Source organism: Sorex fumeus, unplaced genomic scaffold, assembly GCF_029834395.1.
Source record: "Sorex fumeus unplaced genomic scaffold, SorFum_2.1 ptg000002l, whole genome shotgun sequence".
In the NCBI taxonomy this organism is placed as follows: Eukaryota; Metazoa; Chordata; class Mammalia; order Eulipotyphla; family Soricidae; genus Sorex; species Sorex fumeus.
Genome location: NW_026606059.1, coordinates 30,016,327 through 30,160,505, shown reverse-complemented (window position 1 = coordinate 30,160,505; position 144,179 = coordinate 30,016,327). Strand labels below are relative to the sequence as shown.

General features: G+C 38.0%; 2 pseudogenes; one reads left to right on the top strand and one right to left on the bottom strand.

The window, feature by feature from the left end:
* Positions 1–41,277: 41,277 nt before the first annotated feature.
* Positions 41,278–102,266, bottom strand: LOC130022045 (60S ribosomal protein L9-like; annotated as a pseudogene).
* LOC130023497 (uncharacterized) lies at positions 83,501–83,605 on the top strand (annotated as a pseudogene).
* Positions 102,267–144,179: the final 41,913 nt, after the last annotated feature.

Below are 144,179 nucleotides of genomic sequence, written 5' to 3'. Positions count from 1 at the left end.
GGTTTCTGTGCCCTGGAGTCGTGGCCGTGCCGGAGAGCCGCTCGTGGGGGGCAGCTGGCGACCTCGGTGGGGCGTGGGGGACGGCCCACAAAGCCCCCCTTCCCATGAGGTCCCTGCCGCTCCCGCCAGCCCCGGTCAAACCTGCTTTCCACAAGGCTCCCGTGCGGCCGCCATCTTTCTTTCCAGAGAGGAGCGGGCGGGTCGGTCAACGCCCTTTCCCCTCCGGCGTATGTGGCATTTTAATAGATGGTCATGTATTTACTCCAATAGTACTATACTACATGATGACTTTTGATGTTTAGAAATCATGTTAAATATGGATGTTTAGAAATCATGTTAAATATGAAAGAGTCAAAATTGAGCTCCTAATGTCATCTCCCATACTAGATCATCTTATAATAATTCTCATCTTACCGACAAATGACTCCATTTTCTAATTCTTCAAAAACATTACAGTCATCTTGACTCTGGTTTTCTCTCATATCACTGATAATTTACCATTGCATCTCATTGGTCTATCCTCAAATATCACATGCCCAGATTTTGACCTTTTCTTATGGCTTTGCTAACTTTCACCACCACTTGTCTCATAATAGATATTTCTGCTTCTGACTTCCTTTAGAAACTGAAATACGTAAATAGTTGGTTAAGATTTTGGAGCTGCATATCTGAGTTAATTGTTTTCAAAGATAGCACCAACCTTGAATGAAAAGTCTTTGGAATAAGAGAAAAATAGAGACTTCAGTGTCATTTTATTTTGATGGATTGATTGATTTTTTAATTGAATTGCCATGAAATACACAGTTGCAAAGCCGTTCATGGGTTGTAGTCATACAATGTTCCAAAACCCATCCCTCCACCAGTGTACATTTTCCATCACCAATGTCCCAGTTTCTTTCCTGCCACCACCCTTACCCCACGCTCAAGTCTGTCATTATAGCATGCTTGAGTATCATTTTATATGGATTTTCACAACTTTTTAAAGTAAAATGTTTGCTTCTCATTTGAAGTTTTTTCCCCAAGGTTGATGGTAGTCATTATAAGACTTCATTTGCATTCTGAAGATACAGCATTGGAAAAATATCAGAAAGTCCTGGCTTCATAGCTAAAGGCTAAACTCTTTAAAAGAAACTTAAAAGGTAAACAATTCAAATGGCTATGAAATGTCTATTTCTTCACATTTTCTAAAAGTAATAACAGATGATATATATTTCCCATTTATTGTATACCAGATCTTATTCTAAGTATCCTGAATGAGCCTATTTTGCTATATCATTGACATATGAAGAATAGAAAGGTTATATTCTGTCAATATTGAGCTTCGGCGTTCAGCACAATACACAAAGCTTAGATATACCAGACACTCCTTTGTCTGCATTGCTCAAAATTATTTTTGTTAACTGTAAATAAGAGGTGCAATGTTTTTGTTATTTGGATTTCTTATTTCCCTTACAAATTCCCGTTGTAGGACACCAAGCAAAAAATTGAGAGGAACAAAGACAATGCTTTCCTAGAATGCATGATCTAAAAACATATAGAGATTCGTGGGAGGTAAATCGTGACATCACATGCATGAAAATGTATAAAGCTGGAGTCACAGAAGATAATACAGTGGGTTGGACACTTGCCTTGCACACAGCCAACCGAAGTTAAATTCCTAGCATTCCATATAGTTCCCTGAACACTAGCAGGAGTAATTTCTGAATGTAGAGCCAGCACTAATCCCTGAGCATTGCTGGGTGTGGCACCCACAAAAAATGAACAAAGACAACAGACAAAAAGAGCAAGAATTGTGAAAGTAAGCAGGAAGATAAAGATTATGAGGCCACTTAGAACCCCCCAAATATTCCCTTTTGATGGGAAATCAATTCCCTACTACTTACATATGCTTCATGGCCTAAATATCTACAATCACAGGACTTGCAAAACTATACCTACCCAGAGTTTAGGGCTTTCAATAACGCACAGCGGTAGGGCGTTTGCCTTGCACGCAGCCAACATGGCCGACCCGAGTTCGATTCCTCTGCCCCTCTCGGAGAGCCCAGCAAGCTACCGAGAGTATCTTGCCCGCACGGCAGAGCCTGGCAAGCTCCCCGTGACGTATTTGATATGCCAAACACAGTAACAACAAAGTCTCCAATGGAGACGTTACTGGGCCTGCTCGAGTAAATCGACAAACAATAACAGTCACTGAATTGTGTCATTCTTGTGGAATGATGCATTTATATTGAGAAAGCTGTGAATATAAAGATATACACAGATCTAGTAATACAAGAATTAATCTAATATCCAAAGAAGTGTCATGGTTTTGGAGCTTATCATTGCTTCCCTAAGAATTTGTTGTTGTTTTTCTATTTATCTTAACCAGATTACTCTAAAGAGTTTTTACTACTGAATATTTTTATCTAGTATGCATTTTTTCTTTCCAGATTCGGGTCCTCCAAAGTAGTGCTTAGTGGCCACCAAGGCTACATCTGGCACCGTTTCCAGGGTTGTGGTTTCCAGGGTTATAGTCAAAGTTGTTCTTAGGTAGCATACAGAGAGGGGATTAAACCTGAGTAGAGTACATGCAAGTCACATTGCTAAACCTTGTACTATTTCCCAGCTCTCTAGCATTTATCTTCTAGAAATGGGCAGCATGCTGGCACATCATAGGGTTAAAATATATTTGTATTATTTTAAGAAAGATTCTCTTAGAAAAATTTTCTATACAATATTCTACTCACTTTTTGATTTCACAGAAAAAGACATAAATGATGTAAAAATATATATTGACTGCTGAAATACACATAATCATACACATATACACATAGCCAGAGTTTGAAAGACTATTGAGTTGACATCTATAACCTTAACCTGCAGAGATATTTTAAAGATTTGAATTTAGCAATTATGCTTTTCTGTGAGTCCTTCAAATTATGCTGGTTAAATAATGCAATTATTCTCTGAATCCCAAGAGTTATTACTGATGACTTAAACGCCATGACTTAGTGTTATTGGGTGTGAGGGGTGAGGTGTCTCTTATGTGGGTGTTTAGGAGGATTATGTATTTATTCTCTGTCTCTTTGGGATCCCATAGCCCCAAGAAAAAGGTTGGCAAAAACTAATGAGGAAATTCCTCCACCAAAGAGCATGCATCACATCTGTCACATCTTTATTGGCCACACAGGAAAAACTTTTCCAACCTGAAAAAATACATTAGATAAAAAGATTAATCAGTAATAATGAATCAGAAATTTTGGAACCTAACTGCAACCGTGCAATGGAAAGCAAATCTTCACTTAAGGACCCTGGATTTTTAAAGGAAATCATATCAGGGTTATTTACAGATCATGTCACATGGTGATAACAGAGGACAATGGCTATAGTCAAGTGGACATTTGGCCTCATACTCAGAAGATACTTTGTTTATTTTTAGTGAAAGAAAGTAGATGAAATAAAGCCAGCTCTCTTCATTGTAATTTCACTCAAAGGCAAACAAAAGAAAGTATTACCTATTCAATTTCAAAACATTAGATTTATTCCCATCTATGATATAAAGAGGCAAATTAATTTTTGTGATTTATAATAGCAAAATGACTGATTATTAGATGGAGCGTTGTTTACTTTTCAGTTGATTGAGCAACAGATATTCTTTTGGGAAGAAAGAAAAAGGTGATGATTATATTAAATAGACCTAATTATGTTTGATTTTTAAATCAAAATTTAAAATATGCTCAGCATTTTTGACCATAATGTAAAATCAATCATTGATTAATGAAACCACCTAAGAGAGTGGAGTTATCCTCAATATTTTTCCTTTAAGTAAAAAATATTGGCAATTTCTATGAGAATACTTTTTAAAAAAATTTTATTAGTGAGACACCATGAGGTACAGTTGTAGACTTACAAATTTTGTGCTTGGTTTTCAATTATATAATGATCAAATACCCATCCCTCCCCCTGTGTCCATTTCCCACCACCACAGATCCCAGTATCCCTCTACCCCCCAGGTCCCCCCATTCCGCCCTGCCTCTGTGGCAGGGCATTCCCCTTTGTTTTCTCTCTCCTTTTGGGTGTTGTAGTTTGCAAAAGAGGCTTTGAGTGGTAATCATGTTTGGTCTATAGTCTACTTTCAGCATGCTTCTCCTATCCTGGGAGGATCCTCCCAATACTTTTTTAAAAAAATCTAAGCTATGCTAAACTAATCATCATGTTTAGAAGACATTATTATATATTATCACATTATGGCAATGTCCCTATGGTTATTATAGTAGTCATTTGTTTACTGTTCAACACTTCTGATAGTTAGAAAGAGTTGTTTGCTGTCCATTCACTAGAGAACTCTTAAGGCAAAGTCCTTAAAAAGATTATTTGAAATATTTACCAAATGCTGCCAACAGCTAAATAAACTCCCTAACTCTTAAGTAAAATAAATATTCTGATCAATTCAGTGTTTAGGTCTGATAGGTGTTGCTGTGTTCAATTGTAGAAAGATATTGTTCTAAGACAAGAATTTATTTCTGTTTTGTTTTGGAGCCACACTCAGTAGTAATCAGGGCTTACTCCTGGCTCTGCTCAGGGATAACTTTTGGAAGGGTTTGGGGAACCATAAATGGTGCCAGGGATCCAACACTAGTTGACTTTGTGCAAAAAAACTACCTTATTTCCTGCAATACCTCTGGTCTGAGAATTCCCTTCAAGAATTAAAATTAAATTAGACTATGTCCATAGAGTCTCTAATACTCTAATACTCAATCTCCCTTCCCTTCAAAGTGGGATGTTCCCAGTGACTTACTTTAGCAATTAGAAAATTACAGAAATGACAGTGAAATTTCCAAGAATAGTACATAAAAAACATTGTGATTTCCATTACAATGGAAGTAAATTATATGTCATGATGTAGAGGTATTTATGCAATCCTATTGGGAGATCCTGTTTTGAGGAATAAAACCTACTGACAACCAATGAAGAACTGAGGTCTTCTGCCAGAACTTTGTGATGAAGTCATCTTGGAAGTAAATTCTCCAGCACTGGTCAAGTTTTCAGATAACTCTAGCTTTGTATAATGTCTTCACCTCAACCTCCAGAGTAATCTGAGTCAGAGCAATCCAGATAAGTTGCTCCTGAATTCTTGCACCACTAAAACTATGATATGATAAATGTTTCTTGTTGTCAGTTGTTAGTACTAGAGTGATGTGTTGCATAGTTAGAAAATAGCCTTTGCTCAATAACATACATTTAAAAGACATTAGGGTGGAAAATAAAATCCTGAATACTTGGCTGGCCTGGATTATTTAGAAAACCAGTGGCAGTTTTATTCATCCAGCATAAAAAAAATAAAGGAACTATTTTGTCTATTTGTGCCAGTAGGTACATGAGAAAGAAAAAGGTTTAGAAGAAAGTGGAAACCAGCAAAACACTTATAGGTCATTCCAATTTATGTATGGGGAGTGGCCAGTGAGAAGCCTCAGGAGTTTAGATATATACAAAAAATTTATTCCTTTTTAAAGTAATTGATTAATCTTTAATTTTAGTTCATTTGGGGTTATACTAAGTACTGCCAGGAAGTTTCATAGATACCGGCCCAGTGTTTCTCAGTCTGTGCTTCAGTGAAAGGATCTGAGATTGTGGTGTTGCTGCAGCCCTGCATTAATGGGGATTACCTGGTCCATCCTAAGGGTGCTTGGGAACTCAGGGGGCCCTGGACATTCACAGAACCATGTGGTTTAAAGAGAATCATGTGGTGCCAGGGATTGAACTGGAGTTAACCCCATGAAGGGATCACATCTTATTCCTGTTACTATCTCTGTCTCCTTAAAGAATTTTCTAAATACTAGAATGCCTGATGTAATTTTGAACATGTGAGTTGTGTGTGTATGTGATTGTGTTTAACAATCAAAAAAATTCAAATTCAGTAGAAAAAAATACTAAAGTGGAAATAAATTCCCCCTTATTTTTTGGGATCTATTTGAGCTTTGCCAGTATATTTTCTTTCAATATCAAGTCACACAGTTGCTTAGTGATATAGAGTCAACAAAAAACTAGTAACTGATAATCTTCCTATAAATATTAGTCCTATCTGAGAAATACCAACAAAATCAAGTACAAAAAGGTATCTCTAATATTTTAAAAGTTTATATGTTGTGGTAATTCATATACCATTCAATATGGAATGGTATTAACTCCGTGATGCCAGAACAACACATAAATTGGCAGGTCATTTGATAAGAACCAAGTCTGTCATCTTTCTATTTACCTATCTCTCCTTCGCTTTCATCCCTTAACTCTACTGCCTTCAAATAACTTTCCAGCAAAGTGCCTATCATCCATCTCATTGAAGAAGTTACTGTTCTCAAAATACCAAGGATTTTACAGTCAAACCTGAGGTCTAGTTTTAATTCAGATTGTCAGGGAAAAGTTACAACAACATCTTATAAAAATTTTTCAACCCCTTTCACCTTAGTTTTCTTTCTAGTAGCAGCGAATTAACAAGACTTATGTCCTATGAAAACATTAAGTGAAATAATATACATAAAAACTTAGCTCGGGATTTAATCAGAATGCTTGCTTGTCTCTTATACTAGTGTTAATAGTTGTTTTTATTATGATGATTATAAATTTAAGACTTCCTTTTAGCTATCTATTTTAATTAAAATGTAAACTGATAGAGGTGTAGGGTACTTCTTTTCTATAATAGATCATCAGAAGAAAAATGAACAAGAGAATCTCATGAATTTTCCTGGTATCTCAATTTACCAGGCAGTTAGTTAGTACTTTGGGATCTGGGATTTATCTCCCTTAGGTCCTGGAGAGATGCTTTTTACTTCCTTTGTGAAAGAGGTTATCCTTGAACTCAGTCACCATAAACAAATTCAACTTTTCATGGGAACTCTAGAAAAAGAACTCCCCTTTTCCTTAAGCTTGGTAAAGTGCCACAAGCACCTATGCAACCCAGAAACTCGCTTCCTGCCAGTCTCACAAAAGCAGCCATCAAACCACACCTGAAACTCACTTGTTCTGCTTATAGTGGGAGCTGGGCCCCACTACCATTCTTGGGGAGCAGTGGACTTAGAATAAATTGATGAACTCCCTTTTGCAGGAAAAGGAAAACCTATCTTCACCTTGGAACAGGTGTTCTAGGAGCAATAGGCATCTCATAATATTTTATGAAATACAGTGTCCTTTGAAGAATAGTTCAGGAGGAGATGAAAGAGTGAAGTAAAGAAGTAAAATAGTTTCATTCAAATAAATTTACTAAGAGAAATGTGAGGGGATAAAAAGAGAGAGAGATACCTACCTACTTAGGGGAGAACACAGACTTCTCAAAAGGGAGGAAAGCAGAGATTGCTTCAATGAGAAGGTTATGTACAATTTATCTAACTTGTCTTGGCCAGGAGTTCTAATTTAAGAATTAACCACAGTGAAATCTTTGGGCTCTTGATGGCTCTTTCATATTCTAATCAAGACCTTTAGAGTTACCCATGCTTCTTTATTTCTGTGGGATCCACCATTTTCTGTTTGGTGTCATGTTTTCCTTCTCCAGGAATTTGTATTTGCTCTGTAATTTGCATTGATATTTGCACTGTATCTGCATCTCAAAGAGATGTGTTTCTCATGCCTTAGGGCTACTTCAAGACTAGGCATTTCTTTTATTATTTTTTAAAGACTCATTGCTTGAACTCCTATCTTCCCACAACTTCACCACCAATAATATAGAAACCACAAAGAATTTCCATTGAACTATTTGGGATGCTGCTTATATTTCTTTCTGCTAAATGTAAGGTCTGCTCAGGACCAAACAGCAGCCAGTGGATGAAATAGTGACATTTCCAGAATCAAAGATCACGCTTTTCCCCCCTCCCCCCCCCCGCCCCCGTGGGAGAAAGCAGGATTTATGGCTGGAGCTATAGCACAATGGGTAGAAGGTTTGCCTTGCATGAAGCAGACCCAGGTTCAATTCCTCAGTCCCTCTCAGAGAGGCCGGCAAGCTACCGAAAGTATCCCTAGAGATATTACTGGTGCCCCCTTGAGCAAACCAATGAATAATGGGAGGACAGTGCTAGAGTGCCCACCTGGCAACAGAAAGCCACCAGGCTGCATTCCAGGCTTCCTCACATCCATTCCCTACAGATAACTGGCCAAACCACGCACACCAGTTCTACTGGTCTTTGTTCTCTTCTCCCCTTTTTCTGTCCAAGACATCTTAAAACCCCCTTTAATCTCTCCCAGGGCACAGCTCTACCCCAGTCTCCTCAGAGGTTCATAGAGGTCTGCCTGGGATTGTACCCTAATAAATTTCCTCTATTTCCTTCACTTTTACTTGTATCTGTCTCTGTATCTGTGTTTGCTTAGGTCAGCCATCTATCACTAAAAGCTGCCCTCATTTTTTTTTCTTCTGTAATTCCTAAGAAAGTTGTATAACTTATACATAAAATATTCTAAGAACTACCTAAACTATCACAAACAAATAAAATATCTGTTGGGGAGAATAAATTAAATAGATATATTTTTAAGGAAATAATTCCAATAATAAGGACAAGGAACTGGTTTACTCTTTCATATTTGGTTGACCTAACACATTCTATCTTCAGTATCTGCTTAGAACAATTTTCTCTTTTTTGGAGGAAAAGCACATATGTTTAATATGTTTCATAAAAGAAGTAAACCTAGTTCATTTACTCTAAGACAGAAATTTCATTAATTACTGAGTTATGAAACCTAAAAGGAACAGAAGAATTTTAGATTCTTTATGTATCTGTTATGTCTTGATTAATGTTTCATTTAGTGTTCACCATAATATTCTTTTAGTTATTCCACTATCATTTTGTAGGCACATTGTAAATATATCACTTTTAATGAGATGATTGGTGATGGCATAAAATCAAGCACTAACCATTTTAGGTTGGAACAGTCTGAAATCTTTTTTATTGCAACAATTCTTTTCTCCAGAATTATAAGACTGAATATTGTATCTAGTTGGATTATTTGCTTCAAAACCTATAAAAATGATACCTTTATACAAAAAAAATGAAAAATTTTTTTGCAACATGTTTATATAGAGGCCATTGATAACTATTAATATGGTGATCTTTCTCTTAGTTTCTCCTTTAAAGGTTAAAACCTTATTTTAATAAGAGTTTCTCTAGGAGTCATTTAATTTATTGCTTACTGTACAAAAAAAGCCAAAGAGTCTTTTATCTAGGTTATTAGATTTATTGTTCTAAGCAATATATAGAAATAAAAAGAGTGTGTCTTTGAAGATAGTGATATGGTATATTTGTTTATTCACTTTTTTAGGACTTCATAAACTTTGTACTTTTACTATGCTGTGATATTTAATAATAAAATGGTTTTACTTCTTTCCAGGATGTTTCAAGCATGTCAATAATATCCTTTCAATTGGATGAAGTTTCTCTTTTGTTAAGCAAGAAGTAATAACACTTCAAGTGTGTTGTTTTATTTAAAGTGCAGAGGGTTTCTTTGCCTTGGATAACATAGGCAGAATTATTTAAGGTCATTACATATTTATTCAGATGGTCTGAGGCAGGCAAGTGGGAAAGGGGGCCCCCATGGCAATGAAATTCCTGGAAGTAATAAAACCAACTAGCCCTAAAGCTGTCAGAACCCACCATGTGGACACAGGAACTAAGTCCTGATGAGACCTTTATTTGGTACCATTACCTGGCTACAGCACAGATCAGAGAAGGCTGGACCCTCCCTCAGAAAGAAGCTGTAGCAAGGAAAGAATTCCAAAGAAAACCATCAACTACTCCCGACTTGACCCCCTTGGCAACCGCCTGAGCAACAGACTCCTACATAGAAAATCCCACATGGGGTACCTTGGGTGAAGCCCTATGGAGGCCAACTTGAACAAAGGAAATGCACATACGTTGCCCCAGCTCATGTGCTGCTTGTATCCCTATGTTGTGGCCAAGGGCACATGGTGCTTGAGCATATGTGTTGCCGGCATCACGTCTCTTGAGACACGTATTTTCTTTTTTTCTTTCTCGCTCATCTCTCTTTTTATTATTTTTTATTTATATTTTATTAGTGAAACACCACGAGGTACAGTTATAGACTTACAAATTTTTGTGCCTGGGTTTCAGTTATACAATGATCAAGTACCCATCCCTCCACCAGCACCCATCCTCCACCACCACGGGTCCCAGCATCCCTCCCACCCCCCATCCCCCCAGCCCACCCTGCCTCTGCTTTCATATCTACTACTGGCATGTGTGTTGGGGATCTCTACTCCCTTGGAAAAATCACATTCTCTCTTGAGTAAGTTATTTTCTCTCCCTTTCTTTCCCTCCTTCCTCTTCCTCCAAAACCTCCAAATAAAACCTGTTTTTACTTCACTGCTTGTCTCTCTTCAAATTTTTTTCTGTGAGAAGGGAAGGATCCAAAAGGTCTGGGTGAGACCTAGGACTGGTTTTCCTTTCCTGCAGAGAGAAATTCCTCACTCCACTCTGGCTCCCCAATAAATTGGGTGGTGGGGATTAACTCCCAAGAAGGGCAGAACGAGGGGACGCCAGGTGTGGCTTGCTGACTACCTAATAGGGCCAGCAAGATTCGAGGTCTGTATCATGCAGGGGCTCATCACAGGCTATCAGTGTTAGCCTTCCCAGCTTGCCCTAGGTGGTAGAGGGGGAGCAGGAGAAAGTGGTAGTCTCTCTCCTCTCCACCTTCACAAAAGTCACCTAGGATCCAATATACATCAGTTCCTTCCATTACCCACCACTTTACTTTCTCCAAAATTTGATTCTTCCTCTATAAAATGTCCCCAATATGAGAAAAGGCACTGGTTAAAATTTTATCACAATGGCAGTCATTAAAATGAGGGTCTTGTCTCTTGTTAGGAAAACATAAGACTGTCAAGTAACAATAGAGTCACGGGACAACTTCAGTCTTTGGACATAGCAGTAAGAACTCCTGATTTCTCAAATGCAGTATTTTTATTCATTTATTTTGTCACCTGATTCTATTGTTTTTATTTTGAATAATAGCATGTTAATATTTTATACTTTTATAAATATATTTTATAAAAGTATATATATTTTAGTACATCTCTCCAACATTACCTCAAGTTCTGTCCCCACTCTACCTGAATAGACACAGTTCTATTAGCCTTGTATTAGGGTTAGATCCAGTGGGTATTATTGAATCTCTTAGTTTCTTTCTTCATACTCTGCACATGAGTGGGATCATATGGTATTTGCCTTTTTTCCACCGTTACTTCACTTAGTATGACCTTGTCTAATTCTATCCAAGTCATAGTAAGCGTGTAATATTTCATCTTTTCTCATAACTGAGTGCAATTCCATCATGCATAAATTCTTTATGCACAATTCTTTATCCACTCATATTTTCTTGGGAAATTGGATTGTTTTCAGATCTTAGCTTTGTAAATAATGCTGCAATGAATACTGGTACATGTGTGTCTCTTAGTATTCATGTTTTTGTGTTCTTGGGGTAGCTACTGTGGAGTGGAATTGCAGGGTCAAATGGAACCTCTGGTCTTAATTTTTGAGAAGTCTTCAAGCCATTTTATAAAGTGTCTGAATCAAACAATAATTCTACCAGCAGTGGACAGTGACTCCATTTATGTCATCTCTCCTTACCATTTCATGTTTCACACTTTTGGATATAGACTACTCACTCTGGTGTAAGATGTCTACTTCATTGTGAAATGTATTCTTAAATTGACCTAGTTCTAGAGAAAAATTTTAACATTTCTATAAATAATAAATGATGAAATCTCTGTAAGTTATGAAAAATCAGTAAGAATAATTTCTATTGCTTTCTGTACTCTCTTCAAAGAATAGACCTTGTTGGAAAAAAGACCTGGATACAAGTCTCATCTGTCTTATGTTCTGTGGCTCTAGATAAATCATAAGCATATATATATACATATATATCACTGTATCACTGTCATCCCATTGTTCATCGATTTACTCAAGTGGGTGCCAGTAATGTCTCCATTCGTCCCAGCCCTGAGATTTTAGCAGCCTCTCCTTACTCATCTTTCCCAATGCTGCCATATTGGAGGCTCTTTCAGGGTCAGGGGAATGAGACCTCTTATTGTTACTGTTTTTGGCATATTGAATATGCCACAGGTAGTTTGCCAGGCTCTGCTGTGCAGGACACACATATAATGTGTATATATATATAATATCTATATATATTATAAGTTATATATGTGTAAATATGCATATAACACATATATAATGTATGTGTATATATACAGTATATATGTGTACTGTGTATATATATGTATATATAGCTTTATATATATATATATATATATAGCTTTCACGAAGTTTAATTTTCTTGCCTGCATTTATAAACTTAGTATAAAGATAGTACCTATTTTGGAAAATTGTGATGAATATTAAATAAAAAGTATTGTGGCACATAAAATGTATTAAATATAGCATAACTGGCAAAATTACCTTTATTTTACTCTAAAATTTTATCTTTCATGATACTCACAGTTTCAGTGCTGCATATATGGTGGAGAAGAATATTTTTTTCCAAATGAAAACTTTTTTCTTTAAGATAATCGAGATTAAGTAGATAACGTTATAAAAATATGAGTCACCAAAACTGGAAGAATAAGTCTAAATAGATGTACAAGTAATGAGTTTGATTCAACATTTATAAATTCACAAGGCAAAATCCAAGACCAGACTGCTTCGCTGGTGAGTTCTATATTTAAAGAAGAAACATACATCAAATATTCTTAAGGATATTCAAAATTAGAAGAATATAAATAATCATTTAGTCATCCTATAAGGTCAGAACTGCCATTATACCAAAACCAGATAAAGAAAAGCAAACTGTATGTCAATAATCCTATGTATATAGATAAAAAATTCTAAAGAAAATCATTGTAAAGTGAATCTTACAGCATTATAAAAGGATTACATACAAAGACAAAATGAGATTTACCTCATGTATGCAAAAATATATTGCTGCACCATATTTGATAAGGTTCAAATATGGTTTTGGCTATGGGAACACCTACAAGGGCGATTAGAGGCCGTCCCCAAAGCCTCTATCCTTCTCGGAGAGCCTGGCAAGATACCGACAGTATTCCACCTGCATGGCAGAGCCTGGCAAGCTATCTGTTGTGGATTCAATATGCCAAAACCAGTAATTACAATGGGTCTCATTCCCCTGACCTTGAAGGAGTCACCAATAGGGCAGCCTTAAGAAGGATGAGGAAGGAGAGGTCGATAAAATCTCAAGGCCGAACTAGGCTGCCAAAACGAAGAAAGACAAAAATGATTGTCTATACTTTCAATGCACATATGCTGGCATCAGATGCATTCATCGAGGACCTGATGGTACAAGCACGAAAGATCAAGTGTGACATCATTGGTCTGACCGAGACAAGAAGGCATCAATCCATCATACCGTTTTTGACACTGGAGAAGAACTGTTCCTCGGAACATGCAATGAAAGAGGAGTTGGAGGCGTCAGTGTCCTTGTCAACATGAACTTGGCCATGAGCATTGATTCATTTGAATGCCTAAAACCCGAATCGGACGATTACACTTGAATAAATGTGGCTCACTGCCAGCAGTTTCTATCTTCATTGTCTACGCACCAACATCCAATTATGATGGAGAAGTTGAGAAGTTCTACATGGAGCTGGAGAATTTCTATAAAGAAGACCACACCTTCTACAACATCATTGTCCGTGATTTTAATGCCAAGATAGGACCGAGAAGATCAGCAAGAACTCCACATCAGGAGTCATGGCCTAGAATGAAACGAACAGGGTGAAAAACTGTCTGAGTTCATCATGTCGACCAAGGCCATACATGGTAACTCACAATTCCAGAAGGCCGAATTTAAACGCTGGACATGGGAGTCTCCTGGTGGATGGTTCCACAACAAAATTGACCACATCATATACAATTGACGGTTTTTCCTGACCTATGTCACTGTTGTCCCAAAATTCCAAATGGGATGGGACCACCATCTCCTTTATGCAAAATTCTACTTCACAGAGCAGGGAGAAAGGTCTGAAAAGTATAAGAAGAGAACTCCCAGAATGACCACCACCTGGGAGCTCTTTGGCACTATTGCTGCAACATGGGAAGATGACATCGCTGACAACATTAACAAGGAATATGATCGACTGGTTCAGCACTTCAATGACTGTGTGAGGAAGTCAAGAGAGAGATAGTCACACACACACAAAAAAAACGCCTGTTTTCTAAAATTCTTTAGCTTATTCGCCAACGTGGTTTGGCGCAAGCCTTAGAACCACCAGCAAATGTTCGAGCTCACAAAGCAGTGCAGAGATGTAATAAAGGAAGACCTCAAAGAGAGAAGAGCAGCAGTGATGGTAGATGAGGCAGAAGCTGAGAAAAGCATTTGTGCCCTCCAATATTCTGATAGATCTATCACATCTTCCATAAGGGAAATGGAGAAGATTATCCATGACTTCTACTCAGATCTCTGATAGCCATGTCCATCTGCCCACATACCAAATTCCGCAAGACGGATATTTCGTTCCCAATGTTCTCCCTTCCAAAATCCGACACACCATTTCATCAGTAAAGAAATGAACAGCACCTGGCCCAGACCAGGTCATACTTGAACACCTGAAGAACCTGCCGTCAGCACTCATCAATACACTGACTCAGCTCTTCACACGCAACCTGTCTGAATGCAAGGTTCTGTCCCAGTGGAAAACCAGCAGGACTGTACCATTGTACATGAAGGGAGACATCCACGACATTGGCAACTATCACCCAATCTGCCTACTGTCTGTCATCTACAAGCTGTTCACTTGAGTCATCCTGAATAGAAGTGGCAGAACACTAGATGAAAGACAACCGTGCAAGCAAGCCAGGTTCCACAAAGGATTCAGCACCATCGACAATATCCACACGATAACCAAGCTCATTGAGGTTTCTCTGGAATTCAAGATACCGCTCTGTCTAATATTCATTGATTTAAAGAAGGCCTTTGATTCTGTTGAGATGGAAGCGGTCATCGAAACCCTAGCCAATCAGGGCATTCAAACTCAATACATCAGGATCCTCTGTGAGCTGTATTACAGATTCACTCCCAGGATCTCATCATTCTACAAAGAAGTGATCTTTGATGTCAAGAGAGGTTTTCAGCAGAGTGATACCATTTCACCGAAACTCTTCAGTGCCACCCTCAAGAACGTCATGTGACAACTGGAATGGGAAGGAATGGGAGTGAAGATAGATGGTTGGCAACCACACCACAAGTCTCCATATTATTTTTCATTCTGTATTTACCTATTTCTATCTAGAAATGGTCGGCAACTACACCACCTCCGCTTTGCTGTTGACATTGTTCTAATAACACCAAACATTAGCCAAGCAGCACAAATGCTGGCCGACTTTGACCGTGAGTGTGGAAAGGTTGGACTACAGCTGAATCTTACGAAGACAATGATTATGAGAAACAGCCTCTTTCCTGACGCTCCATTCGCTCTCAACGGAACGACCATCTCCGAATGCAACAGTTATGTGTACCTAGGTCGAGAAGTCAACATGATGAATGACCTGGCACCTGAGTTGCGCAGGAGGAAGAGAGCAGCTTCAAATGCCTTTAAGAGCGTTGAAGAAATAGCTAAGAGGACAAAGAACCTCCATCTCTGGAACATCTCTTTGATTCCACTGTTCTTCCTGCATTAACATATGCCTCAGAAACCTGGGCCCTAAGAAAACAGAACTCTATTCAGGTCTCTCTGAAAGAGCTATGCTTGGAGTATCACCTTTCACTCAAATGAGAGAAAGAATCCGGAGTTCTGACCTCTGTTGACGGCCAAGAATCAGGGATGCTGTCTCGTTTGCCAAGGCATCAAAAATCATATAGGCTGGACACGTGATGAGATTTGGAGATGATCGCTGGATTAGAGCCGTTACCAACTGGATTCCACGGGACGTCAAAAGACTGCATTGCCGCCCACCTAACAGATGGTCAGACTTCTTCGTCAAGACCTGAATGATCAGTTTGAGACTCTTCGTGTTCCTAGAATGAACAGAGGCCACTGGACTACACTAGCACACTGCAGGGACGAATGGAGACATTATTAGCACCCGCTCGAGCAAATCAATGATAAACGAGAAGTCAAGTGAAGTGAACTGATGCAAAAATATCTCAAAATATAAAAATTACTCAGTATAAGATCCCAGAAGAATATCAATATAATAATGAAAAAACACATGATTTTCTCCACTGATGTAGAAGAGCTCTTGATAAAATGTAAGTGATAAAATTATCCATGAATGCAAAGTCAGATGTGGTCCAAAATCAAATAAATAAACAAACACAATTGATGATATCCTACACTCATACACTGCAAACTGCACAATTTAAAAAAAAATTCTAAATGTTATTTAAATCAATGAAGACCGACACCCCATGTGCATAAATTGAAAACTGTATATTGTAAACATGGCAATGCTTACTGATACAACCTACAGAGTCATATAATTTCTATCAACATTTCAATAACCTGCTTTGCATATAAAAACTATCTTTAAAGTGGATAGGGTACAGAGGATAGGTTGCTTGCCTTTCATGTAACCAATTCAGGCTGAATTCCCTGCATACCATACAGTCACCTGAGCACTGCCCTGAGTGACCTCTGAGTGCAGAGCCAGGAGTAAGCCCTGAACACCTCCAGGTATGGCCCCAAACCCCAAAAATGAAAGCACTGTAGCACTTCACTGTCCTCCTATTGTTCAGTAATGTCCCCATTGTGAGACTTGTTGTTACTGTTATTGGCATATCGAATGCTTCAGGGGTAGCTTGCCAGGCTTTGTCATGTGGGCGAAATACTCTCGGCAGCTCGCCAGGCTCTCCAAGAGTTGCAGAGGAATCCGGCTGGGTCAGCCGCATGCAAGGCAAACATCCTACCTACTGTGCTATCGCTCCAGGCCCCAAAATGAAAAAGTTAGAAAAAAAATAAAAACAAAATTACAAGTAACTCCCAAAGTGCAGGAACAGAGGGATAGGGTGCTTGGCTTGCATATGACTGACCTAGATTGGATCCCTGGCACGCCTTGTGGTCCCTTGAGTCTATAGGAGTAATCCCTAAATGTAGTGGCAAGACTAAGCCCTGAGCACATGCTCCCACCCCCAAACAAGCAAACAAAAATACTAAAAAAGCTAAAGCGTTCACACTCCCCCATTTAAAAATTCACAAGTAAATTATATTAAGCAAATAATTGTGCAGTGTCTTTCTGTTGTTCATCAATTGGCTCAAGCAGGCATCAGTAATAAGACTGGTTGCTACTGTTTTTGACATATCGAATACCTCACAGGTAGCTTGCCAGGCTTTGCTGTGGGAGGGGTAGGTGTGATACTCTCTGTGTTTGCCAGCTGTCCAAGAAGGGTGGAGGAATCAAACCCGGGTTGGCCCAGGTCTCGAACCCAGGTCAGCCTGGGTCAGCTGTGTGCAAGGCAAGCACCCTACCTGCTGTGCTATGGCTCCAGCTCAAATAATTGTGCTACTTGCATAATAACAAAAATATAGAACAATGGAGTCAAATTTATAGTTCATAAATAGACACATACTTCTATGGTTCATTGATTTTATAAAAGGATTTCAAGAACCACTGATAGAAAACTAAATCTCTACATGTAAAAGTCTGAGCATATGGCCTCTACTGCATACCATATGCAAGAATAAACAAAGCTGATGGACATAAATGTAATATCCAAAAATATAAAATTTGTAAGAAAACGGTAGGATAAATACTCATGACCTTGGATTTAGCAATTACAATAAAGTTGTGAATATAAAAATTTGATTTTGGGGGCCAGAGAACAGGAGGTAAGTTACTTTCCTTGTACGAGACATTTCCCAGTTCAATTTATGGCACAGTATTTGGTATGCTGAGCACCACCAAGAATGATCCCTTCTCTGGAGGAATTGGTTGGTATGGGAGATGTGTGCAGAAAGTGGATAAGGGACCAAACATGATGAGTTCTCAGTGTCTGTATTGCAAACCATAATGCCCCAAAGTACAGAGAGATTATGGGGAATATTGCCTTATTGCCTGTCATGGAGGCAGGGGGAAGTTGGGAAAGGGGGGGTATACCGGGGATATTGGTAGTGGGGAATGTGCACAGGTGAAGGGATTGGTGTTTGATCATTGTGTGATTGCAACCCAAACATGAAAGCTTGTAACTATCTCATGGTGATTCAATAAAATTTAAAAAAAAAAAAGATTGATCCCTTCTCATAGAACAAGGAGTAAGCTCTGAGCACAGCTACGTGTGGACCAAGAACATAAAAAATTAGATTTCATCAAAAATTAAAATTTTGGAGCAAAAGATATTACAGGAAAAGGGAAAGAAAAGCCTAGATCAGGAGAAAATATTTGTTAATCCAATATCTGATACCAATCTCAAATAAATATTTTAAACTTTTGTAGTGTAACAATTAAAAAATTTAACAATTTCCTTTTATAAAACATGAATGGGAATTGAATAGTCAGGTTTAAAGATGTTGTGCAAATAGACAAATGAAAAAAGATTATGCTCAACATTATTAATTACAGGGAAACATAAATCAAAATCACAAAGATATTTCATTTTATATTCATTTTTATAGATATGATGATGATAATAGCAACAAAGTAGTAGGAGGATGCAGTTAAACATAAGGGTAGTGGTTGTATAACATTGTCAATGTATTAAGACTCAAAGCTTTGCACTCTAAAATTATTCAGTTATTTTTATTTTGGTTGAGGAGCCATATCGGCAATGCTCAGGGCTTACTCCTGGCTGTGCATTCAGGGATCACTCCTGGTGGGGTTTCAGGGACCATATGTAGTGCCAGGGATTGAATCCAGATCATCTCTGTGCAAGACATGTGCCCTATCCTCTATGCTATCTTTCTGGTTACCAGAGAGATATTAAGTTACCCACAAATAAGCAAGTTTAAACAGAGTAGGGCCAAAATGATCAACTTAAAAAGAACCTGTGTTTAACTCATCCTATGATCTCTGCAAATGTACACCTAAACTGGGATCAATATACATAAAGAATTAAAAACATCTGCCACAAGGAAAAAAGGCCAGCACTTAAGTGACATGTTCATCCAAGAAAGGAGCTCCACTATGAGACAACAAGCCTTGAAGAAGGATTTCTAAGGCATGGAGATTTAACCCGGGGCTCCTGGCACTTGAAATCTGCCACTTCATGATGACCAGTAAGATAGACATAGTCTATAGACTATAAACTTGGAGTGGAGTTATTGGCAGGTGCCATCCTAGTGGCACATCATAACTTGGCTGATAGCAGCACTGGAAATTCCATTTGGGATCTCACTCTCCTTCATAAGAGACCCCGAGGACAAATTCCTGAGTAGCACTCCACCCAGGCTTTGGGAAATTGCCAGTAATTACCTAAACTAGAGGTAATTGTAGAGAGAAGTAAATCTCTTTAGACAATTACCAAGCTTCCTTCTTGTCTGCTCAGCTTCTGGAACTCCACATCTGACTGCTAGTAAGCAAGTTATTGCTCTGCAGTGAGGCTGTAGAGGTAGAACAGCTGGTACAGTGCTTGTCTTGCATGTGGCTGACCGGGATTCAGGTCCTGACACCACATGAGGTCCTGTGGCCACGCCAAGAATGATCTCTGGGGCTGAAGCGATAGCACAGCGGAGAAGGTGTTTGCCTTGGACACAGCTGACCCAGGTTCGATCCCCAGCATCCCATAGGGTCCCCTGAGCACTGCCAAGAGTGATTCCTGAGTGCAGAGTCAGGTATAAACCCTGTGCATCACTGGGTATGACCCAAAAAGAAAAAAAAAAAAGAATAATCCCTGAGTGTAGAGTCAGGAATAATCCCAGAGTACCTCTGGGTTTGACCCTAAAACAAAACAAAACAAAACAAAACGTACCCTATGGGCCTCCCAAAGTCAATGACTCAGCAAGGAGACACCATTCTTACTCTCTTCTCAGCTAGTGCACAGCCAGAAAGACATGTCCTTTCTCTGTCAGCCCCAAACTGTGCTCTGCCACCAGTTGGGATGAAGTTTTCTCAGAAATCTGCCCCAGCACAGACTCTTCAGGGCTGCCCAGGTATCTGTAACAGCAAAAACCGATTAACTTTTGAATATGTAGGACCTAAACAACCCCTGTCACTCTGCTCAACGGCCACTGGGCACTTAGATCAGAAACAAATATTGGCAGGAACTGTGAAGGAAAAGGAATCCTCATCAATACAGGTGTAAGTATAAAATTGGTCTACCCTCTAAGGAAAATAGTATAGAGGTTTCACAAAATACTAAAAATAGAGCTACCATAAGGTAGTGATTCAGTAATTCCATTTCTAGATACACAGTAAAAGAACAGAAAACAAGGAGTCCAAAAGATATGAGCACACTTATGTTCATTGCAAACTCCCCGTGGCGTACCAAATATGCCAAATACCAGTAACAATGATGGGTCTCATTCTCCTAAAGAGCCTTGAATATAATCTCAGGGCTAGGATGAAAGAGACGTTACTGGGGCCTGCTCGAGGCAATCGACGAATAACAGGATGATGAAATGAAATGAAATGAAATGAAATGTTCATTGCAGTGTTTTTTACAATAGCCAAAACTTGGGAGCAATTTGTTGCTCAGTGGAGGATACGAAGTAGCTAAAGAAAATGTGATATAATGCAATGTGATTCATCCATAAGAAAATATAAACTCTTGCCTTTTACTAAATGGATGGAACTGGCGAGATAATACTAAATGAATTCAGAAGGACAGAAGACAAATATTACATGTTCTCATTTGAATGAGTGATATAAAGATGCAAAGCAAGGGAACAGACAAAATCAAATGAGAGGGACTGGAGTGATAGCACAGCAGGTAGGGCATTTACCTTGTGCACAACTGACCCTGGTTTGATTCCCAGCATCCCATATGGTCCCCCGAGCACCGCCAGGAGTAATTCCTGAGTACATGAACCAGGAGTAACCCCTGTGCCTCACCAGGTGTGACTCAAGAAGAAAAAAAAAACCCAAATGAGAACAAAACAGATTCAAACTACAGAGCTATCTGAGGGAATAGGAGGAGAGGTTGATGAACTGTAACTGGAATGCATCATTTTTGCACTTTAGGAGTAGTTATGATGTGGTAATATAGACTCAAAAAGATGCAAAACTTTATTCCTAAAATATACAGAGCTGTGAGAAGGAGAAATCGTACAAAGATTAAGGAGCCTTTTGGGGCTCAGTTTGATCTCTGGTACTCACACAGTCTGCTGAGCACTGCTAGATATGGTAACAAAGCCAAATCAAGAACAAACATCTTAGATCTAAAATATACACAGTTGTGTCAAGTATTATCTAAAAGGAAAAAAATTTAAATAAAAGTAATTTAGTTTTTAAATTCACATTGTTTCTAATTTTATAGCAACTTCATTTTATGTATTAATATACAAATTTTCCCTTTTTTTTAAAAAAAAAAAGCGGGGGAAAAATCCTGTTCTCGAATACACCATTTGATGGTATTTTGTGTAATTAAAACACTTGTATGAATCAGCATTCTCCACACAGCCAGGCTCAAATGTATCCCTTAGGCTTCAGATTACTGCAGCCAGATGCAGGATCACTCCTTTACTTCTGGATCATGTATTTTAAACTAGAGTTTTTAGACTGAGGCTTTTGGACTCTGACTCATAAGTCAAAGCCCTAAACTTGCCTGAGAATGTCTGTTCTCTGAGGCAATTTGCCCAGAGTCCCCAGTTTTTTCCTGTTGTATGTGTCTTCCTAATCCCACCATTAAATTCCCTACCACAAGAGTTCAGTAACCTATTTCATTCTGACCTTTCAATCTAAGCCTCCAGTATTAAAACAGAATCCTAAATGAAATAAGTCATTCTGGGTCACCTTTACACATATCCTTCTTCACATATCCCCTACTGCCAGCCTTCCCTCCACAGTCTAGTCATATAAACTAAAATATCCTTTGATTCCCAAAGCCAAATTTACTCAACTAGATTATGAGGCTTTACAGCTCTGCTCCCAAGCACTAATTCTTTTTAAGACTAAATACATTCATTAGTATTATTGAAAGTCTTCTTGGCTTAAGTTAATTTCTAATCCCCTTCTATGAGTTTTAGGCCTTGGGCTTTCATTAATCTATGCTTAGAATGTTAAACCCCATCCTTGTTGTCCTACCTTTTATGGCAATTTTTAATAAGCTTAGAAATGCTAAAACACATTCAGTCATTCCAATCCATAGCATTATGTCTGTGTCCAAATATTTGGTTTCTAAGAAGGATAGGAAAAAGTGCTGCAATAAAGGCTGGCATGGGTCTTGAACTTCATGGAAGAAATCATGAAATGTAAAATTGGAACGATGCAGAAATTTTGGCTCTGAAATTTTGGGCAAAGTCAGCCGAAAGGTCAGAGCATCTTTTATTTACCAAGTAAAAATATCCTTGCAATAGCCTTTAATTAAGAGAGCTTCATGCTGGATTAGGAAGCCACATAAAGTCAGACAATAATCCTTTTACCTATGCATTTCCCCCCTTCTTTCAAAGACCTCGTACCCAGTTTATGCCTATTTAAGCATGCAACTTCTAGGACTCAAAACATTTCCAAAGAGCATTTCCTTTATAGTAGTAGCATTTAAGTAATTTCAAAGCAATTTCATGTGCACTGTTTCATTTGATAGACTAGGAAATATAACAGTTATCACCTTGCAGAGATGAGTAGTCCTAAAACCAGTGTTTAAATGTAAATAAATAGATTAGGGGCAGAGTAGTACAGTGAGTAGAGCACTTGCCTCACACACAGCCCGCATGGATCTGATCCCCAGCATCTCATATGGTCCCTCAGCACCACCAGGAGTAATTCCTGAGTACAAAGGAGTAACCTCTGAGCATCACCAGGTATGTCATCCTCCTCAAAAAAATTTTAAAACCCCAAAAATGAATAAATAGATTACATATCTGCACAGCGGTAGGGCGTTCGCCTTACAAGGGGCCAACATGGCCGACCCAAGTTCGATTCCTCCGCCCCTCTCGGAGAGCCCGGCAAGCTACCGAGAGTATTCGATATGCCAAACACAGTAACAACAAAGTCTCCAATGGAGATGTTACTGGGCCCCCTCGAGCAAATCGACGATCAACGGGAGGGCCTTTACCTTTACCTTTTATCTGGAATTTAACTCAGATATTCTTGACTCATATGCTTCCTAAAATTAGTATGTTGCCTCTCAATAGTGGTCATGAGCATTTCGGATATGTATCATTATCTTTATTACTCATTTCATACAGATTTTTTTGTATATAATTATTTAATGATTTTGCATCAAGCCTTCAAATATGACCTAATTAAAATCCATCTCAAATTCTTCTAAGAAATGATAAAGGAATATTTTCAAACACATATTTAATCAAATTCGGGTCGGCCATATTGGCCGCTCACAAGGCAAATGCCTTACCCGCTGTGCTATGGCCGACCCGAGTTCGATTCCTCCGCCCCTTTCCGAGAGCCCAGCAAGCTACCAAGAGAATCTTGCCCGCACGGCAGAGCCTGGCAAGCTACCCGTGACGTATTCGATATGCCAAACACAGTAACAACAAGTCTCATGATGGAGACGTTACTGGGCCCACTTGAGCAAATCGATGAACAATGGGAGGACTGTGACCATGACATATTTAATAAGACCAAATTACCCAGATATAAGAGTAGATAAGGCAATAGCAACTAAAGAATACTACAGAACAATATTGCTGATGAATATAAATACAAAAATTCTCAATAAAATCTTACTGAATTAGTTCAATGATATATCACAAGCATAATACATTGACTACATGGGAATTATACTGAGAATACAATGATGTTTCAATGTTTGCAAATTAGTTAGTGTAATATATTATGTCAACCAGGGGCTGGAGTGATAGTACAGTGGGTAGAGGTGTTTGCCTTGCACACAGCTGACCTGGGTTTGATTTTTAGCATCCCATATGGTCTCCCCAGCCCTGCCAGGAGTAATTCCTTAGAGCATGAGCCAGGAGTAATCCCTGTGCATCACTGGGTATGACCCAAGGTAAAGGTAAAGGTAAACGCCCTCCCGTTGATCATCGATTTGCTCGAGCGGGCCCAGTAACGTCTCCATTGGAGACTTTGTTGTTACTGTGTCTGGCATATCGAATACGTCACGGGGAGCTTGCCAGGCTCTGCCGTGCGGGCGAGATACTCTCGGTAGCTTGCCGGGCTCTCCGAGAGGGGCAGAGGAATCGAACTCGGGTCAGCCATGTTGGCCGCTTGCAAGGCAAACGCCTTACCGCTGTGCTATCGCTCCAGCCCAGGTATGACCCAAAAAGCAAAATATATATACATATATATACACATATATATACATATTATACTATGTCAACCAAAGAAAAGATAAAGATCATATCAGTAAATATAGATAACATTTTTGACAAGATAAAACATCTGTTTCAATAAGAAAGATATATCAACAAAGTGAGGAATAGAGAACTTAATTCAACATAGCAAAGGCCACATGCAACAAAACCACAGTTAATATACTCAATAATGAAAAACTGGAAAATGTTTTCCTCGAAGAACAGTATCAAAGCCCACTCTTACCACTGTTAGTCAGTATTTCTCTGTAAAGTGCTTTTTAGGTAATAGTATTTCTATACCCTATTTCTGCTTTCTAAAGTAAATAGTAGAAATTTAGTTGATCTGATTCAAGTTTGTTTTCTGCAAAAAACATTGCAAATTCTAGTGTGGAGAGACAGATAACCAAGGAGCATATTCTATACCAAAATATTTTTGAATAAATGTATAATTACATATTTTAAATGAAAACATTTCATGACAAAATTATTTGCCATTTTTTTGCATTTTAATTAATTGAAAATCATTGTCCCTGAAGATGTCTACTAAGAATGTTTCTACTCAATGACCAAAGAGATTAGGAAAACAGTCTCCGAAGTATAAGAAGGTTTTTGTTAAACTTCCCACTCCTCTAGGAAACTGAGTTAATGCAATATTTTCAAATTAAATATACCCCTATTAATATTCTACACCCTTAAGGTATAAACATGTTTAAGATTCTGGTGAAAAGGTAGAGAAGCTAAAAGACATGATCTGGCCAATAAATGTGTAAACTTATTTATTTCAAATTGTCAGGGCTAAAAAAAAAGTGTCAGGGATATGACCCAAGTGGTAGTTGACAAACCTACTATGCATAAAGCTGAGTTCAATATCTGCCACAACATAGTGCTGGGAACATGCCAAGTCTATCCCTAGCGTTAATGAATACCACATAAATCTGAGCACTGAAAACATCTGCTGGGCTGAGCACTGCTTTGGAGAAACCCCAGGCCCCAAATTACTTAGCATGGCCTCTGTTAATCTTACTCTCTCTCTTCCTCACTCTCTTTGTCTCTCTGTCTCTATCTCTGTCTCTCTGTCTTTCTCTGTCTCTGTCTCTCTGTCTCTGTCTCTGTCTGTCTGTCTCTCTCTCTCTCTCACTCTCTCTATAGGCAACTTCTTTTATTTAGTTATATTCTAAATTTGGAGCTACACCTGACTAAACTACGAAGTTTACTCCTGGCTTTGTGCTCAGGGATTCCTGCCTGCTCTGTGCTTAGGGGTCACTCTAGTGAGGCTGAGAGGGAACATATGGAGAACATGGGATCAAACCCAGGTCAGCATATGACAAGAAAGTGCCCTACCCACCCTACTATCTCTTGAGCCCAGAAAAAAAGTTCTTTTCTGATTTAGAAACCTGCAGCTTTATCTAAAGATCATAGCAGTTTAAATGTTTTTCGAAAGATAAAAGAAACATAAATTTAATTATAAAATGAAAAAAATCATAATTTTGTGAGAATTGATCCTCTTAGTTAACTTCTTTAACATCTATATTAATGGATTTTGAAATAAATCAGGGGGTGCTTTAAATAGACTATGTCCTATGTTTTCCTAGATTTTGGAATTTACTACCTTTTTTTTTTTGCAATCTGACAATTATGGGTTTAAAGCATGGTAGACATGGTAGACATGACTAAGTATACAGTTATCATCTACTGTACACAATTTTATGAGAATGGGAATAAAAGGAATGCCAACAAAAGAAATAAAGATTTTAATGAAGTAAGCCAGATATGGCTACATATGTGGTAAGTGGCTTCTGGGTGATGTCTGTTGTACACCAACTTTCTGACTGTGGTGGGAATTCCATGATGCTAGGTAGAGAAAATGGCTTCCTGTGGCTTTTTTTTTCCTTCCCAAATTTGCTGCTTTAGCTCTGTGGAATTGAAACTCAATTCTTCCCATAATTCCAAATCAAGTTCATACGGGATTCCCAAAATATTAAGACATATTTAAAGAGAAAAATGAGCATGTGGTTTAAACATCTGCTGGTGAAGCAGAATACATTACACAATCAGAAAATATGCTAAATTATCTGGCACCCCATGACACAAGTAGCTGACAATCTCATTTCTATCACTTCTGAAAATGTCTTAATAGTTAAAGGTGTTTTTAATTCAACACTAACAGAGATCCTTCAGTGTTAAAATTTGTCCATTCAGTACAGTGCTATGATTGGTACAGCCAATATAATTGTCAAGCATGAGGAAGACTAAATCCTGTTGAACATATATGTATGATAAACGCCTCTGATTTGTCTGGGCCCCTTTCAGTTTTTATGCCTCAAAGGAAAATAAATTAAATTAACTGGTTTATATTTTCTTTTTTTAAAACTTAAAGAGATTTTAAACTTTCTCAGACGTACTTGAGTTTTTTAACATATAATTAGGGAAAAGGTAAAGGCCCTCCCGTTGATCATCGATTTGCTCGAGCGGGCCCAGTAACGTCTCCATTGGAGACCTTGTTGTTACTGTGTCTGGCATATCGAATACTCTCGGTAGCTTGACACGCTCTCCGAGAGGGGCGGAGGAATCAAACTCGGGTCGGCCATGTTGGCTGCTTGTAAGGCGAACACCCTACCCGCTGTGCTATCGCTCCTGGCGATAACATATAATTCGATAACATATAATTATTTAACCTTAATTTAAAATGCAATATTTTCTCTGGGGCAGTGGCTCATGGATAGAACGGTGTTTACAAAGCTTTTGTGATGTCTGAATTTGATCCCTGGAACCCAAAAAGAATAGTAATTTAATCAAATTACCTTACTCTTTCTTTCTGTCATGGAGAATTGGAAAATTTTACAAATCTGTTCAATTTTAAAAAGTTTTAAGAATAAAAGTTAATAGTGGTTTTATATCAAGAGTGTTCATACTGACAGAGGTTATGCCATATGATAGCTCTCAGTACTATTTCATCCATGCCTCATTCCATCTTTCATGAATGAATTTGTTTGATATCATTTTTAAGCATGTAGAGCCTGGCAAGCTCCCCATGGCATATTCGATATGCCCAAAACAGTAACAACAAGTTTCACAAAGGAGACATTACTAGTGCCCACTCAAGCAAATTGATGAACAATGGGATGACAGTGCTACAGTGCAGTGCTACAATATGATAACTAGCAGGACATAGAGATGAACAGTATAATGGGTAGGGTACTTGCCTTGCAGTCCGCATAGCTGGGTTCAGTCTCAAGCACCACATATTGTCCCCCAAGCTCTGTCAAGAGTGATCCCTGAGCACAAAGTCAGGAGTAAGTCCTGAGCACTACTGGGTCTAGCCTCCCCACCAAAGAAAAACAAAGAGAAGACAGGAAGAGGGATCAAGATAGCAACACAGTAAGTCCATGAATTGCCCTTCTCCCATAGGCATACCAAATTAACATGTAATAATTCACTCTGAAAGAAAACTAGCTGAGTGACTACTGCTCGTCGGGTAAATGTTTATAAAAAGCCCTAAACTGTAAAGGATGCAAAGCTTGAGGTATGCTCTCATCAAGAATCCCACTTGAGAACAACTTGGAGGCAACCCCAACCCCCCTTCTTCCTGTGGTGTAAAGGGTTTGGGCACTTACTCAGCACCCAGTTTTTAAAACTGTCCTGAAAAACAGGTCCCCAAAAGACTAGCGTTGAATACCGTTAAGGCTTGGACCTGGAGAACAATGGCATACAAAGAAACAGCTCCCAGTAGTCGGCTTCCGATCTTTGCTCTGCAGCCCACCATGGACTTGGCTAAGACTCTCAAGGCTCTGGCATATCAAAGGGATTAAAGCATTTTTTAAATCCTTAATTTGGGAGAAATGTATTAGAAGAATCCTTGGACTCATATTTTTAGACAAGTCTAGACAAGTATCAAAAGAAAGCGTTCATTGTAGGGCTCTGAGTTTTTCTACCTTTATCAAAACAATATATTCTGGGAGAATCATTCTTTTCCTCATTTGCTCCATTTATAAATATGAATTATATTCCATTCATATGGGTGTTGGAATATTTAAGGGCTTAAAATGAAAGGCACATCATGCTGAACACCTTTCAGTCATTACCTGTGCTGTCTCTATCAACAATTTAAAGAATGTCTAGAATGTTTTTGTGTGTGGCCTAGACTCTCTGGCTCTGTTGTGATGTTTCTGAGAAAACATAGAGTCTCTGAACTACAGAAAAATGTAGCAGAAGCTAAAGGCTACAAGTGAAGGTTCGGGTATTATCCTTCCAAAGAATTCCTTCTCAAGTGGATTACCTATTGCACTATAATTTGTCATAAAGAGACCCCATACATTTGGCCTGTGAAAACGTTTGTTTCCATTCAAGCAACAGTCTTGTATTTAATACATCAAAGTTATAAATCCCCTCAGAGGTATGTAAGCTCACTTGTTTGGAAATTGATTCAGGAAAACCTAGTGTCATTTCATGAGAAATTAAAAAAACAATAAAATGATTAAAATGGTTAAAATGAAAGATTCTTTAAAAAGAACTCTTAGGCTAAATAAGAATGAAATGCACTCCTCTTCAAAGGAACTTATTTTAGAAGTTTTTAGAAGTACTATAGAGAATGATAATTAAGTGGCTCTTGAAAACGAAGTGATATTCAACAAAGGTTATACTAAACTTTGGAAAGCAGTGAGAGCACATCTTTCTGTATGGTGTAGAAGTTCACAAATATTATAATTACATGACTTGTCTCAGAATAGCTGGTTGTTGGTCAGCCACATTACAGTTGTATGGGGAAAAATGTGTTATCTTCTTAATCCAAGTTTCCAAATGTAGACTGAATCATACTGAAATGTTTCCCATCTCACCAAATACATGGAAGAATTTTCAAAAGACTCATAATAAAGAAATCAAAAAGAAGAAGGTTTTATGATAAGGGAGCTTCATAAAGAATTGTAAAATAAAGCATATAAAGTGTTTGGTGATTTTTGGATGAGAATTTCTCTTCTACCCATTCTGTCACATAAAAAATCACTAGACCACAGTATGATAGTACATCAAAAAGGAAAATTCACACTTTTTCCTCTGTTTGGGGGCCACAATAGACTGTGCTCAGGGCTCACTTTTAGTTCTGCATTCAGGAATCACTCCTGGTGGGCTCAGGAGACCATATGGGAACCGTATGTGGTGTCAGGAAACCAACCTAGGTTGGATAGTTGCAAAGCAAGTGCCCTACCCACTGATCTATTACTTTGGCCTTCAAATCATGCATTTTCTTCAAGAATATACTCATGTCCTCTCAGGATATAATTTCTATCATTTTGCAGTGAAATATGGGAAAATATGCTATTGTCAGATTTTTGGTTTTTAATATTGGTCAAAAGGAGTATGACAAGAACTGGGATTATCAACATAATAGTTTTCCATCTGTCTAAGCTTTATCTGACATCCAAGTAAAATTGATTTCTGTATCAAGAGAATGAAAAAATCACATAAGGAAATTCTAATTGAAATTTAGTTTGGGTACCCATACACCAAAATAGAATCCAGAGAAATCTTTTTTAAATACTTTTTCAAATTGAGTCACCAATGAAATATACAGCTATAAAATTTATTCATGATTGAGTTTCAGTTATACAAAGTTCCAATACCCGTTCCCTCATCAGTACACATTTTCTGCCACCAATGTCCCCAGTTTCCCTCTTGCTTGCCCCGTCTCGCCTCCCACAGCTTGCCTCTATGACAGACACTTTTCTTTTCTCTTTCTCTTTTCTCTCTCTCTTATTTTCCTTCCAGTCACTGTGGTTTGTAATACTGTTACTGAAAGGCTACCATGCATATCACTTTACCTTCTTTCAGCACTCAATTTTTGTCTAGAGTGATCATTTCCAACTATCATTGCTATAGTGGCTCCTTCTCTGTCCTAACTTACCCCCTCTTCTTTGTGCCAAGCTTCCTACCATGGGCCAGTCTCCTGGTCCTCGTTTCTACTGTCTTTGAATTTTTTTTTATTTCCCACAAATGAGTGAAATCATTGTATGAATCAGAGAGAGAGGGACAAACATAGCATTGAGAGAAATCTCTTCACCTGCTAAAAAAACTTATTTTCTTTGCATTTGTCTAGAATTTGAAAAACCTAACTAAGAGAAAGGCTATCAATTAGATTATTATACTGAGAGTTTAAGACTCTGGACACTCTGAAGACAGTACAGAGAATAGTATTTTCTTTAAGTCAATAAAGAAACAGGGAAGTGGATTTTTTTAAAAAACTGCCTTTCGGTCCTTTGTGTAATCGTAAAATAAAGAAGTGCGTGGGTTGGTGGTGATGGGGGTGGCAGTGTGGTCTCTCTCGCCCACATGTGCATTGGGTGGCCATGAGCTTCTTCCCCACCCCGGCCTGCAGCCACCGCCAACATACACATGAAGGAGGAAAACAGGCAGCCAGGTTGGTTGGTGATCATTTGCTGTTTAATCCATTCTTCCCACAAGCCTGTTCCAGTCTCACTAAGTGCCACATTCCGGTCTCACACTGCCTCTCATTCCCGTCTCCTCCTGTCCCCCAAGCTAGTCCCTCCTTGTTCCGTCATGGAGCCTTGGTCTAATGCTCTACCTACAAACACTGGGGGTAGCAACTACACCTAGGTCAGGTAGCACAATCAACATATGTAAGCCCTTCCTTCCCATCACTCTATCACTCTATCACTGTCACCCCGTTGTTCATCCATTTACTCAAGTGGGCACCAGTAACATCTCCATTTGTCCCAGCCCTGAGATTTTAGCAAACTTTTTTTACTCGTTTTTCCCAATGCTGCCATTTTGGAGGCTCTTTCAGGGTCAGGAGAGTGAGACCCATTGTTGTTACTGCTTTTGGCATATCAAATACGTCACGGGTGACTCTTTTTTTTAATTGATGACTTCTAGAAAATGGCGGTCGCCAGAGTTCCTAGGGGGTCAGCGGAAGGATGGCACCTATCCCTGTCTGGAACAGCCCAGTGAAAACGACCTGCTGCAGAGTCCAGAGCCATCTCTATCTCTGTAGCAAGTTGCTCGGGTGCGAGGTTCTTTTGTGTGTCTCTGGATCCTGTCCATGTGGGAGCTTAAGTGGATGGTGCCAGGTCTGGCATCATCTCAGAGTCCCATTGGGGCTAGGGGAAGGAGGAGTACCCACTACTCTCCTGTCCCATGAGGCCTGGCATTTGGCACCACCACCAGCCATACCTGGAGCTTATTGCTGTCTTCTAGAAAATGGCAGTCACCAGTGTTCCTACAGTGTCAGCAGTAAGAGAGAAAAATCCCCTGCTAGGACATCTGCTCAAGGGTAGAATACCATCTAGGGGTGTTTTTCTCCTTTTCTTAGTCCAACAACCATTTAAACATTCATTTTAATTCTACTTCTTAATAATATTAGTCATTTTGTATGAACACAGTAAGAGAAACATTAAGCGTGTAGAGTGGCTCCCATGGGGACACATTGCCATAGATCCCAGACTACAATGCTCAGGCCAGATTAGTCTTTCCTAACCCTAACAGGGTCCTAATCCAGTTGTTACCCTTTGGATCATGAGAGAATTTGTCCGTGACTGTGTTCTTAACTTATACTTAAGTATTATGGGATTTGGCCTGGCCCGTTTCAATCCTAAGGTAGCTCACAGTTTGCCCTGGGTCCATCTAGTCGCTTTTTGGACTTTGGGGTAGGAGGAACTAAGGGCAACTGAGGCTTAAGTCGGGTAAACAGATGCCCAGGAGTGAATATTACTTGAAGTCAATTAACTCCCAGATTACAAAAGTATAGCATTAACTGTCTTCCCGTGTCTATACAAAAAAGTACATTGCTCTAAAGTAAACTATGCAATAGAACATAAGGGAAGGTGAAAAAGCAGTATTTCACTTACAAACACTAATCCAGAGATTTCTGAGTAATTTGACTTTATAAGACACAGGTACTGCTTAGGGGAAATGACTGATTAACAGGTAGAGAAAGCAGAGCACATAAAAGTTAAAAAATGAATACCTAAGAATGGGACTATTTTGGGAGCATTGTGATTGGGTATTACTCAGTAACCCTAAGCTCCTTGTGGCAGAGGAGAAAGCACACACTAATGTTATCCTACAGTCATTGTCATGTTTTAGTTTCAGTAATGTGATGAATTTGGAAAGTCATTTCCACCACCAATTGCCACTTGTGTATAAGTGCTATTTTTTGGTATTTGTTTGCTTGGTTATTCGTTTCATGGAAGATAGAGGTGGGAGGGGAAGATTAAAAAAAATTCTCTAACATGCAAGTTACACAATTGTTTTTTAAAACGTAGGTATCTAATACGAAGTTTTGTATTTTTATTTGATAAAAAATATGTTGGACACTGAGATATGAAACATGTATTATTAATAAAAGCAAATTTTAAAAGAATGATCTAAAATCTGTAGGCATTTTAGAATAATCTGGTAATATAAATGTTTGAAAACTTCAGTTTCTTGTGGAATGGAATATATGTGTCCAAATTTTTTTCTGAAAGTCAAGAGAGTTTTTAAAGCCAAATATGGGAAGTCTGACTGCATGTTTTTAAATAGTATGGACTAGCTTCTTCTTTGAGGGTAACTGTGCCATTTCTATCTCTGGAATCTTACTGTCAAATGTCACTTGTCAGCAACAGAAATTTAATGGCGCAAAATTTTTCCCACTGCTTTTGTGGTTGGTATTAAGAATTTCAGATCTGATTCCAAAAGCACAAATGAGTCATGAAACAAATTTGTGAACCTAGATGACAGCATTTTAAAAGTTATCTGATTTTAACTAATAACCAACCACCACTTAACTGAAAAATAGAACCTTTCTTTTTTCTTGAAGGATACAAAGACACAAGAAACATCCTGGGGTCAAGGAAATGGAGCAAATATAGAGCAAGTACAAAGGTATTGAGTTCAATCTCCTGTCTGACCCTTGAAATGCTGCTTGGTATAGCTCCTATGTCCTCAATATTGCTGAGCCAAGCACCAAACTGCCAGGTCTGTATTACCCAGATGAGTAGCCCCAGCATCACTGAGAATGACCTGCCCCCCATAAAAATCAACAAAATAAAATATTACCAATTTCTAGAATGACTAGGGGTGTGAAAGTACTTAATGATACTCAATATCTATCTTGCTACTGCCTAATAGACATCCTGCCTTCAAGAGAGGAAATCCAAATTGAAAAAAAAAGATTTCATTCATTCTGAATTATCACTGTAAATGAACAACTAAAATAAAACTGATATTCAAATATAAAAAAAATCGTCCCAGTAATCAAATAGTTGCAATAACCGGCTCCACATTTTCTTAATTTTCACACTTTGTAATTATTTTCCCTCTGCCACAGTGTTTTATATTTTTTTACACTCATATTCAGTTTTCTCCTTTTTTAAATTTTTTTTTCACATGGGATGTCTGCTACAACTAACTTTAAAGACAATTGTGAGGCAAAGTTTTGTATAAGGAGACATATCTTGCTCTCGTATTATTATTCAAATTTCATTAAAATGAATGCACAGTTTTTCTTAAAAAGGAAACTTTTTAACTTCCATGTTAACTCCGATCATTTTTACTATAATTTGGCTTTTATTGCCTGTATCCCTAATATGATTCAAGCTACTAGAATGCGGTAAGGCATGTTATTCTTTTGCTATTCACAAAGTATTTAGTATAAGACTACTGCATACTGCACAGTACCTAAAATTGAAATTCCAGATGAAAGTCATTAAATGAAACAGTGAGTGCCACTTACATTTTAAGAATATATATAGCTTATAACAAAAATAGACCAAATGAATGTTTTTTTCATCAAAAATATCATTGACGCATACAATAGTAAAACTATTAGAAATATATAGGAGACTGACAGATATAAAAATGCGCAGAAGGTTTAAAATGCCATTCTGTCTTCATAAGAACAAAAGTGATGTTGATATTGGTGATACCATTAATCATATCTGACATTAATTCCCAAATGTCTTACAAAGCTCTTTGCATGAACTATATTACTTATCCTTAAACAATCAGGTGAAAATGTTATTATAAGTTTCATTCTTTTTTAAAGTGATTGATCTAAAGTTAACAGAGTTTAAGTAATTTGCCCATGTAGCTAATAAAAGGTGGAAAATCATTCCAAGTATCTTTCTCTACTACCAAGTATCTTTCTTTACTATTTTATTTGATCACTCTGAAGTCAACTATGGAGTGAGGATTTTAAAAATTGAATTAATATTTTTGGATCTGCTCATCTGGAAAATTACAATTTTAGGAATATATTTTGCCATGGTAACACCTACGAGGGCGATTAGAGGTCGCCCCAAAAGCCTCTATCCCTCTCGGAAAGACTGGCAAGCTACCGAGTGTGTTCCGCCTGCACGGAAGAGCCTGGCAAGCTATCCGTTGTGTATTTGACATGCCAAAACCAGTAACTACAACAGGTCTGCTTCACCTGACTCTGAAGGCTTCACTGACATGGCAGCACTGAGAAGGATGAGAAAGGAGAGGCTGATAAAATCTCAAGGCCGAACTAGGCTGCCAAAATGAAGGAAGACAAAAATGATTGTCTGTACTTTCAATGCAAGTACGCTAGCATCAGATGCATCCATGGAGGACCTGATGGTACAAGCGCGAATGATCAAGTACGATATCATTGGTCTGACTGAGACAAGATCAGATGGGCTGGCCATGTAATGAGATTTAAAGACAACCGCTGGACTAGAGCTGTTACCGACTAGATCCCACGGGATGTCAAAAGACTGCGTGGTCGCCCACCTACCAGATGGTCAGACTTATTCATCAAGATCATGAATGATCGGTTTGAGGCTCTTCATGTTCCCAGAGCGAACAGATGCCATTGGGCTACACTAGCACGCAACAGGGACAAATGGAGACGTTACTGGCGCCCGCTCGAGCAAATCGACGACTAATGGGAAGTTAAGTGATTAAGTGAAGTGATTTTGCCATGATTTAAAAAATCAGTAGCATAGAGCTCTTCAGGGAAGGAAGAGATGTACTGCATATGACATATGGAGGGTGGAGGGCGCTGGGTGGTAGTGAGATAAACTTACTTTGTATATAAACATCGTCAGCGCTAACATAGGTGTCACCATGTTACATAAACTACAATTTTAAAAAGTAATTTTTTAAAAACCAATTTAATGTTCTGTAAAATTTTTTAGCATATGGTCATATTTTCTTTATCCCACTCATGTATGTTGCTTGTGTTTGCTTATTTTTCTAACCATTTTGTCTTCTGAAAAAGGCCACTTTGGCTTTGTTCATTCTCTCTTTATGTCTATACTCTTTATTAATGTTTTTATAACATCAACAGATTAGATTAAAAACATAGACCTGTCATTAACAAGTCATAAAATACCATTTGGTTAAAAATTTTATCATATTATTTTCAGTTCTCATTTGAGCAGTTCTTAAAAGTTTTACTAATTTTAAGTACTTTAAAAATTGTGTAGTTAATTATTCCTGACTTAATTCTATAAGAATATATTCTAAAGCATATTCTGTTTTTTTTAGTTACTAGAAGATGTATATTAAAACATAATTAATATTGCATTAATTATTCCTTGTATTCCTTGAAATAACTATGTCAATTTTCTTATATTAGGAAACTTAGTTATTAGTCATAATATAAAAATTTTACACAATTAATTTAATAAATTAATATTTTTGTTCTAATCTGCTTAATCAAATTATTTCTCTTATACTGCTAATGATTTGCATTCTATGATTCCTTAACTAATACTGATATTTCTTTATTAGTATATATCCACTTGTATTGTACACTTTCCCAATTATTTTTTTAGCCACTGCATGTAACTCTGATGAATATCTGCCATTATTGAGAATATATATTTAGTCTTTTTATTTTTATTTTAATCAATTAGACAATTTGCATGAATTGCACACACCTATGTATATCAGACATCTGTTTAGTCCGTTTTATTTAATTTTGTTTCCATTTTTTTCCACTGAAGAAGTCAATAGATATTGAGTCAATTATAAAATAGCCAATGATCCAATAAATAAAATTTTCAGAAGCAAAAAATGTTTTACTTGGATGTGCCAATATGGGTAAATCTGAAGCCTTCCCATATATAATAGAATGAAAATAGACAATAAAATCATTACAATATCACTATCACCCCATTGTTCATATATTTGCTCGAACAGGTGCCAGTAATGTCTTCATTTATCCCTGTCACTTGCTAGTGTAGCCCAATCACATAGTGGTAGCTCTTTCAGGGTCAGGGGAATGAGGACCATCATTGTTACTATTTTTGGCATATCGAGTATGCCACGGGTAGCTTGCCAGGCTCTGCTGTGTGGGCGAGATACTCTCGGTAGCTTGCCAGCCTCCCCAAGAGGGATGGAGGTTTTTGGGGAAGCCTCTAATCACCTTTACAGGTGTTCCCAGTCAGGAATATATGCAGGCAGGATACCCTCAGTAGCCTGCCAGGTTCTCTGAGAGTGAGAACTAGAGAATAAGGGGTCGTGTGGCTGAAAGTGCGTTTCCGGGAGCTTGGTTTTATAGTCTCTGGATCCTGGCCGTTGATCAGGTTACACAGCAGTTGGTGGGTGTAACTGTCTAGCTACTGGAAGATGGGGGATATGGGTGGAGGAGGCCCAGTCCCGAACCGAGCAGGCTTGGAGAGCTCAGCCCTGGTCCCGCACACCTGGGTTCCTCTGCCGATTCCTTCATGCGTGAGGCTCGTCCAAGTGTGTGGAGAGTGGTCTCAGCATGGCTGTGGCTGGGTTCTGGAGGTCTTCAGCTGCTGGGCCTCTGCTCGGGGCAGAGAGGGAAATTCAACCCGTGAGCACAGCCAGGTGCAGGGGCAGGAGATTCTTCTTTATATTACTTTACAATAGAATGTAATAATAATTCAGTAAAGCAATGTAACCATTTCAAAACTTCATATTGTTACAGAATAATTAAAAGAGAGATAATGGAAAGATGGAGAGATAGTAGAGCAGGAGGAGTACTTGCCTTTCACAAAGTCAACCCTACTTTGATCCTGAGCAACACATACTATCCCCTGAGCCAAAAAAGAGAGTGATCCTGGAGCACAAAGTCAGGAGTAAGCCCTGAGCACCACTGCATGTGGGCACAAAACTAAGGGGAGAGAGAGAGAGAGAGAGAGAGAGAGAGAGAGAGAGAGAGAGAGAGAGAGAGAGAGAGAGAGAGTTAACAAAGACCACAAGCAGGTTCAAAACAGTGGCATTGGAAATACAAGAGGGAATAGAGCTAATCTTGAAATAAATGTATATTTGAAAATAACCCTTCTCTGTTAAATATATTCTTTATGGGATGAAGATGAAACAATATCATTAATTAAATCACTAAGGTGTTGGGGGTGAGATTCAGTACATAAGTTGGGGGCGAGGGGACTGCCTAGAAAAAGAGAAATGCTAGCCAAGTGAGCACTTAAAGAAAAAGCAAGGATCACACACAAATCTCACAACATATTTTCAATTTTGTGATGATAGAATGCATTTGATGAGATGGAATTGTATCATAAACTACAAGTTCTAGTTTTATTTAATGAAGTAGGTAACATTTTGGGAAAGGGCTTTCAAACAATGCTCAGGGCCTGCATCCCTCCTGGTGATTTTCAACCTCCAGGTGGAGATTCTAGTGAGATCTCTTGGATATGTTGCACTCAGGCCCTGCGGTTCTGGGGATTATCTTGGCCACCTCAGAGGTGCTCTCAGGCTTCCAAGACCACACTCAGTGTTGCTCCCAAGGGAACCATGTGGAGACAGGATTGAAACAAAGGTATTGAGAAAAGTCACCAGACTGGTCTTATAAAAATTTCTTGTGGTCTCAAATAGTAATGCCCAAATTATAAAGGTTTTACCTGATTAACATCTCTTTTTTGATATGGCAAGACTTAGAGTCAATTTTTCAGACATGACGATAGTATTTAAGCCTATTTTCAATTACTTGAAATTACTTCTATTTTCAAATGCTTGAACCCAAAATATGAATTATTGTTTATGAGATAATTGCTCTTAACTAATACTTTATTCAAATAATCTTGCCAATTTTCAACTATAAATCATGTTTCAACTTTAACCAATAGGAATCATAGTTTATCACCATTATTATGTAGGGCATAATGTCCAAAGATTCCATAAGAATGTAAAAATACATTTTCCTCTCCTAAAGTATTTTCAAGGAAACAGTATTGAAGGAGTCAGAATGTTTTACTTAAGATAGTGATAAATGTACACAACAAAACTACTAATACTTTGGTAGTGAATAGCTTTTTGCTGGTAAAGATGTGAGCAGACACATTAATGTAATGTGCTAAATAACAGAAATTTGACAGTCAAGAACAGAAGACAGTCACTAACAAATTCATTAGAAAGTCGTTTATAACTGTCTTATAGACAGAAATTGTTGATTTCAAATCCTCTCTCTTAATTCAAAATTTATTATATAAATCAGTGTGACAAGCTGAGTAATTGCCAAAAAAATATACCATGTGAAATTGAAATGTGCAAATCCTTATATAAAGTAAAATTTATCTAATATATGTATGTGTATAATGGAATGAATTAAAGTCTTACAAGTTCAAAGATAAAACTGCTCAACGTTGACACTAACACTTATAACAATATTAATTAACTTTTCCTAAAATTACCCTGATTTAAAAAATATTTCTTATTTTATATCCATATAATTGAATTATATCCTAAATATTGCTGAATTATATCCAGAATTGCATTATCTTGCAGATATTAATATCTGCATGAATGTTCTCTTTGTCATTCATTACTTGGAATTGTTTGTGATCATCATAGGAATACAAACACGTCTAAAGGGAGTCATATATAATGTAATTACAGCCAGTGACATTTTATTATTTATCCTTCATTAGAATACTTAAAGTTCACTGAAAATAGGTTTTGCAGCATCTGAAAGAAGGAAATGTCAGAAATTTGATACTAAAATAAGTCCTAGTTGGAGATATGTAGAAATCAGGAAAACATACAAAAAAAGTCAATGATGGAATGAGAGGAAGGCTGTCAACAAAAATATAAGGTAGCATTAATTCCAATCCAAATTTTGAAATTCATCTTTTTTGTTTTTTTCTCATGGCAAATTCTGTCTGCCAGTATTAACTATTATAAGTTTTAAATATATTTTGATAAACATTGTTCAAAATATAACAAATAATTACCTAAAATTTATTTATGTGCTATTTTAGCTTTGGAAAATATTTTCTAGAGAAACTATTTTTTTAAATAATTTTTTAGTCAATTCTTCCAATGCTGGAGTCAACTACTTATCCCAAAAATGCATTTAATTGGGCCAGAGCGATAGTACAGTGGGTAGAGTGTTTGCCTTGCACTTGGCCAACTGAGGTTTGATCCCCACCATCCTATATGGTTCCCCAAGCACCAGCAGGACTAATTACTGAGTGCAGAATCAGGAGTAGCCCCGTGGGTGTGACCTAAAAAAAAAACTGCATTTAATTTATTACATTTCTATCAGTACATATACCATATACTTAGCAAATATTTTTCTATTATCTTTCTTATTTCTTAATTGAGAATAAGGAATATCTATTTAATCATAGATAAGGTCCTGATCTAACCCCTAAATCTTGTTTAAGAATGAAAATACAATATCTACTAGTTATTTCTACATAAAATCCCAAGATTTAGTAGGAAGAGCCAATTACATCATATTGCACTGCTGTGGAAACTAGATGACTAACAACAAAAGCACTTCCCCATCTTGTCTGTCACTGGATGTTTTTCTTGTAGCCTGATTTTCCAAGATGCAGCCTCCAAGGACAAGAATGCCAATGGTAAAACAAAGATGCTGTTCCATTATTGGTTATAGCTGAAAGTGAGAAGACATTGACTTCAGCAATATTCTCTTGTATTTTTAAAAAATATTATTGGTTTATAACATTATATAGATTTCAAGTGTACATTCTACTTTGGTACATTTATATCTTAACTTTTTTGTTTGTTTGTTTGTTTGTTTTGGGGTCATACCTGGCTTTGTTTAGAACTGTACTACTGCCTCTGTGCTCAGAGATCATTCCTGGCAGACTGGAAGACCATGTGAGGTGCTGGAGATAGAACCTTTTCAGCAGTATGCAAGGCAAGTACCCTTCCCACTCCAAGTCCTGTATATCATAATTTTTGATCCTAAACAAAAATCTTGTTCTCATTCAGCACCATGTAATTGACTTCCAAATTTACCCATTGCCAACTTTCTTCCCATCCTGTGACCAACATTTTGTTTTGACAATAGAAAAGCATAATTTTCCTCTGTCATAAATTATTTTTTTTTTGCTTTTTGGGTCACACCTGGCGTTGCACAGGGATTACTCCTGGCTCTGCACTCTGGAATCACTCCTGGCGATGCTCAAGGGACCATATGGGATGCTGGGAATTGAACCCAGGTTGGCCATGTGCAAGGCAAACGCCCTACCCGCTGTGCTATCTCTCCAGCCTCTGTTATAAATTTTTAAGATTCATGTCTATTGCTTCATACTTCAGCCTTTCTCTATACTGTATCACCATCACTCTGGAAAATCTATCTCCCACATTATACCATAGTATCAATCCCTTTTACTCACTTTCCTATCTCCCTGTACTTCTTCCACTCTGGTAACCACTAATCTGTTGTCAGAAGGTAGTGAACTGAAGCTGCTGGGGTATTTTTTCATTTTCCTTGTTTCTTGATCTTCCACATATGAATGTGTATAAATATATTTTTTCCTTAGTAAGAAAGTATCTGCCTCTCCTGCTAGTCTTAGTATTGTCATTTTATCCTTTGTTGTACTTAAAGCTCTATTTATTTTTTTAAGTTCTATTTATAAAACTTTCAGGTATATATCCATGTAAGTTATTTCATACTGTATATTTGTTCTACTGGGGATAAAAGATATTGGTTTCATTTTTTTAAAAGATGGTTGTAATACAGTTTTATTGTGTCTCATTATCACAAATAGGTGTGAAGAATCATCCTGTATATTCTTCTTTCTGTAGGCAGAAAACTTGGATCTTATTCGTCAGCCTGCTGTACAGTTCCTTTTTCAGAAACATACATACCCTCCAAAAACTTTTGGATATCCTTGTTCTTTACTGTTGTGGCTTGCTGAATCAAAGCAGCTGAGTTTGATACAAGTTTAATGTCATCTCCTTTAAGAACCAACTCATCTTTCTGGGCCTGAGAGACAGAACAAGCAACACCTGACCTCATATGAACCGTGTGGATATATTTTTCACCGATGAAATTTTGGACTTCAACAAGGAACCTGTTCTCCTGAATAACCACGTTGATAGGGAAATGGGCATACACAGACCTCATCTTGTAGCGGAAGCGCAGCGTGACCCCCTTGATCATGTTCTGCACATGACTGCAGATGCTGCAGACCTTAGCCAGTTCCCCTACTGGCTATTAGCCAGTTCCTCCACTTAGCCTATTCCCCCACCATTTGTCGACCGGGAGCCTCTTCTTCTTGCCGAGGAGGCTGAGCTCCACGTTGATGTGGTTGAAGTCCCTCCGCAGGGTGCCTCGGGGGCCCTTTAGGATGACCGTGTGGCCCTTGGGAAAGATGTCCACATTCTCAAGGATGTCCACGGTCTGGTTGCTGAGGATGGTTTCTATTCTTGCAGTAGATGCGGCAAAGAGCAATTTTAGTTTCTTTCCACACCGTATTTCTGAATTGAAACCCTCATTTCAGCCATGTTTTAGCTATTAAAACAATTGTAGAGCCCAAATTGTAAGATCCTAGGAGACAGAAATAAAACAAATTTATCTCAAATTGAAAGAAGACATGAGATAAGAGTATTTGTGTGGCTACAAATACTATCTACAACTTCAAGTCACTATTAAAGCCATTTGAGTAAATGTTCCATTTTGTAAGGAAATAGCTGTGATGCATTGAGCTAACACGTTCAGGTTTGAGAAACTCTTCTAAAATATGGGGTAGCACTGCACTGTAGCATTGTCTGTCCTCCTCTTGTTCATCAATTTGCTCTAGCGGGCCCCAGTAATGTCTCAATTGTGAGACTTCGTGGTACTGTGTTTGGCATATCCAATACCTCATGGATAGCTTGCCAGGCTCTGCTGTGGGGGCGAGATACTCCTGGTAGCTTGCCAGGCTCTTCGAAAGGAGTGGAGGAATCAAACTTGGGTCAGCAGGGTCTGCCACATGCAAGGCAAACACCCTACCCGCTGTGCTATCGCTCCAAAAATATAGGGCAATATAAGAATAATATAAAATTATTTATCAATTGGATATTCCATATTTTCCAAATAAACTTTAAAATCATAAACAGAGTTTTATATGTTGAGTTCCTTTTTTATTCCTACTTAATGACAGAAAATAGAAATAAAAGGCGATTTAAAAAGTATTCAAATTTTATATAAGTAAAAATTAATAAGTGAATTTTTAGTATTCTCAGTGTTTGCAACAGGATTAATCAAATCAAGTAATTCATATAATTTTAGAATGAAAATACATTACATTAGGTATAACAATGTAATTTATGTACTTTGAAAATTAAACACACTTTCATTGTGCTCTATTTTTAATAGAATAATTTATAAATATAACTTACACCCACAAAGAACCACTATATAGATTAATAATTGCCTGACATGTTAGGGAGTAAATAGCTATTACTGGCATTTTCATTATAATAAATTTTCCTGTTTACATAAAATTATAGTCCTTAATATGTTATAATGTTTGAATTAATTATTATTGATTTATGTGTCAAAGTATCCTTGCAATCTTAGTTTATTTCTTCATTCTATATCATTTGTTGTTACTGTGTTTGCATATCAAATACGTCACAGGAGCTTGCCAGGCTCTGCTGTGCGGGCGAGATACTCTCGGTAACTTGCCGGGCTCTCCGAGAGGGCAGAGGAATCGAACTCGGGTCGGCCATGTTGGCTGCGTGCAAGGCAAACGCCCTACCGCTGTTGATCTGAAAGAGAAAAAAAGAATTAACTTCTAAATTTTACTCCTTAATAATGAATAGTATGCTATGCTTGTAAAGTAGACACGTCTTATTCAACCAGGTACCCATCTGGTGCCAGGGCCCCTTCCCAGCCTGCGCGGCTAACTAAATCCCCTGAGAATGGCTGGAGGGGTTCAGCTTTGTTTTTGCGAGGTGTGCCTCAATTTCCGTCCCCACCTCGCAAAAACAAAGCTGAACCCCTCCAGGCACTCTCTCCTCATTCAACTAGGTACCCGCTGGGTGCCAGGGTCCCTTGCCAGATCCACGGTAGCATTATTCTCCCACTACATATCCCATAGGAACCATAAGTTACTCTCTGAGATGGAACTTTCACCAGGTTAGCTTAACCATCAGAAACACGTTAGCCAATACTTCATTAAGCCCATCTCAATTCATTCTGCATCTCAAGCAGAATAGTAACAGTGAGCATGAAGGTCTAACCCACACAGGTCACAATGGTAAAGCAATGCAAAAGCCCACCAAGCTTTCTTATTGAAGTGGCTAGCCCAGAAGATACCCAACAGTAATAATGAAGTGCTAGACAACCGCTCTGACAAGGAACTTAGAGGGGGCTACTGAGGATGCTTTGGGAGCTAAAAGAAACTATGGAAAGCAATGCCAATAAAAGACATGAGGATTTTAAGGCAGAAATGAGGAAAATGAAAACAGAAATGTCAGACCTGAAAAACCTGGTAACTATTCGAAAAACTCAGTGGAAGGTCTCAGCAGCAGAGTAACAGCTGCTGAGGACAGAATCAGTGAGCTTGAAGATGAAGTCCAGAGACTCCAGAAGAGAACAGAAAATGGAAAAGAGACTCACAATTCAGGAACAGATGGCAAGAGAAGATGGTGATGAAGCCAAGAAGAGTAACATAAGAATTATTGGAATACCAGAGGGACAGGAAGAAAATCCTGATGAAGAAGAAACTGTCAAAGACATCATTGCTACATTTCCAGAGCTGAAGAAAACATGTGACCACAAACAGGAGGCCCGAAGGGTGCCAGCTAGAAGAAATCTGAATAAAAATACCCCAAGAGACATCCTGATCAAAATGACCAAAACCATAGATAGAGACAAAATTCTGAAAGCAGCAAGATCAAAGAAAGAAATTTCCTACAAAGGAGCATTCTTAAAATGTTTTGTCTGATGAAATCCTCATGACCCAAAAACAGTGGTGGGATATAGTGAAACAACTCAATGAAATAAATGCCTCACCATAAATACTTTACCCAGCAAGATTCTCATTCGTAACAGAAGGAACAACACACAGTTTCAGACAAACAACATCTCAGGAACTTCATAGACTCAAAACCATGGTTACAAGAACAACTAAATAGGCTACTTTAAGACAAGACAGGCCACTCAAATACACCAAATTTCAACAGAAAAATGGGACAAAACCCCAAAACAATAATCTCTCTCAACATCAATGGGTTAAACGCACCAATTTAAAGACATAGAGTGGCAGGATGGGTTAGAAAATTGAACCCAACATTCTGCTGCCTGCAAGAAACATATCTCAATAGTCAGAGCAAACACAGGCTCAAAGTCAAAGGCTGAAAAACAATTCGACAGGCAAACAACTCCCATAAAAAAAGTTGGGGTCCCCATCCTCATATCAGACCACATTGATTTCAGAGTGAAGAAGGCCACAAGGGATAGTGAAGGCCATTTCTTATTGATCAAAGGATCTGTACAACAGGAAGAACTTAGAATACTAAATGTATATGCACCAATGATGGACCAGCAAAGTACTTAAAACAACTACTCATAGACTTAGAGAAAGAAATCGATAGCAACACAATATTAGAGGGAGACTTCAACACTGCATTATCACCTCCTGAAAGACAACCAGACTCAAGCATAGCAAGGACATACTTCATCTGAGGGAAAAATGAAAGAAAGGGACTTAGTAGATATATACAATTCACTTCATCCTCAAAAAGCTTAATACACATTCTTCTCAAGCATGCATGGAACATTCTCCAAGATAGACCACATGCTGAGCCACAAGACATAACTTCATAAAATTAAGAAGATAGAGATTGTACCAACAATCTTCTCAGACCATAATTTGCTGAAATTAGAAGTAAATCATACACAAAAACAGAAAACTAAATCAAACACTTGGAAATTAAACAGTTCACTATTGGACAGCGAGTGGCTTAGAAAGAAAATCAAAGAGGAAATCAAAAGATTCCTGGAATCTTTTCAGGAATGAAAATGAGGATACGAGTTACCAAAACATATGGGACACAGCGAAAGCTGTGTTAAGAGGAAAGTTTATAGCTCTACAAGCATTCCTCAGGAAGGAGGAGCAAACCACATAAGTAAGCATACCTCACATCTTAAGAGCTTGGAGAAGGAAGGACCAACAAAAGGAGCCCAACCCGAATAGGAGGAAGGAAATAATAAAACTCAGAGCAGAGATTAATAAGATGGAAACCCAAAAAACAATCTGAAAGATCAGTGAAACCAAGAGCTGGTTCTTTGAGAAAATAAACAATATCGATAAGCCTCTAGCAAGACTCACAAAGAAAGGGAGAGAGAAAACCCTAATAAACCAAATCAGAAATGAAAAGGGGGTCATTACAACAGAAACTACAGAAATTCAAAGGATCCTCAGGGAGTACTTTGAGAAGCTTTATGCCACGGAACATGAAAACCTCGAGGAAATGGATAAATTCCTAGATTCCTATAGACTCCCAAGGCTGAACCAAGAAGACCTGGAATACCTGAACAGACCTATCACCATCAAGGAAATTGAAATGGTAACAAAAAGTCTCCCCAAGCACAAAAATCCTGGCCCAGATGGATTCACTAGTGAGTTCTTCCAAATCTTTAGGAGGACTTATTCCCAATCCTCTTTAAGCTTTTCCATGAAATTGAAATATCAAAAACACTTCCAAACAGTTTCTACGCAGCAAATATTTAGTATTAGCTAAATGTTAGTAAAATGGCTCAATTTAGAACTACTATTTTGAGTAGAAGTGAAGAAAATTATTACTTAGGCAGAACCCAGAAACAAGGAACTAAAAAAGACACTTCTAAATGAGATATGTGAGAGAAAGAGAAAGTTTGTTAAGAAAAAATCTATTCCCCTGTCAAGCATGTAATAATGTAATATTTTAATTTAAAGAATAAAGACTTTTACACAAGAGCAGAAGAACTAATTATTAATAGCATACCACTTCACTGAAAGTCACCCCAAGTTGGTCAACTTCTATTCTACTGATTTTCAGTTAATGGGCTTGTTTTTCTTCCAGCCTCCCAGACAGAATCTTGTTAGATCTTATGTTCTCTTTGTTTTATCTCATTCACTCATTTAGTAAGCACATACTCCATGCCCAGAATATGCCATACATTGTTCTTGGAACGAAGGATAGATAAAAATGTTGTTTGTAGTCCCAAGGAGTTTATATATTTACAGGAGAAACAGTGATTAAAAACAAAATCTATGCCAATATATCATAAATGAAGTCATAGAATAGTTTCAAGACTATAGTTTCAAGATTTTCTGTTAAACTCATGGATTTTCACTGACTTTATCTTCTTGAGGCTGTATGACTTAGAAACCATTTCTTTTTTTTTATTAGTACTAGCCAGAGACCACAAAGAAACTAGCCTTTGGGTTTTGTTGACTGATTGGAATTATTTCATTTTGCCACATGGCAGTTAAAGGAGAGTTGCTTCTAGAATAGGAAGTGTGACTGACTTCCTTGTTATTGTTATTGATGTGCTACGAAACTTTTTTTTGCTACTAAGGATTCATGTAACAAGGTCAAATCTATCAGATAATCTCATTTTAAGATCAAATGATTAGGAACCTCATTTATATTCACTAACTACATTCCAGAAGTTAGGCTGGTGTTTGAGTAGCAAGGAGAAAGTGACTGAACACCAGGAACCAAGAATAGGGATGATGGGAGAGGAGTCTCTGTCTACAAGAAGAGAAATAACTACCTGTCCTGTTTGAGTAGAATTTATCAAAAGTTTAGGATTTGGAAATCTTAGCGCTTCATTATTTTTTAACCTGTGTGAGAGTACAGTCTATAAGCAACCTGCTGTGCTTGTAAAGCAGGTAATGCTGTGTGAATTATGCAAAATATAGCACTGTTGCACTGTGGCACTGTCTTCCCTTTGTTCAGGATTTGCTAGAGCGGGCACCAGTAACATCTCCATCATAAGACTTGTTGTTACTGTGTTTGGCATATTGGATACATCACGGGTAGCTTGCCAGGCTCTGCTGTGCAGGTGAGGCTCTTCGAGAGGGCTGAAAGAATTGAACAGGGGTTGACCTGGGTTGGCCACATGCAAGGCAAATGCCCTACCCACTGTGTTATCGCTCCAGCAAAACAGATACATGTATAATTATTTATACAATAAAACCTAAGGTTCATAGAAGCGAATTGCTTGTAGCCTCAATATAAAACATGCTATCATCCACATTGATAGGACCCCTCTTTAGCTTCACAGTAATTTTTTCTCTTCAGCCAATTCTCTTTTCAACTCCCAATCCTGACATACAAAAATCTAGTTATTAATACTACCCTACTAATTTTCATGCTCTGTGTTCATTTTAACTACATGCACATACTTTTAAATATGTAACAAGCTCTTTGTATTTGTTTCATTAAACTTTTCATTACTAGTTTTTATGTAGTTTTAAATTTCATTCTTTTTATTTTGCCAGTCACTTTCACTTTGTAACTGCTTCAATGTGCTCTGTCTTAGAGGAATCAGAGTTTGTTCATTGACTCCTCTGGGCATGGAAATCAGGATTATCTCCAATTTCTTGTAATCACATTCTTTATTTATGTACTCTATGAGAGCTTCTCAGGGAAACATATCGAGGATTGGAATTGTATTATGGGGTGAGTAGATACTTAGTTATATTAAGTGATACCAGATTTGACTCCAGAAATCTTGCACTGGTTTAATCTTCCATCATAAGAGTTTGGAGGCTTCTGTTTTCATGTTAGTTGTAGTTCTCTATATTAAGATTTTAAAATCCTATATTTTGGGCATTATTGATGAGTTAAGAAAGTTGTTGGGGCCCCAGAGATAGTACAGGAGTTTACCTCAACATCTGTTTGAGTATTTTGCCTTTCTGTTTCACAAGACTTGTTTTATATTCTAGCTTTTAAATGAAGGTCAAATTTAGAGATTGCAATATCCTATTTTGCCACTTATCTCTTAACTTTGGCTTTGATTGTTTACATAAATATAATTTATATTGTACTATTATTATTTCTTTTTATATTATTTATGACCAAAAAATTATAACTTTATCCTTTTTGCTTTTAGCTTCAAAGGTATCACAGATTTCTTACATTTACCCCTGAACAATCTTTTTTTGTTTGTCCTGGTTTCTTTCTTTTATGCCATTATCTTATTTTCTATTGTAATTCTACTAGATTTTTATGATGTAAATAAATGTTAATTTTTCTTTGTTGATATAACAACATTGCTAAACTCTTATTTTCTCACTGTAACAATTTGTATGTTCTGATGATCAACTAAGGGTAATTTCAGAAAATAAACACTTAATGAGAAATAATTTATTAAATTTTTTATGAAGATCAGGATTAAAAAATACCTTTGAAAGGAAGAAAATAAGTTATTTGATTCCAAATATTTGCCAAAACTTGCTTCAGAGCTGTCATTTTTGACATTGTTTTAATTGCCATGCAAAATTACATTAATATATTTCTATAATTGTATAGAAATACAATTCAAGATTATATAAACCAATGTCATCTTACTTTGCATGTAATTACTTTTATAAAAACTAGGTAACATTGTAGTTTTGTTTTTTCACTTATGAATATTTTAACCACTGAGTTTTTGATTTATATAGGTTTTTACTATACTCTTAGTTTTTTACACATACATGCAATAACATTTATATATAATAGGGAAAATATTCTATAATTAAATAAATGTTCATAAAATCATGATGTTGGCATAACTAATAACCAAACATACACAGAAAGTGTAATTTTGAATGTTTAAGTTGTTTCCAATTTCCCAACACATAAAACTTTATTTACAATTTGTTCTTTTATTTCCTTTGGAAATGTTCCTAGAAATTGGGTCACTAACTAAATAATAATGAGAAGTTAAAATTTTTTCTATCCACAATGGTAAATTTCTGTTGGGGAAGACTGAATCATTTCATAAATGTAATAAAAATATCTGTGCTTGTATCGCATACAATTGCTTAGTATTTTCCAGCTTAGTGGGAGAAAATCTTACTATTTTCTTTATTGTTAGTTCTAAAATGAATGCAATGTGATGTCTTTTACTTTGAGAATTTTATTTTCCCCCGAATAGTATTTTTTTTCTCCTAAAAACTGAATTTTACAAAACGCATGGGGCTGGAGAGATAATACTCTGGCCAGGGGTACAACCAGGGCTGGATCTCTGGCACCCCAGGAAGTTCTCTTAGCCTGCCAGAAGTGATACCTGCGTTCTGAGCCAGGGATAAACCCTCAGCAGCGCTAGGTGTGTCCCAAAATTCCAAAAAAATAAAAATAAAAAAACAAAAAAAACCCAAAACACAAAAGGTTTACGAAGTACAATTTACAATTTTAGGAGTTTGTATTTTAAGAATGCTAGTCTTGAGTTATGGGCTGGAATGATGGGTAGAGCATTTGCCTTGCACACAGCAGACCTGGGTTCGATTCCTCTGTCCCTCTCGAGAGCTAGGCAAGCTACCGAGAGTATCTCGCTCCCATGGCAGAGCCTGGCAAGCTCCCCGTGGCGTATTCGATATGCCAAAAACAGTAACAACAAGTCTCACAATGGAGACGTTACTGATGCCTGCTAAAGCAAATCGATGAACAAAGGGAGGACAGTGCTACAGTGCTATAGGTCTTTTAAGCTTGATGTATATATACATAGATACACATGCAATTTACTTAGTTTAAAGTAATTCAGAATGCATGATTGGTTATTCTATTATCTACCTGTCTATCAATCATTTTTATCAGTCTGTTTCTTCATTTCCTACCTATACAGATCACACAGATCACAGATCATCCTGTTATTCGTCGATTGCCTCGAGCAGGCCCCAGTAACGTCTCCTTCATCCTAGCCCTGAGATTATATTCAAGGCTCTTTAGGAGAATGAGACCCATCATTGTTACTGGTATTTGGCATATTGGGTATGCCACGGGGAGTTTGCCAGACTCTGCCATGTGGGCAGGCTACATTCGGTAGCCTGCCAGTTTGTCAAAGTAGGAATGAGATGTCATAATAAGATGTCTGCACTGTTCTCCCTCCGGGAGCTGGTTTTTATAGTCTCTGAGTCTTGGCCACTGATGGGATTACACGGTGCCAGGGGGCCAGGTGGTGGGTGTGACCCCCGCCTACAGGAATTTGGAGGATCTGGGTGGAGGATGCTCGACTCCAATCCGAGTAGGCTTGGAGATCTCGGCCCCGGAACCCATGTGGCTTTGTCCCTCTGCCAGTACCTTCATGTGTGCGGAGAGTGGTCTCAGCATGGTGGTGGCTGGTCCTGGAGGTCTTCGGCTGTTGGGACCCTGGTCAGGGCAGGGAGGAAAGCTCAACTCGCTCCCCTCTAAGGGGCCCCGGAGAGGAATAGCCAGGTACGGGGTCAGGAGACTGCCTATACAAATGGTGCTTTTCTAGAGGATTATGGGTCTCTTAGTCCTTTCTTTTTGTATAAACATCCATATCTATGAATAACATAGCGACTGTGCTCAAGGAACCATATATAGGATTTGAATCTGGGTAGGACGGTTAAAAGCATTAGCCCTGCTTTGAAGAAATCTCCAGTTCTATCTTCATCTTAAATTCTCTTCTGTTTAAAAAAAATTGTGTAATTCTTGTATGCACTTTATTCCTTAGAGATTTCAGTTTGTGAGGGGTGGGACTCATAAGAAGTGCTCAGGGGTCTTGGGGGCCAGTCTGGTGATACTCTGCCAACTAGCAGGCTTCTTTAATGCTAGGGCCCAGTGATGCTAGGGGTCATCAGGGCTACACCCAGATGTGTAATTCTGGTTCCTTGCAGGCCATTGAGAACGCAAGTCCGTGCCACTGACCTCTGACCTAACTCCTTGGTTCTGAGGTGTTCCATGTTTTTAAAGGAAAAAACTAGAATACAGTTCCTATGATGTCTCTTGGAAATAAAAGGTTTTGTCCCTCTGAAAATATTATAATAATTTTTCATTTTCTATGTCCCTGTAGCTTTTTTCTTTACATCCTTTATATTATATAATTTTCCCCTAGGCCTTATTTTCCTTCATTTCTTGATACTGTAAAAAGAAGACCAAAACTCTGATGGCAATTTTTCTGTGCCTAATTGTGTCAACTGTAGGCTCCACTAGAGGATAATGCACTAGACAGTTTTTGTTACATTTGATGTTTCCTTGGGGAGCTTGTGATGTAATTTCTGTTTTCTTTCTGGGTTGTTCAAATGCCATAGGAAAAAATCTTCTACTCTCTTGCTTCAAAGATGTGAGTCTGACTGCCAAAACTGTGTGAACGGAGTCCAAAAAGAGATGAGAGAGGTTTCCTTGCATTCAATATGCATGAGCTGTCTATTTGCTTACTTTTTAGCACAATAATCTTGCCCTCAGTTGTACCCGGTATCTTCTACTCTAGAAAACTCTCTTTTGCTCTTTTAAGAGAATAACCCTCCAGCTTTCTATGGGTAGAAAAGGCGGTTTCCCATAGATATTTTCCTAGTGGATTGGGGATGGAGGTAATTACTTCTTAGAGAGTTTTAGAGCCTATCTCTCTTTCAGCTCCCATTTTCAGAGTTTAGGCATACAACCAATCCCTAGATCTTTGGGATTCTGCAGTACAAATCAAGCTGCTTTTCTACTTTCTTTCTATTAATTTAAAATTCTTATTTCTGAATCTGATTTCAACAATTTTGTTCAATAACTTCCAAATGACTTTGCCCTTATCTTCACTTTCTTTGTAAGATTGTGATTTCTTTTCCTTTAGCAATTTATGTCATTTTCATGGAATCTGGAAAATATACAGACAGCTGTTTCAATTCAATCTCTCATTATTAACAAGCTAATGTTGGCTTTTGATATAGAAGTATTCCATTCTTAAGAGTAACATTTATTCACCCTCCCCCTGAAAATTTCTTTGTTTTCATCTTTGAGAAACTTTGAATTTGGCCCCAAATCAATTTTATGCTCACTCATGTTTTTGTCTAATTTCTATGATTGCATTTATATTCCACTTTAAAATCATTTTGAATTATGTATATACTTGTATTCCTTAGGTATCCAGTTTTTCATTGCCATTTTGAATAATTTATTATTTTGTTATTGGTCCATATAATTATCATTGCTTGATAGTTACTATCATGACTATATAATAGTTGTAATTTATACAGAGATCTGGGGGTTTTCTTTTAAAATAAAAAATAAAATATGACCATGGAACTTTTTAAAAATTAATAATATAATTAGGTACCAAATACACTGAAATCCTGTTTTTAGAATACAAATAAAATGTTTTATTTTATAGTACAACTAAGCTGGAACTAGCTAAAATTTATAAAGCAATTAAAAATGTCAAAATTCAGCAAATGCATTCACAGATGTTTTATTGAGTGAATGTACAGTGGCAAAAAATAATTTAAACAAACCCTTACTGCTTAATTCTCTTTAAATTTATTTGACAATTGTAACTGTTACATTTTTATTTATTTAAATTGGTTCACTGGTTTTCATTCAATCTCAGTTATTGTTTAATTTACTCCTAAATTAACTTGGAGTCATTTTTTCTGTATGACAGGAGATACCTTCAATCTTAGTATTTATAGTAAGATTCATTGTGTAAATTTAAAGCAAGAATAGGTCATGTTATGGTAGAATTTTCATCCTTCCCTCTCAGAGTATCTACGTGGAAGTTCTCACTGGGTAAATGTATTTAAGGATAAGGCCTTTATTTTGTTTAAATTCCCTGGGCTTTTTAACTTCCCCCATTCTTAATGGTTGATCAAAATTGGTTTGCTGTATTATAAAATTTGGTTGTTTCATTATGACAATACCAAATTGCTTGTGTTATTTTTAGGTTGACTATTATTTTAATTTTTCTCTTCAATTTCTTTTGGCGGTGGGAGAGGCTCCCAAGAGGTGCTCAGAGGGGCTAGGACTACTAGAGACTCAGCCTCCACCCACCATATCACATACAACCACTCCCCCATCCTTCAGGCCACACCGAGGGGCTACATGGATGGGAAGTCATGCAATGATGGGAATCAACCCAAAGGACCTCTACTTTATCATCCCAGCACCTGTTGAAATGTTTTATAATAAAACAGTAGAAGCATTATAAAAATTCAGACTGTAGTAAAATATAGAAGTCCTTAAATCAATTGAATTCTACCTTTCAGAGAAAAAGGCTGATCTGATGTCATTGATTTTATTCCGAGTGGGAAAAAGTAGGTAATCTATAAATAAATACATAAATAAATAAATAAATAAATAAATAAATCGGCCTAGCCAGGTGGCAGTAAGCACAAAACTTGAACCTTGTCTTCTAGTGGACAACCATTCAGGCACTTAGTAAAGCCCCAGGCTGATATCGTACCAGTCATTCCAGGATTTTTGTGATCACTAGTACATGGGTTGTGGCTTTCAAGGAAACTAGGAAGGAGGCTTTAAGCTTCGTCACATATTTCCTGTCAGATCTCCCCAGTCTGATGGGATCAGATAATATTGCCACAATTGATGTCTGGGCTAAATGCTAAGTCTTCCTAATATTTTGCAAATATTTTTGCTTATTTGACTCTTTTTTCTCTCTAGATTTTTAAATGTAAATCTGTTTATGTTTGTTCATCTTTGTTTCCTCAGGAAGCACTCTTACTGATACATTGAATCAAATGGGGTCAGCTGCTCACAAGGCAAGGGTCATAACCACTGTATTATCTTTCTGACTTGTGTGTTGGCCTTCAGTGCTATTCTACTCATTCCTCCAACCACCCTTTTTTTTTTTTTTTTTTTGCTTTTTGGGTCACACCCAGCGATGCTCAGGGGTTACTCCTGGCTCATGCACTCAGGAATTGCTCCTGGCGGTGCTCAGGGGACCATATGGGGTGCTGGGAATCGAACCTGTGTCGGCCATGTTGGCTGCGTGCAAGGCAAACGCCCTATCCGCTGTGCTATTGCTCCAGCCCCCAACCACCCTTTTTTGAGGTTCCTTTTCTCAGATCTAAGCAAACCATTTATGCCCCTGTTGTCTCTCCCTGCTTCTTCAACCGTGAAATGAAAGTTAGCACAAGGGAATCTCTAATCTTGGTCTCTAAAAATCACCAATTTCTATTCATAATATTTCATGAATTAAGTGCTTTTTTTTTGCATTAAGTACATACGATGACCCCAGCACAATATATCATTGAATAAGTTCTAAAAAATAATTAAATTAGTCTGAAAAAGAAATAACTGTAGGTTTTATAATCTACACATTGTAGCAGGTTCTACCAAGGTTTTGTGTGTTTGCTTACTTTTGTTTGTATAACAGAAATGTTGCAAATTAAAATTCCTTCAAGGATCAAATAGATACAAACTATAATGTGTTATAATAATCAAATTAATATGCTATATTCACTCTGTGAATTATTTTATTCAAATATAGATGATTTATTATTGCAATCCTTGAATAAACACAGCCAAAAAAGCGATTCAAAACCATTTTTACATATTCAACCTATTTTTTTGTTAAAGTAATAAGGTTGCTTAAAATAATAATGTTGCAACATAATGAGCAATAGAGGCTGAATACACCTGCACTTGGGTCCTATAAAAAAAAGAAAATTTAACTATATTTAAGCCTGTGTTAAATCTTGACTATATATATTTTTTCAGAATTAATGGGAATAAAAGCTTCATATAGAGCCAAATCTCAGGGTTTGACTCTGCCAAGTAAAATAGAATTTAAAGGGTAAACACAGGTGGGAAACAAATGTCTTTCTAAAAATCATTCAAGAATAGCTACATAATGAAAGTATAGTAAAATCCAACTGTTCCAACACAGCAGACCCTTCCACTCAGGCATATAGAACCAAAGATTTGGCCTATTCTAATAAATGAGGTCTTATTCATGACATCCACAAGATGCTGCAACTAATCATGTCTACCTGCATTTTAATTATCTAGCACACGTTTATGTGATAAATATTTTGTTGTCAGTGCTAGTGATTTTAGATTTTTTTTTCAATTGAGCCTTAGGTTACATAGGAGTTTACCAGTCAAAACATCAAGAGAAGCTGGGCTCCTGATATATCAGCTGCCTTTGCCTTGTTGCCCAATTTGACCCACAATTCCTTTATTTCAGAATAGCTAAACCATCTCAACCCAACAGTTTTATTTTCATGATTTGCATATGCAACTTGCGGATTGCTTAAAATCTATATATATTTTAAAAAATAATTTCAGTACTTCACTGAATCTTTTCTTGTTCCTAGCCTTTAACTCTTAGAGTACTTGCATTTCTATTTATAAAATTAATCTGTAGTTATAATTTTTGTATGCTTTTGATCCAATTTTGATACTAATAAATAAAAATATAAGTGGAAAGTTCTGCCTACGAGGTAAAAATAAGGAATGACCAATATTAATGATATTCAATAATGACATAGATAACCAAATAAAACAGCATATTTTCTCAGATTAATTAAAAAATAATATAATTATCTATCAACATAATATATAAACTCTTTTATATAAACATTGAAATTTTTATTGAGAATGTCCATGACTTTTATTTCTTATGTAAACTTCAGCATTCTGAATAAATTTTAGATTCATAATATATTCAGTTAATCTGTGTCTTTGGTTGTTTTCAGATAAAAATGTTAGATCTAATAAAAATATAATTATATTCAACAGCAACAGAATTAGTAAAGCCATAACATTTCAACATTTTATGATTTTCCCTCTTACTCCTGAAGTACAACATAGAAGTTGAGTTTTCATTTGACTTGGCTCTAATATTAACCTTATCATTATATTGAATTCCATTGTGTGCTGCAAAGATGCAGGATTATATGGTCATAAATTAGAATTATTTGACATGTGTCAATAAAATAACATAGCCAAGTACTAAAGCACTCTGGCTTTGTGTCAAGTCTGAAGTCAGTATTTGTAAGAATGACATAGTTCTTTTCTTGCCTGCTTATTGCTGTGACCCCGAGGCTGTAGTTAACCAGATGTCTGGCTCTTTGAATTTAAAGGTCTCACAGTTTTAGCAGATAAAGCACCAATCCCTGCTCCCTTCCACCCCCAGGCTCCCTTTTTTTCTTTTTAAATTCAATTATACTGTTTCCATTAAAATGCACACTCCTTTCTATTAATCTTATTTTTCTTTTTTCTAATCCAATGAAAAATAAAAACATTTAAATTTTTTTTATTTAAATTACCTTTTCTTATTAGGTAAAAAGGGTTAATTTTCACTCATGCTGCATTATAAATCCCAGTCATTCTTTTTGAATTAATTTTCCCTTGCAGTATCTGCAATTTGGTGGCAAATTCTGTATTTTGGTCACTGAAACTCCAGTGTCCTATACACACAGGAAATGTGCAGTATTCCTCTTAAAAACATAAATAAATAGAAAATCTGTGAATAACTTCACATGAAACTAGATTTTCTTACAATTACCTCTATATTGTGATTTCAAAAATAAAACAGAAAAAATTGGTCTGCACTGATTTGTTGAAAGAATGTTGGCTGTTCTCCTATAGGGGAATTTACAGTTTGACCTACTGTCATAGCTAAAAAGAACAAATTCTCATAGATTTTTATCTGTATTTTTAGCTATGTATGTGTGGGTAGATGAGGATTCAAAATATGTCCTTTGGGAATATAGTAACTTCATCATTGTTCTCTTTATTAAATTTTAAAATTAAATTTTACTGTATCTATTATGACCAACCATCTGGATTTTATCTGAGCAATTCAAAATCTCAAGAGCTTAGTTGCACCTACAATTATCTTTATTTCAGGGTGAAACAAAAAACAAGTACCTCATAAAAATGGGGTAAGATTAAAAATATATCTAGGGTAGCATTGGTCCCACAGCAATATTATACAAATACACTCAAAAGATAATACAAAAAAAATGAGGACCTAGAAACCTGATTGATCACAGATCAGCCTCAACTGAAACACAGGATAAGCCTGAAGTATTATTCTGCACCAAAATTAAGAAACTTTTTTAGGAACTAGCTAAAGATCAGTAGGGAAGGTACTTGCCTTGCTCACGGCCAAACGTGGTCATCCCCAATAGTCTAAATGGTCTCTTGACCCTGACAGGAATGATGTCTGAGCCCAGAACCCAGAGCAAGTGCTAAGCACTGCAGGGAATAGCCCTAAGTCCTAATGCCCACCCTCCACAAAAAATAATCAAAGGATATTTTAAAGATTATTTAAAGGTGTATTAAAAGGATTCAGGAACCAAACTAAAGAGGCTCCCAGAGATCAAATATGGAACAATAATTAGCATTCATAATAAGTGCAGTACCTACCATATTTAAATCAGTGATTCATATTTCATCTCTCTCCTCTGTCTCTTATGAACCTGGACATTCATAATTGTCTTTTTTTTTTTTTTTGCTTTTTGGGTCATACCCGGTGATGCTCAGGGGTCACTCCTGGCTCTGCACTCAGGAATTACTCCTGGCGGTGCTCTGGGGGCCATATGGGATGCCGGGAATTGAACCTGGGAAAGCCGTATGCAAGGGAAACGCCCTACCTGCTGTGCTATCGCTCCAGTCCCCATAATTGTCTTTAATGATCAACTTCAGAGCTCATCATTGAAGTAGAGCATATCAATATTTTTTTTTCCCTCCCGTTGATCGTCGATTTGCTCGAGCGGGCCCAGTAACGTCTCCATTGGAGACTTTGTTGTTACTGTGTCTGGCATATCGAATACTCTCGGTAGCTTGCCGGGCTCTCCGAGAGGGGCGGAGGAATCGAACTCGGGTCGGCCATGTTAGCCGCTTGTAAGGCAAACGCCCTACCCGCTGTGCTATCGCTCCAGCCCACCAATATTTTATTTTAAGAACTTTAATAAAGAGAAATAAACATTTATCTTAGGTTTCTCTGTTTGTTAATTTTGATTTTTGAACCTCAGGTTGTGTTCAGAGCTTACTCCAGCTCTGCATTCAGGGATCACTCTTGGTGGGTCTCAGGGATCCCTACGGAGTACCAGAGGTCAAACCTGGGTCAACAGTATGAAAAGCAAGTGCCCTTCCTGATATACTGTCACTTTGGCCACTCAAAGTAATTCATTTTAAATGCAATCAATGTATTGAATTGCTTACTAGTCAGCAAAAATAATGTAGGCATTTAAAACTACACATTAAATGATATCTAGGGCTGGAGCAATATTGTAGTAATGTCAATTTTTCCTTTGGAGGATCCAAGTCTGCTTACCCTTGAGTTTAGACTTTACTCTCCATAACTGAGATCTTACAGTTATATTATTTTAAGCAAACCAGTTCATTGCACTTTATTATACCCGACCTAAACAAACCAATGCAACTTTAACTTTAAGAAGATAGATATTTCTGTGCCTGCGAGTATACTGTGAAGACGGGAAAAGCAATATAGAGAAAGGGTACTTCATTATCTTTTTATAAATATTTGTAAAAATATTGTGAAAATATTTGTCAATATTTTTGTAAAAATATTGTTTTCATTTAAGTTGGGTGAATTGTGCATTTATCAATTTTGCAGCTGCAACTTTGACCCCTTTTTGATAATAATATTTAAGAATACATAACTATAGCACTTACTATGAAGCAGAAAGAAAAAAAACAAACAAAAAAAATTCCCCCTGCAAACATATTTACAGAAAAAAACAAAAAAACAAAATCCTTCTGGTTGTTTAGCAAATCTGATTTACTTGGTGGGTTTTGAATTATGTGTGTCAGCAAAGCCAATGTTCTCATGTCTTCTAGTCCTATGTTCTTCTAGGTCCTTTCATATGACCAACTTTGGAAAAAATGTATAATAAAACTTAATTTGTGTAAATTCAATGAACAGGCGGAGACTTTATAAAGTGCATTCCTTATAACAATTGTAAATATTCAAAAAAGAAAAAGTGGAGAATAGAGATTCAAAAAAAAACCTGTAGGGCTTAAATGAATGTCAAACAAATGACCCTTTCTCTGGCTTCATTTACAGATAATGTTGATTTGTGTTTTGGTATAAAGAAATAATGTCTCACATCTGTAGTACATTCTTTGTGGTAACGAGAGAGTTAGGAAAGTAATCTAGCAAGGACCTAAGTAAAACCAGATCTGGTTCCTCTACAAAATGATAATAAGAAAGAGAATGAGACCATCAGTTCTGAAGAAATAAGGACTCAAGTTTTCCTAAAAGAGAATCCTAGGGAATTAAATTTAACCCTGAATAACTTTTTCTGCTATTCATGGTCACAAGTCTGTAGGCGATACTTAAATCTTGGCACCATTCAGTTTTTCATCAAAGGGAGATAACTCAATGTTATTCTCTTAGTGCCTTCTTTGAGTGAATGTACGGTATTTCCCTGTGCCTTCTACTTCTATCAGCTGTGATCAAGCAAGCCAGGAAATCTTCCACTTTTCTCAAAGCCACATTAGGGAAATAACCCTAGTGATGGAAAAAGATTGTTATACCTTCTAATTATCCTGAAACTTTTTAATGTCACAGATATAATATTTAATCCAAAAGTACACATACATATCCTAAGAACACAGAGAATCCAAAATCATTCATTCAAGTTTAGGTAGGGGATGAGAAGTACATTTATATACATACATATATAAGATGAAACGTTATTTTTGATTAAATAATGCTATTTTGTAAAAATAAATATATTTCAGATCAACTTGTAAATAAGTCAAGACAAAATTGGACCCTAATTAGGATTCAAATCTATGATTTTAGTTGCATGCCTATTTAAGTTAATGTAGAACAAGAGGGTAGAAAGTATGAGAAAAAAAAGAAAGGAATTGAGTGACAAAGGTAAAGTAAAATAAAGACATCAAGAAAAAAAGAAAAGGAGATCTAAGAAAAGAATCAGCTTAGTAATTTTTGAGGTGCCAGTAGATTTATTTGGGTTACAAAGAGTTATCTGATATTCAGGGATGTTAAATAGCTGTTTAGTCATTGCCCACAAACTTTTACTTCTTAAACTTGAACCTAAGGTTCTCTGTCCTGAGTACACACTGTAACCACATGAAAGTTTAAAAAATACCAATGTCTGGATTTTTGAAAAAGAAAAAAAAATTATCTCTGCACAGCCTGCTATTGTGGTTTTTAAAAGCTTCCCAGATGAATTTAATGGTGCCCAAAGTTGAGATTATTTCCAAGAAGCTCCCATGACTGTCAAATCCGGAGCACCCTCCTCCCAGAAAGGAATGAGCAGCACCCCACAACTTTGGGGCCCACCTTTATTTCCAACCCGTGTTTCTCAAGACAAGGTATGAATCAGTTTTCCTGTAGAACTTTTATGATCATGTCTGATTGCTATATTAGTAACATTTGAGATTTGGTCTGAGAATATTTGATTTTGAAAACTTTCATGGGTAATGGATGTAAAGCAAGTAGACAATGTCATGGGCCTTACCTAAAATTCAATTCATTTATACACTTCGAATCACAAAAATATCAAACGATTATTTAATGTTATCAGACATATTAGTTTGCTATGACTGCGATAACAGAAGACCACAATTTAGACACTAGAGATTTGTTTCACAGATGCAAGGGCTAAAAATTCAAGATCAAGTCTAATTAGTTCATTTTGAGGAGAGTGGTGAGGGAAAATCTGTCCCATGCTTCTCCAACTGTAGTGGTTTGTTGGCATTCTTAGGTATTCCTTGACTTGCATATCTAAGCCTTCATCTTTCTCTGAAGATTTTTCTAACTTTAGGCTGTGTCCAACTTCATTATTTTTATAAGGACAAATGTTATACTTTTTTTAAAAAAAGTTAATGTTTAATTAAATATATATAACAAGAATTATGTTCAATTCCTAACACTCCTACCCCCACCCTCCACCCCACTCAGATCATCTCAGTTTTGTTGTCAACGACTACTGATTTATTTATTTCATTTATTTTTAAAATATAATCTGAATCAAAAATACTGGTAGCTTGGCCAGTTGCTTCAATCAATTCAACATTTTGTCGTTGAATATGCATGACTCCTTGTGGTATCGTCCTCAATTCTCATTTAGTTTCTCAATTTTAGTTACTGTAATAAAAATGACAGGGACATTTCCTTCCCTCAACAATCCTAGCAAATAAACATCTGTTTTCTTACTTGCATGAACCTCATATCAATATATAAATAAATTTAGATTTTTCTTGTATGTTGGAGGGTGGCTAAGCTGGAGCGATAGCACAGCCATAGAGCGTTTGCCTTGCGCCCAGCCAGCTCAACGGCAGAGCCGGGTTCGATTCCTCCACCCCTCTCGGACAGCCCGGCAAGCTACTGAGAGTATCTCTCCTGCACGGCAAAGACTGGCAAGCTCCCTGTGATGTATTCTATATGCCAAACACAGTAACAACAAGTTTCAAAAATGGAGACGTTACTGGGCCCGCTTGAGCAAATCGATGAACGACGGGAGGACAGTGACAATGACAGTTGGAGGGTGGCTACACTTGACTGTACTCAGGGCTTACTCCTAGCTCTGTCATTAGGTATCTCTCCTATGGAGACTTGGAGGACCCTATGTGGTGCCAGATATTGAACTCAGATTGACCGTGTACAACCTTACCTGCTATAAATTCATACTTTTAAATCTATATTTTCACATTATTGTGAAACTTACACAAGGCAATTCAATATACATAATTCCATTATTCCATTATGTTCTGCATTTCCCAGCACGAACTGTCAAAATGCATCACTTGTCCACTTTTCCGCACACTATTTTATTATTCCAATTACACACTAGCAAAAGGTTTTTCACTTGATTATATTGTAGGAGCTGAGGAAATCTCAAAGTTGTAGGCAAATTTTTCCAATCAGTTATACCAGTCAGTTCACAATTTAGATTATCTTCCAAATTAACCAGCTAACGTTTTTTATACATGTTTTGCATTATTATAAAAATATATATTCAAACACATCATTTGTAAACTGGTTACATACGTTTATAATTCCAAGTAAATTAAAATTTAACTGCTAATTTATAAAAGAACAAATTCTAGGTAAAATTTCTGACATTATTATATGTCTATAATGTCTATTCCATCTGTATATAGCTGAAACACAAACAAAACAAACCCATAATTATCCCATTATTCCTGTATTTATTACAATAAATTTAGCATTTGTCTTATTTATATGGTCCATGCTCATTTCTCATTTAAATTATACACATTTCTTTGCATTGTGAGATGTTTCTATCTGATAGTGATTCTTCATCAAATCACATTCCTTAAAAACTATTCTTGATGTAGTTTCAATGCATGTATTATGAAAGTCTTTCTTAAATCTTTTTAGCAAATTAAATGTATACTCATTATTTTTCTTTTAACTGCTGCTTTGCTTTGTGAACCAATAATTAAAAAATAAAATTTAACCACCAAACATTACACCCTGTTCATGCTTGATCCCTCTTTTCCCTTAGAAGCCTAGTTCTATTGACAAAGTTCATTTGTTTGTAACACTGTCCTGTACTACCGTTGTTCATCGATTTGCATGAGTGGGCACCAGTAACGTCTCCATTATGAAACTTGTTGTTATTGTTTTTGGCATATCAAATACAACACGGATAGCTTGCCAGGCTCTGCTGTGTGGGCAGGATACTCCTGGTAGCTTGCTGGGCTCTCTGAGAGGGACGAAAGAATCGAACCCGGGTTATTTTTTATTTTTTATTTTATTTATTATTTTTTATAATTCCATTGTAATCACTGTCTCTGTCATCCTGTTGATCTTTTATTTACTCAAGCGGGCGCCAGTAACATCTGTATTCCTCTCAGCCCTGAGATTTTAGCAGCCTCTCCTTACTCGTCTTTTCCCAATGATTGGAGGCTCTTTTAGGGTCAGGGAAATAAGAACTATTGCCGTTATTGTATTTGGCATATCGAATATGCCACAGGGAATTTGCCAGGCTCTGCCAGTGGGGGCAGAATACTCTTGATAGCTTGCCAGGCTCTCCAAGAAGCATAAATGGGTATGAAATGTCTTATAATGTGTTGCTCGGCTGCTTTACAGCTGTGCGGTCCAGAAATCAGCCTGGAGCATGGCGGTGGTTGAGCCGTGGAGGTCAGCTGCTGGGGCTGGGTCCCTTGGGGTGGGGAGAGCTCTCACCCACCCCACAGCCTGGCTCAGAGTCCGGTGGGATCATTCTGGGGGGCCTTCTTTTATGCTCCCACCTAGGAGGTGCATCCATGAGTTCTGGAGGGTAGCCCATGAGGAGATTATCTGGTGCTGGCAGGGTGTGGTTTATGGATGTGATCCCTGAGTCACAGGAGACTGGAGGAAGCCGGCACAGGATCTCTGTTCTGGGTCCCGTTTAGTCCATAGTCCAAGGTGACAAAGTTCTGCATTATCTGGTTTCCGTGGGACTTCATGCATGCATGAGTCTCAGCCTGAGCATCTGAAAAGCAGCCTGTAGCGTGGCGGTGGTTGGGCAGTGGAGGTCGGCTGCTGGGGCTGGGGCCCTTGGGGTGGGGAGGGCTCTCACCTGCCCCACAGCCTGGCACGAAGTTTATTATAATGCACATATAAAAATATAATCTGTCAAATTTATTTCTCCTTCTGATTTTTCATAAACATAATCTCCAAGAATTCCTTTGCTTCTGCTGCAGATGGTAATATTTACTCTTTTTTTTAAGCTGAGTAGTTTGTTGTGTAGATACATACATAGGTACAGATATATAGCTAAAATATATACTACATCTTTATTGATTCATCTATCAATTGTCCTTTAATTTGTTTTCAAATATTGGTTATTAAAAACAATGCATCAATAAACAAATTGATGTATGTCTTTTCAAATAAAGTGTTTCATATTACTCCCATGGATATCCTGAATGGGAGTGCTTAGTCATATAGGTGTTCATGATTTAGTTTTTTGTGGTGCATGGGGGTGTCTTTTGAGAAAAGTTCATGATGTTTTAAATTGACATTTCCATCAATAATGTGCAGAGTCCCACATCCTTGTCAACATTTGTTACTAGTCATCTTGATAGCCATTCTCACAGGTGTGAGATTTTAACTCACTGTGATTTTGTTTTGTACTTCTTTAATAACAGGTGATGAGTTATTTTCCACTCTCCTGTTAAACGTGTGTTTGTCCTCTTCTGAGAAATATCTGCAAGGACAATTTCAGTCCATTGTTTGAGTTGTCTGTTTATTACTGTTATTGAATTGTGTGAATTCTTTCAGAATATTCATAATGAACAGTCTGATACATAATGTACAGTCAAATCAATAGGTACAAAATATCTTCTCATTTTATATGACTCTGTTCCAATATTTTTTATATCACATAATATTGAGAGATTTTCTTTTCTAAAGTTTCCTTTGGACAATGTAAAAGAAATCTTCCGTGGTAAATGATCTTGCTAGACTTTCATCACTATCCATTGATACAGCTTTATTCTTTATTTCATTATTCCCAGTGCTTTGTGGAAACTAAACATGGATGCCTGAGCTGCCCAGAGCAGCTATTCAGTGTTTTCTGTGTTGACAGAGTGGGGAGGTAACATGCTGGCATTTATGGGTCATGGACATTGGGTTGGCTCCTTCCTTAGGATGGGGTCCTCTGCAGACTATCCCCAGGCCTTGTGACAGACTACAGGTTCACTGGCGTCTCTGGCTCTAGGGGTGACTCTCTGAATTAGACTGGGTTCCCTCCCAGGATGCAGGGTAAAGAATTTGCTCCATGTGGATTCTACCTGAAGTCTTCAGGGTAGGGTGCAGGCCCACCCAGACCCTGGGGTTGGTCCTCCAGAGATCAGAGATAGAGGTAAGATAACCCTTATCATCCAATTCTGAGTCTTCTTGCAACTGGAGGAAGAGCCCAGACCCTGTGGCATCTCTGCTTGAGACCCTGTCTGGTTGGGCAGGGCACCCTCCTGGGGGTGGAAGTACAGGGCAGGAGCCTGGAGTGATCTGCCCACCATCATCAACATGAGGCATAGGTTCAATGACATCTTCACGTCTGGGGTGATTCTCTGATCAGGCTGGGGTCTCTCCCTTTATTTCTCCTGCTGAAGTATCAGGTTTAGTAGTACTATAGCACTGTCGTCCCATTGCTGATCGATTTGCTTGAGTGGACACCAGTAACGTCTCCATTGTGAGACTCGTTGTTACTGGTTTTGGCATATCAAATATGCCACGGGGAGCTTGCCAAGCTCTGCCGAGCAGGCAGGATACTCTCGGTAGCTTGCAGGGCTCTCCGAGAGGGACGGAGGAAATCAAACCCACGTCAGCCGCATGCAAGGCAAACACCCTACCTGCTGTGCTATCGCTCCAGCCCGTCAACTTTAGTACTGCACTAAATTGAGTATGCTCCATAACTTCCTCCCTAGGGCTATGTTCCAAATCCCTGTTCCCCAAGTTCAACTTCTCTCAAGAGGAAGCTCCCCCATCCTCCACAACTAACATTGTGGACTCCTTCTTCCAATACATTAGGGATGTAGGTCCTTAGTGTGAGGGTTTGTAAAGAGATATCACACTGCTCCCACTACTCTCTCTTCTGGGAGAGCCTAATGGCATTCCAACACTTTTTGGCTTTTCTCAGCCTCTTTGAAGTTCTCCATTACCATTCACTATGAAAGTGCTGGCCATTTCCACTGGAAATTTCTCTTATTTTCAGGATGTTTCATTTTATTTGTGGGAAAGGGGTGAAACAAGATTCTTCACTAATTCACCATCTTTACATAAGTCCCCCAAACCAGTTATGTAGAGTAGCATTCATTTGAAGGATTGATCTCATTTTAATCAATAATCTCTCTAAGTACCTGATATGCAAATAAGTCCACACCATAAACATGGTGGTTATTGTTAGATATTGACCCTAAGTGTTTTAGCATTCATCCGTGAATTATCCCCTTTCCTCCCCCCCTAGAGAAGCTTACAGTGCTCTTATGAGCACCACTAATCCCCTGAGTTTTTCTTCAACTTTTCCTTTGTGTTTTACCTCTCATTGTCACAATTCTCCAACTCAAGGTTGGTTACTTATAAGTCAAACTTTCTGGGAACTCTGTATTTTGTATTTGTAATGAATTATTTTCTTTTCTTTTCCCCATATAGTCTTTCATATTTTACTCTAGAGCAACATTCTTTACTTAAACACAAAAAGACCATTAATGCTATGCTCCTAATATTTGGGAATTGATTGACTCGGAAATATATTTACTCATGGGCATCCTTCATAATTGCTTGACTCAGGTGTCAATTGCCATAGTTCCTAACACTCCACAAAGGGAGATCCCACTGTGCAACTGGGATGGAACCCAGGGCAAGTGGAGAAGCTACCCCGACATTGAAATGGGACAGTCTAGAAAGCATAAAAGTATGGTCTTGTTGCAAGCCATCTTGACTTAAGAAATAGTTCCCCCCTAGGGGGACAGACAAACTGAACTGGCCTGAGGACTTAGTCTGAGATTTACAGTAAAAGTCTTGGTCATTCTCAGAGCCCGGAGAACTAATTTTTAGAATCTATATCTCTTATTCTGTTTATACAAATAACGGCCAGTATTAATAAGAAGTGAATGCAATTGTTTAATACATAATGGGAAAGAGAAAAGCAATATAGTTGTCACTGGGAGACAGCATCTCCTTGAGTTAATTCCCCAATGAGAATTGTCTCTGTCAAAATGCTTTACTTCTGTAAATGATTAATCACACTATGTGCAGCGCTATACCTTGAAGTCCCTCAGATGTTCTATAAGAGTGCTAACAACTCTTAATTAAATGCACTATTTTGAGCATCAGTCTACAGTTCCCCATCTTTTTGTTTTGGGGAGGCCTGGGAGGTGGTTTTTGACCACCAAGCACATGCATTGCACAACCACATTTAGAATTAATGATTACGGATTCGACAGAAGTTTTGGAAGAACACAGCTTAGCTTAGAACATCAGAGGTCCTGTTTTTCTTCAAACATAAAATGGCATTGCTATATCTGCATTATTAAATCTCCAGGGATTTAAATCCAATAGCATCCTCCTCCTCTTCCTCCTCTGCCTCCTCCTCATCATCATCATCATCTTTCTTTCTTTCTTCTTCTTCTTCTTCTTCTTCTTCTTCTTCTTCTTCTTCTTCTTCTTCTTCTTCTTCTTCTTCTTCCTCCTCCTCCTCCTCCTCCTCATCTTCCTTCTTCTTCTCCTTCTCCTTCTCTTTCTCCTTCTCCTTCTCCTTCTCCTTCTCCTTCTCCTTCTCCTTCTCCTTCTCCTTCTCCTTCTTCTTCTTCTTCTTCTTCTTCTTCTTCTTCTTCTTCTTCTTCTTCTTCTTCTTCTTCTTCCTCCTCCTCCTCCTCCTCCTTCTCCTCCTCCTTCTCCTCCTCCTCTTCTTCCTCTTTCTCCTCCTCCTCCTCTTCCTCCTCCTCCTCCTCCTCCTCCTCCTCCTCCTTCTTCTTCTCCCCCCCTCTTCCCACCCTGCTTCAGGATATTATGATTTGCAATACAAATACTGAAAGGTTGTGTACATTCCTTTACCTACTTTCAACACTCAGTTCTTGTCCAGAGTGATCATTTCTAACCATTATTGTCATAATACAAAAATCTTAATTATTAATCATAGAAATTTTAGAAAAAAGGTTCTGTAGTCCACCAACTGACTTATTTGATCAGATAAAACTGTATTTAATAACATACCTTCAAAAACTGTAATTTGAGATTCCATAAGACCCTGCAATACCACTTCTGGGAATATAATCCAAAGGTGCAAAAAAAGCACAGTAGAAATGACATCTGTACCTATATGTTTGTTGCATCACTGTTCACAATATCCAAAATCTGGAAACAATCTGAGTGTCTGAGAACAGACAACTGGTTAAAGAAACTTTGGTACATCTACACAATGGAATACTATGCAGCTGTTAAGAGAGATGATGTCATGCAATTTGCTTATAAGTGGATGGTCATGGAGACTATCATGCTAAGTGAAGTGAGTCAGAAAGAGAGGGACAAACATAGAATACTGCACTCATTTGTGGAGTGTAAAATAACAAAATATGAGACTGACACCTAAGGACAGTAGACACAAGGGCCAGGAGGATTACTCCATAGTTGAAAGCCTGCCTTATGAGCAGGAGGAGAAGGCTATTCCTGGAATAGAGAAGGGATCACGAAGAAAATGCTCGGTCCAGATGGTAGATGTACGCTGAAAGTAGATAAAGGACCAAACATGATAACGTCTCCATATCTGTATTGGAAACCATAATGCCCAAAAGTGGAGAGACAGTGTGGGGGGAATTGTCTGCCATGGAGGTAGGGAGAGGTGGAAAAGGGGTGGTATACTGGGGATATTGGTGGTGAGGAATGTGCACAGGTGGAAGGATGTGTGTTTGATCATTGTATGAGTGTAACTTAAACATGAGAGCTTGTAACTGTATCTCACGGTGATTCAATAAAATAAAAGCTAAAAGAAATAAAAAATAAAACTGCATTTAAAACATTTTGGGCTGGAGCGATAGCACAGTGGTAGGGCATTTGCCTTGCGCTCAGCCAGCCCGGCTGAGCCGGGTTTGATTCCTCCGTCCCTCTCAGAGAGCCCGACAAGCTACAGAGAGGATCTCGCCTGCAAGGCAAAGCCTGGCTAGCTACCCGTGATGTATTCAATATGCCAAACACAGTAACAACAAGTCTCAAAATGGAGACGTTACTGGGCCCATTCGAGCAAATTAATGAACAACTGGAGGACAGTGTTTGACAGTGACAGTTAAACATTTTATAATTGCTTCTCTATTTATACAGTGCCAATGAAGAAGTCACAGCTTAACAAATTTTGCAAACACAGTTTAAAGGTATTTTTAAATTAAGTTAACAATGGCATAACAGTTTATACTAAAATATTACACCTTATCTATAGCACAAAAATCCTATTACCCATGAGTTTTTTCCCCAATCTTGTGATAAATTTTGTAAAGAAATAATAATTCTGGGAGTGAGGATTGGGGGGATTTAGCACAGAGGGCAGGATGTTTATCTTGCATACAGCTGACCTGGGTTTAATGCTTCTGATACATACGGCCTCCAAGTCTTGCCAGAGTGAACCCTGAGCACAAAAATAGGAGTAAGGCCTAAGTACAGCCAACCATAAGAAGAAGGAAGGAAGGAAGGAAGGAAGGAAGGAAGGAAGGAAGGAAGGAAGGAAGGAAGGGAGGGAGGGAAGAAGGGAGGAAGAAAGGAAGGAAGGAAGGAAGGAAGGAAGGAAGGAAGGAAGGAAGGAAGAAAGGGAGGGAGGGAGGGAGGGAGGAGGGAGGGAGGGGGGAGGAAGGAAGGAGAGCAATATTTATCATTTATAATTATTCATCACTTTTTGGTTATTTCCTGCCATTGAAAATGCTCAGGGGTTACTCTAAGCTCTGCACTCAAGAATGACTTCCATTGGTGCTCAGGGGATCATATGAAATTCCAAGGATTGAACATGGTTCAGCCACGTGCAAGGCAAACATCCTACCTGATGTACTGTCACTCTTTCACTAATTCATCATTTTAATTAGTATTCAATTGATTTATTGATCGTGCCTTCTGAGAACTATTGGGTCCTTGTATTAATATTTATCTTAGATAGACTTGGTCTTATTGATACCAAAATACTTAGTAGATTGAATTAGTCCTCTCAAAATGAAATAAAAATCATTTTTATTTCCAAATAAATTTATAACTGAAATTTTTTTAGAAAAAATGAAATTCTATCAACTAGTCAACATAATCTCTGAATAAATTTATTCAAATCTGTTTCAACATACCTACAATTTTATGACATTTTACAGGAAGAATAGGAATAGGAATAGGAAAGAATAGGAAAATAAGGACAGAAAGTTGTCTACTGGGTAAGTTACTTGCTTTGCATGTGGTGACTAGAATTTGATCCCTTAGTATCCAATATCATTTTCCAAGTCCTGTCAGTAATAATCTCTGAGCACAGAACTAGGAGTAATTCCTGAGCACTGGTGGGTGTATCCCATTTATTTAAATGGAAAATAAAATCTCTTTAGGAGAACAGAGGATTATTTGGTTTTAGTGTATTCAAATGTAGACAAGGTGATTAAATTTGAGAATTCAACAAAATAAAACACTAAAAATACTTATATTTTAAACGCAGTTTTAAGAGAAAAGAAAGTTAAGGGAGATAAAAGAGATGGTATTTAAAATTCATTTCATGACAGTTCCATTCAGAACTCTCATCACTTCCACACATGGGAAAGAAAGAATTGACAAAAACACTGAGCAGTGGTTTTGGGGGTTTATTCTGGATTTTCACAATTTTTCCTCTGGGAATTCTTTTTAAGGTGGGGTTCTCTCTTAAGCATCATGTCTCCCTGAAATGATAGATATTTTCTGAATCAGGAAACAAGGTGTGTGTGTGTGTGTGTGTGTGTGTGTGTGTGTGTGTGTGTGTGTGCGTGCGCACGCATGTGTGTGATTTTTGGATTGTGTGAATATTGCCTTTCCTTGGGTATACAAAAGCTGCATAGTTTATATGCACATATTTTCCACCTAGTGAAAAATGAACCCAGAATTGAAGGGACATTTTGGCCTCAGTTGGGATGTGGAAAGCAAACAGAATAAGGTTAGTTGAAGGTTAAGCTGTGTTGTATTGATGTAGTAATGTTGTCTTTAGAACAAATTAGCTCCCTGGGACTTGGCGACACAGTGGAGTATTAAACCCTTCTTTACAAAAAGAACATGCACAGGTTGTTTCTAACTTGAAAAATGCCAGTGAAAAAAAACGACACAAAGACCAAGCTTGAAGAATGTTTACTTTGCAGAAAATCATTTAAAAATGGAATCCCAATTTTGTTGGCAGCCCAGTTTTTTAAATGGACTATTTATTCTACACTCCAGCAGCATATGGTTTATTGCAGTTTATATGGTGTATTGGAACTGCCTGAACTTGAGCACCTTAGGGAATGTTTGTTTTTTATTTTTTTAAAGATGGTTGGACTAAAATTCAGTATGAATCATCTAAGAGAGATTTAGAAACATGTGAAGATAAATGTTTCCCATGTGACACAGAAGAGCACATCTGGAAGGTATCCTATATAAATAAATACCTGAAAAGACCATAGTTTTAACAGATATCAATAAAGAGTAAGAATGTGAGCTTTCCATAATTTAAGAAGAAGATATAATTTTAAATTATAAATGAATACTACCTTCTCAGGAAAATTTCTGGAAACTCTGATATTATAGAAATAATCCTGTAAATATGTTCTATCACTCATTAATTTATTCACTCATTTGATCAACAAATTTTGCAGTGTGTTTACCTGTTAAAGCTGCTCCTCTCCAAGTTCTACAGATATAAAATTGAGTAAATCACATTTTTCTCTAAAACATTTCTGAGGTTGCCATCAATAAGTTTTTAAGCATGTAACTTTCATAAATACCAGCAGATAACCCTAAAAGAATCATATATTGATCCTACCACATATAAAGAATTATTTCTAACCTCTACTTTGTCTTGTGAGCAATTTCTATTTCTATCTCATATCATATTTTAAATTTTATGTTTTTCTCCTTCTGCACAGATCATTTCTAAATAATTTGGTAATTTTTTTCCTTCTCCCCAGGGCTTACTTCTGGCTTTGTGCTTGGGAATCATTTCTGATGGGGTTTGGGGAATATATGTGGTGCTGTGGATTGAATCCAAGTTTGGTGCATGCAAGGCAAATGTCCTTCCTACCTGCTGTACTATCTCTCCATCCCTAATTGGGTCTTTCTTAACACATACTAATTAAAGATAGAAATTGGTCAAGTAAAATACAGTTTTATTTCAGGTTTGAACAAAGAAATATCCCTGTAATATTTTCTTCTGAATTTTTTCTCCTATTCTTGTTTTTTTCTTGCCTTTAAAAGATTTTATTGGTGAGAGTGGAGAGATGGTATGATGGGGAAGACACTTGCCTTGCATGTGACTGATTCTGTTAGATACCCAGCACCTCATATGGTCCCCAGAAGCCCTACGGGAGTGATCCCTGAGCACAGAGCGTGGTGTTAGCCTTGAGCTCAGCTAGTGTGATCCAAAAACCTAAAGGAAAACAAAATAACAAAGACTTTATTTAGGAGATGGTGTGGGGTTCTGGGCTAGAACGATAGCACAGCGGGTAAGGTGTTTGTTTGCCTTGCACACGGCCAACATGGCCAATCCGGTTCATTCCTCGGTCCCTCTCTGAGAGTCCGGCAAGCTACTGAGAGTATCTCACCCGCAAGGCAAGCTCCCAGTTATGTATTCGATATGCCAAACACAGTAACAACAAGTCTCACAATTTGTTGTGAGACGTTACTGGTGCTCGCTTGAGCAAATCGATGAATAATGGGAGGACAGTGCAGTGACAGTGGGGTTCTGGCATAGTTAGACAATGCCCTGGTTCTACTGTGTTCTTTGTCATTGTACTTTGTTATAAATATTAGCTAAAATTTAGAATTTCTGTGTAATAAAAATGCATACATGTAATTTTATACTATAACATTCTTGGCTTCCCAATATACAAATTCCCTGATTTGATAAAGAATGCTTGCATGCTTGCAGAACTTTTATAAAATGAGCAAACAAGGAATTGACATATAAAGGAACTGGATTGTACTGTTCTTTACTTAAAGGGAAGGACATTAAACATATTTTCTATATTAGATAAGTAGCCTATAATTACATTGCATTTAGTGAATATTAGCACACAATTTCTTTCTAAATATCTCCCTCACCCATTTTTCCAGCGACTGCTAGCAGAGTGCCTAATATATAGGAATTCAATTATTTTGGTTTAATAACTAAATTTTCAGATGGATGAGTAAATTATTATAAAATATAATAATATTTATAAAAATGAAAAAAATTCTTTCAAAGTGAATGACAGAGGGCAAGTAAGTAGAAATTTATCTTGGAGATAGCCAACATGAGTTCAAATTCCTGCTCCCCTGGTGGTCCCCTGAGTACCATCAGGATGATCTCGTAGCACAGAGCCAGGAGCAAGCCCCAAGAACTGCCAGGTGTGATCAAATAACAACAAAAAAAAATGAAAAAATTAAGCAATTGGCAGAATAAACTGATTGTCTCGGGCCATAGAATTGTTTAAAATGTATAAAAGGAGATTCTTATAAGGGACACAACAGCTTCTTTGAATTGATTTCTCCTAATTCACAACATACATATTATCTCTTTCCTTTCTCTAGAACTTTTCAGAGTTATTTAAGAAATTTCCAGAGTTCTGGACAGCAGTCCCTCATCTATGATCTCTTTTCTGTTTTATTTATTGGGGTCGAAAAAGGGGGATTCTGCAGCAGTGCTCTGAGCCAGGGGCACATTTCAGTTGACACTTACTCTCCTCTATGTTGTGGTACTGTTTAGCAGAGTGTGCCAGAGGCCCTCTGGGTCGGCCTAGTGGTGCTGGGGGGCCGGTGGGATGGTGTCGTGTGGGAGCATTCTACATGCAAGGCATGCTGTTGCCCCCTGTTGAGCTATTTTTCCCCACTACTCCTTTTTCTTTAAGTAAGAGCAGGGACCAGAGAGATAGCTCGAAGGACTGGACCATACGTCTTGAGTGTACCAAGCCCTGGTTTTCATCCCAGACATATCTATTTTCCGTCTCCCAGCACCACCCGTTGTAGTCCTGGTGCTGCACTGCTTCACTGGCCAAACACTGCATTAGTCCACCCCAAAATCTCTATGGATTTAGATAACTTCATTTTATTTTATTTTTGTCTTCTTCTACATCTCACAGTCCAATGTAGATCAACCAGGAAGCACCCCTCCCCTTAATCACTGGGGCAACAAAGCTCCTCATATGAATTTTGTTCCTAGGAAACAGTTAAGGAAGAACATGTCAAAGGAGAGGAAAGTATGAGATCAAAATTCATGGTCAATATTAACACTATAACACTCTACCTCTATAATCTTATTTTTTCAAAAAGAAAAAAAAACACCTATAACTATGTTGTCTATTCCAGCATTTAACATTAAACATTTGCTCACTGAATTTATTTATGCAACTAAGTATCTCCTATTGTTTCAGAAAATGTTAGTCAAATAAATTAAATATTAAACTTACTAACATACTCACTGTTTTTTATACATCAAACTATGGTCAAATTTCTCTTCTGCCACCTAGGAAATACTAAACTGGTAATAACTCTAACATTTAATAGTAGCTATAAAATCCTGAAGATGCCTTTCTTTAAAAATGTGGAGTTTAGAGCATAAGATATTAGATATCAAGTAAAGGCAAAAGAATCAACTGAAGATAAAGTTATGAGATTAGAAATTCATAAATTAAGGATAAAATCAAGAAACTAGACTTTTTTTTTGTCTATAACTAGATTTTAAACGGAGGGGGGAGACCGAACCCCAGATACCATCAATGCTTATTCTATAAATAAATGTCTTCTGGGTTAACTCTACTTCAAATAAATGATATTTTGTAGATATTTAGAGTTCTTAGTTCTCCTGCCTGTGAAGCCTAAAAATTTCTGTTTTAAAATTTCCTTAAAATTTCTACTTAAAAATGGTTTCCTTATACCTTAATTATATTGTATTTTCCCGTAGATGCCTAGGGTCAGTTCTGGTTTTGAGAATGCATTCCCACACAGAATGTACTTCACAGAATTCAACTGACAACATTACTAATCATACAAAGAAGTAGACAAGAGATTTTAATTACCAAAGGTAGCCTAAACATTCTGAAGTAACTGAAGAAAAGAAAATAAACAGAATTGCAAGCTTAGCACAGACATTTTATCATTTAATTTTTAGTAACAGTTGGTTACACATTTCAAATTATATAAGCATATGTATAGATGGCCAATTTAATGGTATATTTTATTGATACATTGTTTTGAAAAACTCATAGCATATTCATAAAGGACCAAGTCAAACAGATGTCACAGATAAAAGATCTGATAGAAAATGGAGAGACAATAAGCAGGTGAAGCATTTACTTGCTTTACATGTAGCTGACCTGGGTTTAGTCACTATCACTGTATGTGGATCCCTGAGCACCGCCAAGAGTGATCCCTGAGAACAGAGAGAAGAGGAAATCCTAAGTACCCCTATGTGTACCCAACCCTAAACCAAGTCAAACAAACAAACAAAAAAAAGATCAGATAAATGTTAGTTGTCATTGTTGATGCTTGTAAATGCTTTGCATAAGGTAAAGGTAAAGGTAAAGGCCCTCCCGCTGCTCGTCGATTTGCTCGAGCAGGCCCAGTAACGTCTCCATTGGAGACTTTGTTGTTACTGTGTTTGGCATATCGAATACTGTGTTTGGCATACCGGTAGCTTGCCGGGCTCTCCGAGAGGGGCAGAGGAATCGAACTCGGGTCGGCCATGTTGGCCACTTGTAAGGTGAACGCCCTACCCGCTGTGTTATCGCTCCTGCCCTTTGGTTTGGTTAATTTAACTGTGGGCTATGGTAGATGCTACTTTTGCTGTTATTCTAGAGGAAGTGAGTGAAATATTTGATAATAATAAAAAAAGATTATCATGTATATCACATGGTAATCTTTCAGTACCTGAATTGCAAACTGGAAGGGGGAAGAGAGAGAGAGAGAGAGAGAGAGAGAGAGAGAGAGAGAGAGAGAGAGAGAGAAGCAGAGACAGAGAGACAGAGACAGAGAGAGGAGAAAAATGCCTGCCACCATAGTGGCAGACTGGGGTGCATAGGATGGGGGTGGCCAGAGGGAAGCTGGGGATATTGGGGTTAGGAAAGAGACTCTGTTGGAATATTGTATGATTGAATCCCAATCATGAACAACTTTGTAACTTTGTATCCCATGGTCATTCTTTTTTTTTTAATATAGGAGGTAAAAGGAAAAGATTAAAGTGTTAGGGGTGCATTACAATGTTAGACACTTGATAGTCATAACAATAATAATAAAGAGATCTGAACCAATAGTACAGAGTGTAAGGCATTTTCCTGCTGACCTGGGTTTAATTCCTAACACCTTAAATAGTCCTGAGGTATTCCTTCTTTTCTTGTTTTGTTTTGGATGAACTCTCCAGCAGTGCTCCTAGACCTGGTGACCACTAACTGTCCAGGATAGTTGGTCTAGATGTGTGGGCCTGAAAATTCTTGTTGCGCACAGGTGATGCAGTGCAGCTAAGATTAGACAGTGAGGGAGTCACCAGGCTGTAACTGGTGGTGCTAGCTATGGCAACACGATTTAATTTGGAACATCACACATGCCTTGTACCAAAGTTCTCTCCCCTTTTATCTTTCTCTTTGGTATCAAATGCCCATTTCTTAACTTATCTCCACTGAAATCATTAACCACTCTTTCCTTACATATAGATGTAACTTAGAAACAAAATTTATTCTTGGGGAAAAGGTATAGTTGAATTAATTCAAGTATATGGACTTATAAGCATCCAATAAGTAGAAGACTTAAAATACAAATAGGGATTGTCTGGATTCTAACAAATTATTTTTGAGAAATAGTATGTCCTAGGTCTCAGTGATCTTTCAGCTGAAAGTTAAACCTTCCTGGAATCTTATGTGAATGAAATCACTTTCTGTTACTTCCATTTCTATGAATGCCAATATTTATGCTTCCAGTATTAAAAAGTCACAACCATTTAGCCTCAATCTACTCAAATTCAGCTTTAGGTTTCCAGAGGAGCCCCTGAAATAGCACCTGGCCACCTACCTTAGTTCGTAGACCAATAAAATATGGAGCCTTAAAAATGCCATCACCTTCTTTGACTGCACTGAACTGTGAAACCTGGAAGAAAGTAGAAACCAGAACAGTTTGTGAGAAATGAAGTCATCTTGCTAAAGAAACAATTTGTAATGGGGCATTGTGCTGAGAGCTCTGCAAACCTATAGTCTAAAGTTGGTATAGGTGTTTGAGCTCAAAATAAACTGTGAGTGACAAAACCAGCATTATTCTCAATTGTTGAGGGAGCATGATGGATGTTGCTTCTCCAAGCTCTGGAAAATTAAAATAAGGGTCCCTGGAAAGATCTATTCTATAGCATGTTCTATTTTCTTAGGAAAAAATGATGTATAGAGAAAGAATGGTCTGTATGTGTTTTGAATACGAAGAGCTAAGTCTGTCTTTACATTCAAATTAAAAATTAATAGCCTGGCATCTTTTCAAATTTTTTCAGTTTGAACTCTGAACAATTTTGTGCTGATTTTTGGTAAAAATATTAAAATCAAGTTAAATAGCATTGCCACCAAAATATGGATGGGATTGCTTATCTAGAAATTTATACTTTGTTGATAGAAATAGCATAATGTGTTGAGCAGTTTCTGGAGACACGAAAGTATCTTTCTTATACATTCTTTATGTTCTTATATATAATCTCTATAGTTTATTGGATTTTCACATTTGTTTTTCCAATTGTCAAGCAGAAAGTTGCATATGTGAAAAAAATTACCATCATTTTCAAAGGTTGTCTACTCAAGATTTCCAGATGCTTCAAAATCAGACATGCTTCATGTTAATTTATAGATCAGAAAATATATTTCCCTCTTACTAATAGCAGCATTACTTTTCCTTCTAGGAGAGTATTTGCTCTGATAGTAAACAGTCAGGATCCATCAACCTGGATTGAAAGAAATAAGAACTGCCGCCAACTGTCAAGACAGTTTGTCCCTCTGGAGTCCCTTGGTCATACTGAAAATGAAGGATTTAAATTGTCAATTGCAATAGTATCACCTACAAACTTGCAATGAGTTCAGGCATGATATCTCTTCGAATTCACTCTGATTATTAGACCCATTATTGGATGAGGAAGGTTGATGTGTAGAAAACTTAACCCCATTTAATTTTTCTTGGCAATATATGAACCCTAATTTTGAACCAAGACAACTGGTCCTCAACTCACACCAAAACAATGCAACCAGTTTGACCTCCCCAAAGTGCTCTCCAGCATGGAAATATACATATACATATACATATACATATACATATATACAAACACACACACAAATATATATAATTTTACATTGTATAGTTTGCTGTTTAAATCATTGTGTTTGGATTAGAATTATTGGAATTTCTAGGCAGTAATTATGTAGTTTTTAATTTTTAAATATCCTTCATTTTTTTTCTATAGATAACAGTCTACTAAAACATGTAACTTTTAAGTAAGGGCACATTAAACACCAGGTTGTCAAGTTAAACAAAGCTTCTTTTTCTTTTATTTAGTTTAGAAATGAAAAAAAAATCTTATCCATTTCTTATATTTACAATTAAGCAAAGACAATGGACTTAACAATTGTAGGAAATAAAATAATCTCTAAAAATAAGTAGAGGTAAAAGATGATCTCTTTCCATATTCAAGAATCAGGCTTAATAGATAATAGATTATCTTTGTTTAATTCATCTAGTTAAGCATTGAATGACAAATTATTCAAAGATATTTTGATCATTCTCAAAATTGTATCTATAAGTGCAAATTCTATTAAATAGATATGTATACATGTATACACACTCATATATATGTCATTGCTTTTCATACTGAAAGGTCACATGAAATAGATGAATAGTAATTTATATGTCTCAGAGTCTTAAAGTGCCCAAATCACAGATTGAAATAAAAGCAATATTTCAGTAGAAATAAAAACATTGCAAAGAGTGCTAGTTTCACCCTAAAAAAATTTAAATTCTCAACTACAGTTTTGAAAAGAAAAACTATCAACCATTATTATTTGGTATTTAGAAAGTTTTGAATTTACAATATTAACAAAGACAAAATATTTTCTTGACCCTTACAAGCTCAAATGGAAAACCCCAGCCAAAATCATGGGTTGTTTAATGAATGCATGCAAATAGGTCATTGTTTGGTATGACATGACATTTGCTTATTTCCTATTTCGGCTTTTTAAATTACACCATTTAACAAACATTCTTATCAATCCTTTTTACCATTGTTTCTACCAGAAAGGTATCTTTGCTTTATAGAATATAGGGCAACCTGCCTTCAGAAGTTGTAAAGAAAAACTTACCTACTTCCCCTGTTTGACTTCAGCCTAGAAATTCCAGTAATTTTAATTTGGAAAAGATTATTTTCCTTTATTTAAAAATGATAGGCCTGTCTTTTACATTCTCAGGTAGCCAGTTTGCTTTCATAGAGGAAGCAAGATTGATGGGCATTAGAACAAATGGCAAAAGGAGGGCCTTTTTTGTTGACAAAGCAAGTCTGAAAGAAAAGGACCAAGTCTTTTGTGAAAGAGTAATATCTTCATCAGAAATCTCAGGGAAGAAAAGTCTGCCAGAAAATATCACATCATGAAACCAAAGCACATGAAACTAATTCTAGGCACTCAAAAAAGGAAAAAATATTCAACAAGAATATGGCATGCTTATTAACTGTTTATAGAAACTAAAACATAGAGCTACAGCTATATCTCTGTTACACATGCAAATAAATTTCACATGAATTTAAAAAGAAAATATAAAGGTTAAACCAAAATTCCATCAATAAAAATACAAGAAATGCTAGAAAAAAATCCTCATACAATATTTATTTAATTGCAGTTTGATTTGGAACATTCATAAATGATATAACAGTTATAAAAATTTCCCCACAGTTTTAAATTCATTTGGGAACAAAAACACTACAAATAGTGGTCAATGGTCTCCATAACCATGCCACCAGACCCCATGCCACGCTGTCTCATTCAGGGCGCCCTGGATGGGGTTGGGTGAGACCACTCCTCACCCCAAGAGACCCAGCTCCTACAGCCCAAAATGTCCAGAACTCAACTGCTGCCCTGCTCATGGCTGCAGTCCACAAGCTCAGGTTGGGCCTCACCCGCAAGTGAACTATTCATGGCTGTGCGACACTTCATACCACACACCCTACCCATACTCTAAAAGTACCACACCACATTTGATGGGGTACAATGTAGGAGACAACCAATCTTAGAGGGAAATATTGTTTTCAGATATAGGAAATATTTTTTTCAGATATAGGCACAAGGCTCAACCTTTAACAACATGTTAGTGATCTCTTATAGAAGGGCTTAATGGACCCTCAGTGAAATACCACAATCTTCACACTCTTTGCTCTAAGGAAACTTTTTGGTAGCATTATCAGAAGTTTTTCATAACAAACAATACAACATAAATTATTTCGGTTCCTATCTGGGGCTTGGGTTTTTCATAACAAACAATACAAAATATATTACTTCGGTTCTGCTTTGGGGCAGGGGTTTGGGTTTGGGACGGAAACATCTGAAATATGGTGGTGGGAAGGTGTAATGGTGGTGGGATTTGTGTTTGAATACTAACAGTTACCAAATATTGTGAGCTACTTTATAAAATTTTTTTAAAAAAACTTAAAAAAATAGTTGTCCAATAAAGATTTTTCAAAAATATCTGCTCACCAAAAAAAGGGCTAAGAAACTTAATATGTTTTCTCACAGTTTAAGTGCCATCTCAGATGAGAAATGTATTTAAAGTAGTAGTCAAATAATAATTTAAAAAATAGTTACACGGGATAAGGATTTACTTTTGCTTCTCAGAAGATGAGCTATATATTGTTTATTCTAATATCTAAATTGAACCAAAACTCCTATAATTTACTTGATAATACTAAAAAAAGTTTGAAATGCAAAAAAGAAAGCAGTCAATTTCCTTAGTCTCATAAAACATAATAAAGTCTTTCTTTTTTTCCTCATCTACTACAGACTAGGTTGCTACTGAAAAGTCAAATAAAGAAACATGTTTAAAAAAAATAGGGCTCTTTCTAGCAAAATCCAGGATGAGGCAACCTATTAAAATAAAAAAAAACTTTTAGACAATAACTATTCTATTCGAGCCATTAACAGGGAAAAGCAAAACAGAACAAAACAAAACAAAATTATCCCATTTATACTCCTGGTAATAAAGACCAAGTGGGAAACTATACTTCAGTCTCACGCAAGCTATAAAGGTGCCCCAGACTCTTGCAGGGTTTGTGTCCAAAGGTAACAAATGGGGAAGCATGAAAGTTCATCCCTTCTGGTTAGTATCAAGCCCCCTTTGTCTTGCAAAAGGAACCTTTAGAGGAAGCCGGAATTCCTTGCCCTCACTCTCTCCCTTGGGATGGTGCCAGAGGAAGTTTAGTGATGAGTGAAAACCTTACCACTGCCTACTAATAATGAGGCCCTCCCCACACGGTTTTGGTAGCAGCACAAACTTCTGACTAACAGTGATGAAAAGTTCCCCCAACTCTAGTCAGGTGTCAGTCGAAAAAGTGAGCAATGTGGACTTTTAACTCCACTTCTTGTACTGAGAAAGTTTTTCCCTTTGCAAAGATATGTCAAAGAAAGCCAGCTACAGAAAAAAAGAAGGCTTAACTGGAATCCAGGGACTGAAACCATAATGAAAATATGTCAGTTTCAATCAGAAATCACTCATCATACTGCAAACAAGAAAGATCTCAAAGAGAAAACATGCGTTTACTTTGTGCCAACATTGAAATGACAGAGATATGAGAATACCAATAAATATTTTTAAAACGGCTACAAGAAATATTTAAGACTTGCTTGAAATATATATAAAAGAAAGTCTCAACATGTAAATGGAAAATATGAGAATCAAGTAGAAATTTTAAATCTAAAAACTACAATACGCTGAACTCTTAGCCCCAAACTGAGACCAAGAGCCATGAGAGGGAAAAGAATGAATCTGAACTGACAAACAAAAGCACTTGCCTAAGTGAAACAACATGAAGGAGAGAGAAAAAGAAAATAAACAGAGTTATGGGAAGTGTGGAATATAATAAACTAACATCTGTACTCTCGGACACCTGAAAGAAGAGGAAGCAATGGGTCTAAAAAATGTGCTCCAGGAAATAATGTCTGAAAATTTTCCCAGACTTGAGATAGAAACTGACAGATTAAAGATAAATGAAAATTCAAATAGGATAAACACAATAAATTTCACATCATGATTGGACACTTGAAAACTAAAGACAAAGGAAAATGTCTTGAAAAGACTGGAAAAAAATTAACACTTGACCAATAGGAGAAAATTCAAGCATGGCTTTCTAAAGAGAAACCCTGGGTGTGAAGCAAAGCAGAATAATAGCTTTCAGGGCTAGAAAAAAAAAAAAAACCAAATTTCTTATATTCCAAATCAAAGGGAGAATCAAGACATTGCCACTAAAGAAATACGAACGTAATTTGTGATTGGCAGAATTATTTTTTAAAAAGTATAACTAAAAAAATCACTAAACAGAAAGTAAATAACAAAAGAAGAAATTTTGAAATATTAGAAAAAAGGTAAGAAATGTAAGGAAAGTAATCACTGTTAATGTCAATGGCCTCCCGTTGTTCATCGTTTCCTGGAGCAGGCCCAGTAACATTTTGAGATTTGTTACTGTGTTTGGCATATTGAATACGTCACGGGTAGCTTGCCAGGCTTTGCCATGTGGGCGAGATACTCTCGGTAGCTTGCCAGGCTCTCCGAGAGGGGCAGAGGAATCGAACTCGGGTCGGCCAAGTTGGTTGCGCACAAGGCAAATACCCTACCTGCTGTGCTATCGCTCCAGCCCAAGGAAAGTAATAAATAAGAAAATTAAGAAAAGATAACGAAAAAAATTTCCTTCACTTTGAGTTTTTTAATTAAAAAAATACAATGGGTCTCATATTTGGATATGGTTGCAAAAAAGTTTTGACACCTTGATGTTCTTCTAAATATATGTAGAAAACATTTAAGAATATTATAAATAGAAGTCAGTAAAGAAGAATAAGATGAGGTGAGAATCCAGTTTCCATTTTTGGTCTCATTCTAATTCTAATTCTCATTCTAATTTGTGATTGGCTTCTTCTATATCTTTCATGAAGATGATAAAGGTAAGGTAAAGGTAAAGGCCCTCCCGTTGATCGTCGATTTGCTCGAGCGGGCCCAGTAACGTCTCCATTGGAGACTTTGTTGTTACTGTGTTTGGCATATCGAATACTCTCGGTAGCTTGCCGGGCTCTCCGAGAGGGGCGGAGGAATCGAACTCGGGTTGGCCATGTTAGCCACTTGTAAGGCGAACGCCCTACCTCTGTGCTATCACTTCTTGGCCTTTTGGCTAAGATCAAGTGTAGTATGAAGATGATATTGTATAATTTTAACCCAATTATCTTTATTTTTAAAAAGTATGTCCTTTACTCATTTCATCTCTATATATTAGAACATAATTTTTATATTCTTTTCAGAAGAGTCCTTTAATGTTTTTAATACCTTTCACTGTTCTATATATACTTTCTTCTACAATGATCATTTTAGTTATATGTTTATAAGGAATATGAAAATACTTTACATTTAATAAATGTCACTTCTACATTTCTTTGTGCAATATAATAAAATTTAGAAGGAAAAGAAAGTTATAAATGTTCAGAATTTGGAAGATGTCTTTTCAGTTAATCATCTATACAAATAAGTTGTGAAATAAATTTGAGGTGGATATATAATCAGGTGTTAAGGACATTTGAGGGAAGAGAAGAAGACTTGCATGTAGCTGACCCTGGTTCAGTCACTGATAGCACATGACACCTTGCGCATTGCTGAGTGTAGCCTTGAAGGCTGAAAGCACTGAGAGGGTAGATGAGGGAATCTGACACAGCAGAGATTTGACACTGAACCCTCAACTCTCATATTGACCCATCAGCCCAGAGGGCAGAGATTAGGGCCCCCAGAACACCATTTGTGAAGACCATATTTCCCCAAATAAATAAAATTTCTGGTCAGAAATGATAAAAATCACAGTCCAGTAAAAATTAATAATAAATGCTGAAGGATTCTGAGTTTTTCTCTGAAAATCAGGAAATGAACCTAACATAAACTATGACGATATTTGCTTCTCTCTCTATTATCATATAATTTGAGAACTTAAGATGGTGACAAGTCTATTGCTTCTATCCAAACTCCTATATTAATACCTCTCTTACTTAAACCATTTGAGATTAATGCACATGTTAATATCTATATTTGGGTATATAGAATGGAGGTAAAATAGAACAAGTTGTTTGGTTTTTCTTCTGTTTTGTTGTTGTTGGTTTTTGAAGCAAGATAGATTTTATTGAAACTTATTTACAAAGATGTGAAGGAAGAGAAAGAAAGAAGCACATGTTTGAGAGAGAACACAGGCTTCTCCAGGGGAGAAATAGGCAAGCAAAGGAAACAGAGAAAAAAGAAAGAGAGATACATGTTCAAGGAAGAGTACGGGCTTGAAGAGAAAGCCAGAATGGAAAAAACTTGTATTCCAAGGAGTCCTAGAAAATCAAGTTTCTCAGAAGATGTGGTAAGACTAGGAAATGAATTGTCTACGGGTTAATATATGTAATATATATGTATATATTATAATAAAACATGTAGTTATAAAGAATGCCTATATTACCTCCCTGGATTCTCCAGGAAAGGAAATGTGAATTCTGGCAGTGCTATGAAAGATAATGAAAAATCTAAGCTGCTGAAAAGATAATGCAAGAATTAGGCTACTTGCCTTACACGTTGCCAACCTTGATTTGATCCTTAGAGCCACATATGGTTCCCCGAGTATAAAGGTAGTGATAACTAAGCACAGAGCAAGGAGGAAGACCTAAACACTGCTGGATGTAACACAAAAAAACAACCAAACAAGAGTAATAAAATATACTTGACAATCACGTAGCTGTACACTTACAAAGGTGGCACTTGGAGCAGTATAGTTATTTCAGTGTGTACCTGTGTTATTCAGAATTCAATTGTAGAAGCAGAAGAAGGAGGTCATGTAGAGAGAGTTAAATTAGATGATAGATGCTTTATCGAGAATTGACACAATACAATTATGATCCAAGTTCAAAAGTTTGCTTTATCAACTGTTTCTGGAGCTTGAAGTTCAGAGTACAAAGAAAGGAAGACACATACAAAGAGTTAACCTAATGTCCCCCCTTCTTCACCAAGAGACAGTGAAATCAGAGTCAGTTTTTGTTGTGTCTAATAGTATTTCTGTAGGATTTTGCAGAAGCCAAAACCCTTTGCCATGGCTTCACATACACTTGACTAGATGTTGCCTCACATTTCTAACTTACTTGAAGTAATTTAGCAGAAATTTGAAAACCATCATTCAGGTAAAAATCTTGATCTGTCACTTTCCTTATTAAAGTTTTTGATGTGGTCTATCTTCTGACTAGACTCAACTCCAATTTATAGTTTTTAGGAATAGATTAAAAGAAAACATATTTTCTTTATATAGCTATAGCGCAGGATGAAAATTTTTCAGCATAATAGCAGGGTAGAAAGTCACTGAAAAATTATTGTGAAAGGGTAACATTTTTGTTATTGATGCAGCCTAGTAAAAATAAATAGAAAATGGAATAGGAAAAAGAAACATGTTATTTATAATAAAAGATTATAATATCAAAATAACAGAAGAGTTTGGAGGTCAAACAAAATACGCAGAGTTGATTTAGAAAGAAATGTACCAGGCTGAACATGACCAGTAATAAGCAGAAAATGAAAGGAATCTGTAAAGTATAATAAAACATGTGAAGATGTTTTTTAAAAAACTGTAGCACTGTAGCACTGTCCTCCCGTTGTTCATTGATTTGCTCAAGCGGGCCCAGTAACATCTCAATCTTGAGACTTGTTTTTACTGTGTTTGGAATAATGAATATGTCATGGGGAGCTTACCAGTCTTTGCCATGCAGGCGAGATACTCTTGGTAACTTGCCGGGCTCTCCGAGAGGGACAGGACGAATTGAACCTGGGCTGACCAGGTCGGTCGTGTGCAAGGCAAACACCCTACCTGCTGTGCTACTGCCTCACAAGCAGAATTAATAGTGTACATAGAACACATTTTTTATGAAGAAAATTTTTCATTGATACTGTTGATATGCTCTTGCCAAATTCAGAAAAAGATCTACATATAAACTAATAGGAGAATGAAATTTATAAAATAATGATAGTGATAATGATAATAATAATTGTTTTTCCTGATTTTAAAATGAGACAAAATAACCAGACATGTCAAAACTATACTTTGGGCAACAAACCAGTCATTCTAGCAAAAACAATTACTAAAAAATAACAGTCAACACCCTGGAACTAAATGCCAGATGAAAAGAAACACTGATCATGAGATTTGAAGAGGAAAATCTTACAATAGGAAAATCCTGAATTTAAAAAATGTTGTTATTCGTGTGAAAAATTCTCTGCAACACAAGTGCCTAGAAATATAAAATACATTATCTTTCCTTTAAAAAATCTATTCAAAACTTCCACAAACACAAAGATTAATCCGATTGAAATTCAGAAATAGGGAAGGATAATAGCAAATGACTGCTGTAATTGAGAGCAAAGAAATATAAAAAATCACTGGAAAATTTGAAAAGAAATTGAATATAAATATAAAGCTCTTGAGAAATTTAATAGGGCAAAAAATGGTATCCTCTTAGCTATCTTCCTGTTCCTAAAGCTAACCACAGGACAAATAAGCATTTTTGAGAAAAAATAAAATGAAAGTATATAAATTAGTGCAATTTAAATAGATTGTTTTCAGTATATATAAAAAATACGTGCATTTTGAATTTGATGATTAGATGAATAGAGACCCAAATTAGTTTTTAGATATGTAATGGTAAAATCCTGTTAAAAAATAAAGTAACTTCTTTAAAAACTTTCACTGCAAGTAAAAGCAAACAAGTCATTGAGACATATATAACTAAGGAAACAAAAACTAAAATAGAAAGGATACAGCAAATTATAAGAATTTTTAAAAGTAAATGCATATATTGTCACATTAAATGTTTATATTTAAAATATGTCAATAAAAGACAATGAAAGCCAGATGAAATTTTAATGCCAATGCATGTCTCTCAATAAAAAAAAAGAAATCACACAAAAGTATGTATACTTTTTTTTTTTAATTTTTTTTTATTTATTTTTTTTTTTACAGTTGTAGATTTACAATTTTTTTTGTGCTTGGGTTTCAATTATACAATGATCAGATACCCATCCCTCCACCAGTGCCCGTTTTTCACCACCATGGATAATATCCCTCCCACCCCCATCCCCCCATCCCTCCCTGCCTCTGTGGCAGGGCAATCCCCTGTGTTCTCTCTCTCCTTTTGGGTGTTGTGGTCTGCAAAAGAGGCATTGAGTGGCAAACATGTTCAGTCCATAGTCTACTTTCGACATGCATCTCCCCTCCTGGGAGGATCCTCCAAACATCCTTTATTTGGTGCTCCCTTCTCTATCTGAACTGCCCTTTCCTCTAGGATACCCGGCTGGCCTCTAAGTTATGGAGTAATCCTCCTGGTGCTGATCTCAGCTATTCTTGGGTATTAATCTTATACTTTGTTAAAAAGTATGTATACTTTTATATATAGAAAAAACTAATACAGAAAACTAACATACTTTGTAAAAATTGATATTAACTGAACAAAAAGCTGAGAATAGTTCAGATGATAGCTTTATTTAAAAAAGTTAAGCAAAATAGAGAAATAAGAGAAAATTTAAGGTGGCTACAGAGATAGTAGCCTTTCAACTGGCCCACCAGGTTCAATCCCAGCATGCCATATGGTCCACTGAAACCTACTAGGAATAATCCCTGAGCACAGAGCCAGATGTTCACTGAGCAAAAGCAGCACACGTAGAACAAGACAAAGATAAGTAAATTAAAAAACAATGGATATATCAAACGGGCTGGAGCGATAGCACAGCGGTAGGGCGTTTGCCTTGCACGCAGCCAACATGGCCGACCCGAGTTTGATTCCTCCGCCCCTCTCAGAGAGCCTGGCAAGCTACTGAGAGTATCTCGCCCGTACGGCAGAGCCTGGAAAGCCGCCCATGATGTATTCGATATGCCAAACACAGTAACAACAAAGTCTCCAATGGAGACGTTACTGGCCCCACTTGAGCAAATTGATGAACAACGGGAGAACAGTGACAGTGACAGGATATATCAAAATATTCAATGTTTCTAAGTAACAATAATTGAAGTTAAAAGTATGCTACTGCTTTTAAAAATAGCAATCATTGTTAAATGTCTGGAAAATATAATTTAAGTGGAATAAAAATAATAAGAAAAATGGATGATTTGAAATATAAACATGCTAAAGTAATACATTTTAGTTAAGAGTTTAGGAAATCTCATCAGTATACTTCAAAACATCACAGTAAAATGTGCTATTGGCCGACCTGGGTGCAATTCCTCCACCCCTCTCGGAAAGCCCAGCAAGCTACCAAGATTATTCCACCTGCACAGCAAAGCCTGGCAAACTACCCGTGATGTATTCGATATGACAAAAACAGTAACAACAAGTCTCACAAGGGAGACATTACTGATGCCCTCTCGAGAAAATTGATGAAGAATGGGAGGACAGTGCTATAGAAATATAGAAATATTTAAAATTATTTTAGCAGAAAATTATAAGCTCTTCTCATATGTGGATTTAAAGAAGAACAAAATACTAGCCACTATATGAGAAGGACTAATAATTACTTTAAATATATTGATTGTTTTTGCAAATGCAAAGTTTTGAATATTAGTAGAATTCATTAATATACTATATTAGAGTTTATGGAAATTAAGTAGATTAGCCTGAGTGTAGATTCCATTTTTCAAACACATTATTAAATTAAATTTTTTATAAATAGTATATAGATCACTTTCTAAAGATTAACTTACTGGTTAAGAGAATATATATATATATACACACACATATATACATACTTATACCAAGTATTGTTACTGTTTTTGGCATACCAAATACGCGACAGGGAGCTTGTTGTAATGATCTGTAGCACCTGTTGGTTCACTCTTCACTGGTTGGCAACATTGCCACCCAACCACGATGAGGTGGTGAACCACATGGTTCTTACCATATTTGAAACCCATTGAATACAGTGTGCTAATTATTGAAAATGGATATAAAGTGTCTTATGATGTGTCACACAGCCGCAAGCAGCCTGGAGCAAGGTGGCCTTTGTGTAGTGGAGATCTGCTGATGAGATTATCTGGCGCCAGCAGGGAATGTCTTATGGGTGTGAGCCCTGGGATACCAGAGAATGGGGGAGGCAGGCCAAGGATCTTGGGTCTTCAGTCCTGGTGAGTCACAAAGTTCAGCATTACCTGGCAACTGAGGTATGCAGAAGGAAAAGAGCGGCATGGAATGTCTTCAAGTGTGTCAAAGAAATAGCTAAGAGGATGAAGAACCTTCAGCTCTGGGCACATCTCTTTGATTCCACTGTTCTTTCTGCATTAACATACGCCTCAGAGACCTGGGCCCTACAAAAACAGGTTGAGAACACTCTTCAGGTCACCCAAAGAGAAATCAAAAGAGCTATGCTTGGAGTATCACTCTTTACTCAAGTAAGAGAAGGAATCTGGAGTTCTAACCTCCATCAATGATCAAGAATCAGTGATGCTGTCTTGTTTGCCAAGGCGTAGGAAATCAGATGGGCTGGACACGTAACACAATTCGGAGACAACCGCTGGACTAGAGCTGTTACTGACTGGATTCCACGGGATGTCAAAAGAACATTTGGCTGCCCACCTATGAGATGGTCAGACTTCTTCGAATGTTCGGTTTGAGGCTCTTCATGTTCCTGGAATGAATAGATGCCATTGGGCTACACTAGCACACGACAGAGACAAATGGAGACATTACTGGTGACTACTTGAGCAAATCGATAAATAACAGGATGTCAAGTGATCAAGATATCAAGTATTATTAAATACTTTATTGATATTTACATACATACATGTTTGCCAAAATGTTAATGGGTCTATTGGTGAGGTCAGGTAGAATATTTTTTATTATATTTATTCTTTGAAAAATAGTTTTTTCAAGAAATAATTTTTAAGAAAGATGAACAAAATTGGATGCATTGTACTTCCTGATTTCAAACTGTGTTAAAAATAACTAGTGTGATGGAAACAGAATGTTTTGGGTCACACCTGGTCATGTTCAGGGCTTACTCCTACCTCTGTGCTCAGGTATTACTCCTGGCAGACTTGGGGGACATTTTGGAGTGATAAGAGGCAAACCTAGGTCAGCCTCATGCAAGGCAAATGCCTTAACTGCTATACTATCTCTCCAGACCCCTGTAATGAAAATGGTCAGGTACTGGCATAAGAGCAAATATATAAATTAATGAGTAAGTTATGAATAAATTAATGAGTTAACCTCAAAATAAATGAAAACACACATAATTAATAAATCCACAATAAAGAATTAAAAAGATACAATGAGAAAAAGACAGTTCCCTCATAAATGGCTTAGGAAAATAGGAAAGCCATATATGAAAAAATAAAACTGGATTCCTAACTTACATAATATGCAAAAAGTCAACTCAAAATGAAAAAGTTGAGCATGAGAGCTGATAAAATAAAACTTCTAGAAGGAAGCATCATGGGGTAAATTCCTTAACATAGCTCATGGCAATATTTTCTTTTGAACTGATATATAATGTAGTGACCTCAAAAGGTAAAACAAACAAGTAGGATGACTTTCAAATAAATAGTTTCTTCATAGTAAAGGAAAAAAAATAACAAAATGAGAAGTCACTCTATTCATTTAAATGGGAAAAATATTTTTAATTTACATTTCTGATGGGCTAGAGCAATAGCACAGTGATAGGGCATTTGCCTTGCACACGGCTGACTACATCAACCTGAGCGCAATTCCTCCACCCCTCTCGGAGAGCCCAGCAAGCTACCGAGAGTATCCCACCCGAAGGGCAGAGCTTGGCAAGCTATCCGTGACATATTTGATATGCCAAACACAGTAGCAACAAGTCTCACAATGGAGACGTTACTGGGCACATTCGAGCAAATCGATGAAGAACAGGAGGACAGTACTACAATGCAGTGCTACATATATGATCACTTGATCACTTGACATTCCATTACTCATCAATTTGCTTGAGTGGGCACCAGTAATGTCTCCATATGTCCCTGTCACGTGCTAGTGTAGTCCAGTGGAATCTGCTCATTCGAGGAACACAAAGACCCACAAACTGATCGTTCAGGGTCTTGATGAAGAAGACTAACCATCTCGTAGGTGGGTAGCCATGCAATCTTTTGACATCCCATGGAATCCAGTCAGTAACGGCTCTAGTCCAGCGGTCATCTCCAAATCTCATTACGTGTCCAGCCCATCTGATTTTCGACGCCTTGGCAAACGAGACAGCGTTCCTGATTCTTTTTTTTTTAATATTTTTTTATTAGTGAAACACCATGAGGTACAGTTGTAGATTTACAATTTTTTGTGCTTGGGTTTGATTATACAATGATCAGATACCCATCCCTCCACCAGTGCCCATTTTCCACCACCATGGATAATATCCCCCCCACCCCCATACCCCCATCCCCCCCTTCCTCTGTGGTAGGACAATCCCCTGTGTTCTCTCTCTCCCCTTTTGGGTGTTGTGATCTGCAAAAGAGGCATTGAGTGGCAAACATGTTCAGTCCATAGTCCACTTTCGACACGCATCTCCCCTCCTGGGAGGATCCTCCAAACACCCTTTATTTGGTGATCCCTTCTCTATCTGAGCTACCCTTTCCTCTAGAATGCCCGACTGGCCACTAAGCTATGGAATAATCCTCCTGGTGCAGATCTCAGCTATTCTTGGGTATTAATCTCATATTTTGTTACTTTATATCCCCCAGATGAATGCAATCTTTCTATGTCTATCCCTCTCTTTCTGACTCATTTCGCTTAGCATGATACTTTCCATGTTGTACCACTTGTATGTAAATTTCATGACTTCATCTTTTCTAAGAGCTACATAGTACTCCATTGTGTAGATGTACCAAAGTTTCTTTAACCAGTCATCTGTTCTTGGGCATTCAGGTTTCTTCCAGTTTCTGGCTATTGTAAAGAGTGCTGCAATGAACAAACAAGTGCAGATGTCACTTCGACTATACATTTTTGCCTCTCTGGGATAAATTCCCAGGAGTGGTATTGCTGGGTCAAATGGGAGCTCAATTTCTAATTTTTTGAGAATTGTCCATACTGTTTTCCAGAAGGGCTGAACCAGTCGATATTCCCACCAACAGTGAAGGAGTGTCCCTTTCTCGCCACATCCACGCCAGCATCGGTTGCTTTTGTTCTTTTGAATGTGGGCCAGTCTCTGAGGTGTGAGATGGTATCTCATTGTGGTTTTGATCTGCATCTCCCTGATGATTAATGATGTAGAGCATTTTCTCATGTGCTTTTTTGCCATTTGGATTTCTTCTTTGAGAAAGTTTCTGTTCATTTCATTGCCCCATTTTTGGATGGGGTTGGATGTTTTCTTCTTGTGGAGTTTAACCAGTATTTTGTATATCCTGGATAGCAACCCCTTGTCAGATGTGTATTCGGTGAATATCCTTTCCCATTCTGTAGCCTGTCTTTGTATTTTGGTCACTGTTTCTTTGGAGGTGCAGAAGCTTCTTAGTTTAAGATAGTCCCATTTATCTATCTCTGTTTTCACTTGCTCAGACAATGGCGTGGCATCTTTGAAGATATCATTAGCTTCAATGTCATGGAGGGTTTTGCCAACTTTGTCTTCAATGTACCTTATGGTTTCTGGTCTGATGTTGAGGTCTTTAATCCATTTTGATCTTACTTTTGTACACGGTGTTAGGCAGAGTTCTGAGCCCATTTTTTTGCATGTAGCCGTCCAGTGATGCCAACACAATTTGTTAAAGAGGCTTTCCTTACTCCACTTCACATTACATGCACCTTTATCAAAGATTAGATGATCATATGATTGAGGGGAGATGTCAGTGTATTGAACCCTGTTCCATTGGTCTGCAGTTCTGCCTTTGTTTCAGTACCATGCTGTTTTAATTATTACTGCTTTGTAGTACAGTTTGAAGTTAGGGAGGTTGATTCCTCCCATTTTCTTTTTCCCAAGAATTGCTTTAGCTATTCGTGGGGGCTTATTGTTCCAAATAAATTTCAGGAGTGTTTGCTCCATTTCTTTGAAGAATGTCATGGGTATCCTTATAGGGATTGCATTGAATTTATACAATGCTTTCGGTAGTATTGCCATTTTGACAATGTTAAGTCTCCCGACCCATGAGCAGGGGATATCTTTCCATTTCCTCATGTCCTCTTTTATTTCCTGAAGTAGCATTTTGTAGTTTTCTTTGTACAGGTCCTTTACTTCCTTAGAAAAGCTGATTCCTAGGTACTTGATTTTCTGGGGCACAATTGTGAACGGGATTGTTTTTTTCATGTCGCTTTCTTCTCTCTCACTGTTTGCGTATAGGAAATCCATGGACTTTTGGGTATTGATTTTATAACCTGCAACTTTACTATACGAGTCTATTGTTTCTAGGAGTTTTTTGGTGGAGGTTATTGGGTTCTCTAAGTAGAGTATCATATCATCTGCGAATAGTGAGAGCTTGATTTCTTCCTTTCCTATACCTGAATGCCCTTAATATCTTTTTCCTGCCTAATCGCTATTGGAAGTACTTCCAGTACTATATTGAACAGCAGTGGAGAGAGTGGGCATCCTTGTCTCATCCCTGATCTTAGAGGGAAGGCTCTCAGTTTTTCCCCATTGAGGATGATGCTTGCTGTAGGCTTGTGGTAGATGGCTTTAATTATGTTGAGGAAGGTCCCCTCTATACCCATTTTGGCTAGGGTTTTCATCATAAAGGGGTGCTGCATCTTGTCAAATGCTTTCTCTGCATCTATTGATATAATCATATGCTTTTTATCTTTTCTTTTGTTGATTTGATGGATTATGTTGATTGATTTCCGAATGTTGAACCATCCTTGCATCCCTGGGATGAATCCTACTTGGTCATGGTGTATGATCTTTTTGATGAGTAGTTGGATTCTATTTGCTAGTAGTTTGTTGAGGATCTTTGCATCTGTGTTCATCAGGGATATTGGTCTGTAATTCTCTTTCTTTGTGGTATCTCTGTCTGCTTTTGGTATCAGTGTGATATTTGCTTCGTAGAAACTGTTCCGCAGCTCCGGAAAGAGTCCCTTGCACTGATCAAGGAGTTGGGAACGTCGATGGAGCTAGCTGTGCATGCGCAGAGAGGGACCCAGGCCCTTGGGGGCGGGCTGTACCTGGTTGGAATAGGAACCGTTCAGCTTGGTTGCCCAGAGCTGGGCCTCCGTGCCCATCCCGCGCAGACCAGGGTTGAAACTGGCTTTCTAGGAGGTGGAGATAGCTGTGCATGCGCACAGAGGGTCCCAGGCCCTTGGGGGCGGGCTGTACCTGGTTGGAATAGGAGCCGTTCATCTTGGCTGCCCAGAGCTGGGCCTCCTTGCCTGTCCTGCGCAGACCAGGGTTGAAACAGGCTTTCTAGGAGGTGGAGCTAGCTGTGCATGCGCACAGAGGGTCCCAGGCCCCTGGGGGCGGGCTGTACCTGGTTGGAATAGGAGCCGTTCAGCTTGCTTGCCCAGAGCTGGGCCTCCGTGCCCGTCCCGCGCAGACCAGGGGTGAAACCGGCTTTCTAGGAGGTGGAGCTAGCTGTGCATGCACATAGAGGGTCCCAGGCCCTTGGGGGCGGGCTGTACCTGGTTGGAATAGGAGCTGTTCAGCTTGGTTGCCCAGAGCTGGGCCTCCGTGCCCGTCCCGCGCAGACCAGGGGTGAAACCGGCTTTCTAGGAGGTGGAGCTAGCTGTGCATGCGCACAGAGGGTCCCAGGCCCTTGGGGGCGGGCTGTACCTGGTTGGAATAGGAGCCGTTCAGCTTGGTTGCCCAGAGCTGGGCCTCTGTGCCCGTCCCGCGCAGACCAGGGCAGCGTTCCTGATTCTTGACCTTCAACAGAGGTCAGAACTCCTGATTCTTTCTCTCATTTGAGTGAACGGTGATATTCGAAGCAAATGATGTGTCAGATTTCGGAAGGGAGAATGTTGGGAAGAACATATCCATCCTGCGGAATTTGGTATGTGGGCAGGTGGACATGGCTATCGAAAAGATCCAAGTAGAAGTCATGGATAATCTTCTCCATTGCCCTTCTTGAGGATATGATAGATCCATCAGGACATTGGAGAGCAGTCATCTTAGTCTTCTAGTTGGCAAAGGACAGGTGGGCATTGTGAATGCTTTTCCCGATTTCTGCCGCATCTGCCAGCACTGCTGCTCTTCTCTCTTTGAGGTCTTCCTTTATCGCTTCACTGAACTGTTTTGGGAGCTCGGATGTTCGATGTCGGTTGCCTGAGGCTTGCGCCAAGCCATGTTGGCGAATAAAATATGTTTTATAAAAATAAATAAAACTATATTTTCTTTGAAAACATATCTGATAAAGGATTAAAAATCAGATTTTGTAGATTTTATACAACTTAATTTAAAATGAAAAAATCAAGGACACAGAAACAATGTAAACATTCAATTCCAAGAGAAACTGATTTGCCATTTTTTTAAAGACATACCAAAGTTAAATATACACATGAAAAAAGGAAATTGCCTGCTATAGATGCAGGCCAGGGGTTGGAGGTGAGCTGGGGGAGGAAGGGAAGAAAGGAAATTTGGGACTTTGGTGTTTGGCATGTGCACTGGGGAAGTGACGGGTGTTGGAACACTAACATGAACAACTTGTAACTGTGTACTTCACTGTGATTCAATTAAAAAAAAATCAAATATGGGGCTGGAGAGATAGCACAGGGGGTAGGGCATTTGCCTTGCACGTGGCTAACCCGGGTTCAGTTCCTAGCATCCCATATGGTCCCATGAGCACCGCCAGGAGTAATTCCTGAGTGCAGAACTAGGAGTCACCCCTGTGCATTGCCTGGTGCGACCCAAAAAAGAAAAACAAAACAAACAAACAAAAAACCTCAAATAAATAAATAAATATAATAAACATACATGAACATGTGGGCAGGAAATGCATATCAAAGTCACAGTAAGATAATACCACACATCTTTTATAATGGGTATTTTTTTTAAAAGATAGAATAAGTTCAAGAGGGAAAAGAAAATCCTTGAATATTTCTATGGAAACCCATATGGAGGTTTCTTTAAAATTAAAACTGCTTAATGATTCAGTAATTCCACTTCGAGGTATATATCCAAAGAAAACAAAAACACTATCATGAGCATATTTGTACTTCTGTGCTCTTTGCAGTCTTATTCACAACAGCCAATTTTAATGATCATAGACTGATGAATGGAAAAAGAAAATGTATACACACATGCTGCAATATTATTTATCTGATGAATTGTTCTTCCACGCGGTTCCGGAGCCGAGATCTCCAAGCCTACTCGGATTGGAGTCGAGCATCCTCCACCCAGATCCTCCAAATTCCAGTAGGCGGGGGTCACACCCACCACCTGGCCCCCTGGCGCCGTGTAATTCCCATCAACGGCCAAGACTCAGAGACTATAAAATCCAGCTCCCGGACGAGAACAGTGCAGTCTCCTGCCCCCGCGCCTGGCTGTTCCTCGCCGGGGCCCCTTGGAGGGGAGCAGGTTGAGCTTTCCTCCCCGCCCCGACCAGGGCTCTGGCAGCCGAAGACCTCCAGGACCAGCCACCACCATGCTGAGACCACTCTCTGCACACATGAAGGTACTGGCAGAGGGACAAAGTCACGCGGGTTCCGGGGCGGAGAGCTCCAAGCCTACTCGGATTGGAGTCGAGCATCCTCCACCCAGACCCTCCAAATTCCAGTAGGCGGGGGTCACACCCACCACCTGGCCCCCTGGCGCCATGTAATCCCATCAACGGCCAAGACTCAGAGATTATAAAATCCAGTTCCTGGAACCGCACGGCCGCATTTATGGCAGCGCGAAATCTTATCAGGACATCTTTTTATGACATCTTATTATCTCATTCCTACTTTGGACAAACTTGCAGGCTATCGAATGTAGCCTGCCCACAGGGCAGAGTCTGGCAAACTCCCCATGGAGTACCAAATATGCCAAATACCAGTAACAATGATGGGTCTCATTCTCCGAAAGAGCCTTGAATATAATCTCAGGTCTAGGATGAAAGAGGTGTTACTGGGGCCTGCTCGAGGCAATCGATGAATAACAGGATGATGAATGAATGAATGAATGAATGGTTCTTTGGGGCATTATGCTGAATCAAATGAGTTAGAGGAATAAAACAAATTATCTCACTTATATGTGAAAAAGGGCTGGAGCGATAGCACAGCGGGTAGGGCGTTCGCCTTACACGCGGCCAACATGGCCGACCTGAGTTCGATTCCTCCGCCCCTCTCGGAGAGCCCGGCAAGCTACCGAGAGTATTCGATATGCCAGACACAGTAACAACAAAGTCTCCAATGGAGACGTTACTGGGCCCGCTCGAGCAAATCGACGATCAACGGGAGGGCCTTTACCTTTTTACCTTACCTTATATGTGAAAAAATAATGATAACTTTCTAGAAACTTAGAAACAGAGAACATGAGTATGGTTACCAGAGCAGAATAGGAAATTGGGTTTAAACAGATGAAGGTAAAGTGGGTGATCAAGAGGTAAAAATTTCCCCTTATCTGATATTTGGGAACATAATATATATCTTGATGGCCATAGTTAACAAAATTGTATTTTTATGCCACAAAATTGTTAAAGAATGTATCTTAAGGATTCTTAGCACCAAAAAATGTAACTGAGATAATGAAAATTAATTGAACCAAACTGATAATCATTTCATAAATATGCATATATAAAATCATTATATGGTACAACTAAAAACTACAATTTTGTATATCAATAATATCCAGAAAACTGGAAAAGTGTCAAAGCAATGAAAAACAGAAAAAGTGTGTAGAAGAATTGAATGAATGAATGAAGGTTTAAATACCAGTGATAATAAATATCACTGGTTAAGAAAATCCAAGATTTAAAAGTATAGTCCTAAAATCATTTTTGTTAAAAAAGCATGCCAAATCATAATGGAGAAAATTAAAGTAAAAATAGAAGACAAAGAAAAATACTAAAAGCTGCCTTAAGAAATAACTCCATACCCACAAAGGAGGAACACTAATACAAACAGCTGAAATAGAAAAAAAACTAAGTAGATAAGAGAACAGAAGTTTTCAAAGTACTGAAACAAAATAACAGCACTGTATGTATCTTTCAAATAGGAGGATAAAATATAAATATTTAAAATAAACAGAAAATGCATTATCACAAACCCACTGTAAAGGATGAAGGATGCCTTAAGTGGAGAGGAAAATAAGTCCATCTGGATCCATTAGTAATTTTTGCATCATTGTTGTTGCAAACTACTATACTGCAATGTTATTAATTTCTTGCATCTCATTATTTTGCTTTATAAATTGCAATGCCACAGTAATCTATGGATAAAAACACATAAATAAAAAAACACGTGCTTACATCTTACTTACTTTTTGCTTACAGTGCTTGGCCCTTACGACAACCTCACAGTTTGATGCGCAGACCCAGCACTGCTCCAAGTACTAGGGCCACGCCTGGTGGTGCAGACCAGGTGATGTGGCACTAGGGATTAATCACTTAATCACTTAATCCCCGTTATTCATCGATTTACTCGAGCGGGTGCCAGTAACGTGTCCATTCATCCTGGTTGCATGCTAGCATAGCCCAATGGTATCTGTTCATTCTAGGAACATGCAGAGCCTCAAACCAATCATTCAGGGTCTTGACGAAGAAGTTTGACCATCTTGTAGGTGGGCGTCCACGTGATCTTTTGAAGTCCCGTGGAATCCAATCAGTAATGGCTCTAGTCTAGCGGTTGTCTGTAAACCTCATTACGTGTCCAGCCCATCTGAGTTTTGATGCCTTGGCAAATGAGACAGCGTCTCTGATTCTTGAGCGTTCACGAAGATCAGAACTCCGGATTCTATCTCTCATTTGAGTGAATAGTGATATTCCAAGCATAGCTCTTTCGATTTCTCTTTGAGAGACCCGAATAGCATTCTCATCCTGTTTTCATAGGGTCCAGGTCTCTGAGGCATATGTTAATGCAGGAAGAACAGTGGAATCAAAGAGATGTGCTCGTAGCTGGAGGTTCTTTGTCCTTTTAGTTATTTCTTCAACGCTCTTGAAGGCATTCCAAGCCCCTCTCTTCCTCCTGCGCAACTCAGGTGCCAGGTCATTCATCATGTTGATTTCTCGATCTAGGTATATATAACTGTTGCATTCGGAGATGGTGGTTCCGTTGAGAACGAATGGAGCGTCAAGAACAAGGCTGTTTCTCATAAACATTGTCTTCGTAAGATTCAGCCGTAGTCCGACCTTTCCACATTCACTAGGGATTGACGATGTTTATTACTGAGCTATCTCCCTGCTGCCTAAACAGGTTTTTAATCAAGGGTAATTTGGGTAGTCGAGATAGTACCTACCATGGAGGCAGGGGGCAGTTGGAGAAGGGGGGTATACTGGGGAGATTGGTGGTGGGGAACTGGTGGAGGGATGGGTATTTGATCATAGTGTGATTGTAACCCAAACATGAAAGCTTGTAACTTTCTCTCTCACAGTGATTCAATAAAATTAAAGAGAGAGAGAGAGAGAGAGAGAGAGAGAGAGAGAGAGAGCGATAGTACCAGGTTAAGGTGCTTGCCTTGTATGTAGCCCACCCCAGCATCTTTGAGGGTTTCTGAGCTCCACTGAGTTTGGCTGATAAACAACAATAACAACAAAAAAGAAAGCAAAAAGTAGGGGGCTGGAGTAATAGCACAGAAGCAGGAAGCAGGGCATTTGTCTTATATGTGGCTAACCTGGGTTAGATTCCTAGCATATGGTCCCCCGAGCATTGTCAGGAGTAGAGCCAGGAATAACTCCTGAGCATCGCCAGATGTGACCCAAAAAGCAAAAAAACAAAAAAAAAAAGCAAAAAGTAAATTTGACTTTTTAAAATTTTTTACTGAAAGTGAAAAATTTAAGTTGGGCCAGAGAGCTAGCTCAGGGGTTAAGTTGCTTCTCCTACATGTAACCATCCCTAGTTTGATTCCCCTACTACCAGGAATAAGCTCTGAACATGGCTGTGTGTGACTCCAAAGTCCAATAAATTTTAAAAAATACAGTTCTATCATGATTTCTACTTTAAAATTGTAGTATATTGGAGCTGGAGCGATAGAACAGCAGGTAGGGAGTTTGCCTTGCATGTGGCCAACCCTGGTTCGATTCCCAGCATCCTAGATGGTCCCCCAAGCACTGCCAGGAGAAATTCCTGAGTGCAAGAACCAGGAATAACCCCTGTGCACCTCCGGATGTGACCCAAAAATCAAATAATAATAAATAAAATTGTAGTATGTTAATTAGAAAAATGTAGAATAATTAAGAGGAAAAAAACTTATTTAGCACAGCGGGTAGGGCATTTGCCTTACACCCAGCCAACCCAGGTTTGATTCCTCTGTCCCTCTCAGAGAGCCCGGCAAGGTGCCGAGAGTATCCCGCCTGCATGGCAGAGCCTGGCAAGCTCACTGTGGAATATTCAATATGCCAAAAACAGTAACAACAAGTCTCAGAATGGAGATGTTACTGGTGCCTGCTCAAGCAAATCGATGAACAACCGGAGGACAGTGATACAGTGCTACATCTTCTTAATAAACTTCATCTTTCAATACTCTGAGATATCACATGGATCTATTAAATGCCTTTTTATTCAGAATTATATTTAACTAGTTATTGTCACTTTAAGTTACATAGTTTAGATCTGCCCATTCTGTTGTGACTTGTCAGTTGTATATTATGTAACAAACTATCTAGCTGAATGGTTTTTTTTAATTTTTAAATGGTGCCTTTTAATGTGAAGATTAATTAATTTAATTCAGTATTTACTCTTGATTCTTATCTGATATTTCTCTGCATTCTTTCTATTAAAATAAAAAAGCTTCATTTTCTCATCATAGTTTGGCAATTAGTTTTATTCTTTTTGTCATTTTATTGTCTGAAAACTACATATGTATTTCCCCTTATACATATACACGTTTATATTTTTCTAGATGCTATCCATAAATTTCTATGAATGCTTTTTAAATTAATTTTTATGTTTTTAGTATCAACGATTAAACTGCACTGTTCTCTTTTGAAACATGACATAGTTCATCTTATTGCTTATCCTTTCAATAATGCATTTTTTGGAATCATATTGAAACTTAATCCATATTGATTTTATTTTTTTCATTTGCATAATGTCTTTAACTTTGGGGACATAGTTTCCTACATTGTATTAAATTTCAGGGTTATATTGGCAGAATTGTTTAGATATCCATACAAATTTTTCTCTTCTTTACTCATCATTTTCCTTATGTTGTATGTTACCCTCTTTCATCCATTTTTCCTTTAACCAGATTACATTATTAAATAATTTGGTTCAGCAACTGTGATTATATATTTTCTAAATGCCAGTAAATCTAAGAGTATCATATACATATGTATTGTTTTCTATTTGTTCTTTGACATATAATGCATGTTCGTTCTCATTCTTTTATAGGAATTAGTTGTGTCTGGTTTTGCTTTTTATTCTCTTGGCTCAGAAATTTAAAAGGTATGCTTAGATATAAGTGCCTCACTTATGCTTTAGATATAAGTGAAACCATACATCTTTATCTTAATGTATCTTTAAAAGGTATTTGGCTTTTGATATTTTTCCATTAATTACTTGTTAGTGTGTCCTGAAATACGGTGGTTAAACAGCAGTTTACCCATATCAGTTTTAAGTGACATTGCCTTTCTTCACTATTCTCTCCTCTCATAGTTAGTGCTATCTTCTGGAAGACAATAGTTGCATGGATTTCTAGGTTTTTGTCTTAGTCAACATCAGTCACTATAACAAAATAACATAAATGGAGTGGTTTGTAAATACCAAATTGTTTTTGCATCATTTTTACAGGTGGATGTCTGAGATATGGGTATAGCTTGTTCAGAGAAGTGCCTTCTTCCAAGGTGCGGACCACTGACTGTGAGTCCATCGTGGCCCACAGTGTGAGTCTTCTGTCTTAGAGCACCCGGTAATCTATTCAGGATAAGTACACCGTCATGGCTTTACATATTTCTAACCACCTTTCTCAAATGCCTCATCTTCCAATAACATTGATTTGAGGGGCAGAGTTTTGCCTATGAACCTAGGAACATAAACATTGAAATTCATAATAGTCTTCCACCGTATGTCATTACTCTCTGTCCTTCTATCCAAATTTTCATTTGGGCCAGAATGTTTTTATTCTACAAACTACTTTATAGCTGCCAGTTACTTCTTCTGATTATAGCCTCTTCAAGTTTCATACATGTACAAATTTTTGGCTCTCTCTGAAAGTATAAATTAGATTTTTAATAGGGGTTATGTCCAGTACCACCTGCAAATTAGATTTTTTAACCTATTTTGTTTTTGCCTTTGTTTTATGTTATCTCTATTTTCTAAGCGGTTATGTTCTGATTTGGCCTGTTTTTCTTTTTTGCATTATTAGCTTTGAAGTGTTTTTTTCAGGCTTTTGTTTTCTAAATGCTTTTTAAAAAATCTTCTTCCAATAGTCCCTATTATAAATAGGGACTTATAATAAATAAATATATATACATATAATCTTGGGAGCTGGGATATATATTTTATATATAACTATACATATAAAATATATCTACTTATATATATACTTCTGGGGACTGGGATACACACACGCACACACACACACTATATATATATATGTATATGTATATGTATATATATATATATACTTTGGAAGTCTGGAATATGGCTTTAAAGGGTGAAGCACATACCCAGCATGTACTAGATTCCAAGTTGTTTGGAGTTTGTGTGATTTTTGGGTCATATCCTGCACTACTCAGTGTTTATTCCTGGCAGGACTCAGGGATACATATGGGATTCTGAATCGAACCTGGGTCAACAGAATGCAAGGTAAATACCTGACAAGCTGTGCTATCCTCTCTGGGCCCTAGACTCTGAGTTTCATACCAGCGTGCATGCTCTCATCTCCAACACAACTGGTGTGGCCTTAGTGGCCCAACCTTAGTGACCCACACACTGCAGAGCTGAGTTAGGAGTGGCCCATAGCCCTCAAGTCTCAACATCACTTGGTTTGAACCTTTGTAAAAATATATACATAAATTAATTATGTCTATTTATATAGTTCTCCTCAGTACCCATGCACAGCTTCTAGCAAATGGCTTCCAAACCTTGGAATTTCCTAAATGTTGACAACCATTAAGCTATTCTTTGGTTATGTTGATGATGTAGGTTTTTGAGCGGCCTCAAGATTAGGTGGAGCTTTAGCCTGAAAGAAAATCAAGATATTGAAGCATTGGAACTACAAATTCTACTTTCCCATCCTACCCCATGCCTGTGGAAGAGGGTTTGGAGATTTTAGCTTAATTGTCAATGTCAATGATTTACTCACTGTGTCTATGTAATAGAGCGTCACCAAAAAAGTAAAATAGGACCAGAGCAATAGTGATAGTTACATGTATAAGGAGCTTACCTTGCATTTGTCTGATCATCCACATCACACATGGTCCCCTGAGTCCAGAGCCAGGGTTAAGAAAGTCCTGAGCAAAACTGAGTGTCAAACTCAAGACAAAACAAATTAAATGAAGGGAGAGGCTTTGAAGAGCTCCCAGAGTGGATGAATGAGATTTAGAGAGAACAAAACCTTCCCAGAAAAGTCATGGATGCTCCTTGTCCTATTGCTAAACCTTACACTGTGCATCTTTTCCTTCTATTGTGTTACAATACATTGGTGATCTAGTACATAATTGGCTTTTTTCATTCTGTGGGTCATTTTTAAATAAGTCTAATCTGAGGTGGATATCCTGAATCCTCTGACAGCCTGTTAGTTTGAAGCATAAGTCACATGGGTTCTGTGTGGGCATCCAGAGTCGAGAGAGATCTTGAATGACCAAGTTCAACTTACCCTGCAGAATCTGATATAATCTCCTGTAGTGCCTCCATTGAAAGTAATTGAGTAGAAATCTCAGAAATATAATAATTATTTGTTGTTGTGGAAAACCCTACAGCTCATTTTGGTATTGGATCCAGAAAATTTATACTGCTCTATAATTAATTACTCTTATAGAGATCTCTTTGGAATTATTGGTTCCAAGGTTAGCATTATTCTGTAGCTTTTACAGAAAATGCTAATCTTATCCTCAAATAGTCCACTTCATTTCTTGATTCTCTTACTTTTCCCTACCTTATCCCATAGATTTTATTTCCAAGAAATACTCAGTATTTCTAACCTTGATCACTTGATCACTTGACATCTCGTTACTCATCGATTTGCTCAAGTGGGCACCAGTAACGTCTCCATTCGTCCCTGTGGTGTGCTAGTGTAGCCCAATGGTGTCTGCTTGTTTGAGGACACAAAGAGCCTCAAACATTCAGGGTCTTGATGAAGAAGTCTGACCATCTTTTAGGTGGGTAGCCATGTGATCTTTTGACGTCCCGTGGAATCCAGTCAGTAATGGCTCTAGTCCAGCGGTCATCTCCAAATCACATCACATGTCCAGTTCATCTGATTTTCAATGCCTTGGCAAACAAGACAGCATCCCTGATTCTTGATCGTTGACGAAGTTCAGAACTTCCGATTCTTTCTCTCATTTGAGTGAAGTGTGATACTCCAAGCATAGCTCTTTTAATTCCTCTTTGGGAGACCCGAATAGCATTCTCATTCTTTTTTCGTAGAGCCCAGGTCTCTGAGGCTTATATTAAGGCAAGAAGAACAGTGGAGTTGAAAAGATGTGCCCAGAATCAAGGTTCTTCATCCTCTTAGCTATTTCTTCGACACTCTTGAAGGCGTTCCAAGCCGCTCTCTTCCTCCTGCGCAACTCAAGTGCCAGGTCATTAGTCATGTTGACTTTTGGACCTAGGTACACATAACTGTTGCATTCGAAGATGTTCATTTTGTTGAGAGTAAATGGAATGTCAGGACTCAGAGTGTTTCTCATAAACATTTTCTCTGTGAGATTCAGCTGTAGTCCAACCTTTCCACACTCACTGTTGAAGTTGGCCAGCATTTGTGCTGCTTAGCTGATGTTTGGTATTATTAGAACAATGTCATCAGCAAAGCGAAAGTGGTGTAGTTGATGACTGTCTATCTTCACTCCCATTCCTTCCCATTCTAGTCACTGCATGACATTCTCCGGGATGGCACTGAAGAGTTTCAGTGAAATGGTATTGCCCTGCCGAACCCCTCTCTTGACACGAATGATCAGTTCCTTGTAGAATGATGAGATCCTGGTAGTGAATCCATAATACAGCTCATGGAGGATCTTGATGTATTTAATTTGAATGCCCTGTTTGGCAAGGGCTTCAATGACCACTTCAGTCTCAACAGATTCAAAGGCCTTCTTTAAATCAATGAACGTTAGACAGAGCAGCATCTTGAACTCCCAAGAAACCCCAATAAACTTGGTCACTGTGTGGATATGGATGGTCATGTTGAATCCTTTTGGAACCCAGCTTGCTTGCATGGTTGTCCTTCACCAGTGTTCTGCCAAACCTATTCAGGATGACTCGAGTGAACAGCTTGTAGATGACAGACAACAGGCAGATCAGGCAATAGATGCCAATGTTGTTGATGTCTCCCTTCTTGTACAGTAGTACAGTCCTGCTGGTTTTCCATTGGGATGAAACCTTGCATTCAGACAGGCATTGTGTGAAGAGCTGAGCCAGTGTATTAATGAGTACTGATAGCAGATTCTTCAGGTTTTCAGGTATGATCTTGTCTGGTCTAGGTGCTATTCGCTTCTTTACCAATGAAATAGCATTTCGGATTTTGAAAGGGAGAATGCTGGAAATGATATATCCATCCTGCGAAATTTGATATGTGGGCAGGTGGATGTGGCTATCAAAGAGATACAGGTAGAAGTCATGGATAATCTTCTCCATTGCCCTTCTGGAAGATGTGATAGATCCACCAGGACATCAGAGGGTAATCATCTTGGTCTTGTAGTTGGCAAAGGACAGGTAGGCATTGTGAATGCTTTTCCCAGCTTTTGCCGCATCTGCCAGCACTGCTGCTCTTCTCTCTTTGAGGTCTTCCTTTATCGCTTTTCTGCACTGCTCTGCGAGCTCTGACTTTCGCTTGTGGTTGCCTGAGGCTTGCATCAAGCCACGTTTCTGAATGAGCTCTAGAGTTTTTGAAGACAGGCGTCTTTTTGTGGCTATCTCTCTCGGCATTCCTCGCACAATCATGGAGGTGCTGAACCAGTCAATCATATTCCTTGTCAATATTGTCAATGTCAGACTCTTCCCATGTTGCTGCAATGTGCCAAAGAGCTCCCAGTTGGTGGTTGTTCTGGGAGTTCTCTTCTTAAACTTTGCAGCTTTTTCTCCCCACTCTGTGAAGTAGAATTTTTTACGAAGGAGATGGTGGGCTGATCCTGTTTGGAATTTTGGGACAACAGCGACATCGGTCAGACAAAACCGTCGATTGAATATGATGTGGCAAGTTCGTTATGGAACCATACACCAGGATACTCCCATGTCCAACGTTTAGACTTGGCCTTCTGGAATTGTGAGTTACCATGGAAAGAGAGGTTAAAAAAATCTGAAGGCCGAACTAGGCTGCTAAAATGAAGAAGGACAAAAATGACTATCTGTACTTTAATGCATGTACGCTGGCATCGGATGCATCCATCGAGGACCTAATGAATCAAGTATGACGTTGTTGATCTGACCTAGATGAGAAGGTATCAATCACATCACGCAGTTTTTGACACTGGAGAACTGTTCCTCGGAACATGCAAAAAAAGAGGCATTAGTGGTGTCGGTGTCCTTGTCAACACAAACGTGGCCATGAGCATTGATTCATTTGAATGAGTAACAACGCGAATCAGATGATTACACTTGAATAGATGTGACTCACTGCTGGCAGTTTCTATTTTCATTGTCTAGCACCAATATTCAATTATGATGAAGGAGAAATTGAGAAATTCAACATGGAGCTGGAGAAGTTCTATAAAGAAGACCATACCTAGGTAGAGCCTGCCCCCAAGGGCCTGGGACCCTCTCTGGGCATGCGCAGCTAGATCCAGCTCCTAGAAAGCCGGTTTTCAACCCCTGATCTGCGCAGGACGGGCACGGAGGCCCAGCTTTGGGCAACAAAGCTGAACGGCTCCAATTCCACACAGGTACAGCCCGCCCCTAAGGGTCTGGGACCCTCTCTGGGCATGCGCAGCTAGATCCAGCTCCTAGAAAGCCAGTTTTCAACCCCTGATCTGCCCGGGACGGGCACGTTCCCAACTCCTCGCCCAGTGCCAGGGACTCTTTCCGGAGCCACGGCCGTGTTAGTGGATGCGAAATATTTACCCACTACATATGCCATAGGAACCATAAGCTACCTTCTTAGATGGAAACTTCTCTAGTTTTGCTCAGCCACTAGAAACACAGTAGCCAATAACTCATAAGCTTATCTTAACTCACACTGCATATCAAGCAGAATAGTAACAGTGAACGTGAAGGACTAAACCACACCTCTCACAATGGTAAAGCAACGCAAAAGCCCACCAAACTTTCATATTGAAGAGTCTAGCCCAGATGACACCAACAGTACTGTAGTGTTAGACAACCTCTCTGACAAGGAATTCAGAAGGGAGCTACTTAGGATGCTTAGGGAATTAAAAGAAACAATGGAAAGCAATGCCAATAGAAGACAAGAGGATCTGAAGGCAGAAATGAGGAAAATGCAATCAGAAATGTCAGACCTGAAAAATCTCGTAGGCGAATTGAAAAGCTCAGTGGAAGGCCTCAGCAGCAGAGTAAGAGCTGCTGAGAACAGAATCAGTGAGCTCGAAGATGAAGTTCAGAGACTCTCCAGAAAAGAGCAGAAAATGGAAAAGAGACTCATAATTCGGGAACAGATGGCAAGAGAAGATCATGATGAAGCCAAGAGGGGTAACATAAGAATTATTGGAGTCCCAGAGGTACAGGAAGAAAACCTTGATGAAGAAGAAACTGTCAAAGACATCATTGCTACAACGTTTCCAGAGCTGAAGAAAACTTGTGACCACATTCAGGAGGCCCGAAGGGTACCAGCTAGAAGAAATCTGAATAAACATACCCCAAGACACATTCTGATAAAAATGACCAAAACCTTAGACAGAGACAAAATTCTGAAAGCAGCAAGATCGAAGAAAGAAATCTCTTACAAAGGAGCATCCTTAAAATTCACAGCTGATTTTTCTGATGAAACCCTCATGGCCCAAAAACAGTGGTGGGACATAGTGAAAAAACTCAATGAAATAAATGCCTCCCCAAAAATTCTTTTCCCAGCAAGACTTTCATTCATAATAGAAGGAACAACACACAGTTTCACAGACAAACAACAGCTCAGGAACTTCATAGACTCAAAACCATGGTTACAAGAACAACTAAATGGGCTACTTTAAGGCAAGAAAGGCCCTTCAAATACACCAAACTTTAACAGAACAATGGGACAAAATCCCGTAACAATAATCTCTCTCAATGTCAATGGGCTAAACGCACCAATTAAAAGACATAGAGTGGCAGGATGGATTAGAAAATTGAACCCAACATTCTGCTGCCTGCAAGAAACGCATCTCAATAGTCAAAGCAAACACAGACTCAGAGTCAAAGGCTGGAAAACAATCCTACAGGAAAACAGCTCCCATAAAAAAGCTGGGGTAGCTATCCTTATATCAGACCACATCGATTTCAGAGTGAGGAAGGTCATAAGAGACAATGAAGGCCATTTCCTATTGATCAAAGGATCTGTATGACAGGAAGAACTTACAATAATAAATGTATATGCACCTAATGAGAGACCAGCAAAGTACTTAAAACAACTACTCATAGATTTGGAAAAAGACATCAATAGCAACACAATACTAGTGGGAGACTTCAACACTGCTTTGTCACCTCTTGATAGATCAACCAGACTCAAGCTTAGCAAGGACATACTTCATTTGAGGGAAACAATGGAAGAAAGGGACTTAGTAGATATATACAGGACACTTCATCCACAAAAACCTGAATACACATTCTTCTCAAGCATACATGGAACATTCTCCAAGATAGACCACATGCTGAGCCACAAAACATGCCTCCATAAAATTAAGAAGATAGAGATTGTATCAACAATCTTCTCAGACCATAATGCGCTGAAATTAGAAGTAAATCACACACAAAAACAGAAAACTAAATCAAACACCTGGAAATTAAACAGTGCACTATTGAACAACGAGTGGACTAGACAGGAAATCAAAGAGGAAATCAAAAGATTCCTAGAAACGAATGAAAATGAGAACACGAGTTACCAAAACTTATGGGACACAGCAAAGGCTGTGTTAAGAGGAAAGTTTATAGCTCTACAAGCATTCCTCAGGAAGGAGGAGCGAGCCCACATAAATAAACTAACCTCACAGCTTAAGAGCTTGGAGAAGGACCATAAAAAGGAGCACAACCCGAACAGGAGAAAGGAAATAATAAAACTCAGAGCAGAGATTAACGAGATGGAAACCCAAAAAACAATCCGAAAGATCAATGAAACCAAGAGCTGGTTCTTTGAGAAAATTAACAAAATCGATAAGCCTCTAGCAAAACTCACAAAGAAAGGGAGAGAGAAAACCCTAATAAACCGAATCAGAAATGAAAAGGGGGTCATTACAACAGAAACTACAGAAATCAAGAGGATTCTCAGGGAGTACTTTGAGAAGCTTTATGCCACGGAACATCAAAACCTCGAGGAAATGGATAAATTCCTAGACTCCTACAGACTCCCAAGGCTGAACCAAGAAGACCTGGAATACCTGAACAGACCTATCACCATCAAGGAAATTGAAATGGTAATAAAAAGTCTCCCCAAGCACAAAAGTCCTGGCCCGGATGGATTCACTAGTGAATTCTTCCAAATCTTTAAAGAGGACTTACTCCCAATGCTCTTTAAGCTTTTCCACGAAATTGAAATATCAAAAACACTTCCGAACATTTTCTACGAAGCAAATATCACACTGATACCAAAAGCAGACAGAGATACCACAAAGAAAGAGAATTACAGGCCAATATCCCTGATGAACACAGATGCAAAGATCCTCAACAAACTTCTAGCAAATAGAATCCAACCACTCATCAAAAAGATCATACACCATGACCAAGTAGGATTCATCCCAGGGATGCAAGGATGGTTTAACATTCGAAAATCAATCAACATAATCCATCATATCAACAAAAGAAAAGATAAAAAGCATATGATTATATCAATAGATGCAGAGAAAGCATTTGACAAGATGCAGCACCCCTTTATGATGAAAACCCTAGCCAAAATGGGTATAGAGGGGACCTTCCTCAACATAATTAAAGCCATCTACCACAAGCCTACAGCAAGTATCATCCTCAATGGGGAAAAACTGAGAGCCTTCCCTCTAAGATCAGGGACGAGACAGGGATGCCCACTCTCTCCACTGCTGTTCAATATAGTACTGGAAGTACTTCCAATAGCGATTAGGCAAGAAAAAGATATTAAGGGCATTCAGGTAAGAAAGGAAGAAATCAAGCTCTCACTATTCGCAGATGATATGATACTCTACTTAGAGAACCCAATAACCTCCACCAAAAAACTCCTAGAAACAATAGACTCGTATAGTAAAGTTGCAGGTTATAAAATCAATACCCAAAAGTCCATGGCTTTCCTATACGCAAACAGTGAGAGACAAGAAAGCAACATGAAAAAAACAATCCTGTTCACAATTGTGCCCCAGAAAATCAAGTAACTAGGAATCGCCTTAACTAAGGAAGTAAAGGACCTGTACAAAGAAAACTACAAAACGCTATTTCAGGAAATAAAAGAGGACATGAGGAAATGGAAAGATATCCCCTGCTCATGGGTTGGGAGACTTAACATTGTCAAAATGGCAATACTACCGAAAGCATTGTATAAATTCAATGCAATCCCTATAAGGATACCCATGACATTCTTCAAAGAAATGGAGCGAACACTCCTGAAATTTATTTGGAACAATAAGCCCCCACGAATAGCTAAAGCAATTCTTGGGAAAAAGAAAATGGGAGGAATCAACCTCCCGAACTTCAAACTGTACTACAAAGCAGTAATAATTAAAACAGCATGGTACTGGCAAAAAGGCAGAACTTCAGACCAATGGAACAGGGTTGAATACACTGACATCTCCCCTCAATCATATGATCATCTAATCTTTGATAAAGGTGCAAGTAATGTGAAGTGGAGTAAGGAAAGCCTCTTTAATAAATTGTGTTGGCATCACTGGACGGCTACATGCAAAAAAATGGGCTCAGAACTCTGCCTAACACCATGTACAAAAGTAAGATCAAAATGGATTAAAGACCTCAACGTCAGACCAGAAACCATAAGGTACATTGAAGACAAAGTTGGCAAAACCCTCCATGACATTGAAGCTAATGATATCTTCAAAGATGCCACGCCACTGGCCGAGAAAGTGAAAACAGGGATAGATAAATGGGACTATCTTAAACTAAGAAGCTTCTGCACCTCCAAAGAAACAGTGACCAAAATACAAAGACAGTCTACAGAATGGGAAAGGATATTCGCCGAATACACATCTGACAAGGGGTTGATATCCAGGATATACAAAATACTGGTTAAACTCCACAAGAAGAAAACATCCAACCCCATCCAAAAATGGGGCAATGAAATGAACAGAAACTTTCTCAAAGAAGAAGTCCGAATGGCAAAAAAGCACATGAGAAAATGCTCTAGATCACTAATCATCAGGGAGATGCAGATCAAAACCACAATGAGATACCATCTCACACCTCAGAGACTGGCCCACATTCAAAAGAACAAAAGCAACTGATGCTGGCACGGATGTGGCTGAAAGGGACACTCCTTCACTGTTGGTGGGAATGTAGACTGGTTCAGCCCTTCTGGAAAACAGTATGGACAATTCTCAAAAAATTAGAAATTGAGCTCCCATTTGACCCAGCAATACCACTCCTGGGAATATATCCCAGAGAGGCAAAAATGTATAGTCGAAGTGACATCTGCACTTGTTTGTACATTGCAGCACTCTTTACAATAGCCAGAAACTGGAAGAAACCTGAATGCCCAAGAACAGATGACTGGTTAAAGAAACTTTGGTACATCTACACAATGGAGTACTATGTAGCTCTTAGAAAAGATGAAGTCATGAAATTTACATACAAGTGGTACAATATGGAAAGTATCATGCTAAGCGAAATGAGTCAGAAATTGAGGGATAGACATAGAAAGATTGCATTCATTTGGGGGATATAAAATAACAAAATATGAGATTAATACCCAAGAATAGCTGAGATTAACACCAGGAGAATTACTCCATACCTTAGAGGCCAGCCGGGTATTCTAGGGGAAAGGAAAATTCAGATAGAAAAGGGAACACCAAATGGAGGGTGTTTGGAGGATCCTCCCAGGAGGGAAGACACAGGTTGAAAGTAGACTGGACTGAACATGTTCGCCACTCAATGCCTCTTTTGCTCATCACAACACCCAAAAGGAGAGAGAGAACAAAAGGGAATGCCCTGCCACAGTGGCAGGGGGGATGGGGGGATGGGGGGAAGGGATATTATCCTGATGGTGGAAAATGGGCACTGGTGGAGGGATGGGTATTTGATCGTGGTATGACCGAGATTCAAGCACAAAGATTTGTATATCTACAACTGTACCTCATGGTGTTTCACTAATAATAATAAAAAAAAGATGAAGTCATGAAATTTACATGGGGGTGGGAGGGATACTGGGATCCATGGTGGTGGAAAATGTGCACTGGTGGAAGGATGGGTATTTGATCATTGTATAATCGAAACCCAAGCACAAAAATTTGTAAGTCTACAACTGTACCTCATGGTGTTTCACTAATAAAAATTAAAAAGAAAAAGAAATTTACATACAAGTGGTACAATATGGAAAGTATCATGCTAAGCGAAATGAGTCAGAAAGAGAGGGATAGACATAGAAAGATTGCATTCATCTGGGGGATATAAAGTAACAAAGTATGAGATTAATACCCAAGAATAACTGAGATCAGCACCAGGAGGATTACTCCATAACTTAGAGGCCAGCCGGGTATCCTAGAGGAAAGGGCAGTTCAGATAGAGAAGGGAGCACCAAATAAAGGGTGTTTGGAGGATCCTCCCAGGAGGGGAGATGCATGTCGAAAGTGGACTATGGACTGAACATGTTTGCCACTCAATGCCTCTTTTGCAGACCACAACACCCAAAAGGAGAGAGAGAACACAGGGGATTGCCCTGCCACAGAGAAAGGGGGGGATGGGGGATGGGGGTAGGGGGATATTATCCATGGTGGTGGAAAATGGGCACTGGTGGAGGGATGGGTATCTGATCATTGCATAATCGAAACCCAAGCACAAAAAATTGTAAATCTACAACTGTAAAAAAAGAGAAAGAAACAAAAAATAAATAAATAAAAAGGAATATCCATAAAAAAAAGAAGACCATACCTTCTACAAGATCATTGTCGGTGATTTAAATGACAAAATAGGACCAAGAAGATCAGCTGAAGAACTCTACATAGGGACCTATGGCCTAGAATGGAACAAAGAAGGTGAGAGACTCTCTGAGTTCATCATTTCTAACCTACTAATGTTAATCTCATTTTATCCATTATTCTACTGTTGTGGATATATTTCTTGAAATATATATATACATATATATATATATATGTATGTATATGCTCTTGACTCGATCTTTTTTTTTCTTAAAGGGGTCAGGCTTTGGGCCATACCCAGATGCTCAATGTTTATTTCTGTTTCTGTGCTCTAGGATCTATGTTGGTGGTACTGGGAATAGGGGTATGGAGATTTATGCAGTGCTAGGAACTGAATTAGGGTTGGCTGCGTGAAATATGGACACTATTACCCTTGTAATATCTCTTTGGCTCTTGTCTCAACTTATTAGTTGGATTTTGATAATAAGATAAAGCATGTATTTGACTGGTCAAGTGAAGCCTTAAAATTTGAATTTTTTCCCGAAAGGCCTTATCAAATATCAACTTGAGAATAAAATGCATAAAAACCTAGTTGCTACATTTCAGGGGGGGGTGAAGGGTTGGGGTGGAGATAAGTGTTTATTCTACTGGTTAGCTTGGAGATTTTAAGAGACAAAGTCAGTTATGTAAGAAATAACTACTTAAGCTTTTATTCTGGTGAAGAAGACTTTTATGAGAAAACAGTAGAATAAAAACTTGTTTTTTTATAAACTTTTGAAAGATTAGAATAATTTTTGTTTTCTTTTAAAGTGCAATCTTTTTATAGAGTAAATTGAGGTAACTTTTTGAAAAAATATAATTCTTTACAACACTATTTTTAACTAGAATTGGAGTAGAAAAATATTCTACTAGAAAGAAATCAAAATATGCTAGGGATAATTTTTTTCATTGGTTTTAGTTCATTTTTGTCTCTCTTCCAATATTTTTGGTGCAATAAGTTCAGTTAAGGAAAGGTTAACCCTTCAAGAGATAACTAATATATTTAACCGTTTTACACACTACAAATAGTATCTTGAGCATCAAAAACTAAAGATTGTGGTGTTATTTGCATGACACTGTGCTATGCGGATTACCTCGAAATCTATCAATGTATAAACAAAGAATTAGAAGCCCAGACAGTGTTTTCATCACCAAAGTTTTACACAGTTGATCCATGAATGACAGGAAGTCTATATTTTTCCCAATTCAAGAATGACAGCAAGGCACCATGATTTAAAATGCTGTTAACAGTCTTGGGTATTCAGTGTTGCTACTCCAATTTCACTGACCCAAGAGGCTGACCTGGGTTCCCTCCAATGATCTAAGGTCTTCACCTTCTCCCCTCCTCTCTTCCTTAGCAAACTAAGTTTCTTTCTTTATTTTATTTGTCAGAACTTGGGTCACGTTTTAACAATAGTGTTGACTTTTATGGTTTTGATGTATTTAGTTACATTATCACTACACTAAAATGTCCAAGTCTATTGACCAATGTCACTATTATTATTATTTCCATTTGGCCTCATTATTCCCCATTCTCTACCCACATCCTCCTCCACCCCCAGACCTCTCCTTCCCTAGCATCATTTCTATGATCCAGTGTTAAGGGTTCTCCATCATTTGATACCTCCTTTGTCTTGTTCTCTATACCATAGAAAAGTGGGAACTCGTACTTGTCCTTTTTCTACTGACAGTAGGGATATAGCTCAGTGGTAGAATGTATGTTTAGCAAGCATGAAGTTCCAAATTCAATCACCAGGATCTCATGATTTTTTTAAGGAAATGTAAAGCAACATCTGTTGTTTATACGTGTGCTGTTTAACATAATAATGTTCTTACTCATGGGTTATTTTCAAAACTCAGTGTGGTAGTTTTGATGACCCTGTTGTGATATCTTACTGTATGCTATCTCAAACAGAGCATTAGCTATTTGCTCTATAGTTTCCCTCAGCACTTTCTAAGACATTCATCATTCTTATGTTTTCCTTATTATTTTTAAGTAAGGAAATTTTTCCCAGTAGAAATAATTACTCTAGTTGAGGAAAGTACCAATACCTAGTGCAAGTCTGCTTAATGAATAACTAGATTCTTGCTGTTTTTCTGGTCTTCATGAATACAAGACAATTAAAAATTTATATTTATATTTTTATTAGAAGCCATTAATATCACTCAGTGGTAAAGCTTATGCATTACAATCATGAGACCCTGATTTTTTTTATAATTTATGCCTTTTATTTTATTTTTTTCCATGATACAGATTTTTATTTTATTTTTTTTTAGACTTATAAATTTTTGTGCTTGGGTTTCAGTTATACAATGATCAAGTACCCATCCCTCCACCAGTGCCCATCCTCCCCCACCACGGGTCCTAGCATCCCTCCCACCCCCCATCCTCCCCTCCACCCCCCCGTCCCACCCTGCCGCTGTGGCAGGGCATTCCTCCCTGTTCTCTCTCTCTTCTTTTGGGTACTGTGTTTTGCCAGAGAGGCATTGAGTGGCAGTCATGTTTGGTCTATAGACCACTTTTAGCATGTCTCTCCCACCCTGGGAGGGTCTTTCCTATATGCAAATAATGAAAGAGAAGAAAGTGACATGAAAAAAACAATTCCATTCACAATTGTGCCCCAGAAAATCAAGTACCTAGGAATCGCCTTAACTAAGGAAGTAAAGGATCTGTACAAAGAAAACTACAAAACGCTACTTCGGGAAATAAAAGAGGACACGAGGAAATGGAAAAATATCCCCTGTTCATGGATGGGGAGAATCAACATTGTCAAAATGGCAATACTTCCCAAGGCACTGTACAAATTCAATGCAATCCCTATAAGGATACCCACGACATTCTTCAAAGAAATGGAGCAAACACTCCTGAAATTTATATGGAACAATAAGCCCCCACGAATAGCTAAAGCAATTCTTGGGAAAAAGAAAATGGGAGGAATCAACCTACCTAACTTCAAGCTCTACTACAAAGCAGTAATAATCAAAACAGCATGGTACTGGAACAAAAGCAGAGCTGCAGACCAATGGAATAGAGTTGAATATACTGACATCTCCTCCCAAACATATAATCATCTAATGTTCGATAAGGGGGCAAGAAAAGTGAAATGGAGCAGGGAAAGCCTCTTTAATAAATTGTGCTGGCAAAACTGGACGGCTACATGCAAAAAAGTGGGCTCAGATCTCTGCCTAACGCCATGCACAAAAGTAAGATCGAAATGGATTTATGACCTCAACATCAGACCGGAATCCATAATGTTTATTGAAGACAAAGTTGGCAAAACTCTCCACGATATTGAAGTTAGTGGTGTCTTCAAAGACGTCACGCCACTGGCCGAGCAAGTGAAAACAGAGATAGACAAATGGGACTATCTTAAACTAAGAAGCTTCTGCACCTCAAAAGAAACAGTGACCAAAATACAAAGACAGCCTACAGAATGGGAAAGAATATTCACCAAATACACATCCGACAAGGGGTTGATTTCAAGGATATACAAGGTACTGGTTAAAGTACACAAGAAGAAATCACCCAACCCCATCAAAAAATGGGGCGAGGAAATGAATAGAAACTTTCGCAAAGAAGAAATCCGAATGGCAAAAAGGCACATGAGAAAATGCTCTACATCACTAATCATCAGAGAGATGCAGATCAAAACAACAATGAGATATCATTTCACACCACAGAGACTGGCCCACATCCACAAGAACAAAAGCAACAGGTGCTGGCGCGGATGTGGCGAGAAAGGGACCCTCCTTCACTGCTGGTGGGAATGCAGGCTGGTCCAACCCTTTCGGAAAACAGTATGGACGATTCTCAAAAAATTAGAATTCAATCTCCCATTTGACCCAGCTATAGCACTCCTGGGAATATATCCCAGAGAGGCAAAAATGTATAGTCGAAGTGACATCTGCAATTGTTTGTTCATTGCAGCACTCTTTACAATAGCCAAAATCTGGAAAAAACCTGAGTGCCCGAGAACAGATGACTGGTTAAAGAAGCTTTGGTACATTTACACAATGGAGTACTATGTAGCTGTTAGAAAAGATGAAGTTATGAAATTTACATACAAGTGGTACTACATGGAAAGTATCATGTTAAGCGAAATGAGTCAGAAAGAGCAGGATAGACACAGAAAGACTGCATTCATCTGGGGAACATAAAGCAACAAAACGGGAGACTAACACCCAGGAAGGGCTCAGATTAGTACCAGGAATTTAGCTCCATGACTTGAAGGCCAGCCACATGTGCTAGGTGAGAAGGAAGCTCAGATAGAGAAGAGAGCACCAAATAAAGGGTGTTGTGGAGACCCTGATTTTGACCCCTGGTACTGACTGTATATACATTTATATGAAAAGTCTATGTAGAAATATATAATAAGTAAGAAATTAGCAAAACTCTTAAATCACAGAAAACCTGTATTCATGACTTCGTTGTTTCACCACATTCTATGATTTCACTCTTTGAAAATACACAACAAACGGAGACAAATAGTTCTGTAGCTGTATTAGTTGTTCTTAGTATTTTTTAAATTTTATAAAATAACAATATATTTACCATATTAGCCACTGGCCTTTTCATGTTGGTGAAATGCAAACTGTGCCTACAAAAACAAATTTGAATTAAGTGAAAAATTGCCAGATATAGTCCTTATAGTTTTATCATTTAGTGTCAGTTTTGTAATTATTTAAAACAGGTATGGGAGACTGTTCAGACCTTCATATTTTTATTTAAGAGTTGTAGAAAATCTGCATCATAGCAACCAAAATTTGCTCTCAAGACTTCAATTCCACATTTAATTTCTTTGTTTCTTGCAGTACCTATAGGAGGCTTGTGTATGCTATGTTCTTATTTAATCTGGAATAGAAAACTCTTCTCTGTGTGTGTTTTTCAATAACACTAGGTAAAAAAATTTCTCCAGAATAGTAACATCTAAAATCAAGGATCACCAGCAAACTAGCACTTATATGCTGACACGAATGCAATTTCATCTTCCTGTGAGTAAGTCCAGAGACCCATTTTGGTTGGCTGCGTCTCCTGTTAAATGAATGAAAACTAGGGTTCCTCAAGATGCAGATGTGCTGTTTGTTTTCAGTGGTCCTCCCCTAGAATTATGATTTACTTTTAGGCAGTGGGGGTTGGGGTCACATGCAGCAGTGCTCAGGACTCCTGACTGGACTCAGTGATCACTCCTAGCCGTATCAGAGGACCATGGTTAGTATGATCTTGAGGGACCAGGATTAAACCCTGGTCAGCTGCAAGAAAGGTAAACACTCTATCTGCTGTACTATCTCTCCAGTCCTAAAATTACAATTTGAAAAAATTCTGGAGTGTTAGATATGGAATCAAGATGACTCTCTAGGAAACTTAATCTAGTACTTCCCAATCATTAAGAGAAAAAAAAACTCTGCTATAGACTTAGTTAAAATCCTATTTTTAATTACTTTTTTGTTTTTTTGGGTCACATCAGTGATGTTCAGGGGATACTTATGGATCTTGCATTCAGGAATTACCCTGGTGGTGCCTGGGGGACCATATGGGATGCCAGGGATTAAATCCGGGTCAGACACATGGAAGGCAAATGCCCTACCCAGTGTGCTATTGCTCCAGCACCGACTTAGGTAAAAATACTGATTCTTGTCTGAATTCAGTAGAAAATGTTACTGAATCCAGCCTTTCTTCTCAGGAGACCAAGGTCACTATCAAATCATAAATAGCAACAACAGGAAAAAAACTGTACAAGAGAAATTTTGAGAGTGAAGCAGTGTACCTGGGTCCTCAACAGCCTAGAAACACACTTCAATTACTAGCAACTGAGGTACTGGGAAACAGGGGGGGTCACACTGAGTACTCAACCTCTCCAGATAACCAGTTCACCTCCACTGAACTAGGAAAACCCACGTTCCAGAACTGGAAACTTGAATCACAGCTGGCATTGGACTTTGTCTCTTTGGCAGCTGATAGTCTGGCTGAGGGTTGGCATTCCTGAAGGAATACCTGTACAGCCCTAGACAGGTCAATATCAGATCGAGTTCCTGACCAATACTCAGTTATCCAAGCCAATAGACTTAACCCCTCCCAACCTACTGCCAGCTTCTATCAAACAGGCCATGCCTTCCAAAGTATTTCCAGCTAGCGAAGGAACCAAGTGACCTGTGCATTCAGTTCAGAAGACAAGAACATTGACAGGTCATCACACATATGGTTATTCATCCACATTGAGCTGTGTGACTCTAGGGCAGATGGGGATTGCCAGAATCTAATTACAAAGAAACCCCAACTGTCACAAGGCTCTCCAATCATAGGTGCTTTATCACCAAGGGGCATTTGTGATCTGAAGCCTAGTCCCACCAAGGCTAAACAAATGTAACTCACAGCTATAAACACACCATCCAGGCCTTTCAGAATGGGTAAGAGAAATACAATATATCAAAGAGCGCAAGATATCTGTACAAAACTGTCACATAGTAAGCTTGTCTCATAATAACAGTGCACTACACATCTTCAGACTGCATAAGTGTAGCACTCAGACTTACTGGGACTGACATGAGCTAGATCATCTGACAGTAGCAAAGGCTCAGTAAATTGTATCACAAGCCTACCCAAACAACGGTATCACACCACAGATACCATCACACCAAACCACACACCACTATCCAGGTTCTCACTCTACACAGACTACTGTCCAGGGTTTTACTTACTTTATAATTATATCTTTTCTGAAAATACAAGGAGAATGAAGATACAAGACATAAGAACATTGCCTTTTTCTGGACACAGCAAAAATGGTATGAAGAGGGAAGTTCATAGCAAACACAGGCATAACGTGAGAAGCAAGAGAAAGCTCAAGAATAAAAAATTGAGAAAAATATAACTTAAACCGATATCTTAAGAAACTAGAAAAGTAATTGAAATCCAAAATAAAGAAAAGGAAGGACATAAATTAGAGAAAAATAAATTAATAAGTGATATAGAATTAATAAAATAATCCAAAAGACCCATAAAACCTAAAAGTAGTTTTCAAAAATAATAAAATGAATGGACAAACCTTAGCTAAAAGAAAGAAAAAGGAAAACTGAAATAAATTGATTCAGAAATGAAAGGGGAAAAATTATAAAGATATCACAGAAATTTGAAAGATCATGAGTTAGTGTGAACTACTTTATGCCATTAAACTGAAACATGTACAAGATATGTGAAGAACTCTCCATGATACAAACTTCTGAGGCATTTTCAATGATTCAGCTCCATTGACAATGAAAAAAGCAAAAAACAAACAAATTAAATTTTATCAAATTAAAAATTTCTGCGGTGAGGCAGGAAATGGGAAGATATGGGGGTGGGGGGAGGGGTACTGGAAACATTGATGGTGACGAATAGGCACTGGTGGAGAGATGGGTACTTGAACATTGTTTGACTGAAACCCAATCATGAAAGTTTGTAAGTCTGTAACTGTATCTCATGGTGATTCATTAAAATAAAAAAATAAAAATAAAAAGTTTCTTTGGCGGGGAAAGGGGATCCATAATTAGTATAATGAATATGGTATTTGCCTTGTACATGACCAAGTCAGGTTCAATCCCCAGTATCACAAGTGGTCCTCCGAGAACTACCAGGAGTAATTCCAGAATGCAAGCCAAAACAAACAAAAGTTTTTTCACCACAAATGAAGACTAAAATAGGCATCCCACAGAATAGAAGGAAATATTTTTAAAAATATTTGCATCCAATATTTTTATCTATTATCTTATTATCTAGTTCTTACTCTGGAGAAACTAGCAGGCTACCAAAAGTATCCTGCTCACACGGCAGAGTTTGGCAAACTCCCCGTGGCGTATTCAATTTGTCAAAAAACAGTAAAAAAGATGGGTCTCATTTTCCTGACCTTGAAATAGCCTCGAATGTGGCACTTTCTAAATTCTCAGGGCTAAGACAAAGGAGACATTACTGGTGCCTGCTTGAGGAAATCGATGAACAACGGGATGACAGTGATACATGCAATGTGTATAATGCAATTTGTTTAATGTAATTTGCATGCAATTCATCTGACAAAGAGCAAATATCAAAGATATACAAAAACACTTATTAAACTCAATAACATAGAAACAAATAACCCCACCAAAATATGTGAAGAACTAGGATGACACCTTTTAAAAGACATACAGATGCCATCATTGATTATAGAGGAAATTCGAGTCAAAATGACAATGTAATATCAACCCATGCCACTGAGAATTTCTTATAGCAAAATGTCTGGAAAAAATTAGTGCTTGCTGAGATGAGTGATAAAGGAACCTTCGTTCATTGTTCGTATTATCAAGAGGTTCAGTCTCTGAGAAATAATATAGATGTAAAAAAATTAAAAATATCAAATATGCCAATAATTCCTCTTTTTTGCTTCTATTTATTCTGAGTACACAAAGACTTAATTTGAGAAGATACAGGCACAGCTATGTTCATTGCAGTGCTTCTTAGAATAGCAGAGATCTGAGAACAACCCAAATGCCCAATGACAGATGAACGGATAAAGAAATTATGGTATATATACACAGCAACATACCACTCAGCCATAAGAACAGATGAAATCTTGCCTTTACCACAATTTGGATTGGATTATAGGTTGTCATGTTAAATAAGCTAAGTCAGAGTGAGAAGGAAAAAAAGAAAGATGGCAACGGGATGGATGGTGTTCAACTAAAGAAAAACAATCTTGGATTCTGACAACAAAATGGAGGTTAAGAAAAAGGTGGCAGAAGTAAAAAGATTGAGGGATCATCTGGCAGACTGGAAGGAACCAGAAAACAGTGGTTCAGGGCTTTTGGCATTTTGGTGGTGGTGGTGCTATAATAGCTTAGTACTATTGTACAGATTATAATCATAAACATTAACACTATTGTAAAACATGTCACCTCAATGATAATAGTTCTTTCAAAATATGGAATTATGTTATTGTTACCATGCTCAGTTGCATCTATACTAGCAACTCCAGGATATAAAACAAAATCAGTAAAAAGTAAAATAAAATGAAATACAAGCGTGGTCAATTATATTTTATTCAGTACAATAGAAAAGCTTGGCTCTGATTAGGAAGAACTGTGTAATAATTAGTGCAGTACATTAATGAGATGAACTATTTTCATGATTCATAAATTCTGTCTCTGGGGACCAAAACTAAAGGACCAAAATGATTAAGAAATGAAGCAATATGGCCAGGCTGCAAACATAAGCTAGAACATTAGCTGGTGCAACAAAAATGGTGTAGATCAATTAAATTAATTAAAATAGCATGCTTATCAAGAATATGTTTAACACACACGGAACTACCAAAGGCTCTTCTGACTTGTTTTTGTCATTTTAGGTAACCTCAAAAGAATTAATATGTTCTCAGTGAGAGGATTTATGAGTTTAGTGACCTAAGTTCTCAACATTGAACCTCACCATTGGAGGAGTAACTTAAGAGAAGTTACTTCACTGGAAAAATAACTTAAGAATAATTGGAAGAATTAAGAAAACATCTAGTTAGAGCAGCACCAAGAACCAAGCAGATAGGAAGAGGAATTGTCTTTGAAAAAATATAATAATGTGCAGGGAGAAAACATTTTATGAATAATATTTACTCATCTTCACCTCATTCTAATCTTGTAAACAGTAGCATTGATGCTTTATTAAAAATCCAAAGCCAGGGACTTCTTCAAAGCATTGAATTTTAAGCTAACATCCCTCTATATTTTTACCCTTTGACCTCACCTCCCCAGGCTTCGTAATGAAAAAACAGAGCTACCTCTGTTCTGGAAAGTTAAATGATCTCCAAGGAGGTTTTTTAAGTTGCTGCACTAGTTCGTCTTGTCACTTTTGTTGCATAAGTTGTGTATGTAACAATCTGAGTGCAAAAGCAATCATGTTCTACATGATGGTTGAACAAAAGTGTGACTTTACCGTATTCAAAAAAGGAATCTTTGACTCTAACGTTTTAAATTCCCCTAACTAAATATGATTAAAACACAATAGCAATCATTTGCTATGATTCCATGTTATTTTAAAGATTAATGAAGTATAAAATGGCACATCGATATTGTAAACACAAAAAGAATGCAGTACATCCGATTATGGTTTGCCATGCTCTTTTTTAGCTTAAAAAATAGCTTGTTTTTCTTAAAGTAACTGGCCTTTGAAATCATATTTTGCTGGCCACAAATTGGTGTTCGTTTACATATAAGCCAGATGTCCAACACTGACTTCAGAGGTTAATTATTGAAGGGTGATTCAATAGATGTCTGCGCATAAGAACGCTATAATAAAAAGCAAGTCGGAGAGATCAGATTCTCGTTAGAAAAACCTCCGTCTTTTTATAATTTCTGTGAAACATTGTTTTGAGTAACCTTATAAATCCTGATGGGGGGAAAACCAAACCAGACTTTGGCTGACATTTACCACAAACTCGGTTCCTTCATCACAATTAGAGTGTGTATAATGAGTGGGTGTTTAAGGTAGACAATGGAGGGAGTTCTTCAAGTCTGTTTTACATCAGCTAATGCTGGCAGGTAATGCCCTTAATGCTGCCACTGTTTTGTTAAGGAATAAGAATGGAGTGTAAATCTCCTTAAAATTAAAAATAAGGCACCAACCCTCTCACCCCCAACATGAGTTCATTCCAGTAAAATGACTTCTTTTAGAATAGTTAAGAAAGGTCTCAGACCCACCCCTTTCTCCACCCAATTACTGGAAGTCTTTTATTTATTTATTTTTCCTCTTTGGGCTTCATGGTGACAGCTCTAAAGTGGAATGTGAATGCCTTTTCTATAACCTAAGTAATGAATCATACCAGATTTGTGAATAATGCCAAGACTCAATGTGAGACAGAGGCAAACAATTCAGGGAAACAAGTGTGAAGAGAACTTTGACAATCAGACAAAGTTATTTACTGTCAACATTTGAATCAAGGATAGCCCCAAATCCAGGGTAAAAACATGCTGCCCTCAAAGATTATAGTTACACACTGAATCAGAAAATTTCTTGTATCTCTAAATCGACGTTACTGTCACACTTCAACTATTTAATTCTTGCTAGTTCCAATTATAACTTCACACCGATAATAGATGAAATAATGACCTATAGCCTTTGGTCAAAAATTAAAATTCTCTATATTTACAGCTGCATTTTGAAAGCTACAAGTGAAAAATTCCAAGGACGCAATTTAAAATGCAATAGCCTTTCTAAAACAGATGCAGTAAGTTTCATTCAACTCAACCAATTTTAAAGGGCAAAAAGAATTTACGAATGATTCCTGAACTAATTCAGGGATTAGTTCAAAGTTTTACGAACTTTTTGCAAGAACATTTATATTTCAAATGGTTTATTACCTTTAAAGATGTATGTGATAAGGCAAAATCTAATGCTCAATTTCAGAGTAGTCTGAAAAATGAAACTCTAGTTTTAGACACTTTAGTATGTGACAATACAATTTTCTACATAAAGGATATGATTTGGTCCACACCTGGTCATGTTCAGGAGCAACTCCTGACTCTGTGCTCAGAAGTGACCCCTAGTCATGTTCAGAAGGTTATATGAGTTGCTGGGAATTGAACTGGGGTCAGTCGCACAAACCTTACCTTCTGTACCTCTCTAGCAAAAAGTTATCATTTTGAAGTGAATGTGTGGAATTGGTGGTTAATTTATTTCTCCTACTTTTTAAAAAAATGGAATGACTAAAAAATTCTTATGTTCTCTATACCATAAAGTACACACAAAAGCGACCAAGATAAAAAAGGAAAGAACATTAACCATTTCCTCTAACTTGCCCGTAAGTATCCCTGTCCTTGAGGGTGTTTTATTATCAGAGAAAGAGTATTTGTCAGTTACTTTGTCTCATAGGTCCTGAGGCAATTCATTTTTCAGGATAGGAAGCTCTCTAGAACAACCATTTCTGTAATATCTGAGTTATTGGGTCCTTAGTGTATTGAAAAAGTACAAGCAGTTTAAATATGTTGTTTATTATAGAATCCTATGAGGTACGTCGAGTTATCCTTAGTTGACAATAAGGAAACAGGCCTGAGCAAGCATGAAGGGCGACACAACAAGCTGATGAAATAAGAGCATCGGGATGCAAACCCAAGTCCATCCGACTTGAAAGTTCACAGTTTCATATATTGTGGAATACATAATCTGCATTAAGTTACAGTATTTGTTTGCTGACTATGAATATTAAGTCGTGCATGTAAAGAGAATTGTAGTCTAGACAGATCACATTGAGAAGGTAAACTTAATCTATTTTGACTTAAGTTAAAGTATTATGCAGTAATACGTAGAAGAAAGGGGAAAAGAAGAAAGAAAGGGTCTTACATCTAAGGTAGAAAATGGTTCATTCTGAGGAAGAAGTAGTCATAAATCATTTATCCACCATTTTTTCAAACCACATTAAATGCTGAAAGACACTGCTGAGTATGGACGATTCTCAAAAAATTAGAAATTGAGCTCCCATTTGACCCAGCAATACCACTCCTGGGAATATATCCCAGAGAGGCAAAAATGTATAGTCGAAGTGACATCTGCACTTGTTTGTTCATTGCAGCCCTCTTTACAATAGCCAGAAACTGGAAGAAACCTGAATGCCCAAGAACAGATGACTGGTTAAAGAAACTTTGGTACATCTACACAATGGAGTACTATGTAGCTCTTAGAAAAGATGAAGTCATGAAATTTACATACAAGTGGTACAATATGGAAAGTATCATGCTAAGCGAAATGAGTCAGAAAGAGAGGGATAGACATAGAAAGATTGCATTCATCTGGGGGATATAAAGTAACAAAGTATGAGATTAATACCCAAGAATAGCTGAGATCAGCACCAGGAGGATTACTCCATAACTTAGAGGCCAGCCGGGTATCCTAGAGGAAAGGGCTATTCAGATAGAGAAGGGAGCACCAAATAAAGGATGTTTGGAGGATCCTCCCAGGAGGGGAGATGCATGTCGAAAGTAGACTATGGACTGAACATGTTTGCCACTCAATGCCTCTTTTGCAGACCACAACACCCAAAAGGAGAGAGAGAACACAGGGGATTGCCCTGCCACAGAGACGGGGGGATGGGGGGATGGGGGTGGGAGGGATATTACCCATGGTGGTGGAAAATGGGCACTGGTGGAGGGATGGGTATCTGATCATTGTATAATTGAAACCAAAGCACAAAAAATTGTAAATCTACAACTTTAAAAAAAATAAAATAAAATAAAGGGGAAAAAAAAATAAATAAACTCTGTGGTGATACTATCAAAAAAAAAAAAAAAGAAAGACACTGCTGAGGGTGCAGGGTGAGTCTAACAAGGTCAATGTCTGAGAGTCTGAGATACGAAGGTCATAATAGATGGAATAATTTGGTAATGATTTTAGAGGAGAATAAGCAAACTGATAGCAAGATAAATGATGTAGGTTGTCTCCACTAAGATAAGGTAAAGGTAAAGGTAAAGGTAAAGGCCCTCCCGTTGATCGTCGATTTGCTCGAGCGGGCCCAGTAACGTCTCCATTGGAGACTTTGTTGTTACTGTGTCTGGCATATCGAATACTCTCGGTAGCTTGCCAGGCTCTCCGAGAGGGGCGGAGGAATCGAACTCGGGTCGGCCATGTTGGCCGCTTGTAAGGCGAACATCCACTAAGATAATCTATTTTTTTAAATGGAAGAAACTAAAAGCAAAGCTCATCTATAAGACCAAGGGAATTCAAACACGAATGGGATGGAGGACCTGGAGTGAATTGTTGGAGAGTAACTTACTGGAAAATTAAGAGAGAAACAAAATGAAAATCATTTGGCAAATGGCCAAGCAGTAGGTTAGAGAAACTATAGATAAATGTATAAAGATCATCCTTTAGTTATTCCTATCAAATCTAAAGAGCAGCTCTAGAGATTAACAGAATGATGAATACTATTTTAATTATTTCCTATAAGAAATAAAATGAATAGAAAATAGACTGGATTGAATTTTCCAACAGTCCTCGCATGAGCACATTTCAGGGTACTCTGGATTATGATAAAATTAATTCATCTTGTCTCTATCTCCAAGAGGTTCCCACTCCAGTAAAAAGGATATGACCAAATACTCAAATCACTCTTCAAGGCATAATGGAGAAAGTGCCATAGACACGCAGAAAGTGTAATAGATGCTCAGAATTACTTGCAAAGATGACAGGAAGATAACATTAAAGGGCTGATATTTGAGCTGTTCTTGAAAGAGAGGGTAAGATTAAAGAGATGTTCAATGATAAGAGCACTTCCAGATAGAAGGAATCAATAATTGCAGGGGAAAAAAACAGAAAGAAAGGTATTTTAAGTGAAAAAAAAAATTCTGAGGACATAAATACATATTGAGAGAAAGGAGCCAAAGTTGAAGGAGCATGGAAGGAATTGATCTGGAAATAACTTAATGGATTCAGATTTCCTTTTGTAAATAATTACCTTAAATCCTTCCTTAGAACCTGATGTGGAAAAGGCAAATTTCTCAGAGAACAGTACAATGCATTGCATGTTTGCAACTAATTAAGCTAAATAAGACTTCTTTTTTAACTAAACACACAATTTTCAGTATTTTGATTTGCGAATGTGGTGAATTTAAATGGGTCCCTGTTTACAATCAAGAAATTCTATCAACTAGATTAAAGTTTTAATAAGAATAAACGTTAAAATAGTCTTATGAAACCTGAAGTGTGTTAATTAATATATAAAATTCAGCATCATGAAAAAATTCAGTACCGTGTAATATATAGATTTAAGTAATAACAAAAAAGGGGGTGAAGGGGATTCTCTACACTCTCCTAAGTTAAATAAGACGAGAATTCTTTTTCAAGTCTAGTTCCAGGAAACTCAGATACATTATTGAATAGCAGGAAAGTAAACACACTGAAGTTGTAGTCTAAATTGGATTTTCACTGTATACATGAAGAAAAGCAAGCAGGTCTGTTTAGAAGTATGTGAATATATGGAGGTGTTTATTCATGTGTGTGTGTATGGATATAGTAGTATGTCTCCATATGTTAGGATTCCTTTTATTATGTAACAATCATGTTCATGAGGATAAACAGTATGAGAATAATGGAATCCAGATGTTTACATAAAGTTCAGCCCCAAAAAGATCTCCTTAATCGATTATTTTAACTGCATATATATGAAAATATCAATTGTCCACTTCAAAATAAAACTCAAAGTTAATTGTTTTAAAAAATAATATACTGAAAGGTAAATTACAAATGTTATATTCATCCAATTCAAGAAACTAAACATAAGTTTTCTTTAATTCATTAATTAAATCATGATTGATAATCTCTCTCACGGTCACTGTCCTCCCGTTGTTCATCAGTTTGCTCAAGGGGCCCAGTAACGTCTCTATCGTGAGACTTGTTGTTACTGTGTTTGGCATATTGAATACGTCATGGGTAGCTTGCCAGGCTTTGCCATGCAGGCAAGATACTCTAGGTAGCTTGCTGGGCTCTCCAAGAAGGGCGGAGGAATGAAACTCGGGTCGGCCTGGTCAGCCACGTGCAAGGCAAAAGCCCTACCACTGTGCTATTGCTCCAATATGAAGACAACAACAAAGGTATAATTATGTCCAAACTCATCAAAATTTAATGTGAAGTTTTAATTTATAAGTTATACTTCCAGAAAGTTTTAAATCAAATCATCTGGATTTCTTTTTTCTTGCGAGGGCAGGTTCAGCTGACTGATTTTGGCTCTGCACTCAAGGATCACTCATGGAGATTTGGGAAGCCATATGGTACAGATCAAACCTGGATCATACACATGCAAGGCAAGCGCTTGACTTCCCGTGTTGTCACTCTGGCCCCCATCTTGTGGATTTCTGTATCTTAGTAAAATTGTGAAATATGCAAAACAAATTGTTTGATATTTTGCCAAAAAACCCTTACTGAGTCAATTTTCATATTGGTCAGACATTGAGATTGTAGATTTTGGCAATTTTTAGTCTTTAAACTTCTAACTAAAAAAAAATTTAAATATCTGAACTGTGAATTCCTACATACCACACAAGCAATATTGCTGGGAAAGGGTATGATTTGCTAAAGGGTGACACTGAAGTTTACATAATCAAATCTTTTGTCACTTTTATTCTCAAAATATGCTGAAGCAATTAATACAATTTTTACTATAGGCTGAAAGAAATACCCTTCTTAGACATGTGACAATAAGACAATAAGCTGTTGATTCACCAAAGAGAAGGACAACATGGAGGGCGGGACCCACAGATTCCGAAGGAAAAAAAAAAAACAGATTCCAAAAAGAGCCAAGATCATCGGGAAGCCCCAGATGGGGTAGGTACCACATCCCGCCTCCCCCAGATGGAACCCCGGTGACCAGAAGCCTCAACAACCACAGCTCGAGTATGCGGGAACTAGGACTTTTCCTCAAAACCACGCGGCCGCTTATTAGGCCGCGCGACATCTCTCTACATACAAAGTGATCCATATATACAAAGTAAACTACCCAACGCTTCTCTCTGAAAATCATAGTTAAGTTTGGAGCACGGCCACAGCCCCAGAAACACAAGGACTTAATGCAGAACCCAGCAGCTTGGAGCAGAAAAGTGAACGGACTATGCGTTAATCCAGGTCATCATGACTGTCCAGAGGGGAAAGGGTGTTGCCCCATTCGCCCTCTCCTCTCTGGAAAGAAAGATGGCGGCCACATGGGAGCCTTGTGGACAGCAGGCATGAGCCGGGGGAGTGGTGGTGACTAAAACCTCATGGGAAGGGGGGCGTTCCGGTCCGTCCTTCACACCCTACCGAGGTCACCAGTTGCCCCCCACGAGCAGCTCTCCAGCACGGCCACAGCCCCAGAAGCACAAGGACTTAATGCAGAACCCAGCAGCTTGGAGCAGAAAAGTGAAAGGACTATGCGTTAAACCGGGCCATCAAGTCTGCCAAAGAGGAAAGGGGGTTGCCCCATTCGCCTTCTCTTCTCTGGAAAGAATGATGGCGGCCGTATGGGAGCCTTGTGGACAGCAGGTATGAGCCGGGGGTGTGGGGGCGACTAAAACCTCATGGGAAGGGGGGCGTTCCGGTCCGTCCTTCACGCCCTACCGAGGTCACCAGTTGCCCCCCGCAAGCGGCTCTCCAGCACGGCCACGGCCCCAGAAGCACAAGGACTTATTGCAGAACCCGGCAGCTTGGAGCAGAAAAGTGAATGGACTATGCGTTAATCCAGGCCATCATGTCTGCCTGGAGGGGAAAGGGTGTTGGTCCCTTCCACCCTCCTCCCTCTGGAAAGAAAGATGGCGGCCACATGGGAGCCTTGTGGACAGCAGGTATGAGCCGGGGCTGTGGGGGCAACTAAAACCTCATGGGAAGGGGGGCGTTCCGGTCCGTCCTTCACGCCCTTCCGAGGTCACCAGTTGCCCCCCACGAGCGGTTCCCCAGCACGGCCACGGCCCCAGAAGCACAAGGACTTAATGCAGAACCCAGCAGCTTGGAGCAGAAAAGTGAACGGACTATGCGTTAATCCAGGCCATCAAGTCTGCCGGAGGAGAAAGGGTGTTGCCCCATTCGCCCTCTCTTCTCTGGAAAGAAAGATGGCGGCTACATGGGAGCCTTGTGGACAGCAGGTATGAGCCAGGGGAGTGGGGGCGACTAAAACCTCATGGGAAGGGGGGCGTTTCTGTCCGCCCTTCACGCCCTACCGAGGTCACCAGTTGCCCCCCCCATGAGCGGTTCTCCAGCACGGCCACAGCCCCAAAAGCACAAGGACTTAATGCAGAACCCAACAGCTTGGAGCAGAAGAGTGAAAGGACTATGCGTTAATCCAGGCCATCATGTCTGCCCGGAGGGGAAAGGGTGTTGGTCCCTTCCGCCCTCCTCCCTCTGGAAAGAAAGATGGCGGCCACATGGGAGCCTTGTGGACAGCAGGTATGAGCCGGGGGTGTGGGGGCGACTAAAACCTCATGGGAAGGGGGGCGTTCCGGTCCGTCCTTCACGCCCTACCGAGGCCACCAGTTGCCCCCCGCGAGCGGCTCTCCAGCACGGCCACGGCCCCAGAAGCACAAGGACTTAATGCAGAACCCAGCAGCTTGGAGCAGAAAAGTGAATGGACTATGCGTTAATCCAGGCCATCAGGTCTGTCCAGAGGGGAAAGGGTGTTGCCCCAGTCGCCTTCTCCTCTCTGGAAAGAAAGATGGCGGCCGCATGGTAGCCTTGTGGACAGCAGGTATGAGCCGGGGGAGTGGGGGCGACTAAAACCTCATGGGAAGGGGGGGCGTTTCGGTCCGCCCTTCACGCCCTACCGAGGCCACCAGTTGCCCCCCACTAGTGGCTCTCCAGCACGGCCACGTCTCCAGTGCACAGAAACCAATTTCTTAACTATCTGACTTTCAGTAGAAATACTTCCAGGGTCAATAAGTAAAATAGCAGAAATTCAAAACCAACATTTAATTCTTGAACCCAGCTGTAGAAAGCAAATCACTTCATAATGCTTTTTCAGCATGTCTGATTGGGGGGGGAGGGGGGTAAACTCTAAATAATAGTGGTGAATCTTTTATTGAAACAATGAATCTAATCAAAGCAGATAGAGTGTTAACTAGAATTCATCTGCCCCACAGGGACTGGGAGGGGTGGGGGGGTGGGCTTTTATTGGGGTTCTTCATGGTAAAAAATAAGTTTTGGTAAAGGGAAATGTGTTTGAAATTTGCATGACTGAGACCTAAACCTGAAAGCTTTGTAACCTTTCCCACGGTGATTCAATAAAGAAAAAAAAAAAATAAAAATAAAAGACAATAAGCTGTTGTTAGATATAGGAAAGAGGTTTTAATGTGGGCATGTTTTTAAAAAGTTTTATTTAAAAATATAAAAAATAAAAATATCCTTTAATTTGAAAACACATTCAGGAATGGAATACTGGTAAAGTTGCAGTAAGACAGAATTTATATGCTGTTTCTCAAAACCTTTGGTATGGTTTGGTTTGGGGGTTATAATTGGCAGTGAGGGCTAAGTCCTGGATCTGTGATTAGGGATCACTACTACCAGGGTTCAAAGAACCATATGTGAGCCAAGGATCCAAATTAGGTTGGCAACATACAAGGTAAGCTCCCTACATGCTACACCACCTCTCTGACCCCTCTCCAAAAAAATTTACTGACCTTTGAAGAGGTCATAAGAAGCCTAAACAATGGAGAATTGAATGCTATTGTGTTCCTGAGTATTACCTACAGGTTTTTAAACCTCCCACAACTTGGATTTACTTGTTTGGGGACAAGGGGGTAGCTATGGAATTTAATAGATAAATAAATAAATTTTATCACTTAATCACTTGACATCCCGTTACTCATCGATTTGCTCGAGGGGGCGCCAGTAATGTCTCCATTAGTTTCTGTCGCGTACTATATAGATTTTATATAATGTATATATATATATATATGAATCAAATTACAGTAAAAGAAAATCAGGGATTGATCTCATTATTAAAAGTTGAAGGTTTCACTTATAAGCTTAAACTTTCTAACAATTAAGGTTTTTTTTCCTTCTGAGGAGAAAAATAGTGTATGATGCCAATCAATGTATTTCTGGGAATTAAAAATGAAGAACATTATAAATAGAAAGTTTATATGATGTGATGATTTTGCAGACCCAGAAGACCAGTAAGAGGTGATCCAGCAAGACAATTTATAATACAAGATGAACATTTTTGGATATCTGAAAACTAATAAGACACCAGTGCTGCTGTTGCTGCTTCAGAGGAGTCAACCCTTAAATATTCCATGTCCAAGTGCTTTTAAGAAGCGGTTTAGTGGTGCAAATGCTGCCTGAGCCCATGTGCTGCTTGCACCCACATGGTCGATCATATGCGGTGCCTGAGCACATGTGTTGCCAGCATCTTTCCTCTTGAGATGTGTACTTTCATGTTTTTGTGTCTAATGCTGGAATGTGCCTGGGGGCTCTCTCTCTGACCTTGGAGAAGCCCACGTTCTCTCAGGAGTGCATCTCTCTCTCTCTCTCTCTCTCTCTCTCTTTCTCATACCCTCGTTCTCTCTGGAGTGCATCTCTCTCTCTCTCTCTCTCTATTTCTCTCTCTCTTTCTCCTCATACCTTCAAAACCCTCCAAATAAAATCTACTTACTTCAAAAAAATACTACATTCGAAAGATATAAGCAATCACTATAATCCGGTTTTGTAAGAGTAGAGCTACAAGTCAGCATGCTTTAAAATTTTTCTGCTGTGTTCAAATTTACCACAACAGAAAAGAGAAGAGATGTCCTAAGGTAGCAGGCAGGTCAGGCAAGTATTTATTGGCAGAGAAATAGAAGTAACAGAAATGTCCTACTAAAGCATGGGTATGAAAAGAAAATTCAGGTATGTCAGATTCTCCTCACACATAATTTAAAAATACCTACTACTAATCAATAATAATTGCCACCATTAGTTAGTCTTTATTGTTGCTTGGCTTAAATCATACGCCTATGTAATAGAAAAATAGTATGAAAATTATGCAGTTTCAAGTAAACAAGAGTTTTAATAATATGGATGTTTGTTTATTATATATATTATTTTAGTCCTTTGGAGTGTATGGTTATATCCCAGCTTGACAAATGCTTACCTTTCAGCCAGTCTGAATTCTGGTTCAACCACTTACTAGTGCAACTTTAGAAAACTCACTTAACATTACTTAGTCAAATATTTCTCATATTAAAAATATTTAAAACACTAATAATCATTTAGGAATTGTCATGATTATTAGATATATGTATTATCTAATAAAATAAATTTATTTAGAAATAAATATTAGCTCTTCTTTCCACACACATATAAAATATATACATATATATAAAACATGATAGACCTTCTATGCAACTTTTGTTTTCCATTATGAAATTGATCTTTTCTTGTTTTTATGGGTCCTGTGTCCTCCTGTGTCCTTGTCGTACAAATAATTTTCCTTCAAAACCTTCTTATACTTCTTGTGCAGAATTTAACTTTAAGTGAAATAAGTTCTTACTCATTTTCTTGATTCGGTTTGTGAAAATGCCTAATCAATGTATTTATTTTGAATACTTCTGAGTGATTGGCATGAACCTACATTCTTTTAAACATATGTACCATTTACTTCTTGTTCCTCAACTTTGGAAAGAGCAGGTTTTCTCTGTGTTGTTGACAAGAGCTGACTAAAAGCAATTCCATCTCTCATGGGCAGGAAAGCACTGAAGACCGGGAATTACTGAACAGCTTCTTGTCAGGAAAAAGAGTGATTAGAGGAAAGAATTGTTTTTTGAAGCAAAATCTTTTGTTCCTTAAAGTAATGTGCTAGCAAGAAATCTTTCTAAGTGGAGAAACAGGAAAACACAGAAAGAGATTGTCAGTCTGTTTCCTAAAGGGATAATTTTCCAGTGGCATGGTGCCAGGAAACTGGTCTTTCCCATAGTCCTTTCCCACTCCCCATCACAGCTACAGACTGTACACAGGGTCAGCGCAAACTGTGTCATCAGTCAAAGAAGCCAAACTGGAGAGAAATGTGAGTTGGTTTGTGGTCAGGGTGACCATGAAGCCAGACAGATTGGAGGTGCCAGGAAGTTCAATGTGGTGTAATCAGAAGGAGACAAGGATATGACCAATGCAATCGTTTATTTGCTTTATAGTTCTCAGGCCAACATGGGATCTTTAGATAATGAAGTGGCCTGAAATCTCTCTTTAAAAAGGACAAAATTTTATTTAAAAATTATATACCTTTAAGATCAGCTAGGCAACACTGTATCATAACAAAATCTCATTTAAACAACTGAAACAATTATAATGCAAAAAATAGTTATAAATCAAAAGGGCTATATAAACGGCTCACCTAATTCATGAATGAACAATCAGTGAAAACTTCCATGACATAGGCAACAATGGTTCTTAAAATGGTAAGTCATTGCTTAGTAAGAGAAGGTAAGTACTTAAGGAAGTACTGGCACACCCAGAGATGTGACTCAATGGTAGATCTAATGGTATTTTGCATGTGTGAGGCATTGAATTTGATTCTCAACACAGAAAATATGTTGGCATATGAAATGAATGGGATTACTGAAGGTAACCTCTTCGAGAAAGGAGGAGAGGAGTTATTTGTTTTGTTGAATAGGAACTAAAGGGACATTTGATTTTGTGTTTAAGGGACTAAACTCTCAAACCTTAGAATTAGAGTTTTGGGAAGTGAAAAATAAGAGAAAGAATCTTAGTCTGGAAGAAAGCAATTGTTTCTTCATTGAACCCGCAGTCAGTTTCTTGCTGGTTGCTGGTTGCTGGGAAGAGCAAATATGGGTGATGAAGCAGTGTATGAGTGTTGTCTAAAAGAGTTAAGCATGAAAAGTTGGGATTTAAAAAACTCAACTATGAGATATTTTTGTTTATCTTTATTCTCAAGAGTGAGATTATACATGATTTTTTATTTTATAACTTGATTTTTTTAGAGAGACAGAGAATGAGATCTTGCCATGGAAGTATTAAACTCTATAACAGTCTGAAATGAATATGGAAAGCAACTGATGGACCCGATTTCTATGTTGGAAAATCTAGCCACAGTGACATCAATAGAACTTGGAATATATTTTCATGAAGTACATTTTAATGGCTTAGAAGCATTTATCCTCACAGATAATCTCTAGTCCACTGGTATAGTTATAAGGATTTCTGTTGTTTTACAGTAGAGAAAATGATCTCTGTGAGGGCACTGTCTGCCTACCTAACAAACAATCCCTCCCACTCCATAACTCCACTCACGTTAGATTATCTATCTATCCCTTTCCAATTCCAATGCCAAAAATCTATGGTTTACTCAACAAATCCCTTATATCTATTCTTTGAATACTTTGGGAGTCTTAGTTGTTGAAACAAGCAGATGGGCAAAATAGCACATATCCCAAATCACTTGTCACCTGAAATCTCTAAACATTAAATATACATATGTTAATTTAATTCTCTAAATCTGTTTCTCCAATTAGAATCCAAATCTTAAAATTAGAAAAACTAGCTACATTATCATCTAAATTCTAAAACTTTTGTTTTGTACTTTTAAAATTCCTTTTTATAAATTTCATTAAAAACCTCTATACAGAGAGAGAGAGAAAGAGAGAGAGAGAGAGAGAGAGAGAGAGAGAGAGAGAGAGAGAGAGAGGAAAAGTATATGCCATAGAGGCAGACTCCGGGGCAAGTGAGGACGGTAGTGGTATGGAAACTGGAAATATTGGTGTTGGGAAATGTACACTGGTGAATGAATGGATGGGTGTTGGAACATTTTATGAATGAAATTCAGTCATGAACAGCTTTGTAACTTTATCTTACAGTGATTCAATAAAAAAATCTCTATACACTGCTCTTTTCATTTAGTTTGTTAGCTCTTAACCTCTATACTATCTATCTGAACAGAAATTTTTTTTCTTATTAAATTATGTTGTGCTATGGGAATTTTATTTGCCAATAATTTGTGGAAAATATAATGTAGTTGATATTAGCAATCTCATTGTCATTCTAGTTAAAAAACATGATCAGGTATGAAACATCTTTGGGTATTTTAGTGTCTAAGCAACTCATATGAACTTATTTGATAATCTTTTTATATTGACATTTCTTCCTACAGTCTTTTTGAGGAATATATAAATTTAAAAGACAGCAAGAGAGTCATAGAGTTTCCTGCCCCCGTGCCTGGCTGTCCTCACCGGGGCCCCTTGGAGGGGGGAGGGTTGAATTTCTCTCCCCCCTCCACCCCAAGCAGAGCCCCAGCAGCTGAGGACCTCCGGAACCAGCCACGGCCATGCTGGGACCACTCTCCACATGTCCAGACAGGCCTCATGCATGAAAAAACTGGCAGAGGACCCCAGGCATGCGGTTCCCGGGGCTGAGGTCTCCAAGCCTACTCGGATCGGGACTGGGCCTTCTCCAACCAGACCCCCCATCTTCCAGTAGGTAGGCGTCATACCCACCAGCTGCTGCCAGCACCAGGTTGGTCTCATCAATGGCCAAGATGCAGAGACTATAAAATTCAGCTCCCGGAAGCACGCGGCCGCATTCGCGGCCACACGACATCTTATTATCTCATTCCTACTTTGGACAAACTGGCAGGCTACCAAATGTAGCCTGCCCACATGGCAGAGTCTGGCAAACTCCCCGTGGTGTACCCAATATGCCAAATACCAGTAACAATGATGGGTCTCATTCTCCTAATCCTAAAAGAGCATTGAAATGGCTCTTTTAAAATCTCAGGGCTAGGAAGAAAGAGACGTTACTGGTACCTGCTCAAGGAAATTGACGAACAACAGGATGCTTGTGAAAATCACAAATCAAATCACAAATCATCCTGTTATTCGTCGATTGCCTCAAGCAGGCCCCAGTAACGTTTCTTTCATCCTAGCCCTGAGATTATATTCAAGGCTCTTTTGGAGAATGAGACCCATCATTGTTACTGGTATTTGGCATATTGGGTGCACCACGGGGAGTTTGCCAGACTCTGCCATGTGGGCAGGCTACATTCGGTAGCCTGCCAGTTTGTCCAAAGTAGGAATGAGATAATAAGATGTCATAATAAGATGTCGCACGACCGTGAATGCTTGTGAAAAGACAGCAAAAATATACCAATGTATACTGTAATGCTCTAATTAGGAGATACAAATGATGATAATTTTGAGAGTGATGTCAAGATTTGTAGACAAATTAGAACAAACACTATCATTTTACATAAGAAAAAAAGCAAAGTTTTGAAATATATGAAACTTAAGTCTGGTTCACTATGTGATAAATTGGCTCTAGATTATTCCTATATTTTATACCCTTTATTTTTGTACTTCCACATTTTTCCTCTATTATTTTCATTGTATAAATAACTTTCTTTAATATTTACTTTAGAGGTTTGCTTGGGTTAAATGGTTTTAATTTTTATTCATATGAATATCTTTATTCCTAAGACATAGTTTCTGGGTTTACAGTCTTTTCTTTCTACATCAAAGTATGTTGTTCATGTTTCTTCTTGTGCTATAATTTATGATAAGGAAGTTGAACTTATTTGAATAATTATTATTTGAATATGAACTCAATGGGCTATATTGCTCTCTAAGTTCAAGAATTTCTTTTTGATTTCAGTATTTGATACATTATTTTACTGTGTAATTTCCTTTGAGTTTCAGGGTTTTTTAAAAAGATTTTTGGAAATTTGTATTTCACCAAATTCAAAATCATGATGTTTTCAGCAATCACTTTCTCTGCAAAAAAGATTCTTTTCATGGAGATCCAATGCTGTAGGATGACATTGCTTTGTCCTTTCTCCTTTGCCATAAGGAGCTTAGGTTTATCAAGTTACACCCATCACAGTGCTCCTGAGTCGCTCCCATTCCTTTGTTTTTCTGTAACCACATCTCTCTGCTCTCTTCCTCAACCAGTTAATAAACTTTTCCCCCTAATCAGACTCTGTTAATTTGTAAGGTCAGATCCTTCTAGGACACTGAACTTCTATTGTACGTTAATATTGCCTTTCTCCTCTCCTTATGTCTTATGAATAGTTTACTTTAAAGCAATGTCTTTTTTGTATAGATACAGGAAGACAGTTAATATTATGCTTTTTAACCTAAGATTTAATTGGATTTGAATATTATTCACTCCTGGGCATCTGCTTTCTCGACTTAAGCCTCAGTTGCCCTTAGTTCCTACCACCCCCAAAGCAGGGTCCCGACAAAGGACTGAATGGACCCAGGGCAAGCTGTGAGCTACCCTGGCATGGAAATGGCCAGGTCAAAGTGCCACGAATCTTAACTATAAGTTAAGAGTTTGATCATAGACAAATGCTGGCATGATCCAAAAGTAACGACGAGACTAGGACCCTGCTAGAAATAGGAAAGACTATCTGGTCTGAGCACTGTAGTCTGAGATTGAGATGACCCTAGGAGAGCAATTCTATAAGTTTAAGGTATTTCTTACTGTATCCATACAAAACGATTTATATTATGTATGCTTATATGTTTGTTGGACAAGGAGAGGAGAAACATGCCCATGGTATTTTGTTCTAGGGTGGGTTGTCCTGCTGAGAGAGTATCTGTTCTAGAAGCGACTTTCCCCAAGGGAAAGAACTTTAACCCTATTGATTGTGACCACACCTATGTGTAAATCCCAACCCCTCACAGTTTTGGGATTTAACTAGACTGCAATAGTGGGCTGGGGGATCAGGATCCAGACTCCAGAAGAAGGAAGAGAAAGGGGATCCAGATTCCAGAGCCAGAAGGAGAATGAAGGGGGAATGAGGAGGAGAATGAAGTAGCATGGGGGAGGAAGAAGCTGGAGGAGAATCAGAGAATAGAGATGGGAATGGAATAAACTGCAACTGACACCAACCAGCCTGGCCCTCATTCCTTCCTTCACCTGCCCATCACAATTGACCTCCAAGGAGTGGGGGAACTGGCGTGGGACTACCGAACGCAGGCAGTGGGAAAGATAGACTGCTGCGGTCTTTTTGAGTTTATACACAATGACATGAGCATAACTATTTTTTGGCATTGTATCCTATTGTTCTCTATTTTTAATTTTAAATTTAATTTAAAAACATTGAGAGCCATACCTGATAATGCTCAGGTGTTACTCCTGGCTCTGTGCTCCAGAATCACTCCTGGCAGTGCTCAGGAGTGCATATGGCATACTAGGATGGAACCTGCAAGGCAGGTTCTGCAAGGCAAACATACTACCTGCTTATTATCATTCTGATTCCTGTTATATTTAATTTGTAACATTATAATCCATTTCTTTAAATTTACTGATTTTTCATTATCATCTTCATTTTTGCTATCAACTCCAAGCAATTTTGTTTTCTCTTATGTATTTTCATTTAAGAAATTTCCTTTTAGTTGTTTTAATTGTTTTGTATTTCTTACATGACATTTTTTTCTTCCATTCATTTTAAGAAAGTTTACCATTATTTAAGGAAGCATGGTATTACAATAAATATTTTAAAATCCATGCCATCTAATTCCATCATATGGGTTTTCTCAGAGTTTTCATTTATTATATTTCATTGAAATACTGTTAGAACTTTTCTGGTTCTTCAAAAGTAGAGAAACTTTGAGTTGTATGCTTTAAAATATTTTGACAATATATGTTTTTTAAGGCACACCAGTGATGTTCAGGGCCTACATACACCTGACTCTGTGCTTAAGATGATAACTTTTTAATTAAAAATTCTTCTGAATATTTTTATTGTGTCACTGTGAGATACACAGTTACAAAGTTGCACTCAGTTTTTGTCTAGAGTGATCATTTCCAACTATCACTGAACAACAAAACCATGATACATCTACATAAGGAACACTATACAGCTGTTAGGAAAAATGAAGTTGCGAAATGTGCTTATATAAGGATGGACATGGAGATTATTATGCTGAATGAAATTAGTCATAGGGAGAAGGAAAAACATAGAATGACTGCATACCAAAAGTCAAATCAAAATGGATTAAAGATCTCAACACCAGACCTGAATTCCTAAGGTACATGGAGGAAAGGGTGAACAAAACACACCATGACATTAAACCTAAAGACATCTTTGAAAATAGAATACCACTAGCCAAACAAGTGAAAGCAAAGATAAACAAATGAGACCACATTAAACTAAGAAGCTTCTGCACCTCAAAAGAAATGAGGACCAAGATACAAAGGCAGCTCATATAGTGGAAAAAATTACTAACCCAGTGCCCATCTGATAAGGGGTTAATATCAAAGATATATAAGGCATTGGTAGAACTTTACAAGAAAAAATATCCAACCCCATCAAAACATGGGTAGAAGAAATGAACAGAACCTTCCTTGAAGAAATTCAAATATCCAAAAGCATAAGGCACATTTAAAGAATGCCTACATCACTAATCATCAGGGAGATGAACATCAAAATAATGAGATATCAACTTATATCTCAGAGACTGAGACACCTCCAAAAGAATAAGAACAACTAGTGTTGGCAGGGAAGCAGGGAGAAAGGGACTCTCATTCATTGTTGTTGGCAATGTTGACTGGCCCAGCCTTTTGGAAAACAATATGGACAGTCCTCAAAAAAACTAGAAACTGAGCTCCCATTTGACCCAGCAACACCACTTCTAGAAATATACCCTGGGGGCCCCAAAAGCACACAGCAGAAAAACCATCTATGTGTCTGTGTTCCTTGCAGCACTATTCACAATAGCCAGAATCTGGAAACAACCCAAATGCCCAAGAACAGACAACAGGATAAAGAAACTATGGTACATCTACACAATGGAGTACAATGCAAGTGTTAGGAAAAATGAAGTCATGGAATTTGCTTATAAATGGAGAGTATCTTGTCTGGTAAAATGATTCCAAAGGAGAGGAACAGATATAGAATAACTGCACTTATTTGTGAGGTATGAAAGATAGTACGAGCCTAATATCCAAGACCAGGGAAAACAGGGGTCAGGAGGACTGGTCAATGGTTCGCAGTTTGCCACATGTGTGTGTGAGGCAAAGGGCGGTTAGGATAGAGAAGGGACCATTATTACAATAATAATTAGAAATAATCACTCTTACCAGAACTGAGTGTTGAAAGTAGCAAAGGGATATACATGCTAATTTTTCACTTTCTATATTGCAAACCATAATGTCCAAAAGGAAGGAAAGAAAGAAAGAAAGAAAGAAAGAAAGAAAGAAAGAAAGAAAGAAAGAAAGAGGAAGGAGGGAAGGAGGGGGGAGGGAGGGAAGGATGAGGGAAGGAGGAAGGAAAGAAAGAAGGAAGGAAGAGAAAGAAAGAAAGAAAGAAAGAAAGAAAGAAAGAAAGAAAGAAAGAAAGAAAGAAAGAAAGAAAGAGGAAGGAGAGAAGGAGGGGGGAGGGAGGGAAGGAGGGAGGGAAGTAGTGAGGGAAGGAGGAAGGAAAGAAAGAAGGAAGGAAGAGAAAGAAAGAAAGAAAGAAAGAAAGAAAGAAAGAAAGAAAAAGAAAGAAAGAAAGAAAGAAAGAAAGAAAGAAAGAGATGCCTTCCACAAAGGCAGCAGAGGGCGGCGGTGGGGGGGGGTTGAGGAGGGGGGTAAGGGTGAGAGGAGAGGGAAGGCAGGGAAACTGGGGACATTGGTGGTGGGAAATGTAAACTGGTGAAGGGATGTGTTTTGAAACTTTATATAACCGAAACCCAATCATGAGCAACCTTGTAACTGTTTATCTGGCTATGATTCAATTAAAAAAATTGTTTAAATAAATTCAGAAAAAAAAGACAGCAGGGAGGTCACTTGCTAAAAAGAAAAATGATGATTGCAGTACATTCATGTGCAGGATATAAAAAATAGTATGCAAATAATACCCAAAGACAGTAGAAACAAGGGCCAGGAGGACTGGTCCCTGGTAGGAAGCTTGCCACAAAAGGGGCGGGAGAGTGAAGTTAGAACAAAGAAGGGACCATTTTGAGATGATCACTCTTGATGGTGCTTGGGGAACACATGCGGTGCTAACAATCGAAAGGAAGAGCAAGGGCAACCCAAGTGACTTAGGCCCTGCCAATCTCTCCAAATCAATTTTATTAGACATTTACTTGGCTTCTGAGAGGACTGCAGAGTATTGCTTTGTTTGTTGCAGTTTGAAGTACAGGCGGTTAGGCTTGCAATCAAGTATCAAAGTCATTTCTGTGGTCTGGTTTCTGTGTTTAGTTTTCAAAATTTCTTCAGTGCTATTGACATAGACTTTGCATGCAATTCTAGTGGACACGGTTTGTGAACTTTGCAAGAATTAATTGTCAAACCCACTGTCATAGAGTATTGGATCAGTTCTCCACATGCAGAATTTGAGGATTAGTCTATGATTTTATATATAAAATTTTTCTCCAATTTTCTCCTATAATGATTTTGCACATGTTATTATATATTCATGGACAATTTTCATGACCCTCCACCAAAAGTTGGAGTTTGGTAGATATATATATATATATATATATGTATATATACACATATATTTCTCCCTTTATCTAAGTCTATATTGATGTCTATCATCTATATATAATTGGGATTTGACAAGTTTATCTGCTTTGACTGAATTTAGCAAATAAGAACAGTCAAAAATAATGAGGAAAGGATTTTCCTTGGTATGTAATATATTAAGAAATTCTTTTCTCATAAGTGAGAATTTTTTTCTCTAAGAATGTTAGGTGCTAGAATGTCAACCAACGGTAAAAGCATACAGCTTCATAACAGATGTTTATCTGATAAAAAAAAAAACCCTAAAATTTTCCTAAAAAAAAAGCCAAAAAACCAATTGCCCTTCCCATCTTTGCTCCATAAAACTGCGCTTCACTAACTAATGGTCAGCAAAGAGATGGGAGGAGGATTTCTTTTGCATTTTCTCTGCATTTGTTTTAATAAAAGATAATAAATCTGTCCAGTTATAGTATTTCATTTAGATAGAATTGTTTTTCTTTGGAGGCTAAAAAAT